The sequence below is a fragment of the Cyprinodon tularosa genome, unplaced genomic scaffold, assembly GCF_016077235.1.
Source record: "Cyprinodon tularosa strain WSP-4 unplaced genomic scaffold, ASM1607723v1 ctg608, whole genome shotgun sequence".
NCBI classification, from domain to species: domain Eukaryota; kingdom Metazoa; phylum Chordata; class Actinopteri; order Cyprinodontiformes; family Cyprinodontidae; genus Cyprinodon; species Cyprinodon tularosa.
This window is the reverse complement of record NW_024039350.1, coordinates 478,742-606,187: the sequence shown is the minus strand read 5'-3', so window position 1 is coordinate 606,187 and position 127,446 is coordinate 478,742. Positions and strand designations below refer to the sequence as shown.

At 38.9% G+C, this 127,446-nt stretch overlaps 5 protein-coding genes across 5 annotated transcripts; 4 read left to right on the top strand and 1 right to left on the bottom strand.

Moving 5' to 3' along the window:
• Nucleotides 1-14,326: 14,326 nt before the first annotated feature.
• On the top strand, nt 14,327-42,373 carry LOC119798039 (adhesion G protein-coupled receptor E5). The gene is made up of 18 exons (XM_038307375.1): nt 14,327-14,596; nt 25,249-25,323; nt 26,335-26,484; nt 26,562-26,690; nt 29,283-29,414; nt 30,085-30,216; nt 31,239-31,282; nt 31,530-31,631; nt 32,274-32,427; nt 32,535-32,654; nt 32,729-32,922; nt 33,149-33,316; nt 33,852-34,046; nt 35,095-35,312; nt 35,488-35,646; nt 37,938-38,106; nt 38,298-38,399; nt 42,163-42,373. Exons 1-18 carry the CDS (start codon nt 14,566-14,568, stop codon nt 42,202-42,204), a joined length of 2,316 nt encoding a protein of 771 aa, XP_038163303.1. The 5' UTR covers nt 14,327-14,565; the 3' UTR covers nt 42,205-42,373.
• An 8,488-nt stretch (nt 42,374-50,861) lies between these two features.
• LOC119798019 (basic salivary proline-rich protein 1-like) lies at nt 50,862-52,327 on the top strand. Its single transcript, XM_038307343.1, has 3 exons — nt 50,862-51,154; nt 51,254-51,489; nt 51,747-52,327. The coding sequence occupies exons 1-3, from the start codon at nt 50,862-50,864 to the stop codon at nt 52,325-52,327; spliced, it is 1,110 nt and encodes a 369-aa protein (XP_038163271.1).
• Nucleotides 52,328-54,322: 1,995 nt separating this feature from the next.
• LOC119798018 (long-chain fatty acid transport protein 1-like) lies at nt 54,323-65,443 on the top strand (the record flags this gene model as incomplete). Its single annotated transcript, XM_038307342.1, has 14 exons — nt 54,323-54,469; nt 54,563-54,735; nt 54,851-54,989; nt 55,075-55,330; nt 59,233-59,400; nt 59,923-59,992; nt 60,889-60,980; nt 62,215-62,324; nt 62,421-62,630; nt 62,707-62,833; nt 62,909-63,046; nt 64,577-64,741; nt 64,829-64,975; nt 65,065-65,443. Coding segments are annotated over 14 exons (2,100 nt in total), but the record flags the coding sequence as incomplete, so codon positions are not given.
• An 881-nt stretch (nt 65,444-66,324) lies between these two features.
• Nucleotides 66,325-79,419, bottom strand: LOC119798038 (tripartite motif-containing protein 35-like). Its single transcript, XM_038307374.1, has 7 exons — nt 79,149-79,419; nt 74,099-74,194; nt 73,777-74,013; nt 73,675-73,697; nt 73,478-73,596; nt 73,180-73,388; nt 66,325-68,355 (listed from the first exon to the last, which is right to left on the bottom strand). Exons 1-7 carry the CDS (start codon nt 79,365-79,367, stop codon nt 67,957-67,959), a joined length of 1,302 nt encoding a protein of 433 aa, XP_038163302.1. The 5' UTR covers nt 79,368-79,419; the 3' UTR covers nt 66,325-67,956.
• A 7,324-nt stretch (nt 79,420-86,743) lies between these two features.
• LOC119798037 (procollagen galactosyltransferase 1-like) lies at nt 86,744-126,793 on the top strand. The gene is made up of 12 exons (XM_038307373.1): nt 86,744-87,090; nt 95,568-95,678; nt 95,764-95,881; nt 102,144-102,278; nt 114,132-114,336; nt 114,421-114,540; nt 119,268-119,344; nt 119,429-119,535; nt 121,921-122,053; nt 124,038-124,165; nt 125,805-126,011; nt 126,101-126,793. Exons 1-12 carry the CDS (start codon nt 86,870-86,872, stop codon nt 126,369-126,371), a joined length of 1,833 nt encoding a protein of 610 aa, XP_038163301.1. The 5' UTR covers nt 86,744-86,869; the 3' UTR covers nt 126,372-126,793.
• Nucleotides 126,794-127,446: the final 653 nt, after the last annotated feature.

The window sequence follows — 127,446 nt, the reverse complement described above, 5'->3', positions numbered from 1 at the left end:
GAAACCACAGCTGCATGTCTGTGTTCCGTTCGGTACATGTGGCGTCACAAGAAAACCACTTGAGGTTGTGAGGGGAGCTACGTTCGCTTCAGGATAAAAATACTGGGTATAAAAGCAATAGAAACAGGGAGGTGCACACTTTATTTGAGGCTGACACAGCCTTGCATAACCTTCACAAACCTTCCAAAGTGTGGAACCAATTAAACATTTTTTGTTAAATATTTCTTTAAGTAAAGCACCAGCAGATCTTAAATGATTCTTGTTCTCACAAAAGTGCACCATAGCAGTGAAAAGAGAAGTAAATGTTAGCACACACTGATGCCATCAGTAGATAATCTCGTCCACTCTGAAAAGGAAATGCTGCTCCAATTTGAATTAATTTTTTTAATTAGTACCAAGTAATTGGATTAAGCCTGTCCAACCTAACTTATTTTAACTTCTAAACTTAATAAATTCAATTGGGAATTAAATTAGAATTAAGTTGGAGCAAAATTTTCTTTTAGTCTATAACAATCATTGCATTAAAAAAGTGAAATAATGTGCAAATATAAGAGGCAAAAGCCACAATGACACATTTCATTTTCTTCAGATGTATAAATGTTTAATCCTAACATATCAAGCTTTCCTCACCTTTCTTTATTCTGTCTGTTCCAAACATAATAGAAAAATTAAGTTAAATTAACGAATACCACTAAAATACAGTACCTTTAAAAAATAATTTGTACTACTTGAACGTTTGCTTGTTTTTTCAAGTTAAGCATTAATCCTTATTGTATGTTATTTGCAATGAATGTCATATATCAGAATAAACATTTAGCATAATTCAGAAATGCCCTAGATTAACAATTTACTCTGATACCCGTCAATCTCCTTCAGTGACAGACTGCTGCACCCTAAATGCACCAGGGAGCGTTATCACAGATCCTTCCTCTCAGCAGCTGTAAGACTTTATAACCATCTCTGTTCCCAACAACCTCAATAAGTTGTTACATTCATGTTGATTTTTGCACAGTTTCTGTCTTAGTCAGGGCAGCTCTGCTGTCATTTTTTTGCACATCCCTCATGTTGCTGCTATTTTTCACATATCCATTACTGTAAAAATGTTGACAGCTGTTATTGACTTTTTTTATTCTCCAGATGCTAGATATTTATATAGTTAAAACACTGTACAGTACAATACTCTGTTTGAAGCAGCATTTAGTTCCTATGCTCCACTTATCTGGAACAAACTTCCAGAAAACTGTAAAAGTGCGGAAAGCCTGAGTTCCTTTAAATAAAGACTAAAAACACATTTGTTTAGGGTTGCCTTTGACTGTTCTAGTTAAACCGTTCAACTTAAACATCATTAGTTCAACTTTTTTATTTTCTTTAGTCCAACTGTTTTTAATATTCTTTTTTTTGGTGCATTTTTTATTTTATTTATTTCTTTGTACTTGCTTTGATTCTGTTTTATTTTCCTGTATTTTTATCATGTAAAGCACTTTGCATTGTCTTTGTACTGAATTGTGCTATACAAATAAATTTGCCTTGCCATTTGTTTTATTTTCCTATCTGATATTTTTGTATACTTTTCTAAGGTCCAAATTGTGTGACTGTTTATATTATAACCTTTTGCTCCTGTTAACACCACAATTTCCCCATTGTGGGACAATAAAGGGATTTTCTACCACTGTTGACATTACTCTACTGCTCATACATTTCCTTTACACAGCATACCTATGAAACCTTTTATTTTTTATGGAATATTTCATAGCTTACATTTAATATAAATGATATTGCTGTCATGTTCAGTACAAAAAGGAACATGTCATTATGCTTTCTAAAAGTTTGATAGAATTTAAAAATAACCTAAGTTGGGTACTTCTGACAGCGCTTCAACAGCAGTCCTGACTGAATGACTGGCAATGACTCATGAGTTTTATGCTGCAGTCACATGATATCCATCCAAATATATATCCCAGGAAAAAGTGATTGCTAATAATACATCAGCAGAAGTAATATTTTAAGTTTGGAAACAAGCAGAGTAAGATAAGTGGATAAATGGTCTAATGAGACCAAAACTGGACTTTTCTTTTGCTATATATAAACAAAACCATGTACAGTATTATTAAAAGTACAGCTGGAAATAATCCCCATTCATCCCTCTGGTGAAGCACATACAGCAGAGTTGATAGATGGAGCTAGAGTTGATAGGTGGAGTTAAATCCTCTGTTATACTTTCAGAAATTACTCGTATGCAAACAACCTGGGAGTAGGGTAAAGGTAGACCTCCAGCAGGCAGACAATGTCATACGGACAGAGCTAAAACTTTTTAATGAGATAAAACGCTTGGACTTATCACTGTACAGATAGTCACAGTAATGGTGCAACAGAAAACCATGCGAGACTGAGAAGTGGATTTTGGAAAAGGAGGATGTGGTAAGTAAAAAGCAGATTGCCAGGTTTGACTCTGTCCTGCATGTCAAATGCCCTCATGGACCTGTGCAACATTAAATAACATGTCTGTGTGTTTTTCTCAGGATTCAAGCTGCAGCTGCATCAAAGTGATTACGATCCATTTGCTGTGTTTCCATATGGAAAGATCCTGTTTTTCCGAGCAGCAGCTCCAGCTTTGCTTATGTCTACATGGGCTACCAGAGCTTAACTCAACCAGAAATGTTCCACTGTACTTCTCTGATGCAATAGTTTTGAAGCAACTTGACGTTTGCCAACGAGCCCTGTGTTAATCATTAAGTAAAGTGTGAAGAGTAAATATTGAATTCCTCTTTAAAGAATAATCAGGCAGCTGGGAGAAATTTTCTATGTCCCTGATGGCTTTGTCTAAAAGCTCACATGATCCACAGCTAGGTTTTAATTCTATCTCTAAAAGCTAAAAGTAAGACTTATCCAATGTGTTCTCAAAGTCTTATGATCAAATTAGGCAGCAAAAAAACAAACAAATAAAGCATAAACATTCAATAGCTTAAAAAGAAAGAAGAAATATATTTTTTCTGTGTGAGCCTAAGATAAATTCTTCTTGTCCTTTTTCAACAGCGTTTAGCTTATCTGATGTTTTATATTTTGTTTTCTACAGGGAAACAGTGGTTGCTGGGTTTGCATAGGTGTCATGACAACTTGTACACTGTTAGCTAAGTTTCTGATGTAACTTTAGATGTGATAAGTCTAGGAAAGAGAAAAATACCCTCAAGAATAACCACACAGCCCTTGCTGTTGGACAACATTACCATGAAAACAGATCTTTTCAGATGTGGTATAAGGAATCAACGCTCAGCAAGTTTCAGTTCTTTGCCAGTCAACGGTCTTATCACATGACTAGAAAGTGTCTGAGGGATTTTGTTTTGGAAATCCAACATGGATATGATGAAAAATGTGCCAAAAAGTTATTCCAGTGATTTACAACGAATAAAAGAAGTATTTCTCTTGAAGTCAAGGAGAAAAGATTCATTTTATGTGGCTCTAAAAGAGATTTGGAGCTGTAATACCTTATTTTTCTTAATAATCTCCTTTATGCCTTCAAAACTGGAGCCTAATAAGCCCTTTTAACACAATATTCAAATTACAAACTTAGTAGTTAAACCTTTGCAGATAAGGTAATGCTTTTTAAAAAAAGCATCAAGCTAATGAATTTGAGATCAGATCAAGGTGCATTAGCTTACATTGTTCCAGTGTCTTAAACAGGCAGACATAAGAGAGGTTTGTTCATTGGGCCCCTGATAAACTGTTTATAGGAACTGGAAACAGACTGAATAACAGAACTGTTCAGGTCGTCCTCCTCCATAATCTAATCTATCACAAACTCCTCTTTTTGGCAGCATTTGGGCAAAATCAATGCAAAGCTCCAACACATATTTCAGGAAAGCACAACACTTCCACAAAGAAACTCTCCAGAGTTTTTAGCACACTTTGTTCACCATATGTTTGAAAAAAAAGACATGCATTTTTGTATATATTTACTCTTACAGTAGCCAAGTCTGTCTACTAACTGTCTGATGCCAAGGCCCCTGATGTTTACAGACTGAAAACTCCCTGCATCCCACATCAGTTGGTTCACACACGGCCACTCAGCCTCTCTGTCTCTCTGAGCCTCTACCAGCTACAAGTATTTGGCCTTTTTACATTCCTGGATCTGTTTCCATCCAATATTCTGGGGATACTGTAACTCCCAGCAGCTTACAGTCTCCGATGGGATGTTGAGACCAGATCTGACTTGAATGACCCCCTTCATATCTGCTCTGGGGATTGGGGAACCTGATCTGTGCAAGTTATTTTTCTTTGGTTGTGTAATACGCTTACTAGACTTTTAACTTCTTGCAAAAAATGATTTTCTAAAAGTTTTGGTGGATCTTATTCTTGGCTTATTTATAAAAATATTTTTTTTTTTTGCTTGTCCTATTAGGCTCTCAGTGTCAATAGTCTGTCAGTTTGAGTGTTTTTTTCCCCCAAAGGATTACGTTGTGCTGTATTTTTAGCAATGCTTTGTACATTTTTTTATTGAATGATTTTAAGTAATTTTCTTCTACTAACTTACGTCTACTGTGACCAAATATGTTCATATAAGTGTTATATTGGGTTCATTTTAGGTCAGAATAAAAGGCCCAAATAGGGTTCAGAGCCAAGAGAGAACAAAAAAATTCTTCCATTTTATTCAGTTAAACATGAGATCCGATTCTTTTCACTATTTAAAACTGCCAGAGGTCAGTAGATACTTATTGAGGACCCATAGGCACAGCTGAAGAGGCAGAGATAAGTTCTTGCTAAGTTTAATGAAAAACTGATCAACAAGAAACCAAGGAACCAAAAACTGGGAGACACTAGGGAGGAATAAGCCTAAGGAATAAAGAAATTAGGAGAATGCAGCAAACAATAACTGCAGAGGAGGAGTATATATGTCAAATCTAGAAGGAGGCTGACACAAGAGGGCAACAGAGAGTAACCCTCCAGCCATCTATCCATTATCTGACACACGTGGGGTCGCAAGGGGTGTTGGTGCCTATCTCCAGCAGTCAATGGGCGAGCAGCGGGGTACAGCCTGGACAGGTCACCAGTCCATCGCAGGGCAACACAGAGACACACAGGACAAAGGAGGAATCCAGAGTACCTGGAGAGAACCCATGCATCCTCAGGGAGAACATGCAAACTCCATGCAGAAAGACCCTGGGCTGGAAATCGAACCCAGAACCTTCTTACTGCAAGTAAGAGTAACCGAGAATTACTTAAAGGTATTGGGGAGGATTGTCTCAAATTTTTCGCCCTCTCTACTTAAAAAAAATGGCCGTGCGAGAGCATGTTCATTTCTCCACATGTACGCTGTGTTTAAAAGTTGCTGTTCTCATAGCTCTTACAAGCTTACTGTGTCCGAACATCCGCCCTAACCCCTAAATCACTATATAGAGCAGGGACTATATAGTGGACTTTATAGCATATTCAGTTAACTGACCGGTCGGACAGATGATTACTTCCCTGTTGGTCCACCACGTGGTGCCTGCGCCAATTTTTGTTTTTAGTCGCCGCTGTCAGGTAGTGGCAGCCTATGGCAACAGTGGGCTGTTGTGACAGCAAATCCCATAATGCTTTGCGAGGAGAGCTCTCTGTGCAAAGTATTCTGGGATATATCTGCCTCTTCTGAGGCCTTTCTTTTCTTCTCATACTCTTCGTAGACACTTTTCTCTTACAAACCTGAGCAATATTCAAAGAACCGCCATGAGAAAGGTGAGCTTCAATGACTGTCTGAAACCGTAGCTCACCACAGATATACACCTGAAAGTGCGCATGAGCAGAAATAGATAGCTGACTGGAAGAACATGTAGGACGGCCTTACGTAAACATATCACCAGAATGATTGACAATTAGGAGGACCCCTTATTTATAAATAAAAGCTCGTCCTCTATACCTTTAAGTCAAATACTCAATATAATGAAATGCCAACAATCGGAAAACAACTAGAATGACACAAAATGGAAATGAAACCAATGACCTAGACACAAAAGTGTAACTGAAAACCCCAAAATAAAACTTAAGCAGAACCAAAAAGTCCAGAAAGGTAAGAATTGTGACAGAAACTGTCAAAATAAACCCATACCAGTTTAAGGTAATAATTTACTTGTGTAGGGGGGAAGAAATGATAGAAATAAATAAATCCTCAGTAATATTGTTCAGTAAGAACACCTTTCTGCTAACTGTGGTTAGATTAGATTATCTCCCTGCTGATCCACAATGCTGGTAAAGGGACAGTTTCAGTTTCTACCATGATAATCAAATGACACTGCATCACACTGTCACATGCTCATTCCAGCATAACGTGCACAGAGGGAAGGCTGCCCACATGAACTTCTCAAAAGCATTCAAACGGCTACTTATAAATAACATTCTCTCTCTGACAGATCACATTTTTCCCACACAGCTCCTCCATTAAAATGACTGATGATCACAATGCGCAGACGTCAATTAAAAGCATGTGGGATTAATGCTCACTGGGAAGCACAACTGAGACAGACACACACTAACTGGCTCTTTCAATTTAATAGCACACAAACTGCATAAGAGAGCAGTTAGGGGCACGGATTCAGACAGTAATAAAAACAAGAATAAACCCTGATTGTATCTAAATTTGTGAGTGAAGCTATTTTACATAAAGAGATGCAATGTCGTCGCAGCAACACACACACGCTTGCTGGTGCATCTGCCTCTTGTTTAGTAAAGATGCTGAAGCAACATTAACGGATCCTCTTCCTGCCTGCATGTGTGTGTGATTTGTGCGTCCCCATGTGCCTCTCTGTTTGTCTCTGCATGTCTGGCTATCCGTCTGGACTAAAACGCTGAAAAACGATCAAAGGGAGACAAGATGGTGCTTAAGGAGGCCAAGACAGTATGAGACCATGTGAAACTAAAGAATGGGGGCAGAGGAGTGTGGTCACATCAGCAGCCTTTTGGGTTACTGAATGAGTCAGAGGCCTGCAACCTGCTCAGTCTGAAAAGTGAAACAGTGTGTAACCGACTGCACCAAACAGGAACTCTACTTTGCTCCTACCACACACACTTTAGAGATTGTTTTTATACACAGTAGGGAAACCATGGAAACCGGTCTGTTTTTTTTCTGTTCTGACAAGTGTAGGAAATTGGTACAGATCATGATGTGATTTGACACATCCTTATCTTTCTTTCAGTTGTTTACGGGTTTCCCTAGCTTCTCTGTGCACCTCATTCTTCATTTGGCATGTTTATGACTCTCCAAGTACGATCCAGCATCAACAGACAGTTTGCAACAATTGGAAGCACAACAGCTTCAAACTTCCTCATCTAGTAAATCTGAAACCGAAGTTTAAACCTTATATGCTGATGCTTTTGAAACTTAGAAAACATAAACCCCAATGACGACTGTTCAAGAAATCCTTGTATGCATAGGTGCAAATGTAAGAGACAACAGCTCTCAGCTTTTTAAAAAATAACAGCTAAGGTTGATAGGAGGAAAAGGGCAGCTTCTTTAAATTGCATTTGACAATTTGTAGGCTTCTGTGATGACATAGACCACAAAAAACAGATCAATTAACCATAGTCTTCTGGGACTATTGATCAGCTACTGGAAGGACTGTTCGATAAAGGAGCATAAGTACAGTATCTGTTTTACTTAAGCCCAGACAGACAAAACATTTTCATAAATAAAATTTCTCCCAGTTTTAAATGCTGCCTCAGTGTTTTAATCACGTACCAATGAATCTACACTTGCTTCACTCCCATTTGTTCTCCAAATTGGACAGGTTTGGTAAATTTGATCATCATTTTTTATGATCATATCCAACAAAGTCTTCTTATATGTATTCTAGAATCAAAATAAGCTTAAGTCTAATTTCAAAGTATTTAAACAAACAGGGAAGTGATAGCCTAGTGGTTAGAGCATTGCGGACTGCTGAGCAATACCCTAAACCCCACTCTGCTCCCACAGCACCGCAAAATGGCAGCCCACTGCTTCCCAAGGGGATGGGTTAAATGCAGAGAGTGAATTTCCTCATTGTGGAACAACAAAGGGATTTAGAAAATCCTGAAGTTTTAAACACGTTGACAAATTCCAAAAAAATTCCGTTTTCTATTCGGTTTAAATCTAGAGCGCCAGTTCAGAACACATGTCATCTCAAGGTACTTTACAATCTAAACAGATCATACAGTCAAATTGATTCAAAGTTTTCTATCTAAGGAAAACCAGCTGATTGCATCAATCCCTCACACTAAGCATGCTTGTAGTGGCAGTGGAGAGGAAAAACTCCCTTTTAACAGGAAGAAACCTCAGGCAGGACAAGGCTCAGTGTGAGCGGCCATCTGATAACCCCCAAAAAACACCAACAAAAAATGTTGTCACAGCCCCAGTCACTCTGATGTCCCAAAGTAAAATCCAGCACAACCAATAACCCTAGATCAGTAGTAAATAGAGTCCAGATTAGTCTAAAATCCAATGTCAGTTCTGTGAAGGCTTCTTACCATTTAGTGGGTCATCTGGAAATAAAGAATAGGACAACTGCAAAACTTAAAAAACATGGTACCCCTCCCTATCAAGGAGATAGTTAATCAGATGCAATGAAAAGTTTTATGTACTGTCTCTTGAGGAGCTGTATAGGAGCAGCTGGTAACCAGCCCAGGCCTGAATTCCAGGCAATGAGAAAATAAATCACGGCTGCAACTGATGTGCTATACAGGTGCTGGTCATAAAATTAGAATATCATGAAAAAGTAGATTGATTTCAGTAATTCCATTTAAAAAGTGAAACTTGTATATTATATTCATACATTACATACAAACTCATATATTTCAGATGTTTATTTTGTTTAATTTTGATGATTACAAATGACAACAAATGAAAATCTCAAATTCATCATATCAGAAAATTAGAATATTGTGAAAAGGTTCAAAATTGATGGCCCCTGGTGCCACACTCTAATCAGCTAATTAACTCAAACCACCTGCAAAAGCCTTTAAATGGTCTTTCAGTCTAGTTCTATAGGCTACACAATCATGGGGAAGACTGCTGACTTGACAGTTGTCCAAAAGACGACCATCGACACCTTGCACAAGGAGGGCAAGACACAAAAGGTCATCGCTAAAGAGGCTGGCTGTTCACAGAGCTCAGTGTCCAAGCACATTAATAGAGAGGCGAAGGGAAGGAAAAGATGTGGTCGAAAAAAGTGTACAAGCAAGAGAGATAACCGCACCCTGGAGAGGATTGTGAAACAAAACCCCTTCAAAAATGTGGGGGAGATTCACAAAGAGTGGACTGCAGCTGGAGTGAGTGCTTCAAGAACCACCACACACAGACGTATGAAAGACATGGGTTTCTGCTGTCGCATTCCTTGTGTCAAGCCACTCTTGAACCACAGACAGCGTCAGAAGCGTCTTGCCTGGGCTAAAGAGAAACAGGACTGGACTGCTGGTGAGTGGTCCAAAGTCATGTTCTCTGATGAAAGTAAAATTTGCATTTCCTTTGGAAATCAAGGTCCCAGAGTCTGGAGGAAAAGAAGAGAGGCACTTCATCCACGTTGCTTGAAGTCCAGTGTAAAGTTTCCACAGTCAGTGATGGTTTGGGGTGCCATGTCATCTGCTGGTGTTGGTCCATTGTGTTTTCTGAGGTCCAGGGTCAACGCAGCCACATACCAGGAAGTTTTAGAGCACTTCATGCTTCCTGCAGCTGACCAACTTTTTGGAGATGCAGATTTCATTTTCCAACAGGACTTGGCACCTGCACACAGTGCCAAAGCTACCAGTACCTGGTTGAAGGACCATGGTATCCCTGTTCTTAATTGGCCAGCAAACTCTCCTGACCTTAACCCCATAGAAAATCTATGGGGTATTGTGAAGAAGAAGATGCAATACACCAGACCCAACAATTCAGAAGAGCTAAAAGCCACTATTAGAGCAACCTGGGCTATCATAACACCTGAGCAGTGCCACAGACTGATCGACTCCATGCCACGCCGCATTGCTGCAGTAATACAGGCCAAAGGAGGCCCAACTAAATACTGAGTGCTGTACATGCTCATACTTTTCATGTTCATACTTTTCAGTTGGCCAACATTTCTATAAATCCTTTGTTTTTATTGGTCTTCAGTAATATTCTAATTTTCTGATATGATGAATTTGAGATTTTCATTTGTTGTCATTTGTAATCATCAAAATTAAACAAAATAAACATCTGAAATATATGAGTTTGTATGTAATGTATGAATATAATATACAAGTTTCACTTTTTAAATGGAATTACTGAAATCAATCTACTTTTTCATGATATTCTAATTTTATGACCAGCACCTGTATATACTGGATGGAAACTCAGCAACAGAAAAAAACAAAAAATTTCCAATAATGGAAATGGGTTTATTTAAACCCATTTCCATTATTGTTATACAATTCATTTTGGACATATTCAAATCACCTTTATCCTGTGTTTTAATTTGAGTATTAACAGAGCTCAAAGGAAGCAAATCCAGCAAAGTCTGCATGGTGTGTCAATAACAGCAGTTTGTCTTTGTCGAGAGGCAAAGACAAAAAAAAACAAGGTTAAGACTCAGGTGACAAAAACACAGTTTGACTCAGCAAAACTCAGCTTGGCTAGGGTACCCAAAACTGGCAAACACTCTGGCGTCGAGGTAGTGGCAGTCAGCAGCTTAAGAGTCCTCCGGTAATGAGGCAACCATCCGTGGTGTGAGAAGGCCAACGAGAACCAGGCGCCACCTGGTGGTGAAGGGAAAACAAACCAAAACACAACTCACACAAACTGGATTCCTAACACAGTTACTTTTGTCCATGTTTGAGTAAAATTAAACTTATTTCCCATAAATTAATATCCAAATACTGGAGAAAAACAATAAATCTTATTGTCTCATCTTAAAATCCTCAAACCTAATTGACCCTGTGCAATACAGTTTAAAGTGATAAAAGTTTGTCTCCTTCTGTAAATATAGCATGTGTACATGCTGGAGCTAAAAAGCATAGCACTGTGCTGCTTGCTCCTTTTTATTGTTTTAATTTAGTGTAAGGGTTCATTTTGCAGCAGTGTTTACTATGAGATTGATAAAACAGAATCATGCTTCATGTTTATGAATTCAAAGCTCTTTTTATTGATCACCGTGTGTTTGTGCTGATTTGTTTATTTTTCACTCTTGGAGACATCTGTCTCACACTCCAGCAAAGGGAGGAAGTCGTGAAGGAAGGTGTTATTTTTATTACCATTTTAGGCATCAAACAGAGCTTTGAGTTATTTCTCATTTGACCTTTTATACAGTTGGGTAATTACAGGTTGATAAAGGCTATGTTAGCCTCTTTACAATATTTTCATTAAATCCAGGCTCTAGGGTTGTTATGCCTCTTTGACTCCTGGTTAGACTAAATGCCTTAATGTTTTATGTTCACATTTTTCTTACAAAAATCTAAAATTGCAAAGGTGTGACTCATGGTGCAGGCTGCTTAGACATAAAAGTTTTCTCAGAAGGAACTAACCTGAGTGGAATAGTTGTTAAAGCGTGAATTTTAAAATTCTGTATCCTCTAGAGCTTAATTACCCAGAACCCCCAACGGTCCACTGGGCTTTTCTTGTGTGTGTGCTGCCAGTATTGTTTATGTAAATTACATCCGCTGATGAGAAAGTTGCCTGACTTGCTCCCCTTTTACACTAGCCTACAGCTTAATTTGGAGTGAGAATCGAAAGCCTTGCTATAGGAGAATAAAAACCTGTGATCTTTCTATTAAAACTAACAAATGACGCTGTTACAGTCACAGTGCATCTATAAATTCTGCACTCTGGATGTAGTTGCTGAACTCAATGAATTTTACAGCACAGGTTTTTGCTTTCACTGCATGTGTTTTAGATGAGAGAGGGGTAGATGTGGGATTAAAGTCTGGCCTACAGCTGGTGGTTAGACTCTGAAATGAAAACAAAGTCCCTCCTAACTCAGAGGAAAATAAAACAGACAAACTGATCATGAATGAGTTAACCAAACAACTTTTTCTCCAAGGAAAAATTATAAAAACTTGATATTCTATTGATAGAATAGATATTTCAATCTGAAAAACTCACACGAAGAGAAGATATCCATGAACAGGAGTAAAAAAATGTAGGGCTGTTTCCCCCCCAGGTCTAAAACTGGTGGTGGAGTGGAGATGAATGAAGTTGGTCAGTCTGTAGACTGCTGGTTAGAAAGACGGTATGCTGATCTTTATGGGGAGATCCAGTGGATTGCGTGAACTGATACTAGAGCTTCACTAAGGGACCTGGAAGATGGAAGTCCAGTTTGGATAACACGGGTTGAGAAACCCTGTCCATGATGAGCAAGTATGAAACGACAGTGGAGAGGAAAAACTTCCCATTGGGAAGAAACCTCTGGCAGAACTAGGCTGAAAATGGTGGTCTTCTGCCGGACTGGTTTAAATAAGACGCGGAATGCAGTAAGAGTCCGAGAGTCTTTACAAATCGAATTGCTTCTAATAAAAAGATAAGCATTGGCACCCCTCTAAATATGATTGGTTGATCTCTGAAAGGTAAGGTCAAATCTGAGGTAATTATGGAATCAGAACCTTTTTTTGACTACTTAGATCAAACTGAACATGTAACTTCAAGGCTGGACTATTGTATTTCTTTACTATCAGGAAGACCACAAACTGTAGTTAAAAGCTCTCAGCTAATCCAGAATTCTGCAGCCAGAGTTCTGATGAAAATTAGAAAGAGAAATCATATCTCTGCTATCCTAGTTTCTCTTCATTTGCCTCCTGTTAAATCAAGAATAGAAATTAAAATCCTCCTTCTACATATAAAGCCTTAAATGTCCAAGCTCCATCTGATATCCGATACATTAGTGAAAGATCTCATAATACTAATCGCTATAGAAAGTCCTTCCTATACCATCACCATCAATACAAAGTTGTGTAACTTCTATAAGATGATCTACAGCTTCATGAAACTTAGGAATACATATGTATTATTTAAAATCTATTGACAGTCCTGTTTCCATGTGGGATGACAGTATCTAGAGTGGGGGTGTCAAACTCCTGCCCTCCAGGGCTGGAGATTATGATGAAAATCCCTGAATTAAATGACCGCATCCCCCCATGCATGTAGTCAAGTTGCAGAGAGTCCTGCTTTAACCTGAATTATGTGATGTAAGTGAACCGATGCAGAGCCACATCTAAATGTTGCATGACATCGGCCCATGAGGACTGGAGATGTGCACCTTTGCTCTCAAAGTACATTTTCCTCAGCTTCTCTTCAAAATGGGTAAAGAACTCTTGGCACTAATATGAAATTAGTCAGGAAATGTCAAGAAGAAATTAGATACTCACACAGAAGACTGTCTGCGCAATAATTAAAAACAGAACCATGAACAGTGGAAATAAAGACCCAAATTCCTCTGACAGCCATGCACACAGCAGAGGATGGTTAGGGGAAAATTAATGAAACAATCCACTAAGATCACAGTAAGACTTTTGCTGCAAAGAGGGAAATTGTGGGCTCACTGTGACTCCATTAAACATTTATTTTAAGGCCTTTGTACAAATCCCTATTATGGGGATATCTCCCTAAGCCCAAACCCTGCTTTGACATGCCTGAATCTTCCAAAAGAAAAAGTAAAAACTGTTGAAATGTTTGGAAAAACCTTTTTAATTTGGGTGAACTTTCACTGAGCATCTAAACTTTGTGGGCAGATTGTTTCATATCCTCTCAACTAACCAGCTGTCCTTCTCTAAACTACACCAGAGAAGCCTTGTAGAGGTTAACCCCTACATCCGTCTGAAACCCTTTTTTCTTTCAACCCAGGGAAAGGCTGAGAAAACACAGGCCTTTTTTTTCTCGGAAAATGGGTGAAGGGCTGAATGCTACTGAGTGAAAGAACAAAAAGGGGGAGGAGATGCAGGGTAGAAGTGAAAGAAGAATATGAGCGGATATAAGACTCCTTACTGGCAAATCTCAAACTCTCATTGCAACAGCTGTTTAGATTAAGCATTAGACATCACCATCTTTTTCAGTTTCTGCCCCCAACCCCCCTTTTCTGTACGCTGCGAATAGCTCCCGGAATTGAGGCTACTGGAGCAGCAGGGGAAATGTTGCAGCATGGGTAGACAGAGTGAGGGGGGTGGTAGTGGTGCAACATGATACACTACCAGTGTGAGAAACCTGTTCACAAAGAGGGGATTTGGACTAAAAGAAGTGATCGAGACAGAGCAACGTTGAGAGACACAGGCCCTCATTAGGAAAGAGAGGAAAAGAAAGAAAGAACAGAGAGAAGAGAGAAAGAGAGAGAGAGAGGGGTGGGGAGAGAGAGAGAAGGGGCGGGGAATGAGAGGGAGTGAAGTCTGGTCAGACTGAAAGTCTGAATCATTAAAAAAAGAACTCTGGTGAAGGATCTTTTTTATTTTTATGAAAAGAAAAAACTTCTTAAGGCTCATTAATTTTCTTCCCTTGTGGATCTCTATGGACCTTGGACTACAAATCCACAGCAAAGCTTCTGTGAGAGGATCCCACCTTTGTGTTTAAATTGAATTCCATTGATAAAGTGTATATATCGTCTGTGAGGGTCGTCCTTGGCCTCTGATATGGGGTTTGAGAGGAAACTGCTGATTCTGGGTGAGTCTGTCAAAGAGAACTCAGCTTGTGTGTTGATCTGTGGGCATGAAGAAACCAAAAGTAAAGGGATGTTTATAAGTGTTGTAATCCTTTAATCATTAACTTCTACATGTCTTTGCAAATCTTTTTCTGAAAATAAAAATACATATAAAGAAAAATAGAAAGCATGAATTTTTTAAAATGAAAAGTTGTTGATCTAAAAAGTTTTTTTTTTTTAATTGTGTGTTTTTTTTTTTTTTGGTGTTTTTTTTTTGAACTTGACATAAATACAACCTGAGCTGTTCAACGTGTCCAGCTGGGGGGGAAACCTCTCATGCTGTCATTTTAGCTGAGGTTTGGGGTGTGATCTGAGGGTGGCGTTTTGCTGAAATCTCCGTTATCAAAGTGCTCCCTCTTGTCAGATCTGCCTATCAGGTGGTCTGAGTTAGGGTAATTGAGGTACTAAATGAGCTGTGGCTGTGATTGAGGTTTCAAGCTGGTGGAGCTATATGAATCTCCATGACTTATCTGAATAACCCACAATAGCAGCACCTTTGACCACTGGTGAAAACCAGTTCGGGCTTTTATGCCTCTCTCTTTTTGGGTATACAGATTTATATTAAATGTCATATAGACATAACATTATCTTTGTATACTATACAACTGGACCCAATTTTACATTCAGGGCTGCATTAGTAATGTGTGTTCCATATAATCCCCAGAGATTTTGGTGAAAATTAACATGGCAGCGTCCCGTTTGGCCAGTTTTTGTTGTCTTCCTATATTTGATGTTAATCTGCTGTTCCACCACATCCTGAATTTACAGAAGTGAGAAGTTTTGACTTTGGAGGTCATTGGACCACAGTGATCTCATTGTCATCGTCAGAAATCAGATTGAGGAGATCTGGGCTTGTTCATCTATCATATGAAGTTGAACTGGGATCATAAAGGGTTGTGTTTTGATAATTAGATGGGTAGTAGTGTTTAAAAATTGGTTCTAACAGACTTAAAGTGTGTCAAGAAAATGTCTCCACTCTGTTTTACCTCCACCTTTGAGCCTTTGAGATGTCTTTAACGTTCATTTCTGAGCTTACCACTTGAATTCAGTAGCTAAAATAATTGGATTTGGTAATATTTTTTAATTTCTTAGTGTCATGCTATGGTGAACCTGTATAAATCATGACCTCAGATTCTTTTTCTTAATTTGAGGAGGAGCCCTGCCCAATTCTAGGTTACATGGTTGTCAGTTCGGAGAAGATACACTACCTTTATTATAAGAAATGGATAAATATTTAAACTATTGTTTACTCTATCTTCTTAACCCAGTCTGTTTATTATTTCCTGATGTCTTGTATTTTGGTGCACGCTGTAGTTTTTCTTCTGTAGACCAGAGAGGTGGTTGTGAGTAAAAATTGGAGTGGACAGCAGTTTCTAAAAATAGGCTAGACTGCCTGGCATCAGTAACTATGTTATATTTTAAGTAAATGAAATCCCCTGTCTTTTCCTTTCTGAAACATTTTGACTTTCAGAATGCCGTCTGTTAAACATCAAGGTGATTAAGTAATTGCTATCTGACTGCCGTGGCTGATTTGTGCACCCACAGAGCCAATCTCTCCCTTTCTATTTTAATCCTGTCTATGTAAACTAACCAGTTCATATATCATGTTGAACTATCAGGTTACCTTTAATGCAGAGATACTAAATGCAGAATTTCATGCATAACTTAATTCAATAGAATAATAATTAGGGATTTCTTTTATTAGTCTGTTTGGACTCATTGCAGTTCCAATTCACTCTGGGAATAGTTTACTTTCATGAAATTAGACAGATTAAGACCCCTGAGCTAACCAAAATAACTAAGTAACCTCCTTTCTGTCAGATATCATTAACTGAAAATATTCAGGCACATTTTCTTGCATTAGATGATCAGATTACAACAAAGTAACTTTCAAGCATTCAACTCCTCACTTATTATGGGATGTACAAAATATCTTAAAGGTGAGTAAAACTGCCGCATGATCGGGATGAATTGTTAAATACAAACCTGCAGAGGAAAATGAAAAAGGTAATGATCTGCACTTCACTGCTTCATTTACCACAGACAGTCGTACAGAGAGGACAGTGGCTGTATGTGCTGTGATGCATTCATATTTTAATTTATTTTTTAAGTCACAGTCCTATTTAGTTTTCACTACTAACTAAAAATATTTTATTAGAAAGTCCCCTGATTAACGACAGCATGAGGCTGTGAAATATGTAAAGTAGTTTTACAGCGAGCTGTTACAATGTGTCAATTTGATTTAGATAGTTTAAAAAAAAATACACACACACACCAGAAACCTTTTTATTTCGCTTGTGACAGAACTCCAACATACATTTTTATTCTGGTTTGTGTCTTTTCGCTGACAGCTTGGAAATTCTCAGAAGATAAAAAAAAATGTCAACATTGCGCATGGGGCTCCTAAAACCACACGCCAAAATGTGGTAAAAAATTTGTTTGAGGAATGACAGTAACAGGAGTATTATATATGGTTTCAATAAAGAAAAGAAAAAAAGTTTAGTTGAGTAAGGAAACCTTTGCAAATGTTTTCTTTTAATTATTTTCTGTCTTAAGGAGAAAACATCTTGTCATGCACATTTAAAAAACTACCAGGATTGCAGTTTGTTGATGTTAACTAGAAAAATCAAGACTCTTTGTGATCAGATTTAAGCTGAACCTTATAGATTGGACATTTTAGTCCTCTTGGCTGATTTATATAGATAATCAATGCTGTAAAAGATAAAGGGTAGGGCATGTGGAAAAGAAGCAGTATTGCACATCTGTGTCTGAGCAACAAGCACTTTGATCTTACCAGAGTGCTTGTTGCTCAGACTTATTTTACGCAAGCAACTTTTTTTAGAGCTTCTATGTAATTAATTAATTTGCGACCTCTTTCTATGTCTGACAAAAGCTGTTTCATATCTCATAATATTGAGTACTGAGCAGCTGTTTCAATAACAGAACATGAGTAACCCGACATCATGATAGTTGGCCTTCATTTTAATTCAGGGGTTTGCATGTTAAAGGGGTTAATTTCTCAATGCTGTGCAGATGAGATGGTAGTGTACTGATAAGATCTGTCTGCAGAAATTGAAACAGACATAACACCCATGGTTGTAGGGTCAAAGCTGGCTTTGTGTTCAGTTACCACCAGGCAACACATGATTTATCATGATGACAAAGAAGATTAACGCAGGACCAACCTATTTCTGTAGAAGTGTCAACCTTTCTTTTAGTATGGTCATCTCACAAGTTAGCAGCTTTAAGAAATCCTGCTTTGTCTTTAAATTGTTGTTAAACATTAGACATGTCTTGAATCCCAGCTTTAAATGGGACAATTGCCTGTGTTTTTGCACTATGAGTTAACGGGGGAGAGGCTAAGGCCCCGTCCACACGAAGACGAACCCTGGCCTAAACGCACAAATTTTTCACCAAACCAGCCTCTCATCCACACGAAGCCGGCGTTTCGGGGGTCTGTAAACGATCTTTTTTTTATTCAGCCTTCAGAGTGGGAAGATTTCGAAACGCCATTTTCGCGTTTCCATCTTTACGCGCTAACCGCATATATTTTTTTACACGCATGCGTCATAGCGTCGCCTCTAAACACGCATGCGCCAGACAGTATCACAACAACAATGGCGCCGTTGCTGCTAATGCTACTCACCCTGCTGTCGGGCTTACAACAGAATCTTCTTCTTCTGGAATATCTCCAGGAAGAACGGATCAATATCGACGACATAGTTCAGCACCTGAATTTGACTGAACCACGAAAATAGACCCGCAGGGCAACCATGTATAAATATTAGTGCGCATGCCCAACATTTCGTCGCTTATTTTTGCTTTGGCACCACAGCGCCACTTACAGGCCTGGCATACATTTTGCAGCGTTTTCATGCATTCGTGTGGACGCTCACATTTATTTTACGTCTCCGTCTTTACGGCAAACGTTTTGGAAAATATCAGCGTTTCGTGTTCGTTTTGACTTCGTGTGGACGGGGCCTAAGTCAGTGCTTAACTTGGATACCAAGAAACATGAGACAAAGCTGAAAGTGCAAGGCAGAGGAATGGCTTTAGCTGTGTTTATAACCAAGTTTGCAGTTCTTCCCCCTTCACCTTATCAAACAGTGAGTCATTTTATTGTGCTATCTGTAGCCTGGATGCAAATTTTCACTACTTTCTGAAATGTACTATAAAGTTTTAAAAAACACATTCAAATGTTTAAGACAATGGAATACTTCATTGCATGTGTTGCGTAATGCCATCCGTGCACAAAATGTCAATAAGAACCAGCTTAACCACTACTTCTGCTTGAGTTTCCTGTACTAGAACATTACTGACACAGGCTTTTAAAAATCTTTAGACTTAACCTGGTCAAGACATTTATAAAAGGTTAAAAATCAGATTTCTCTCCATATTTTTTTTTTGCATGTGAGTAAAAATAAAGCATAATTCCAGTTAGGACTAGTGACTAATGGTAGGAACCACATTGAATGTTTTGCAGAATAGAGCCCTTTAAATGACCTGTTAAAACGGATGCGAGACACTTGCCTTACTCATCCTCTGCCTGAGTTGAAGTATTTGAGAGATTGTCAGGGAAATACAAGCTGACAGCATATTTAAAAACATTTGCTGAAAAAAACTATAAATATGTCAAAGGTAGGCAGTAAATTATACACAAAGTTATGTGAGCCACAGGTCAACCAAGCGCTTTCCTTTGGAATATTTGTACACATGCTGAAACTACTTATATATAGATGATGTTTATAATTTGTATCTATTCAAAGTTGAGATGAAGTTACGCTACAAACTTGTACGAGCAAATACAGCACAATAGACAGTGTGATAGGTTAAACCCAGTGGATGGAGCCTGATGCAATGTTTTCATTTTGTCCAAAAACACCAGAATTAGGCCTTTTTTAAAGGTAATTTAAATATATATTTCAGGGTTAACTGACAGTGTTTATTCATGCAATATGTTATGACATACTGGGAACGTAACCACAAAAAAATAAGAAGTAACTAAGTAGGCCAAGACCTCTAAATACATTCTGTCCCTGTTTCCATCAACAGACATTTAGCAGCATATAATCATACTCAGACACAGTTTTTCTCACTCTCATTTCCTTGGCTCAGTCAAACCCTGTCTGGTCAGCCTCAGGGTTTAAGATTATGGGACCCCAGCACTGTCACACCGCAACAGAGGGCTCATTGTGGTTAAAGGAGGGAATCACAGTGAAAGACTCTTGGAATGATGAATAGAGCTCTGTTTTTAGCAGTTTCATTCGCTCCTTAGTCATGGAAATGTGACAGGCGTTAGTCCGTTTTAAAGGGCTGCTCATGTTGGTGTGTTACGGCTAAGATTGATGAAAGAATAGGGAAACAAAGTCAACTTTTATTGTACTCACGAGTTCGTAAATCTTCAATGATTATGGTGGTTATTGATTAACAGCTGATGAAAATGGGGCATGGCAGATAGTCCTATTATTTTTCATTCCCATTGCCGACTCACTTGTCAAAAGTCATGCCTTAACACATTTCCCAGTCTGTTCCACAGTGGAAGTCTGATGTTTTAGATAAATCATATACAGCTAGAAAAAACCCCAAGTCTAATCTTTCGTAGAATGATTTCACAAGAGTGTGTGTTTTCATTAACTCAGAAGCAGTTTGTACATATGGCGTGGCTTTCCTTTGCTTTAGAGTTGATAAGTTAGCCCAGAACAAAAAGGTTATCATGCACTCCAAGGCCATTCTAATCTTCCTGATTTAACAAAATTCCTTTCTTTTTAAGCTGGGAGTGAAGCTTATTTTTAGTGAATTTTTTTTACTATTTGTAGGTTTCAAAGGCAGAATAAAATGGTGACATTTATCACATTCTGAAATGTCTACAGGTTTATGTCTTACCCTCTGCAAAAACGATCTAGAAATAAGTAAAAATTTCTTAAATTAAGTGTATTTACCCTTAATTTGAGTAGGTAAATATGAGGATTTGCCAATGAAATTGGTATCTTTACTCTTAAAATAAGATAATTATTAATATGAACTTGAAAAAAGATAATGCAATTGTATTTTCTTATTTTAAATGTAAATTGTCTTGTTCCATTGGCAAAGTCTCTCACTTTCGTCCTCAATTGGAGAAAAAATGCACTTACTTTAAGAAAAAAATACTTACTTAGATTTCCATTTTTTGCAGTGGGAGACAGGTTTGCTATAGGTTTTTTATGCAACTGTTCAGTATTTTAGATCAAACATATTTTACTATCAGAAAATAATAACCTGAACAATTATATGCTGCAGTTTCAAAGGATAATTCTATAAATGCATAGGTAGGACAGCTATCCAAATCAACATGGCACAACCTCAAAGAGTGAAGGACCGTGCAAAACTCTTTCTCCTATTTTGTTTTCCACCAAATCCTTTATAATGATAAACTAATATTAAAATTAGAATCAGAACACGCATTTAAAAATTTGATTAGCTCATACAAAATTGTGAATAAAAAACAAAAATGATTTTGAAAACATTTTTACCTATATAATCCCCCTTTGATCACTTTAAAAGCGAGGAAAATGACTTTACTAACAGGAGATGATATTTGGAGAGATTCTCACCAGCATCAACAATAACAGCATTCTTTCCCGTTTTGGGGGATATGAGGTCAGATTTTGAATTGTAGAGCCTTTCTTGTAGACATGATAATGGCTAATGGATTGTGTGAGGATGCATTAACTAAGCAGTAGCTTTTACATCTAAAGCTGAAGCTTCTCTTGGCTTTAAGTTCAGATTCCACTTTTTACTAAGAGGTGTGTTAATGATTTATGTTACAGTAGGCACAACCCTACATATATGCCTCTGTAATCATTTAGTCTTATCCTTTGATTAAGCTAGAAAGGATGAAACGAAATAGCAAGAAAAACCTCTGCTGATCTTTAAATATTATGCATTTCCCTCTTGGATAATTAAAATACCTGCCTAAATATCTGCTGTAGTTCTTCTTTGCTCCAAAACACACATGGGATATGGTAGATTGTTTACAGTATGTTGGCATGAGTCACGGAAAAAAATAGATCAGCATTTGGTTATTTTTGGTCACCAGAGTTTTTTTTACTCTGGAAACTAGTTTCAAGATGTTTCTTTGTTGAATCATGAAAGCTAAACTGAACGGAGGCAAGTGAAGCCTTTAGAGATGTTGTTCTTGTTGTGACTTCCTGGGTTGACTCACTGATGTTCTTTGAGTAGTTTTTCCACTTCGGGGGCAGTTCACCCTCATCCCATATTGTCCTATTTGTAGATTATATCGGTTACTGACCTTCATTGGAGACCAAGGCGTGAAACAGCCTTTCCAGAATGAAAAATGTGAACGGCCTTTCCTGAGTTTCCTTTTAACACGGTACATTTCTACTTCATGTTGTCTGACAGGCTCTGTTTAACTGATTTATTGGTATGGCAAGTCTGGAAGTAATCAGGCTAACGTCTGTCTCGGGACATCGAAATGTTTTTTCCAAAAAATTAGAAAATTAGGCGGTCAGAATTTATGATATAACAAGGTAGGCAATAGGATTTTCACATATAGTTTTGGATAGTTTCCTGCAAAAGTTCTTTTTTATTTATTTATTCTATTTATTTGTTTTTTACAAAATTTGTGGTATATCTTTGGATTTTGGAAACATTGAAATGAAGAGGCTACTTTTCTTGTTCTCAGATTTCCAAAAGCTTTTTGCCAGTATAAATTGCGCCATAGAAAGCATACAGGCTTAGTTTAAACTGAAAGAAAGAATTGTAGGACACAATTAAATATAACCAACAAATTATCCTTATTTTTAGTATTTTTTTACTTAATATAGTAGATATATTTAACATATTGCTCAATTGTTAAACCATAGACTCACCCCTAAACTAAGTCAAGTCTTTCATGGTATTGCAAGCCAAAAATAAATTTATAGATGCTACACGAGTGTTCTATATGTTTGTTTGCTGTATTTTTCCCCTGAGAGTTTTTTTCTCATGCCCTCTCACCCTGTTTCTTGCTTTTTTATTGACCCAAGTTTCAATGCTTTCATCAGCTTCTCCTTCCCAGAACACATGTTTATAAAATTTTCAATGCAATATGTTTAGTTAGACAATTTTTCATGCCTGCAGTTTGTCTCAGATCTACTAGATTAAAACTCTTTTATATGAACCTTGTTCAAGGTAGACCAATGATTGCAGAATATTTTTTCCCATTCATAAATATTTAATCCTCTAAGAATTTATGAACGTAGCAGTGCATCTGTTGTTACTATTGATGGGAACATCATGACATGCTGTTTAGACTTGCGTATTGCATTTCTTTGTGTGACTCAGCCTTTATGAAGTTATTCATAAAGAAAAAGACGTGACTCGCTGAAGATACAATTTATTTTATTTTTTATCTCGCAAACTTTGTCACACTGTTTGACCTTTAGAAATTACTGCATTATTAGGAAACTCCACTCATCTATCAGAGTTTTTCAACATTTAATTTAATACATCTAGGAATCAATGTGAAACCTCTTTTTGTTCAAAGGTTCAAAAGCAACATTTAAAAAAATTTTTTAAATTAAAAGTGGATGAAATTTTTTTTTTATCCAAAACTCCATGTGAAGAAAACCTGGACTGGAATCTACAACTTTTTAACGGTTGTTAGAAGGCATCACCCTATTTTAAAAGCTCTGTGTAATAGTATATCAATGTGTGTAAAAAAAAATATTAAAAAAAATCTGGGCAATTCTTTTCTAATCCGAGAAGCAGATAACCAGATATTTTTCTTGAAAACTAAACGTTCATCCTAATTAGATGCAATAGCTTGAAACAAATAATGGTTGAAATAACCTCAGTTGGATGTCCCCTTTACATTTCCCCCTTATGTTTTATGTGTTATTGTAAATAATGCATGTAATTAATTTAGAGGCACTGCCATTCTCTGTGAGAACAAAATTACAGTGAATAAACAGATTTAAAAGATTTTAGGTGTGATCATTCCTAAGATTGACCAGGTATAGACAGACACACATATCCAGAAAACTGTTGTGTAAAGCTGCAGATAATTGTGGAACCATAGAAACGTTAGCATTGCTGGAGGACGTCACTGTTAGGAGTCAGAGGGAGTGTTTTCAGAGAGCCCGCTTAGAATGCTAAGAGGGATTATCTTTGAACTCTGCACAGAGCTAGACCCAACGTTAAAGCGAGGAAGCTGAGAAAATAAAGATTGCTAGTACCAGCTATAGTTCTTACTGTGCTGATGTTTCTTTGCAACCCATGCATTGTAGATGGAGCTGGCTGACTAGTTGGGTGATTCACATTCATCCATGAACAATTTCATTCCTATCACATTAGTGAAATAGATGTATGCAGTTCATCTATACCCTGGCTGATAAAAAATCTTAACCTTGTTTTTTTGGAAAAGGATCAAATTGTAGCTCCTGCCATAAGCTCTTACTTATACTGTGTAGCAGTAATTATTTAGAAATGAGTGCCATTTTACTAGCCTCTGTTTCTAACTATCGAAACCCATATTTCACAATCATGGATTCCAGATTTGTCTCACTAACCTTGTTTCCTTGGTTATTTGGACAAATACTGTTAAAAACGGATATATAAAGATAGATGTATGTATATGTAAAGATAGATATGTATCTATCTATCTATATATAGCTATTAGGGTTGCAATTCATGATTATTTTGCAAATCAATTAATATTTTGATAATTTTTTTGATTAATCGATTACTAATCAGATAATAAAAGGTTCCTTAAAGAAGATTTTTTACTAACTTAATATATTGACAGATGATAGATATATATATATATATATATATATATATATATATATATATATATATATATATATATATATATATATATATATTTTTTTTTAAATCTTAAATGGCAAAAACATTATCCATCCATCCATCCATTTTCCGTCACACTTATCCATAGCGGGGTCGCGAAGGGGGCTGGTGCCTATCCCCAGCTTTCTATGGGCAAGAGCAGGGGTACACCCTGGACAGGTCGCCAGTCCATCGCAGGCCAATACAGATACAAACAGGAAAAACAACCATTAACACTCACACCTAAGGAGAATTTAGAGAAGCCAATTAACCTAACAGTCATGTTTTTGGACTGGGGAGGAAGCTGGAGTACCCAGTGAGAACCCACGCATGCTCAGGGAGAAGACCCCGGGCCGGGAATCAACCCTGGAACTATCTTGCTGCAAGGCAACAGTGCTACCCACTGCATCACTAAGAAGCCCACCAAATACATTAGTTGAACTATAATTCCTTACATAATATATATACATATAATTTCAGTGGAACTGCTTAAATGCCCAGTCTTCCTTTGAAACTCCTTGGAAGGTGGCAACTTGCACTGATTCTTACTGTAACATAGGTGCAGGAAATTGGAAGTTGGTATGAAAACTATACTGGAGAATGTATTAACAATTAATTATAATGCTTGTTGTGTTTCAGCCGTAGGTTTTTGGTTTCCTATCCAATAAAACCCTTGAAAGGACTAATGCTTTATGTATATGTATAATTAAAGTGAAATGTCTTAACTTGCTTTGGTAATATATTTGTGAAGCATACTTTTAATGTAAAATTTTGTTATTTTGCTCCACAGGGTTTGTGTATGCTGTGCAGACATCTGTGTTTGGGTGTCAGTATGGCTTCCAAATGATTGGCAACAATTGTGAAGGTACATTTTTCACAAACCGTTCTCCGTATAGCCTTATTTCTTATCAAGAGAGGTAGTCTCATTCAGAAATGGTTTTATCAGGAAGTGGATTAAATAAAATTTTTATTTTTTCTAGGAATTTTAAACTGAGTCGGGTAGTAACTGGTTACATTCACATAGTTACATAAAAAAAAAAACCAAACATATAAAAAAAAAAATGTAAATAAATTTGCCCACACAATACTTTTATAAACTGGGATTTCTATGACATAGAGGTCAAGGTAATGGGGGAGGGGTGGTCTAGTGGTAAGGGCTTTGCACTTGGAATCAATAGGTTCTGAGTTAAAGCCCCACTCCCACAGACTGCCACTCTGACTCCCTGAGCAAGACACTTAACCCCAGACTGCTCCCAGGGTGCCACACAATGTAAGCCCACTGCTCCCCAAGGGGATGGGTTAAATGCAGTTGAATTTCTCCACTGTGAGATTAGTTCAATTATTAGTATTAATAATATACTGAAAAACAGTGTATTTTATGACTGGAAGTAGCTTACCCTGTTTTGTCATACATTATACATTTAAAGGCATGGTGTCATGACAAACATTTGAATTTTTTAATTGTTTCTTCTCCCTGAATGATTTTTTTCAATGCACTTTTTATTCATATTAATTTACTTATTTTACTGTTAAACAATTGCCTAGTACTGGAGTAGCCTTTTACCAAGTCCTTTTTCACTCTTACTTGAGTAGTTTATTGGACGGCTACTTTTTAACTTTAGTCTTTTAACTTTGCTCCATGTTGAAGTGGTGTTGCCTCTACTTGTGCACATTTTTTGCTACTGCCCACCTCTGCTTATAAAATATTAAATTGAACACAACCTTTAGATGAGGAAATATGCTGTTGTTAAAATCTTTAATAAGGGACCAGAAATACAGAACATGGCTTCCAGGTTTGTAAAGCAGTTTAAGTGTTTCTTTATCTTGATATGCTGCCTGCTTGCTACATTTCAAACTGTACTTTTCCAAATTACAGATATAGATGAGTGTAAAGACTATCCAGGATTGTGTGGGAATAACTCAAGGTGCTTAAACACCAACGGCAGCTACCACTGCAACTGTCTTCCCGGGTTTGTAAACTCAAAGAGGAAACTAAACTTCTCTGCTTCAGAGGGACAGTGTGTTGGTAAGCCACAAACGAAATATGTAAGCATTTCTCTTTGAACCAGCTATTAATGGTGTCTGTATTTTCTCTTTTATCAGATATTAATGAATGCACAGACAGCCCTCCAAAATGTACTCCTTATGGTAAATGCTCGAATCTGCTTGGTAGCTATGAATGTTCCTGTAACTCTGGGTACATTAACAACACAAGCCAAGGAGATTGTACAGGTGAGTGGCAATTCTTTCTTTGTATTTTATTTGTTTCAGTAATGGTTCAGAGAGTTTTAAGGCAGTATTGATTTCAGAGTTTTATTATTATTTGTCATTCCAGACTCTATTTCTTTTGCTATTTTTTTTAAAATGTTTTCACCTCTTCCTTACTTACCTCTGTGTCCTTTCTTGCCTCCATCTGTCTTCCCTTCTTTCCTTTCTTAAATCTCCCCTTTTCTATCTTTCCTTCACTTCCCCTGTTTATTTGTTCCTTTGTTTTATTGTCATTGATGCCTTTGCTCCTTCTTTCCTTACAACAACCATACTTACATTTTAAACATATTTTAGAAGACAAAATAGAGGCAGCTAAAATAAAACAACCATCAGCAGGCAGGTCGTACTTCGGGTTTGCTCATTCCTTCCCTACTACTGTCAATTCATTAATAAATTATAACTTATTTTCCAGCCAGTGCATAGAGTGAATATGCATGACATACACAAACACTTTGAGTTTAGGATGTGCTCAGACGCCACGTCTGAGCAGTAGATCTCTGTTTATTCAACAGAGATCCATTTGATTAATGCTAAAACATTAAGCAACAAAAATAGAAACTTGGAGGACAGACGTCTGCCTAGAAGCACATTTTGTCCCATATTGGGACTTACAACTATAGCTAAAACTTGCACATGATCTGGATAATTACAAACATTTTACTGAATTGTTCACATGAGGTGCTCCTTTGGTTACAATTTGCTTAAAATCCTTCCATGAGTTTATAAATAACGCACAGCATGACTGCAGACTCTGGTGTTTATTCTGCTCTCACTCTTTAGTCTCAGGGTGAGTTCGATTTCAATGACACGGTCCATGTGGACTGGGTCCTTCAAGGTCCATAAAAATATGGTGACTGGAAGAGTTTGGCTATGGATTCAAACAGGTCAAGCCTTCTCCGGCTTTCACAGCATGTATGCTGTGTCGCCTAGCAACCGTTACAGCTGACACACAAAGCAACTTCTTGCTTCTGTCCTGGGTGCTAATAACATTTTCAAGGAGCTTCAGCAGCAGTACCGTCATTACGAATATCATATTTATAGTCCCCACACTGCAGAGATATTGGAGTCAGTCCTTTAATGAAAGCCAAACCCATTTGCACAGGGACAGAATAAAACCTTTCAATAAATAAACATTACCTGCTACGTATCTGACCCTATTACCATTTCAAACAACTATTATCATTAATTTTAGATGGATCTATTCACATACTTGTATTATATTAAACTACACTTACAATATTCACCACTGTTTGGTGCCATTTCCCTTTTACATCTGAGCACAGAGCAGACGGCTTGCTTGTATTCGTAATGAATCATGAGATACCCAAAGCTACGTAGGATATACCGGACCCATCCTTCAAAACGTGCAAAAACAAGCATGTATTTGTCGGTTGCATACGAAAGAGTCTTCCAATCTGAATAGACCTAGCTCCACGCTATGTCGTAATCAGATGACTTATCTGCCCTTCAGAGGACACAGCCACTGAATTTGAACTCAGCACATATCTGGACTTTCTGGACTTTTTGAGTCCGATGTTGAAGCTGTCAATAGTCACTGCTGCCTCCCTCTGGTTTAGGGTGGAACTGCTTGTTCTGCCAAATAATATTAAAAGAATCTTATAAAAAGTTCCTGCATCTGGATTATGATGTGGATCATTACCAACATTTAATGGATTGCCTTTTGGACTGAGGTGCACCTTTGGTAAAAATTTCATAAAAATACATTCAAAACTTTTCAAGTTCTCCTGTACACAGACGGACATACAGAAAAAAACAAAAACAAAAACAAAAAAAAAACCAAAAAAAACCCACACAAACTCCACTAAAAACATAAACTCCTTGGTTAAGGTAATAACAAAATACTTCTAAAAGCTATTACCACATAAGACCCGGCCGAGTAAGGCTGAAGCACCGAAACCCTCGAGGGCACTAAGTGCATTTAATCAATAATTATAGTTTCTTGGAAGTGGAACTTATTTGATTTCTATTTTTTTTTGGTTATAGTAATTATTTAATACCAATGATTTTTTTTTTTTTATAATGGCAACAACTTTTGGTATTGCATTACAATATTGACCTGGCATTTCTTTGAGAGACCTTTGTCTCCACTTTGCAATATCCTAAAGCATGTTATGCAGGAAAATCCAAACCCTTATTTGGGCAAGGAGCCATATCTGGTTTGATGAACAAGAAATGTGAAATAAGAAAAGTCATTTCAGAGTTTAAAAGGTGTGCTACTTTTTGAGAAAACTGTTGATCAGTACAAGGAAAAATAGATTTGTTCAAATTTTTGCCCTGACTGCCTATATACAGTATGCAGCTGAACGATATATGGTGACATCAGTGACTTTATAAGATTAAAGGAAACAAAAAACAATTGCAGCAATAAGAAAGCAAGCTATTTCATATGATCCTGTAATAAAGTATTTCACTAAGTTGTGTAAGAGTTTTTGATGGGCTCCCAGTGAAATAGTAACCAGTTTAATGCATTGTAAATACAATTATTCGATTGCACATTATACTTACTAAAAGGTTCTATTTGATTATTTTCTACAGACATAGATGAATGCAAGATAAATGCAGATATCTGTGGAGAGAATGGCAGCTGTAAAAACCTCAATGGGAGTTATCAATGCCTGTGTAATGCAGGATTCACCTCCTACGGCCAGGAAAGACCACGATGCTCAGGTAAGTGACTATTGGTTTACCAAACATAGATGTTTAAGTCTTTAATTTCTTCTAATTATTTACATCTAATAGATTATGTTCTAGAGTAAAAGTAAAGTCTAATGTTGTAATTATTTATATCCTGTGGTGTTATTTTATCACTTCAGGTTTGGTTTTTCTCTAAATGCTCATTGAAAGCATCCAGTTATTTCCTTCAGTAATTCATTTGATGATGGGTTGTCCTAACATGCCGTTTTACTTTTTGGTCACACTTATCTGCTTTCAGAGAAGGTTTTAGGTCAAAGAGCCATATCTGGTTTGATGAACAAAGAAATGTCCAATAAGAAAAGTCATTTCAGAGTTTAAAAAGTGTGCTACATTTTGAGAAAACTGTTCATCAGTACAAGGAAAAATTCATTTGTTCAAATTTTTGCCCTGACTGCCTATATATGCAGCTGAACGATATATGGGGACATCAGTGACTTTATAAGATTAAAAGAAACAAAAAGCAATTGCAGCAATAAGAAAGCAAGCTATTTGATATCATCCTGTTATAAAGTATTTCACTAAGTGGTGAAAGAGTTTTTGATGGGCTCCCAGTGAAATAGTAACCAGTTTAATGCATTGTAAAGACAATTATTCAATTGCACATTATACTTACTAAAAGGTTCTATTTGATTATTTTCTACAGACATAGATGAATGCAAGATAAATGGCAATATTTGTGGAGAGAATGGCAGCTGTAAAAACCTCAATGGGAGTTATCAATGCCTTTGTAATGCAGGATTCACCTCCTACGGCCAGGAAAGAACACGATGCTCAGGTAAGTGAGTATTGGTTTATCAAACATAGATGTTTAAAGGTATACTATGCAACCGGTGTTGATTTTCCAGCGAGGCTCCCCCCAGAGGGCGGAAGTAAAAGTGCACTGTCGTAAATATGCACAGCTGTTTTCCTGGTTTCTCCGTCAAGCCAGGCGTGGTTGTTTTGAGCTTAGCAGACAGGCGAACGCAACGAATGACTAACACAGTGAAAGTATGAACATGCACACAGAGAGAGAGAAACCATTCCAATGTAACTTACAATCGCATCAGCAGAAACGCGAGGTCCGCGTCAGCCTTGCAGCCTTCTTTTTATTTTAGCTCTCGCCATTCGGAAAAAGCTTGCCCGATGTTCACCCGTGTACGACTCCTCTCTCTGTCCGGAGCCTTTTTCCTCTTTCTTGCCTGCTCCGACATGGGCTTTCGCTGTTTTCACGCTGGTTCCGCCATGATAACTGCACAAAGATCGCCACTGTGCTAGCAACGAGCATGCTTTTAACTGGGGGCGTGTAGCAGTTCTCGCCGTAAAGCAAGACCGACTCTCGCGAGACTTCTGAGCCTGTGGGTGCGGGCCGAGGGCTCCTGCAATTGCAAGTGCGGTATTTCCCCCACAGACCACCAGGGCAGCTGAGAATACCTTTGTTCAACCTGAAATGACTCATTTAATCATCCAAAACGTTATGGAACACATTAATTAACTGAAAAATGTTGCATAGTGTGCCTTTAAGTCTTTAATTTCTTCTAATTATTTACATCTAATAGATTATGTTCTAGAGTAAAAGTAAAGTCTAATGTTGTAATTATTTATATCCTATTTATATCACTTCAGCTTTGGTTTTTCTCTAAATGCTCATTGAAAGCATCCAGTTATTTCCTTCAGTAATTCATTTGATGATGGGTTGTCCTAACATTCCTTTTTACTTTTTTGTCACACTTATCTTCTTTCAGAGAAGGTTTCAGCCAAGTATACAAACGGCTGTGGTGGTTATGTAAATATTTAACTTATTTTTTTTTTTTCGTGTAGAGCTCAAGTGTGACCGCTTTAGTGCCGACAGCAATCTTGTGAAGGTATGTTTGGACAAAAACAGTATAAGCACAGCTGATTCATGCTGCAGCCTCCATAATGCTGATCATTTAATGATCTATGACGTAACAGAAAAGTAGCCTGACAGTTTGATGTCCAATTCCCTGCAAGAACCCCACAGTTAATTTTTCTGTGTTCAAGAACCTACTGCCTTAAAATCCGTTGTGTGTATAAATAACATTCAATGGGGAGTTGAATGGTTTCTTTATTCTCTTTGTCTGTGTTTCATAGTCACTTGGAGGTCTGGCAGACATAGTGGCCATGATGAGAAACAGCTGTTTGGATTTGTCCAACATGAGCTTTGGGAAGGCTGATGGAGATGCGCTTCTTGAGGTTAGGAAAATACATAAGACACAAACTCTAATACATTTTGAAACCACATGCAATTTATCTGTTGACACAGCTCCACCTCAGGTTTTTGATGAAGCATGTATTTTCTTGTACAAGAAAAACTGTAAAAAAAAAAAAAAAAAAAAAATCATAAACATTAAAGTGGTTAAGGAAATGGTCATCAGATTACAATAAGCCTCAATGACAGTCAATCTTTTTTAGACTGGGTATGCTCATTGTTCAATGTTAACCAACTCAAAGATGTATCACAAGGTTCTCTCACTTTTTAGGTAAATGATATTACATATTTATTATACATCAGTTAATTTCACCCTTAGGTTCATTACATGTTTAATGAGATTACAGTATGTGAGGACAGAAGATGTTAAAAATCTTGAGGTTTAGTCTATGATTCTGTCATTGTCATTGGCTTTCATCCTTGGATAATCATATCATTCACTTACTGTATATAAATGATACAATTTCATTCCACCAGTTGCCATTTACAGTATATGCAGATGACACTGTGTTTTCCAATTGTACATTTTTTGGGTACTTTTTAATGTTACCCATCCCGGCCACTAAAAATAACAAAAAGAGAGAGGTTTTAAAAAAAAAACCCTCTCCTCTCTCCATCTCTGTTAGAAACTTCTGACTGCGACTGACTCAGTTCTGTCCTCTGGAGATGTGGAAAGCGAAGACGGTGTGAGTGGACTGCTTAACACTATGGAGAAGGCCATTTTACTGATTGGTCCTCAGCTCAAAGCCAACGACACAAAGATGGAGACTAAAAAAACAGGTATTATTACATCTATGATGTCATTGTTTTCAGCATTTGTCGATCTGATAACCATACAGTTGAAAAAAATCCAGATGACTAACAATGTGTCATCATTGCCAAAACAGAAGTAAAAATTGCAGTAAGAAGAGGACTTAACCGTCCAACTGGACCAGTCCGTTTAACTAGTGAACATGTTCATCTCAACACTGATTGGACAACGGCAGCTGGCACAGGCCCATACCCTGGTAAATCCCTAAACCTGATAAACATTTAATGCTCGGTTATGAAAACATGAACTGACTCTTAATCTCCCTAATAGGATTTGCCCTGGCCTCACTGCTGAGCTACAAGAACCTTGAAAGATCTGTGAACAGATCTTTTAAAGTCATGAAAGACTTTGAAAAAGATGCCATTTCCTTCCAGATTTTTTCCAAAGTTGTCTCTGTTGTGGTTTCCAACCCATCAACTCAGAATCTGAGCAGCCCTGTCAACATAACATTCAGACATCTACAGGTAGGTGCAAAATACTGACTGTGCCTACCTTTTATAGTATTATTGAGACAGTGAACTGCATTAATATCCCTACTTCTAGTAGCTTTGGTAATTATGTAGCTGCTGGTAATTGTGACCAGACTGCAGGAAAACATGAGGAAATTGCAATGTTCTCTTAGATATTTCATGAATATATAAATGTAACACACAGCCTGTATTTAACTGTTGGTTTTGGTTTTCACATTAGGATATAAAACAGCCCCCTGAGGCAAGATACATCTGTGCATACTGGAATGAGAAGGGAGTGTGGTCCCCAGATGGTTGCTCCCAGGAACTCTCCAATGACTCATACACTGTGTGTTCATGCAAACATCTAAGCAGCTTTGCTGTCCTAATGGCCCTTTATCCCATGGAGGTAGGTCACATTGGATACAGACACCTGGACATAATTTAGGGCGTTTGAGAGAAAAGTAGGCATATCTACTGTTTGGAGGAAATAAACATGTACTCCCTCAGATGGAAACAGTCTATTTTATACATCGTTGTCTCTAGTAATAGGGGCAGAATGTAAAAAAAAATATGTGGATGAGCATAGCATATAAGTTTAAATTAGATTTGGATGTCATTTAGAAAAATCAAAAGGATTTGATTTCAAGAAAAACATAAAAAAGAGCTTGGTGTAATGACTTGTCCTGGCAAGTAAAGTTTTTGGATGCTTGCATCATGCTATGTGAGAGAACTGGACTACAGCGAAGACAGGAAGATGACGGTCTTATCTTGAGATGAATGGTGTTTTCTGTTTTTCTTGTTTTTTTTTTTAGAAATAGAAACTAATCTGAGGGAGAACAAGAGATGAAGTAATTAAACTAGTGAGGCTCAGACTAATCCTTGAAGGAAATGAAAAAAGGAACAATTAAGCTAAAAGAAACCAAAACGATCTTCTCTTATAGCACACCTTTGAACTCCAGCTGCTGACCAAGATCGGCCTGGGCATCTCCCTTGTTTGTCTTCTACTGAGCATCCTGACCTTCAAGTTCTGCCGATCCATTCAGGGAACACGAACCACCATCCATCTGCACCTCTGCATCTGCCTCTTCATGGCGGATCTCATCTTCTTGGTTGGGATTTCTCGAACTAGTCCTAAGGTAACACACGCTGTCAAGAATTTAAATCAGAAGATGTAAAGTCATAAAATACCTACTGTTAAAGGCCAAGGGAGTTGGTCTAAAATCTCTCCCTGCACAGCCAGTCCTTTTATGTGGGTTACCCTTTACAGAGGAGGAACCCATTCAGTTTGTGAGGTGGTTCCTGAAATTAATTGTCTGGGTTCTGCCCTATGTTTAGATTTCTTAGTTTCACTGTAATTTTGTGTCTTCTGGCAGCGTTGTGTTTTTGTGTTACTCTCTGTTGCCCCCTGTGCAAGTTTCCTTTCCCCTCGGCTCCTTTCTAGCTGCTTCTGTCCACACCTGCTCCCAATTAACTTATTACTTGGTTCTGTCTGTCATATATAACCATCCTAGGCAGTTAATCAGTGCTGGTCTGTCTTCTTTGCTTTGCTCCACGTGTGTGTTTCTCCTTATTTTCTCCTGGTTTTGGTTTCTTTATTTATTCCTGGAATTTAGATTAAATCTGCAAGAACTTATCTCATCAACTTACAACAAACATTACAATAGCATTTTTTTAGCTGAATATAAATGCATAGAATACAAATGCAACACTTCCCACATTTTGGCTTATACATACTTTTTAAAGCATTGTGGAACAGCAAATGTTGATTTTTACTCTTTATAAACAATTTTCTATATAAATATTAGTGTTGTGCCTATGCCTTTTTTTTTTTTTTTTTGGCCCTGATATCAATACCTGGCTGTGCAGTATCGGCCAATACCATACCGATACAGTACGTCTGTTTAAAATTGATGTGTGTGTCTGGCTATATGAAGAACTGCATACTACTTGGATGTAAAATAATTGCCATTATGGCTTTGTCAAGCTGCTGCCTACCTTTGTGAAGCAGCAAAAGGTATCAGTGCCCTTTTTGTTTGTACTCGCCGATACTGATACCACAATTTTAGTGCTGGATCAGGGCCCCATCCGATAATGGTTTCAGTATCGATGCAACACTAATAAATATAGATACTTTCAGAGTTTTTTTTACCTGTTCTTTCTGTTTCATATTTTTTTATATTCCAGGGTGGCTGCAGTTTTGTTGCTGCAATGCTTCATTTTTTCTTCTTGGGCGTAATGACCTGGATGCTTCTAGAAGGAGTTCAGCTGTACAGAATGGTTGTCCTGGTGTTTAATGCCACCATTCGGCCCCTCTATCTGTACCTCATTGGTTACGGGGTGCCTCTTGGAATCGTTATCATATCTGTCATGATCAGATCAGGGGGCTACGGCACTGAAGATCAGTAAGTAACAATGACTGTGTTTTTGTTTGTGAGTAAATGCTTAGGAATCAAACCAAGATATTAATCTGGCCGCTGCATCAGACTTTTTGCAGCGGAGGAGTTCTCATACTTGCTGTTAATTTTTTAATCTCATACGTGATGTGAATCATTTTTTTCCTTCATCTCATTTCCATAGTTGCTGGCTTTCTCTGCAGCATGGTCTGATCTGGAGCTTCTTTGGGCCTGTTTGCTTCATCATCATCCTGAATGTCTTTTTCTTCATCATCACCGTCTGGAAACTCGCCCAAAAGTTTGCCACGCTAAACCCAGACCTCTCCAAGCTGCACAAAATCAGGCTAGTCTCTGCAACCATGAGCGTGTGAATGTGTCCATATCATCTGTTGCTGTTTTTAATCTTCTGCCTGACATAAAAAGAAAGTGTAGCAGCATTGCATTGCGCAAAGGCTTTGAGCAAAAAGGATTTGAATTTTTATGGAATCCTTCCAGAGAACTGTCCTCGGGTCTTTATTGAAGAGCTACCGACTGGGGTTTCCCCCCTTGATTTTGTCTATCTGCACTAAGCTACTTTATTATTCCTCGTTGGTAGCACACACCCAATAACTGTGTACAGATGTGAAATACATTAGTTTAAAATTATCTCTCCTTGGAAGTAGAGGCTCGTAGATCAGAGGTCAGTCAGAGAAATTTGGAAAAGGAATTTCTTGCGTAAAAGCAGCTGCTGGAAGAAGCACTCATGAAGTATGAGATTGGAGAGAAAAGGGATCTCTGCTAAGATGAAGAGATTGCTTGTGGAGTTCATGAATCTGGTTAGAACCAGCCTGAAATTAAAGCCTGATCCCAGATAACAGATGCAGGGCGTCTGATCTGAAAATTATTCACAGCTTTCACACATTTTAGTCTGTTACAGCCATATTCTAAATGCTTTGAAGTTAATCTCTCTTCAAAACATTAACTGTTGCTAATTTATCAAAAATATAAGGGTTAAAACAACAGGATATCGGACCTTTTAGTGGAGCCCACCTATGATTAGGAGAGGAATGCACCTGTAAGGTCGCACAGCTGACTAGCGAACCAGAGACCAAACACCAAGCGTGAAGTTAAAGAGTTTGTCTTTAGACGTCTGAGAAAGGATTATCTTCAGGCACAAATCTGGGGAAGGATGCAGAAAACATCTGATGCTTTGAAAGTCAATGGAATCAGTTTGGGACCATTGAGACCCTTCCTATGTCTGACCGTCTTAACTAAGCAACTATAGCTCCATCGAGCCCTAGAGCAGTACTGCAGGGGAATGGCAGAGGCTGCAAATAGATGGGTGTGCTTGGTTTGTGGTATCCGATTCCAAAACACTTGAGGCTGTAATACCACAAGTGGATCAACAAAGTATTAAGTAAAGGCTTTGCATTCTTATGTGTATATGATTTCTTAGTTTTCTCTTCATGATAAATTAGCAACAACCTCAAATAATCCTTGTATGTAGCATTTCCTAGAATATAATTTAATGTAACACTGCTTCTAATTCTAAAAACACTGTCCTAATGGTAAAACTATAGTCTTAAAATGATTATGATTTAAGGAAACTTCAAAGTTGATCTGCAGACTGATGGAGCTGGTTGCTAGGCAATGCTAAAAAAAAATCTGGGCTTTTGAGAGCCCCCGGTCCACATCTGTAACATCCTTTACATGTCCCTGGCTGGACTTTAATAGTCAATCTGAACGTTTTTTCCTCTTTTTTTTTTTTTTTATTTTTTTTAGGTTTGTGGTTGTAAAATAAAAAAAAAAATCTGTTATGAGTAATTGTGTTTATATGTTAAACATCATAGTGACTTCAGTCAGTTTTATTTCAGAACTCTGTAACTGCCTAAAGCAATCAAAAAGAGTCTTTTCTGTCATTTTGTAGTTATAAAAAAATTTAGCTGATACAAAATGCACTTGTTATACAAAAATTTTAAGCGCATAGAAAATGTAAAAATGTCCTTAAAGGAGGCTTCAAAAATGTACTACAACATATTACTATGGAAACCACTAAGAGTTACAATATTTAAATTTCCAATGACATTAATAAAGTATTTTGGAACTGAATTAAGTGACAAATGTTTTCAACAACTCTACAACTTCCCTAAATGTAGGTCTGACTGACAGTAACAGGTTTTTTATGTCAGTTTTTGGTTCCTGTTTGGGTTTTCAAGCAGGAAACATAGAAGGTTCACCTTATGACGTGAACATGTCTCAGAACAAGTATCTGATAAACAGTCTGTGTCCTAGAAAATGCATCTGTTCATAAACACGCTTCATCTACACAGTTTGAGTTTAAGCTTGTAAGCAAAACTGAAAGGGCAGAGATTTTAATCTAGAGATGCAAAACTAAAATGGACTTTTGAAAAGATTTGTAAATGCAGAAAAAATGTGATTCAGAAAATTAAAAAAAAAAGTACCACAACCCAATCCATTATAGTTTGCATGGTTGTACCTTTGTCAAAACATTTTAGGTTTTTCACTTAAGATTCAAGCAATGTTAAAAATCTTACTGGTAGCTTTTATCTGTACCCCCCACCTGGTTCTTGAGTCATCTAATGACATTCTCTTTCTCCTGTCTCTTTATTCCTTATTTTTGTTTTTTTACTCCAGAGCTTTCACAGTCACTGCCGTTGCCCAAATGTGCATACTTGGACTCATGTGGGTATTTGGAGCCTTCTTGTTCAGCGAAGGCACAATAGCGCTTGCATATATTTTCACTATCCTCAACAGCCTACAGGGTGCCCTGGTCTTCATCATGCATTGCCTGCTGTCTAAACAGGTAGGAAGCTCAGAGAGATTTTTGTGAGAGTGAATGCTGTTTTGGGGGGAAGAGGATATGTTAAGAATCAGCAAAACAGACACGATTTGTAGACCTGTAGAGAAGAAAGGCTTTATCATTGCTTTAACTTTGGGATTAGAATAAACACACAGGGCTGTAAAATGTCCCTGTGGTTCTGCTGCCCCCTGCAGGTGAGAGATGAGTATGTTCAGCTTCTCTCCTGCGTCTGCACACCACAAAAGAAGAGGTACTCAGACTTCAGCAGCACCAATCCGTCCAGCAGTCAATCTCAAGTAAGTGCTGTTTCCTGTTTCTCATATAAGCTCACCAGTAAAAGGAAACGTTCTCTTAACTATTGACCTCTGAGTCATTTTTAAGAAGTTCCTTTTTTCATTAGACTTTATCTGTTAATCTGTCATATGAATAATAAATATCTCTTAAACTACAACCACATCATTTTATGTTTTAAAGCCTTTTTGTTAGCAGAAAGTAGTAGACTTGAAGTAAATTCTATTAAGAATACTTAAGTATAAGTATAAGTTTAGAAAGTATACAGAACAATGTACTTTTAGTGTACTTGAAGTATCACTAAAGTAATATTTCTTCGAACTAAATTGGGACATTTTTAAGTTTACTAAAGTATACTTTAGTAAACAATAAAGTAAACAAGAGTATAGTCAAGTACACTTGACTGTACTATTGTTACATATATGAAATATAGTTTAGAAGTAAACTCTAAATGCACTGCCTGATTTTTAATATGAAATTGGTGCACTTTTAGTGTACTTGAATTAACTACTTTTTGCCATTAAGGTTAGACATCAAATATTATGAAAACAAAACCTAACTATGAGGGAAAAGTAAAATAAACAGCTGGCATTTTTACCATGAAAACAGTATTTTTTTTGTTTTTATTATCTAATCAATGTATATTTTTATAGAACATTCAAAATCAACAAAGGAAATCTGTAATTTCACATAGACCTTAGTCAGTCTAGTCATATTTTCTTTTCATTTTTTACTGCCCGAACCAAACCTTTTGGTTTCTCCTTGTCTGATCAGTGAAAAGCAGTTCACCTCACATTTCAGACCTATTCAGCTCTGTTCTTACCAGCAGTCTGGAACAAAAAATCAAAACGGTAATGGAAACGCTCACAAAGTGGGCTGAGTGAAGTAAAGCCAGCTTAAGTGGAGCCCTTGGAAAAAGGGGCATTAGTTGTGTGAAAATTTTGAGTAAAAATACCAGTGGACTCATTTATCGAGCTTCCTTATGCATAAAATGAGGCTTGAACATTCCAAAATTTCCAAGGTTTTGATTTATAAAAACAGACCTGTTGTGAAAATGCGAGGTCCCTCATATAAACTCCGACCCATTGTATTGGTCATCCATATGTTGGAAAGAGGAGAAATTGGCGACACAGATGGCGAGTGATGTCGGGAACAGAAACCAGATTGCATCATAACTTTTCTCACACATTTTATTTAATTTCAGATGAAACTCTTATTGTGGATCGACTTTGTCAGATCCACAACTGTGGTTTCATTTCACACTGAAACCACAGTGTGAAATGTGTTGGCACTGAGGTACTGTCATAAATAACAAGAAATTCGAGGTCTGCACATATTTAAATGTGTCCTCTCTAACAAAATGTTAGAATTTACATGCATTGCTGTAAAGCTATAGATAGAATCCAACCATCTGTGCGTAATGGTGCACTATGGAGGATTTAACTATGCTGGTGACTTTGGAAATTGGTGAATTAATTAGTAAACTAGCCCCACCCGCCAGCGACCAATCATTTTTGCCTGCAAGTTGAAATAAATAACACCTTTCATCTCCCATTTAGTCTGGTTTATCAGGCTAGAATTAAGAGGGTACATGTTTTTAGGGATTATCAGTGTTTCATAACCCTGGATGATGACCGGTTATGAGCTGATCAAACTTACTATAGCATTTCTCTCAGACCCAAATACACTCACATCATTACTATACGTATGTCACATCTGTTAAACAGGTGGACCGTGAGCATTGATCCAAAGCTTTGCTAGGTGCACGGTTCTAAAGAAACTCAAATAAATATTAACAGATTTTAAGTGTTTAGGTGTGTGTGTGTGTGTGTGTATGACCTGTCTAGCCCTCAGAGTGGGGACCTTTTTTCCAATTTCACAATCAAATTGAGGACCAGTTGCTGCAAAGTGAGGACATTTTGACGGTCCTAACTAGCTATGTTGCTAATGGTAAGGTTTAGGGCTAAGGTGTCAATTAGGTAAGGGTTAGGGTGAGGTGTGCATTGGTAATGGTTAGTTTTAGGGTTAGGGCATAGAAAGGGTTGAAAATGGGAGTCAATACATGGTCCTCACTACGATGGCAGAACAAGTAAGTGTGTGGTTGTGTTTCTGTGTGTGTATATGCATAGGCTATAAGTTGTAGCTTAAACACATACATTCTTCCCCATAACCCTGATAGATAGATGTGCTGCTTTGCCCCATCATGGGGCTTTTTGTTTTGTTTTTAGTAGGTTACAGCTGTTAACCACTCTGCGGTTCCAGACGGCTGTCACCTGCACAAATTGGGCTTAAACATAATTATTAAGCGGCTTTTAGGGGACAAAATAATTCAGTGAATTTCATCCCTAAATCGGAGATATCAAAGTCAGTGATAATCGCAACGCTGCCTTGATGTCCCCAATGATTAATTTATCATTTTACAATTGAGACTCTTTATATATGTATATGTCAGGTCTAAGCACCTAAAACATCATACATACATACAGGGAAAGAAAGAAAGCACAGAGACAATTAATTTAGTTATTCGCGAGGAGAATAGGAAGGAGACTGCAGAGTTTACAAATCTCCAACCCACTCTGCAGTCTTTAGCTTTCTCCTTGCTATTTATTGAAGAAAATGGGATGTCCCTAATTACATCAGCTGAGGTTTAACTAAAGGGAAAGGGGAAACAAAAGGATCTTACTTTAAACCTCAGCACATATGTTAAAACAAAGCATGTGGTTGTTTTACAATTTAATTGTTCCAAGAACACATGTTTAGAAGAAAAATGTGATAGAGGATGTTCAGGCCTCCTTCACAACCCGTCCGTTGCATGACCTTTATCTGGAACAATCTTAAGCAAGAGTTAATAAAAGATGAATCACACATTATACATCATAATAGTTCATTAGAACACAACCCATCAAACACAAACGGAGTATAGATAAAATATTTCTACCAGTATATATATATATACATACATACATCCTTTTAGTATGGATTCTACACATTGTTTTATAGAAGAGTTTTCCTGAAAAAAATAGGCTGAATAGGGTGTGCAGGTGCTGCAGTGGTTAGTGCGCATGATCCATGTACAGAGGCCTTAGTCCTCGACGTGGCTGACCAGGGTTCGAATTCGACCTGTGGTCCTTTGCCGCATTTCTCTCCCCCTCTCTCAAACCCCCTTTCCTGTCAGCCTACTGTCAAAAAAACAAGCCAAGCGTGCAATTAAAAACTCAAAAAGAAATAAAAATAAAATGAATAGGCTGAATAAGAATACAGTACCAATGTGGTACCAAGCAAAAACATGTAACATGCATTCCTTTGTTAAGGTCTGAGACCTTGAGTTTTTTTCACTGAAAAAGATTTGCATTAGAAACTGGAAGTCCTGCTTTCCAAAAAAAAAAAAAAAAAAAGCACAGTAAGTATGCAACATCAGAAAGATTTAAGGAAAGCTGGGAATTAGTTTCGATGCTGATGATGGGTTTAAACCAGTGGTAGACTTAAATCCTCATGGGCTGTTGTCCTGAAACCAGTGTATGTTTATTTCCCTGCACACCTTACATGCACTAATGTTTGATCCAACGGATAAAACACCTACGCTGCAAATCATAATCAACATAATTAAAATCTGTTTTGATTTTTTTGAAAAAAACTGATGTCTTTTACCCCTCTGCCTCACAGTTCATTATTAAATGTATTTGTTTCATTTGGTATTAATAACTGATTTTAAAAGCTGGAGAACCTTTTTTTAAAGCTTTTCCCATGGTGTGATTTCTTTTTCTTTAGGGTTCCCGGAGTGGGCAGATCACAGGAGAATCCCAAATATGAAGAGCTACGCTGTTTTTCCTCAGCCTCATGGACAGAAAATAAGCCATTCAGACTGACATTGAAATAGCCAAGAAAAAAAATAAACTCCTCTCGTGCCTATATTTTAGGGTTTTTAATTTATTGATCTTTCAACCTGCCATTTCTGACCATTGGGATAGCAAAAAAAAAACCCCAACAAAAAACAAAAAAAGAGATCAATGTCAACCATGAGTGATTTATTTTTTTATTTATTTATTTTTTTTTGTTTAATATGTATTAAGAACAGAAAAATAAATGCTATAAAGCAGAAACAAATGAAGTGGAACCATCAGCTGGTTTCAGGATTTTGCTGAAACTTGAGTTTAGGGTGGACAGACTGTGAATCGTGAAAAACCGAACCCTTCGACTCAGTAGCTGCTCAGCTTTGCATTTAGATTCACTCTAAAAGGGACCATGATAAAAAAAAAAAAAATATTAAAGCAACCATTAAATATCTACCAAATTTCATCAATTCTTAACTTCTGGCTTTACAAACAATATGAAAAAAAGGTTTTTAATAGATAATGACATTTCGCCTAGATTAAAGGTTGCCCCCTGCATACCATTGAAAATAATAGCAACTTTAGCTTTTTGAAAATTGTAGATATGCATTTCAGTATTAAAGCTGAAGTCTGTAAGTTTTTAAAAATCACTTTTTTGTCATATTGGCTAAAACTGTCCCTATGCCCAGACAGCAGTACCTGTAACCTGTGAAAAAAACTGCTTCAATTGGTCCCGCCTACTGCCTGTATTTCAATCTGGAAAGAATAATTCGGGACGAGTCAAAACAACTAATCACAGCCAGAGGAGCGTCTGATGGAGTGTCAATCACAGCTCACACACGCTGAATCCCGCCCCCCCCTCCCCCCCCCCCTTCTGGTCGCATGCGGTAGCCGCGCAGATGCTGTGAGAGGGGTAGAGCTTGGAGGTGGGGCATGAGTGAAGCAGAGAGGGTGGGGGAGTGACGTGAAACCTGTTTTTCTTCAAATTTTCAGTCGAAGTCTGCTCTCTTCTCAATGTTACAGACTGCAGCTTTAAGAAAACCATTTCAAATTTAATGCAAATTGACCTTTAATAGAGTTCTGGTGGTATTAAGGACTTAAAAACAAACATCACTTCATGGCTCCAATAGCTCTGTCCTTTTTATTTTAAAGGGAAAAATCAAAAATCAAGCCTATAGAAAAAAAATACCTCTTAAACCATAGAGCCTGATAGTTATCCCACCTATTATCATACTAATACCGGCATTCCTAAGAGAACAAGTTGTAGTAGAGTGATAAAGTTGTCGAAACCTTTGCTGTAAAATTATCCGGATGATTTAGAAACTGTGAGCCTTAAAAAAAAAAAAAAAACTGCATTCAGGAGCTCTTTGAATTAAAGTGATGCTACAGTTCATCCAGAACATATCAGTTATAGAATAAGCTGTACTAACTTCAGAGCAACTAAAACTCACTTTTATAGATTTCAATATATTTATTTCAGAGTGCAGACATTAGAAGTTATACACGCATGAGCAGATAGTTTGCACTGTAAGGTATGTAAATGTTCATTGTAGAAATTTATTTGTTGTTGATTGTTTGTGCATACAGTTAGGAAGAGGATATTGAATAAATATGAATTGTTTCCAGCTAATATATCTTTAATGAGCATATTATCATGAAATTCACACCAGATGTTCACATCAATCGAAGCAGCACATACTATACATGTTTATCATCACTTTAGCTTTAACAAGCATAATATCATGCACCATGTCAGAGTAACAACAATTAATATAATATCATACGGCCTAGCTTTATTTTACTGCTGTTCAGTTTAATGCGAAAAGTAATCACAATTTTATAAAGGATGTAATGTATTTGAATCCAATTCATTCTTTATTCTTGGATTCTTGGAAATTTGAAGACTTTGTTTTTGAACCTTGTTAAACTTCCACTCTATGCCAGGATCTATTTTAGCACTTCACTACATTTACACTTAACACTGATAACAGGACAATGTAGCTTTAGTGCTGAAATCAGGTTATTGGCCAAATATATTAAACTGATGAATGTAACTGGATTGTAAGTTGGTTAAGGGATTCCATTGAATTTATGTATTTGTGTATAAGGGGATACTATTTTGGATTCATTGTCACGCCGAAATCCAAATCCACCATCATCATCTTTAATTATGTGAAATCTTGTAGTACTGTCCGTTTGGTCAAAGATGGCCCCAAACCAGGATGTTCTCACTTGCAAAGGTCCCTGTTTTTATGGTGTTTTTATGTGCAGTGCCACTGCTGGACTCATGTCTCCCAGCATTTCATTAGTTTGTAGACATGTTCTGCAGGTAATTCAATTAATTCCCCTTTTCTTCAGCAGCAGAGTCTTGTGCAGTTAGCTTTTATAAAAGCCAATATAGTTTACAGCTTTATTATTGTTATTGAAAACTCAATGTCTTATATTCAGGTCGTTCTGTGATGCTCTTTCAGCGGTTTTTGATTCTCATTGTTATTCCTTTCACTCCTCTCTCAGAAGTCTTTAGAGAAGTGTGACCTTTTATTTTTTTCTCAGATTTGTCTGTAAAAAAACAAAAATGGAATCATTAAGTTTTGCAACAATATTAATGCAAGGAACTTTGGAGATGACATGTTTGACTCTATTTTATTAGCATCAACCAGGAATTAACCCATGATATTAATCTGCAGCGAGGGAGCAGACTGATATATCTCTAAATTTTTGGAGATTTTATCAGATTTCTATACTTTGAAAGTCTCACTTGGCATTTGATTTATCTGAGCATTTATCTTATCCTGTTTTTTTTTTTTTTTCCTCTTTATTGCACATATTTCCAGTCATATTTTCTTTGGATTAGTGGATTACTTTGGTTTATTTGAACATCTGATGTGAAGTTTATGCCAATAGCCGCATTTGAAAAACATGTTTATCGGTAAAAAAAAAACAACAAAAAAAGGTATTTAGTTTCTTTTTCCTGGCTGTATTTTTGTTTTATGTTTCCACATACTGTAAATAAACATTTGTTTTCAGTGGGACAGAAACTCATAGCGTCTAGATTTCCTTAATATTCCAGGTTGTAGATTTTTAAACAAAATGAGTGATATTTTTTTTTTCAGTCACTCATGGCTAACATTAAACACTCCATCTAAGGTAATGACTGAGCTGTGCTCTGCTATTATTGTTATTATTATTATTCTAGCAACTGCAAACCAAGTAAACCCAACAGAAAGGATACCAGTTTGGGGAATCAACAAAAACAGGCCCACCCTTCTGATAAGCCTGCAGCAGCTTCCTCCCATCATGCAGTGTTTGTGGAATAATTGTCCATTTAGTGACTGTCTTCTTATTTTAGCTCCTGTCTATGTCCCAAAAGATGTAAGTTACTGTAGGACGGAAGCTTTGTCTCTGCAAGGAACGTTCAGACAGCTATAGTTTATACAGATCTCAGCTGGTTTATATTATTGCACTTTTCCATTGTAAAAAGATTTAGTACAGCTAAAGGTTGTTTTTTTTTCTTCACATTGCTGCGTAATAATAGAAGCAGTTACATTTACACAACCTGAAAATTTTGAACACGTTTTAAAATAACTGTGGGAAACGCCCTTTCTTACCAAAGGAGGGGCTTTCAGAAATCGTTTTACCAGCAGAAACATTGGTTTGTTTGTTATTGTGACTGTTTTTATTATTACTATCAAGAAGTTTTTTTTTTTGTATTCCTGCAAAGCAAAAAATGTATTTATGTAAAGAAGCTAAATGTAGCTTTATTATGAATGTAAGAATCCTTTCTGTTAGAGTATACTATATCTACATTTATAAATATGCTTATTTTTTTTACTTTGAATCTTTACACTATTTGGTACTTTTTCTTCAAATAATATTGTTTATAAATTTAAATAAAGCTCATTCATGTGAAAACTCTTGCTTCAAATGTTATTTTTATCACAAATTTCATACAGACCCATTAAATAAAATAGATTATCATTGAAATGTTTATTTAATCTCTATATCCTCTCTTTTGAGAATACCGATTTACAGTTTGCTTATAGCCCCAACAGATGAATGTCATTATTTTGGACTTGTAACATTTCCTTTTAATAAACGCTAAACACAAAGCATAGAAGATTTAGTTCACAAGTTTGAATGGATGTGGATTTTCTACTTGATTCACTGTCAGTCAAAAGGTTTAATTACATATAGATACAGCTCCACCAGGATTTAAGTACATGTTTCTAAGCAAGTTCCATTCATTTTTGACCTTTAAGAGATGTCTTTTTGGTTTCCTATGAGAAACATGCTTCTGGAGAGCATCTTAAATAATTTGATCTAATTTTATCGGATACTGTTAATTGTATATACAATTCTAGATTAAATACGTACAATTAAGTCTGTGTGTATACCTTTTACCCTGTGTAAAGTAAAGACACCAAAAACCCCACAGTAAATTCAACCCTGGTGCCCACACATCTATTTTCTAAATTAAATCACTGAAAGGTATAGTAGAGGATGTTTTTTATCCGTGTGGATCATCTAACTAAGTGGTCCTCCTAATTATCTTTTTTTTTTTTTTACAGTTTCCTGTCTGGCAAGGTGGCAATAAGAATAATTGTCTTGATGCCAAAAGGAGCCCAACAGATTTTACTTTGACAAGTGTAGCGGTATCACAGTTGCCATACTGACCCACTTGTTTCATGTATATAAATTGCTTTATTATAATTATGCAGGGAGTTTTACAGTTCATATGGACACTGCAATGTAAGTAGAGCAGAAAAACAGAAGAAGAAGAAGTTAAAAGAAAAAGAAAAAAAAAGGACAAAAGATGAAAGAAAGAGGAGATAGGAAGGAGACAATGACAAAACATTTTCAGTCTGCTTCATCACCTGCAATGAGATGAAAAAGAACAGCACAACCAAAAGACATGGTACGAGATATACAATAAAGCAAACACCTTGAAACTATCGCTAAAGTAATATTATTAAGTCTGACATGTACTCTGTGTTACCTGAAGATATGAATGTGGGGTTTCAGTTTGGAAGTGAATCTCTAAGTACCTGAAGCCTAGCACCTGTAGTTGTTTGTGAGGGTGAACTTGTGCATGTAAAGTTTTAACCATAGAAAAAATGCTCAATAGTGGTTGTGGAGAGCCGGAGAGGCACACCCCCCAGAGCACTGAGTCCAGCGCCGGGAGACCCAAAACCCCAGGCGCCCAAAGGGACCCCAGAAGCGAAGGCACCAAGGCGGGGCCAGCCCCGGAAACCAGACCCCCACCAAGGCAGGAGGAGAGACAGCCACGAAGAAGCCCCCCAGCCACCGCCATGCCGGCGCCCCGGGGAGCCGCAGGGACTAGTCCGCGGGCCCCGCCGGCAGCCGGCCACCCCGAAGTAGGGCCGGGCACCGAACACCAGCCCCCCCACGGCGCCGACCGAAACGCCCCAGCCCCACAGAGCACCGAAACACTCCCCGCCCCCCGGCACCAAGCCCCGGCGACCGGCCGCAACACCCACCGCGACCGCACCACCCAGGAAAAACACTCAGGCGGCCCCACCCCCGGCCGGGGCCCACGCGCATCCGCCGCGAACCGGCCACTAGCGCCGCGGGACCCCCCCAAAACGCCCCCCCGGCCAAAAGCGCAGCCCCACCCCACCAAGACCGATGCCAACAGCGCGCAACGAAACACACCGCGCACAGAATCAGCCCGAGAGCAGAAAAGCCGCCCGGCGCAAAACCGCAAGAAGAGCAGGCCGCAGCCGGCGCAACCCCCCCCCCCCCAGCAGCCCGAGGGGCAGCACAAAGCCAGAGCGGAGCGAACCACGCCGCCCCCCCCACCGGACGAAGCCAAAGCAGCTCAGCCACGTCGGCCGCCCCCCCCCGCCGCCCGCACCAGGCCCCAACACGCGCCGGCCATAGCCACTCCAGGCCCCCACCTGCCCCGCAGCCCCACCCGCCACGATCAGCGGGAACAGAGCAGCCCCGCCATGCCTCCAGGAGGGAAAACCCACCCGAATACCCAGCCAGCGCAGCCAGCCCGCCCAGACCGGCCCCCCAACACCACCCCCGCCGGAGCCGCCCGGACCCCCACACGCCAGCGGCGCGCCGCCAGCAGGACCCCCACCCAGCAGGCCCGCCCGCCCCCCCGAGAAAACAGACATGCCAAACCCCCCCAAAAAAAAAAAAAAAAAAAAAGAAAGAAAGAAAAGAAGGAGCCCCCACAATGTGACAGCGGACACCAGACACCGACCCGCCCACAACCGCTCCCCCCCACCGAGGAAGAGAAAAAAAAAAAGAAGAAAAAAAACATAAATAAATAAATAGGTAAATTAATTAATAAATTAATAAAATAAAATAAATAGGCAAGAGGAGAAGTGCGAGCGTAAAAAACCGGAGCCCAAAACAGGACCCAAGACCCCCCCCCCCCCCCCCCCCCCGAACCGATACCACAGAACCGGCATAGGAAAGAAACACCGCCCAGGAACCGGCATCGTAGCGAAGGCACCGGCACCGACCCCGAAAATCCCCGAACAACAGCCAGCCCCACCCCGAAGCGGATCCAGTCCCATGCCCCAGGGATCCGAGGCCCCAAGGGCACCCGATCCCCAGACAGGAGCCCCAGCAAAGCCCCGGCCGGCCGGGGCCAGCGGAGAGGCCGCCAGGAATGAGCCAGCAGTCCCCCGGGCATCCACCCCCAGCTCCACCAGTGCACCGGTGAGCCCCGACGCCAGCCAGCGGAGGGAGAGCAGGACGGGGGGAATGGGCTCCGCACTTAGCGGAGACTTGAGATATATTTGGGAGAGGGTGCAGTTGAGACCCCAACCTGGAGAAAAAACAAAAACAAAAAAAACAAACAAAAACAAAACAAAAACAAAAAAAACAAAAAAATAAAAAAACACACCATCTCAATCATGCCTTCCCTCCCTAGTGCCCCCACTCGTACCACAGAAAAAAAAAATTGAATAAAATAATAATAATAATAAATAAAGAAAATAACAACGCGGACACACATTCACACATAACACTCACATCCAATAATACCAGGACCAAAAACCCGGTGACACCGGTGGTCGGTCCCGGGACTATCGGATGACCCCATAAGTGAACCTAAAATCCGGACGTGAGGGGAGGGGAGCGGCAACACCGCCACACCAACCCATCTCTTTCCTGCTTCAAGCCCGGCCCCCCACCCCGCATACGGACCGGACCATCCCCAGCAAGAGCCCCCCCCCGGGACCGGGGCCCACCCATCCCGCGCCGGCCACCCAACCAGAACCGCCTCCCCCCCCGGAAAGGAAGAAAGAAAAAATAAAAAAATAAAAAATAAAAAAAATAAAAAAATAAAAATAAATAAAACCTTCAACCAGGCACTTCATGCCCCTCCATCCAACCTTCTTTGGGGAGAGCAGAGGTGACAGCCCCGCCACCGGCAGGCCACCTAGGCCCCGCAGCCAGCCCCAGCCAAAACCACGGACCAGGTGGCCTGCTCTTCCTCCAGGCCCCAGACTCCAGGCGGCAGCCGGAGAACAGGGGTGTGAGAAGACCCCGATCCTCACTGCGCCCGCTCGAATGTGGTGTTGTTGCGTGTTGCTCTCAGATGCAATTAAAACTGGGAGTACCGAGAGGGGTTGTCCGGCACACTCCAACCCCCCTCCAGGAGATAGACGGTGCCAGCACACCCCCCCTTCGACAACCCTAAACCCTCAATGTCTAGATGCGAGAGGGGATGGAGGAGGCCGACCGTGGTGAGGCCCATAAAATAAGCCCCCCCCCCGGTGGCCCTGACCCCCACCCCCCGAAAATGCCCTACATAGATGTGTGTTGTGAAAATGATGTAGATGGAAGTGTCTAAAATGCAAAATAAAATTGGTGTGGGGGACGTCATCAGAAGGTGTGGCCCTCCAGTAACGACCCCCTCACCAAAAACCTACATGTGTGGCAGAGTGATGGAGCAGGCAGAGGGAGGATTTCGGGGATGGGGAGCAAAGGACTGGGGTGCTTGCTGCACTCCCAGGGAGCCAGCTCCCCCGCTGACTCCAATAGGCACCCCCGTTCCCCGAGAGCCCCCCCAGAGAAGGGGGTCCCACCAGTTTCACCACCATAGCCCGGGGGCACGGGACCAGCAGCAGGACCCACCAGCCAGCCGGGCACGGAGCCGACACCACCACCCTCCCCCCGTCCTGTCCATCCAAAAAAAATAAATAAAAAATAAATAGATAAATAAATTGATTAAATAAATAAAAAAATAAGAAATATAAAATAAATAAATGAATAAGGGGGGGCACAACCCCAGCCGGCCAGCCCACGCGCAACACGCAGAGCCTCCACCCCGGACGAAGCCCCACCAGGGGGCAGCACGGACCAGGACCAGGACAGGGAGCCAGACCCGAAGCCCTTCCAAGATCTTCTTCCCTCTATCACCACCCCCCACCCCCCTCCGGAGATGTAATCCCTCCCCTACAATAACAATCAAGCTACTCACCACACAAGCGACAGAAGACATCCAGGCCGAGATCATACCTACTCCCCCTCCCTCCTCTTCCCCCTCTTACAGAGTGCAAACCCGTGAGGGGGTAAGCACTTGCCATAGGTGTTAATGTCCATGCCCCCCCCCCAGCCCAGCAGGCCCCGAGGCACCCCGGCACACCAAAGGCCATGGCAGCAGGGGCAGACAGCCGGGCGTACACCGGCCCAGAACCCAAGCAGCACTACCCACAGAACCCAGCCCCCGAACCCCCACCGGGGCCCCCGCCCAAGGGCAATGCGCCCCAGGGATCCCAGACCCCAGGACCCACCCCATACCCACCCCGCAGTAGGGCCGGGCAATGCCCAAAAACCCCCGGCGCCAGCGCCCCCACCCCAACCCCGGCCCCCAAACGACTCCCCCCCCGACACCGGTCCCACAGCACCAATCCGAAGAAGAAGAAAGCCACACAACACAGCGAAGCGCAAATCCCAAGCCCCACTCCAAGCCCCGATCCCCCCGCCCACACCCCCCCTCCCACACAAAAAAAACAATTATAATAATCTCCCCCTCACTGGAGAAGAACGGCCGCAAACAAGCCAGTGCCCAACACCCACCGCCACACCACGAGGACCCCTCCACCCAGATGCTCCTCCCCAGAAAGGTCAACATGCCTGCCCTCCCAGGAGACAGGCAAGCCCGCCGAACAGGAACCCCCCCGGCAGCGCACCGCCGGCATGCGGGGGCCCGAGCAGCCCCAACAGAAACAACACCGGAAGGCCGACATGGACGAACCGACGGCACCAACCAAGCCCCCAGGCGGACTCCCCCACCCAAAAACACAACGAAACCACCCCGCCCCCACCGACCACAGCAAACACAGCCGCAAGGCAAAGCAAAGGACGGAGCAGCCCCACCCGGCGCACGCCAGAGAGCCAGAGCAGCAAGGCCGCCCCAGCCGCCAGAAGCCGGCACAAGCAGCAAAAAGAAAGCAGCAGACGCGACCCCACCACTCCCGCTGCGCCCGGCGCGAAAGCAGCACAAGCCACCCCGCTCCGGCCCCGCACCGCCCACAGGCCGCCGAGAGGAGGACGGCCACGCCGGCCACGGCCCGTCCCCCCTCCCCGCCGCCAAACACCGAGCAACCCTCCACTCCCAAGCCGCGCACGATGCACCACACCACGCGCCACCGGCACCCGCCCCAACAGAGCGAAGCCACACCCCGACCCGGGGGCACTCCAAAGGGACCCCCGACGCCCGCAACCAGCCCACAACAGACACACACGAACCCCGGCCACAGGCGCGACCACCCACGCCCCCCCCCCGGATGACGCAACCACGGCAAGCGTCACGGCCAACCACCGAAACCCGGCACCGGAAGACGAGGCACGCCCCGACGCCCCGCAGAGCAGAAGCACCCTGGCCAGCACCACAAAAGAACCGATGCCCGGCGCCCAGCCCCACCCAGCAGCAGCACAGCCACCAGGCCAGTAGCCCACGTCCGCCAACACGGAACCCCCCAAGAGCACCGCAGGACCCCCCCGCGGCGCCCCAGACCCCGCCCCGACGGGGGCAACAGTCCCCCGGGCCAGGCCCGCCAGGCACCCAGCTCCGAGCACCCCCCCGAGCCCCCAGGACCCAAGGACACCCGAACTAGCCCCCGCGCCCCACAAGACGCACCCCATAGCCCCCCACTACACTAAGTGATGGAGCCGATCAAGGGAGCCCAGAGAGATCGGTCTGATGGGGATGCAGATGCTGTCTCAAGATCCTCCTGGGGTTCATCTCCCTCCCAAGGTCCTCCTAATTATCAATCATTCTGGTGATATGTTCACGTAAGGCCGTCCTACGTGCTTGTCCCCATTTTCATTTACTGGTGGTGGAGTCTAACATAGTGGAAAATGTGGAAATCTTTTGGATGAGTGATGCAAACAGCAACTTTTACACAGAGTGTGCAGGAGGAGAAATGGGCTTGTGCATGCTCTTGCACGAGTTTAATAGTCGTTACATCTTGGGAGTGGTTATAGGGTTGTGCATGTGAATTTTTTTTTTTTTTGTAAGTGGAGAGAGCAGGTCTTTTCAAAAATTAAAAACTGTGTTTGGACGCAAAAAGCAGAGCCAGATTAAATAAATGGTCTAAATTAGGCAGACTGTATGGTCTGACTAGCTCATTAGTCATATATAAAACAGTCTATTTTTAATAGAAGATATTACAAGATAAAAGTTTTATATTAAACTTTTATTACCTTATTTATATGTTATTAAAAAGCCTAATAGAAACTATTAAATTATCCTTATCCATTGTGAATGTCATTGTTAAGGCAGTTCTACCAGTAAATCAAGCATTGTAAGCATTGTGTTGTAAACAAATAGGATAACTGTAGTAAGCTATTGCATCTTCATTAAATGTTTTTATTAAATTCAATATAAAAAGATAAAAATTTGAAGTGAGAGAAACTTTGCTGTAATGATAAAGTACAAATGTTTTTTTTTTTATGGACAAGCATCACCTATCTTCAATTTTCGGGTCTTCAACACTCAGCAGCTCAGCTCCATGGTCTGGACTGTTTAGCAGTTTTCTCCACTGGTCTGGATGATTATCTGGATGCTTTGCTGTGCAAGCACATTTAAATAAACAATAATTAAATAACTTGATCCTCATGTTTGAACCAAGAACACATCGGAGCCGTTCAGACAGTGAAGGAAAACTGAATTTGATGAGCAAAAATTCTCATCCCTTCCTCTGAAAACAATATTCACACCTGTGATTAAGTATAGGAACAAGAAGACAAACATGAATTCTTCAAATTTATCCAGACTATTTAGAAACTGTCCAACAGTAAATGATGATAAATAAAATTAACAGCACTGCCTGAGGAAAGCATTTAGCAAGCGTGGAGAATGGATAATTTTCAGCTTTCTAGCATCTCAGGCCTAATAAAATAAATAATAAAATGCATGAGATCAAAGATAACTGTTTGAGACTTTTTTTTTCAATAGAAATTACTGTATTGCCCTATATTATACATTTAATTATTATGCATTTTATGTTATGCTTAAATCTCCACTTTACTTACTCAGATTTAGATTTTGAAAACATGCATTTATAGACGCTTTCTCCTGAGTTTTGTTGTGGCAATGTCCTCAATAATTCAGAGAGGTTGTATATTAATTCTCAATTGCCAGCAGGGAAGATGCATTCAGTTTCTTTTCTGTTACTGTTGCTTTCTGGAATGTTTTCACTTGTTCCAGGCCTTTTGTCTCTTATAATAACAGGTTCAAATCTGTTGGATGGCTTCCTGACAGAAACTCCTGTAAAAACCCCACTGCCTGCTCTTTTGCTCCTATTTATTTCTATTTTACATATTGCTACTTTTTTTAAATATTTATATTGATTTTTTTTGTCCCTCTCTCTTTGCCCCCCCCCCCCCCCCCCCCCCCTGCCAATCTGGGGACATGCCCTGTTCCGGGTCTGCATAAGAGTCTGATCTCATATGTATTTCTTGCTGAAGATTTATGATACATCTCATAAAATAAAAAAGTGTCTTGCTCCTCGTAAAGACACAGCTCCATTTTAGCTTTAGATGAACAACACACCCCACTGTGACGCAGGAGCCATGAGTTGTAACCTGCTCCGCTCTCTGCTGTGCTTCTTATCAGGCATTTCATTTCTGACAGCTGCTCTGGAAACATCTGTTCGGAGCGCCTGCTGCTGCTCCCTCTCTGCCTTAATTACTTCTTCCACTGTTTCCTGATTCTTCCTCTTCTCAGTGGAGCTTTTTGTAAAATCACTGCACAGGTAAATACATTTCTATCTATTGTAATCTAAATCCCTTTGCCCCAGATTCCTCTCACGCTTCTTTAAACCCTGTTGTGAAATGCTTCTCTGCAGATTATGAAGCTGTGGATTTGTATGATTTTGAGCCTGATTCTTTTGGCTCTGCTGGGGTTCATCTCCCTCCCATGGTACTCCAGTCTGTTAGCAGGCCTGGGAGTCTTTGTGTTCTGGATGGGATCTTGGAAGAACCTTCATATTGCTGCATGCACTATTAAGAGAGATCTAATGTAAGCAACTATTTGCTAGACATGTTTTATTAAACGTTTTACCCCTGTCTTTCCAATTAATGACTTTCCATCACTCCCTCTATTTTCTATTTTTTTTTTTTTTTTTGTTTAACAGGTGTCTGGCTGCTATTGTGCGAGTAAGACTTTCCATAAAAAGAAATCTACGAAACAAAACAAGCATTCCTGCCTTGTTTGCTCAGAAAGTTCTGCAGCATCCAAACAAACCAGCCTTGATCTTTGACACCACAGGGGAGGTAAGAATACATTACTGACAAAAAAAAAAACATTTGTAACTGAGAAAATGAAAGGTATGCAGTTTTCCATATTTGGTCCCCACAGGTTTGGAGTTTTCTGGAGTTGCAGGAGCGATGCAATGCTGTGGCTCACTGGGCTCTGGCCGAGGGCTGGGCTGAGGGAGATGTAGTAGCTTTATACATGGAAAATCATCCATCAGTGGTGGTTCTGTGGCTGGGGCTGGCTATGGTGGGTGTAGAAACTGCTTTCATTAACTACAACCTTCGACAAGAATCCCTGCTGCACTGTGTCGCTGTGTGTGGAGCTCGGGCCATGGTGTTTGGAGCAGAACTGAATGAAGGTAGGAATGAGGCATCATGTTAGACATGCAGCTGATATAAAAATAGGTATAAGGACAGTTTAAGAACATACAACCCATTTCTCTTCACTGCGCAACCCTCAACCCGACTATATGTCTTCTGTTTTAGATCAAATAAAATAACAATTATTTTTATTTGTGAAATTCCGGAGAAAATGTTTTTTTTCCAGGAATTTTTACATTTTATTTTTATATCTGAAAAGTCTAAAGTTTAAATATACCAAAGTCTTTATGTTTTTAAACATAAAAACAAACCTAGAAAAAGTTTATTTATGTCAGCTTCAGAGTAATTGATAACATTTGAGTTAAATAAAATCCCAAATGTGGAGATAGTAAAAATAGTTCTTCATTTTATGACACCATAAAAACCTTAAAAAGTAATAAAAACTATTAGATGAAAAGTTGGGAATTAACTAATAAAATTACTCTTACCAACATGACCTGAAAGGCCTCTCAGACCTTGGCTGTGTCAGAATGTCCGCCCTAACCCCTAAATCCCTCAATCACTATATAGAGCAGGGACTATATAATGGACTTCATGGTGATGTCAGTTAAATGACCGTTTGGACAAATGATCACTATTTTTCAATCCCCATTGGTCACATAACTCCACCTCCCTGCACGGTGCCTGTTCCATCTTTGTTCTTTCTTGCTGCTACAACAAATCCCATAATGCTTTGCTAGGAGACTTCTGGTAATGCAAACTAGGATATATCTGCTCATCTAGTGACCATGGTTGCACACTACTTTTCAAGGTGCATTGTGGGAAATTTTGAGTCCCCTACTTTTGCATCCACTAGACATTCGGAAATTCATCTAAAATGGCATGAGGTTAGGAAGGGCATTTGGACACAGCCATTATTTTAAAAACAATATGGTAAGCTGGCTTGCAATTCTCAAATGCACCCAGAGATCATTTTTCTGGAGGTGTGCTTTAGTTTGGTGATGCTAAAATGACTGTGTTTGACCACAATGACCATCGCTGCATTTGAGAAAAACTTTGGAACATCGTAAGGATGAAGTACAGAGGCAGCAGAGGATTTCAGACAGTAGATGGTATCATGAGAACAGAGCATTTTAGGGAACTATCGAAGCAGAATCTGAAGGCATCACCACGAATACAAAGCTTCAGTGTAAAACACACAATGACCTAAAGCACTATGTTGCTCACTGACAGCTTCATTGTAGGTAGACATGTTTGTTGTGACTGTGGCCATTGGATGCTAAGCCACCAATGGGCAGAAGGTGACCCCTTAAGACACACCCCTCTCTCATTTGCATGATGAGGCAGAAATGCATACAGAAATGTAAATACGACAGGCAGAAATAAATAGCATGGAAGAAATAAATAGGGTAAAACAAACACAAAAGGAAGAATAAACCAGACAAAAATATTATAACATGCACATAAACAAATGCTTAAATAAATGAGTAATAAATAAATAAAGTTGAAGAATATAACAAGCAATAAATAAATAAGGTTATTATTACAAAGGCAAATAAACAAAGAAGCTAATTAAAAGAGATATACAGTATATCTATGTATGTCTCAATATATAATTTCAATTCTACCTACATTTATTTGTTTATTGTATTTATGGGGGACAATTAATTGTATGCTTATTTATTTTTGGAGTATTTATTTATTTCTGTATTTATTTTGAATTATGGCAGAATTGGTCCTCCATAAAGCACAGGGATGTAGCCAGAAAACTATTAAAGGGGTGGCCAGAAAGGGAGCAATGTGAACTAAGGGGTGGCTAAAGGTAGAAAGGTGTCAGATCCAATTCAGGGCCAATCTACAGCGCATCAGCAGACATAAGCACAAAATACGGATTTTCCAGTTAAGGACAATTAGATTTTCCTTAAGCCCTTGCTAATAAATAGACATACATATATCCAAATCCATACTCTCTTAATTAAATGTATATGGATTGGTTTTTTTTTTGGCTTTGAGTTCAGGGGAAACATTTTATGTATTGGCCTTTTCTTGCTGTGCATGTCCCCATCTAGAGTTTAAGTATCCAGTTAGCTTCAGTTCCAGCTGGTTCTATATACTTTAAACACGGCTGAGATATAGTCATATACTTTTGTGAGAAGAGGAGGAAGTCCTCAGAAAAAAGAAATATGGAATAGAGTACATTTGGGAGATTCCTGCACATACTGGATGAAAAGCAGGCAGGATGGTGAGTTTTTCTTTCTAGAAAAATTGCCCACTATTCTTTAATTACTGATTGTTCTGCATAATACATATAATAATACCTACAAATGGGTTTTTTCTCTATTTACATGAAATATTCTGAGAATACTTGAAGACACATAAATTATCTTCTTTCCCCATAAAACACAAATCTAGATATAAAAGAGAATTAATTCTATATGTTTTATTGTTAATGTTAGTATATTGCTATAAATTAATGACTGTTGAGTTTTTTTGTTTGTTTTTTGTTTTTGTCAGTTTATTATTAATATAAGGATAATTAAATGTTAAATTGGTGAGAATGTTCTCCTTGGAGTATTACTACTGCCACCCTGTGTTTTAGTGAGGAACTGCTTGTGAATTAAGTTCACATAGGATCAGCAGATAGGTGTGGCCACAGGGGGGCTAATGATTGCCTGAATGTGTTCATTGCCACACCTGGCCCTCCATGTAGCTCCTTCCCTACTTCTGCATCTCATCATATTAGTAAAAAAAAAAAAAGCCCTGGTCTCAACCCTATAATTTGTGGGGCAGAACTGGAAAGGTGTGTTTGAGAAAGTGGCCAACAAATTCCCATTACTTACATTAGTTGTGACAAGAGGGACGGGCCCAAACTCCAGCAGGCTAGTGATTATTTTTTCAGAAAACTTGTTTTCGTAATCCTGCTACTAGCCTAAAACAGAGAAGCATAGTCTGATTAAAGGGCAGATAATCAGAATATAAGGTTTTGTGTTTCTATACAGCAGATCTAAATATCCCTTTTAGCTATATTTTAAGATAGAAATGTAAGACTGAATAACAAGTCCTCCTTAATAATTAAATCAATTATGTTTTCAAAGTGATTTTATTTTTTAATTTGATTCTAAAAGTGAAATCTCATATTTTCTATAGATCATCAAATACAGTGTAAAAATATCCTCCTGGTTTAATTTAGATTATTTTTAGCTGTATTCATTCAGATTAACTGAAGCAAATAACAACTGAAGAATATCTCTTTAAATTATGAATCTATTAGTTTTTTTTTTGGTGTGTTTTTAAAATGAATGAACATTTAAATAATGGCTGGCCATATAGCTTTAAAATCTAATCTCTGATTTATTCCCATCTAGTCTAATTGATCTTTTTATTTCTCTCCCTTCAGTTTCATGACATAAAAATAAGAAATAAAATATAATACATCTAAAAATCCGATTTTATTTCAGTCATCTCATCTGGGAGGGGAACTTTATTTAAAGAGGAACCACATTGAAGCTGTGAAACGTTCCTGTTATACAATTATTATAATTATTATAAATTATTATAAAAAAATAACACAATAAATAGTTGCAGATTGTGGTTTCTCACCGTAATCTGACTGATCGGTTATTAGTTCACATCAAAGATCAAAAAGTGATTAACTCATGTCCCTCTGAGCTGTGGAAGTCCAAGGAGTGGAAAAAAAAGGTCTGGATTTTGTTCCCAAAATGAAATCTTTTTAAACAAACAAAATAGATCTATAAAAATCAATAAAACATCCAGCACTAATTTAAATAGTGTTAGAATAAAACAAAATCCAGCAGTACCATAATGATTAATTCACTGCAGAAAATCCTATTACATCTGATCCTTTTTTGTAGCTTATTTTCCAGAGCAAGTGTTGCCCTCACTGCATTCTAATGCACACAACATGCTGTTGTTCTTTCAGCTGTGTCAGAAGTGGCAGGATCTTTAGAGCCTGCCATGACTTTGTTCTGCACTGGTGAAGAAGAGAAAAAGGAAAAACCCTGCAGCCTTCCAGCTCAGAGTCTGGAAGCTCTGCTGACCTGTTCCCCCACTCACCCACCAAACTACAAGCTGAAAAAAGGCTTTAATGGTAACCTGCTGCAGCTTGTATCCTGCTGATGTATTAATGTGTGGCTGCAAATTCATAATGTTGCTTCTCTTGTTATTTGATTGCAACATTCATTCCCCGCAGCAGGTCTCAGCCTGTCAAAAAAACACTCTGTCTTACGACCCTATTTCATTGAACTTATTTTAACAACAGGTCCCTGCACAAGACTGACGCAAAAGTCACAGCTGGTCAGTTATGCTGTTTTGTAACAGTAGATTTTTAATCCATTAAGCACTTTAAATAATTACTCTTAAGCATTTGTAATTGAAGCTCTCAAATAATCGGTAATTTTTCTCCCTTTTTATCACATTCCTGTGAGACTCTTCAAGTCTTTGCTAGTTCAGCCTATTAGGAGAAAAAGAAACATGTTTGGGGATGATTGGGGAATGTGGGTGCATGAATGCCATACACGTGAGGCCCTGTAAAACCCAAGAATAAACAGCAATGAATGAGAAAGCTGCATAATCCCTCAGCACAGTGTCCTTCTCTTTGTTTTTATCACAGGAAGACTTTTCTACATTTACACTTCTGGTACGACTGGAATGCCAAAGGCAGCTGTAGTGGTGCACAGCCGGTGAGTTTATTTCATTCAGCTTTACAAAAACCAGGATGTTGCAAAGGTTCTTGATAGAGGTGGGACAAAAAGAAAACATCTGCTGATTTTCTCCACTCTTGTTTTTTTCACATTAGTGAAAAAAATCTAAAATAATCAGATCAGACAAAAATAAATTAGGTTTGCAACTAACTATTATTTTGCAAATTGATTATTTTGTCGATTTTTTTTTTATCGGATAGCAAAAGGTTCCTTAAAGAAGACTTTATGCGAAATTAAACCAAGTGAAAATAAAACTTTTCCACTTGAGGAGTGCTGAATAGAGCTTGACAGTAGTTTTTATATTATTTTTATATTAAATGCAAAACACACATTTTTTTTTACAATCTTGGCCTAATTACTGCTCTAAGTGGTTCTCTCTGTCAGCTAAAAACACATTTTAGAGTCTCTACACTCCAGTTAACGATTAATCGATTACTAAATTAGTTGACGAATATTTCAATAATAAATTAATCCCGATTAATTGTTTCAGCCCAAAAATTATCTGATCTACTGCATTTAAGTAGATTGCATTGGGCTAAGCTTGATTGTTAATAGAAGCATAATAAATAAAATGTTGGTGCATTGCTGTAAATCGTATAATACCACATGGATACGTAACTTATAGCCAAATTCTATTGGAATGGAGTAGTTAAACTACCATTATTGTTACTCTCATTACCCTTAAAACGTCATCCAAATGTTGAAACAGTTTAGAATGGACAAAATCCCTCTAAAAAAGACATGTTTGCTGCTGTAACTAAAACAAATGTGAAATAAAAGAGCCTAACTTGCCCTAATCGCTTTCAATTTACCCACATGTGTTCTGGTGGACAAATGGGGATTACTGGCCCTCCTTATTCCACCTTGTTTGGCAGTTATTTCCGTATCGCTGCCTTTGGTTTTCACTCCTTTGGTCTGCGTCCAGATGACATCCTCTACAACTGCCTTCCTCTCTATCACTCTGCAGGTATTCCTTACATATTTTTCTCCTTTTTTCTTAAAACATTTATCAATACCGTTTTTCATTTAGCAGGGGGAAATCATTAGTAATAAAAAAAAAAAAAACTAGTTGCAAAGCTAGTTTTATAAAACTCTTTGTAAAACTGTTTAATTCAGTCATATTGAAGGGTTTTTTAAGAACAACTGACCTGCTCAACTTCATGCCTTTAGCATTTCAATTTAATTGAGAAAGATACCTAAAATAAATAATGATTAATACTTCTGGCTGAATATATAATTAAAGTGCTTTTATTTTTATTAAAACAAGATATTTGATTTAGCTATGAAACAATTGAGCAAAAAAATCAAAATTGCGATTATTAATAACCAAAATTGCGATTTTATTTTGAATTTATTTTGCACTAACCCAGAGCTTGTAGATGTTTCGGCTCAGGCTTTCAGTTTTTGAAAGCTTGGTTGCCAAGAGTTCATTGTTGCAGGACTGTACTGTAATGTTTGTGTGTAAAGGTGCATACTTCTACTATAATGCATGGATATGCATGCTAGCTGCAACTCTCTTTACCTTTCTGTGTGGTGACAAACCCACTACAAGTGTATTACGGCCACCTAAAGGGCTGGACAGAGAAATGTATCGTCTTAATCTTGTTAAATATAGTGTGATTAAAACTGAGTGCTGCTGTGATCTTAAAATTGCATTGTGTCAAATTGCAACTATATGGAAAAAGCAATCAATTACCCAGCCATACTATATAATGGGACTGACATCTCTCAAAAAAGGATTTAAAGCGTCATTTAAAAAAAAAATCACAGATTGTATTATTTCATCTTTAATATTTGATAATTTTATCATTTATTTATTTAACCTGTTAATTATTTTATTAACAGAAGCATGATTACAATTTATTAAACCTTTCTATAATTAACCGAGCCATTTTTTTTTTGTGTTTTATGTTTTGATGATTAATCTTTATTGCTGATTCATGTTTTACTGCAGATCTGACAATATGCAGTTCTTATATTTCATATTTCCTCTCCGGTTTAATTTTCAGTTTTTTTCCACTTAATATGAGACATATCATAATATATACTAATACAAAGCATTTAAATATAAAAAAAAAGTTAAAGAACAGATCAAAACCAAAAAGAGGGTATATATTTGTTTAGAGCCAGTCATGTTTAAGCAATCTCTTGGTTTGGGGTCTCCCATTGTTTACTCTATGTGGTAGTGTTTATGTTTGCAGGCACCATCATGGGTGTGGGACAATGTTTACTCTTCGGCCTTACAGTTGTAATCAGGAGAAAGTTCTCAGCCAGTCGCTTCTGGGACGACTGTGTCAAACACAACTGTACTGTGAGTGGATACTGCTGCTACGAGCTGGATGCCGGGTAATAGATTTTCTTCAGTAAACAAGTCTCCCAATGGGGCCTCTGTCTGTGAAACCCTTAGGTAATCCAGTACATCGGTGAAATCTGCCGCTACCTGTTGGCTCAACCCGTCCGCCAATCCGAGGCTCATCATCGGGTCAGAGTTGCCATTGGTAACGGGCTCCGTCCGTCCGTGTGGGAAGAGTTTGTCCGTAGGTTTAGGATCAAAAGAGTTGGCGAGTTTTACGGTGCAACTGAATGCAACTGCAGTCTGCTCAACATAGATGGCAAGGTGGGCTTTTATGCTGTGGAGAAAAATCTTGGTTATGCTCTAGGTCATTAAAATGTGTCCTATGTTGCCCATCCAGGTGGGAGCGTGCGGCTTCAGTAGCAGGATCCTACCTAACTTTTACCCCATTAGGCTGGTTAAGGTGAAAGAGGATGAGAAAGAGCTGCTCAGGGATTCAAAGGGACTCTGCATACCTTGTCTGCCTGGTAACAAATATAACACCCCACCCTCACAAACACAAACGCAGTTCCCAATGATTAAATTTGCCTCTACTTGTGCAGGGGAGCCGGGTATGTTAGTGGGCCGCATCAGCGACACGGATCCACTCAGGCGGTTTGATGGCTACGCTGATCAGGACGCAACCAATCAGAAAATAGCTCACAATGTGTTCCAGATGGGAGACTCCGCTTATGTCTCAGGCATGTTTTATTCTGTCTATTTGTCAGTCTCTGAATATTAATGATGTCATGTCTGGGATCTGAGTTCCAGCTTGGCTGTATTCAAACAAAGGCTCCCAGTGTGAGAAAGCTGGAGAACATGCTGCAGTAGCACGTATGGAGGTGTAAAGTCATTAATAGAAGAAAAAAGAATTTTTCATAAATTTCCAGTAGGCTACTGCTCCTTATGAGTGGCAACACCAATGCATGTTTCATTATAGATACTATAACAGTGGTTTGTTTTTAAGAGCAAAACAAAAACAAATCCTGAAATACAGGGTTTCAATTCAGGAGAAAGAAAACATAAACAAGGCCACCTAGACACTAAGAAAGATTGTTTCAAATAATACCTGTATAAAAATAGAAATTTACGCTGGTATCAAGAGGTTACATTTAGAACGGATATTTATAGAGCTATTGTTAATTTAGTCCAGTTTTATATTTTCAGGCTGAAATGACATCTAAAAGCCTCTGGGTTTATTTGTTAAAAGAAAGAAATACATGATGTTTCATTGACTTTTTAAATCCCGGCTTCTGAAACAGGTTTGAGTTTGTTCTCATTAACACAAATGTGATACAGGAGGCTCCTTCTCTTTACATAATCAGTGATATATTTAGCTGGTTGTAATAAATGGGTGGAGTCAAAGTCTGCTTTTTAGTAAAAATCCCTAAATGTTTGCTATGATGTTTGAACAAAAGCAAGGAGGTTTTTGAGTTGTAATCATAAATTGCACAGATTCCAGAGGTCATAAACAGCCTGCAGGCGATACTTTGGACACCTCAGCTGTAGTTTGTCTGCGGTCCTGAGGCCCCTCTTATGCTTTCCTCCCAAACAGCATGCCTCAATGCCCTCCTATTGGATTTAGGTCATAAAACTGTGATGTCCATCAATAAGTTTAATGTCCTGAAGTTCCTGAAAGATCCAATGACGATGCATTTGCTGTGTACTCTACATACACCTGCAAGGCTTTAGAAAAAATATGAACCCACAAACAACACAATCCTCCTCTGTACTTACCAGATACACTTTTCCAATTTATTCTCAGATGCACAAAGCTCATTATTAGGCTTTTTTTTGGGCAAATTGCCTGGTTCCAGTTGAAAAATGCAGCACAGCTAATTACCTGCTGGCTGTGGATCTCTAACAGTTAACTCTGTGTGCTTTAACAATATTATTAGTCTGGATACCGGACATGGAATACCTGATACGTCTGCTCTATATTCTATCATAGTCATCATCCAGGAAAGAATACAGAAAGGAAATAGCAATCAGAAGGATCGGATCACTTTGAAATATAAGATATAAATGTAATATTTTGTAAATTCAATTAAATTTGAGGGTTTAAGTGATTAAAAATCATCTCAATATAGAATGACAATAAATCAATAAATCAATGGAAACCATAAGGATTATATTTATATTTAGTGTATTGCACTACAGCAGTAGGGTTATCTGTTTTCTCCTTCTAGGATAAGTTATCTGACTTCTTTGAGCATTTTTTTGGCCAACAGGTGACGTGCTGGTGATGGATGAGTATGGCTACATGTATTTCAAGGACCGCAGCGGGGACACGTTTCGCTGGAGAGGAGAGAATGTTTCGACCACAGAGGTGGAGGGAGTCATCAGTGGGCTGCTGGGACACACTGATGTAGCCGTATATGGAGTGCCTGTTCCAGGTATGAATCATATAACGCTATCCAAGTTAACTTAAACTTGAAGACTTCTGAGCCGTCTCTCTCAGCTACCACTCTGTGTTTGAGCAGGCGTGGAGGGCAGAGCAGGTATGGCCGCCATCGCTCACACAGGAGGAAGTTTGGACCTAAATGAGTTTTTGAGTGCTGTACAGAAAGCACTTCCCTCCTACGCGCGGCCCCTCTTCCTGCGAATCATGCTGTCTGTGGACACCACAGGTTAGGCTGAAATTCAGAGAGTGAAAAAAAAAAGAAAAGAAAAAAAGAAGAAAACAAACAGTTTGATTTTTTCCCATTTTCTCTCCCAGATACATTTAAAATAAAAAAGACACGTCTGCATAAGGAAGGCTTCAAACCACAAGACAGAAGGGAGGAGATCTATTTCCTGAACAGCCGTGCTGGAAGTTATGAGCTTGTTACTGATGAACTCTATAAAGCCATCATGGCGGGTGAAGTTCCTCTTTGAGACAGAAGGACATCTATAACGCATAATATGCTGCAGATTTTATTCTAAAAACGAACTCCCTGTAATATGGAAACAAATACTACAATTCGAATATGTTTTGTTAAACAAATAATGCTTTTGTGTTCTTTTGTACTATATCAATAAAATATGTTATACATACAATGATGTATACCATACATTCTTCAATAATAAAACCAGACTCAGTCTTTCAGGGTATTGCTGCAGATGACTGCCTTTAATTTTCATTCCATTCACCTGTCTAGCTCCGCCCAGTTTCTCATCACCGCTCATCTGTGTCATATGCTCCAGTCTCTATTTAATCTGCCTCCTTCCAGTCTTCACTGCCAGATTATTCGAGCCCTTGGTGAGAGTTCTCTAGCATACCTGATTGTGTTCTCATTGCTGGATCCTGACCCGTTCTTTGCCTTCGGACTAGTTAGCCTGTCTGTTCCCGTTTTGATCTGTTTGCCTGACCTGTCTATGGACTCCTGCTGGATTCTGCCTGTTGACCAAACCTGGATCTGCTTCCTGACAGCAACCTGGATTTTCTTTTGGTAACTCTTTGGATCTATGATCTTCTGAGTCCTGTTAACCTCTTCAACACCAGCTTTGGCTTCGCCTTCTGGAAACTCCTGCCTTCCTTCTTCTGCTTGGATCTGATCTCCTGCCAGTTCTGCAGTCTTCAAGGCTTCATCATCTGGGACTCTCTGGGAAGCATTTGCCGTGTCATGTTGGCAGCCATTTGGCTAAAATCCACTCCTTCCTCTGGGCAAGGACTGAACTCTAAGACCAGGTTAGTGACTAATACCTTGGTAATCAATCTCCGTCAGATTTACCTGGTCACTAACCTAAGTTTTCCACCTGCAGAGGTTCCTGCCTTAGATACCCTAGCTCCTCACTGCAGGTCCGCTGCATTTTAATAAATGCCTTTTGAGAAATTTTTCTGTCTACCTTGATTAATGGGTCCTTTATTATGAACCATGACACAGTGGTGGAAAGTAACAAAGTACATATACTTGAGTACTTTTTGAGTATCTTTACTTGGGTAATTTGTTTCTTTTTTTGGTGTGGGGGGGGGGGGGGGGGTTACTTATAATTTTGTACTCCACTCCATGTCTAGGAAGTTGATAGTCTGATTATTTTTGGCTCAGCTTAGCTTTTTAATCTTCTGTTGCTGTTATTCTTTATTGAAATACAATTTCAACATGGCAGATAGCAGCCATTAGGGCTGAGTTTGGACACCACTGTTTAGAGATTTTCATGATGTTCCACAAATAGGAGAAACTCAGGGCAGATATTTGTATTTCATCCATTTTATCAAGGTGTTAGTTATTGACATGTGGCCAAGTTGTGCTGTAGGATGAGTTCTCAGAGCAGAATTGTAGTTTCTCTGTGGTCATAGATTCAACCTAAAACCTCTTTTCCATAGTGAAATGTGAGGAGAATCAAGACTCTACTGTTTCCTTTTTGGTTTGCTTTTAAAATGAGAATCTGAAGCAGGAAGTTTTATGCATTATTAATACATCAGGTGGTTTCTGAAAGTTACAAGGTTCTTAAAAGTTACTCGGAAAATTATGCAGAAATATACTAATATTGGAAAATGAAATTTGTAGTTTTTAATTCTTAAGTACTTTTAAATGCATGTACTTTTGAATAATTAAGTATTTTCAAAAGTGAGTACTTTTACTTGTATTTGAGTAAAATATGAATATGAGTATTAATACTTTAATCAAATACTGCTGTTGACTATTTAGTCCATCACTGCCAAGACTGATGGTGAAAACATGTCTGTGCTGGAAAAGAAAAAAGTATTTTCTATGATAGGGTGTTTTTTTTATTTCTATTCTTTATCTCTAAGTAACAGTTAAGCATAGAAACCCAACACCATGAAGTGCTGACTTCATAAACCTTCTCTCAAGAAACTCTTACAGAGGGCAAAGAGTGGCTGTGCTGCATAACATTAATTCATCTTAATCAACAAGAGAATATCTCCTGCCTGCTTTAAACACCAGATCCAAGGCAAAAACTAAAGTGTGTAAAGAAACTGAGCTACAGTCAGACCCATCTGAAGTCAAAGTGTCAAATCTGGCTATAGTAACTGCATATGATATTAATACTGGAAATATGATGATATGAAAAGCAAAACTAGTGTTATGTAAAAGCTGAAGGAGTTTTACTGAATACATTTACATTTTTGCACTTATAGCTTCAGAAGTTCCCTCGGTTTCCATTGCCATATTTGAACAAAATCATAACTGAAGTTCATAGTCTCCCTAGTGGACCAGTCAGGTCAGTGATGTGCAGAATATTTGATGTGCATATATTTCATTTAATCACCCCCCCCCCCTGCAAACGCATACAAAGACTGCAAACTAGGTTAAAAAAAAAGTGCATTATGGCACTAGTATCATACTGCTATAGATAATGAAATGTGTCCGTTTTTAATTTATTTCAAAGGTTTTTGAGGTTTCCACAGTCTGCGACGGTGGTATTCAGGGCTTGGTTCAATGAAACATGGTAGCTTACTTTAAATCTGCTCTTTCTACTCAGTCTCCCACCATTTTTTTATGTTCGATGTCTCCTCTTTTTCAATTGGTTTTGTTGCTTTTTTCTTTTTCAAAGGACACATTTCTCTTGTCTTCATTTCCCAAATCAAATGTTCAGCATCCATTTCTCTCATTACATTTTCTGCTGTATCTTTCTTTGTGGGCAGGTTGCCTTTTGTGTTCTGATCCTATGAAATAGTCACAGTATCTTTTAGGGGAACATAATCTGAGCCTAGTCTGATTGTCACTGCCTGTTCCAAAACTGCAACTCTACCAACTAAAGAGCTACACTCAAAGTAGGGATAGACTGTCTCTGTGAAACAATGAAAAAAGGTAAAAATTGATGCATCTGCATCAGCATCTATGAATTCTAGTGTCCCTCCTTCACAGTTCAGTCTTATACGGACTGTGGTGAGGCGATGCGAGTTGCCAAGGTCGAGGGTCTGAGTGGGAGTCGTGAGAACTTGGTATTCTCCATCCTTAAGACTGATACACCAGAGTCCAGATTGTTGACGTGCTTCATGTTTAGTCTTTGTCAGCGTGGATGTAGCAGCTACGCCAACAGTCCAGCTGCTTGTATCACCAACCTGTAAGACAAACGACAGACCTTTAGTCGAAATCTTTTGGTTAGTTGATGTTTCAGGCTGGTTCCTGCTCTGTTATATATCATTATGTAGTTAAGTCTTGGATCATGACTGAGTGCCTTATTCTTTTGCTTAAGAAATTGTAATTATTTAATGATTATCTTTTAGGCTCTAGTGGCCTTTGTTTTTGTTATTTTGTTTGAAAGCATGCAGACAGGAAAGTGGGTTACAAGAGAGACCTGTGACAATCGCTCTACCTCCACACCACAGCAGTACCCCAGAAATGTTCAGCTTCCCTGGCCTTTAGCTTTGGGACATCCTTCCTAATCAGGCTTCCTAATCATTTTCAAAACCCGATTACACTGTCTTTTTTATTTTATTTTACAGCTTCAGCACTTAAGTTTGATTTTTAACAGCAGTTGGTTTTAATTACTCAGTCTGTAAAGTTTTAGGAAAGACTTTTAAAATTAATCTTAGGGTTAAAGTAATATTTTTTACATATATATAAAAAATGTCTATCTTATATCCCTGATCTATACTAAAAGATACTAAAGATGACTTTCAATAAAGGTATTTAACCTTTGGTGCAGGTTAATTGGAATTGCCCACGAATAGCCCCAGTTAGTGTTGGACAAACAGCAGATTCTACCTTACTCTATGCAGACGACACTTTAATTCATACAAGTCATACATACAAAACTCCCTCCCATAGTTTTGGAGAAGCGTTAGTGGTTTGGTTGTCTTTTCGATATAAAGTTAATTTCCCTTCAAAGTTTACTGCTATGAATGAATAAATATTCTCTTTACCTTCTCAAATAATTGCCTTGATAGAAACGTTATATATGGGAATTTCAATGAGTGATATTAATAATCCTAATGAGGCTTGTGGTAAAAAAAATTTGTTCAAGTATCTGTTCATACTGACAAAATAGACAAAGATGTCGATAGAAAGCGTTCAGTAATCTCAGTAATCAAAACAAAACACAGACTAAAAGTTTTAAACTCAATGATCCACGACCTTGTCTTATCATTGACATAGAAGAACTTCCTTTTCACAGGAATGTTTCCCCCCAAAAAATGCAGTTTCCTAGATGGCCAAACTCTGACAAATTTCGGGCAGTTGAACAACAACTGAAGTTAAAGGGTCATTGGTGCTCATCCCCTCCTTTATGAAATAGTCCCTGCTTTATGTCGAGAGTTACAAATCATTTTAAAAGACATATTAGCATAATAAGATCAAGGGATAAGATTAATCTTGAAATGCAAAAAAGGAAGATTGGGCACTTGTCTATACAAGTGCTATACACTTGATTAAAATGTTAACTTACAATTAATAAAATTGAAATTTGTCTTCAGAAAGATGGTCCTGGGTTCAATTCCCAGTGAAGGGTCTTTCTGCGTGAAATTTCTCAGAAGAAGATGGATGGATGGATGGATGGATGCCCTTCAAATGATTCAATCAGACCCTATCTCTGACAGATATGAAACAATACCGTTGCACCAAAAGGATAATTCCTATTATTCTTAGCTAAAGGGTTGTATAGTTTCTGATAACACTTTACATTTTGTCTGATTGTAGTTAGAGCTCTATGTATAGATGTAGGAAAGCCAAATACAAGGAACTCTGTTTATGCTGTCTGAATGTACATCAATAGATATACACTCACCGGCCACTTTATTAGGTACCCCATGCTAGTAACAGGTTGGACCCCCTTTTGCCTTCAGAACTGCCTCAATTCTTCGTGGCATAGATTCAACAAGGTGCTGGAAGCATTCCTCAGGGAGTTTGGTCCATATTGACATGATGGCATCACACAGTTGCCGCAGATTTGTCGGCTGCACATCCATGATGCGAATCTCCCGTTCCACCACATCCCAAAGATGCTCTATTGGATTGAGATCTGGTGACTGTGGAGGCCATTTGAGTACAGTGAACTCAGTGTCATGTTCAAGAAACCAGTCTGAGATGATTCCAGCTTTATGACATGGCGCATTATCCTGCTGAAAGTAGCCATCAGAAGTTGGGTACATTGTGGTCATAAAGGGATGGACATGGTCAGCAACAATACTCAGGTAGGCTGTGGCGTTGCAACTATGCTCAATTGGTACTAAGGGGCCCAAAGAGTGCCAAGAAAATATTCCCCACACCGTGACACCACCACCACCAGCCTGAACCGTTGATACAAGGCAGGATGGATCCATGCTTTCATGTTGTAGACGCCAAATTCTGACCCTACCATCCGAATGTCGCAGCAGAAATCGAGACTCATCAGACCAGGCAACGTTTTTCCAATCTTCTATTGTCCAATTTCGATGAGCTTGTGCAAATTGTAGCCTCAGTTTCCTGTTCTTAGCTGAAAGGAGTGGCACCCGGTGTGGTCTTCTGCTGCTGTAGCCCATCTGCCTCAAAGTTCGACGTACTGTGCGTTCAGAGATGCTTTTCTGCCCACCTTGGTTGTAACGGGTGGTTATTTGAGTCACTGTTGCCCTTCTATCAGCTCCAACCAGTCTGGCCATTCTCCTCTGACCTCTGGCATCAACAAGGCATTTCCGCCCACAGAACTGCCGCTCACTGGATGTTTTTTCTTTTTCGTACCATTCTCTGTAAACCCTAGAGATGGTTGTGCGTGAAAATCCCAGTAGATCAGCAGTTTCTGAAATACTCAGACCAGCCCTTCTGGCACCAACAATCATGCCACGTTCAAAGTCACTCAAATCACCTTTCTTCCCCATACTGATGCTCGGTTTGAACTGCAGGAGATTGTCTTGACCATGTCTACATGCCTAAATGCACTGAGTTGCCGCCATGTGATTGGCTGCTTAGAAATTAAGTGTTAACGAGCAGTTGGACAGGTGTACCTAATAAAGTGGCCGGTGAGTGTAGGTTCATAGAGATTTGGGGATTTATTCACAATTTAGAGTTTCCTGCAGATTGGTGCACAGATCTGTAATATTTGATATGGGCCTGGTAAAAAAAAAAAAAATACCGTAGATCATTTTATTCACCACAGAGGGGCACTCATGAGGCATTCTCATATCACCAGTTTAAAGATTGCACAAAACACAAGCTGGAAAAAGTAAAGGCACAAATAATCCCTCTCCTTTGAATTAAGTAAGGTTATTAGTGCACGCTGCTTTCTTTCACACCTTAAAAAAGCTAAGAAAAGCATTCGTATGAGACTGCTACTCAACATTTAATATTAATTTAATACAAACATTTACAGTATGGGCCTGCTAATTCATAAATGGCAATGATTATGACTAAATCTCTTCATTTTCCTGAATTTTTTAATAATAGCCAACTGCTCCTATGGTCAAACATGCCGCACCCTTACCCTTGCCTCACTGGAGTGTCATTGAAGATTCCCTCTCTAAAATTAGTCTGATAACTTCAAAGTTTTATGTAAAACTTCTATCTTGCTTTTAAACAAATAAAGGATGTCTACGGACCACAACAAAGACCAAAAGTATTTCAAAAACCATCAGCAGAGAAGAAAATGGTACAGAAAGTTTTTTTGTAAAAACTTATTGTTTAAAAAAAGAAAAGAAAAGGAAAGGATTGTTTTTAGAATTGAGGTAGCATCGGGTGAAATCCAATACAGGCTCCACTATCTGAAAATCAAATCAGATATTTCTGAAACAAGAGAAAACTTGCCCCTGCTCCTTCTATCAGGGGAGATGTTACAGATAATTTATGTTAGAACAAAAACATCTTCTCCCCATCACCTATGAGATTGCTCAACTCTGACTCTCCTACTGAGCAAATACGTAAACGATATATATGCTAAATATAAGCTGTTTACAATCACCTGATTTGTGCCACACTAAATATTATGCTCATACTGCAAAATTGGAAGTTTTATTGACAGTTTTTAATATTGTTTTAACCCTGTTTAAATGTTTTATAAATCCAGTTTTAAAAAACTGTCTGGAAAAACAAATGTTATTATGTTATCAATCAATTTGTTTTCCTCTATATAGTGTTAAAGTCTATTTCATTTTATTATTTGTACCTTGGGATTGTGACTCAAACAATTGAATTAATGAAAAAGACCCTCTTTAAAAAGAAATATATATCTCTCAGACCTTCATCTTATTTAGTTAGAGGTATGGGGAGGATTTTTGCAAATTTTTGAAACGACCAGCTCTCTCCCCTTTAAGAATAAATATAATGCATATGCACAACCCTATACCCGCTCCCGAGAGTGGGTACAGGATCTATGAGACCGTGCATGAGCCCATTTTCCTTGTGCACGCTCTGGTTAAATGTTGCTGTTTGCATCGCTCAAACAAGCTTACAACAAGCCTAACAAGCTTAAAAGATTTCCCACTATGTCAGACTCACTACCAGTAAGTGAAAATGGGGACGATCACGTAGGATGACCAAAATGATTGACAATTAGGAGGCCCACTTATTGTGATGATCCACTTGGAAAAAAAACATGCTCCACTATACCTTTAATTTTATGTACTTATAGGCTTCTCTTTTTTATTACAGTGACCTTCAGTTGCTGGATTTTCTGTCTTTAAACATATTGCACAATATGAGTGCACGGCACACTCCAAAACCTAGATAGAAACTCAGCAAAGAAAAATGTTCAGAGAGTCTAAATGAGTTTAAACCAATGCAGCATTAAAATATTACAGAAACATCTGGCAACATGGAAGAGAATTATTAAAAATGTGAAAAGGTTTAAACTTTTATTGTTGCGCATCTTAAACATAGCGATAAAATGATTTAATACATACCACACAAGAAATATACAAATCAATTCAAACCAAATACCATCAGCTCATACATGTCCACACTTTATAGTATGTAAATACCTCAATGTCCCAGCAGTGTACCCCTGTGTTAAAGCCATCTCTTGCCAGAATGCAGGTCTGGGGGTGGAAATGTTCAGGGTTGGCTGGAATAGCCTCATTTATGTGCTGATCTGCTCTCTGTGAGGGTCCAGAGGTGATATGAAAACTGTTCAGCTCTGAAGACACCCTCACAACCTCGCCTGCTGTTCTTGAATCCAGAATCACTGGAGCTGCAAGAAATCAGGTATTTAAGAAACATCGAAGAAGGAAACAGAGCAGATCATAAGGAAAATGCATGGATGCTTGGGAGGACACAAACCGTAGGGGGCGATTTGTTTCATCTTCTCCCAAACGGCATAGCGGAGGTTCCCTAAGTGTTTTGCTACATTGATTAAAGGTCTGTGAATCCTTTCAGGCTTCATATCACCACACCATGTGCTGCAGTAAAGAAATATTTACAGAAAAATGTAGTTTTCTCACATGTATGGATCTACCAAATCTTATAAATACACATACCTACTCATTGCATTGTTGTACCCCTGGGGAAGACAAATAGTCTGAGATTAATTTCTTTTTTGTCCAGTTTCATAGCATAAAGATTTTATTTGATGATGTCACCTGTAAATATTCAAATCCATCTTCTTCGTCATGGAGCTCTCTTTCTGTCAGCTGGATCTTTTCCTCCAGAAGTGTTATCACCTCACTCAGTCTGTTCATCCTCTCCTCAGCCTTCCTTGTCTTTTCTTCCATCTCCTCCATCAGTGTGCGAAGCCTGGAGGCCTTCTCTTCTCTCAAAAACTGATGGAGTTTTGTGATTTCTTCTTTCAAAGTCTCCTCTCTGAGTTTGGACTCAGTCTCAAGAAAACAACATTAAACAGGTAAAGTTAATGGACATATACAGAAAGGTGGGAAAAATGTATATGTGGTATTTTAGATGCACCTGAATGCGTTTGGATTCCTTTTTGCACATTTGAAGGACATCTTCAAAGTTTTTCAACCTCATGTTCAAACCAGATAAAGATGTTTTTAGCTCCTCCTAGTGTTTAAAGGGAGATTTACTTTATAACCAAGCATTATGGAACAGTTTAAATCTTTTAACACCGAATAAGTTTAAACCAATTTCTCTATTTATATTTAATTACAGCTATTACTAAGCAAAAATACCAATTTTAGGACATTGCAAGAAATTAGACACCAGATTGGGTAAAATAAGAGAATATTTTGGAACATTTTATGTATACAACCAAAAATGGCTCCCAGGGCTCACAAACTTAATTTTCAATGATCAAATTCCTTGACAAACAATTTACAAGTAATCCCTAAACTAGTTATGTCAACATTGATCAATTTCTTCACAAAAATAAATGGTGTTTTTTCACAAACTAAAATAAGGAAGACAAATAAACCAATCTTAGAGGTAGGAGATTCTGTTACATAGTCAAAAGTTACAGACTTCAATGAGCTGACCAAACCGGGGACTAAATATTATTTACTTCATTTTTTTTTTTATTCTTTTTTATTTGAAATTTCTATGTTGTTGTTTTTTTTGATAGCATGAGATGATAGCATGAGTTCCAGACAAAAGTCGCTTATCAAATGTCAGGTATAAGGTATAAGAATTAAATCTTTTTATGTTTTACCAGACAACATTTATCTTCATTTAGCTTGAAGAATTATAGAACAGCCTGCATCCTTTTGGTTTTAATATGACACATTTTATTTTCTCCAAACAAACAAGAGGGGAAAATAAATATATTTGTTTCACCAGCTACATCACCCAAGTATTTTTATTTTAAATGTCACAATTATAAATAATTATTGCTGTTGGTGTTAGCACTGTTAGCACCTCTGTGCTGAGAGTATTTGTCTATGTACAAGAAAAAGCAAAACTGAATGTACCAAAGGAGATTAAATATTGTATAAGTTGTTATTTTTTTCGATAAAATAATAAAGATTCTATTTTAGAGCATGGTCACAGCATTTTAACTCCTTTTATTACAGCTTAATCTAAAGGTTGAATTTTTCTCAGGCAGAAGAAAACATAACAGTGATAACTAAGGAGATTTTTAGTCTATGTTTTACTTTGATATTAAAACACAACAATGTGCTGGTTTGTGAAATTCTGTTATGCCACAAATCATATGTACATTATAAGATATGTGATTTGGTGCTTAGTCTCTTTGGGATGAAAATATTTCTGAATATTTCAGTTACCCCAAATCAGACATAAGTTTTAAAAAACCTACAAGTCTAGTTGTTTCAAATCTACACACACACCAAAAAAAATCAAGAATGAAAATGGAAAGTCAAGAGGGCCCAGCATTATCAAAGGTAGAGCAACTACAGTACAACTACCTTTAATTAATGGGATTCTCTAAGCACAAAGTAATCTAGAAATAACATTTCTATTTCCAGTTGATCCCATATAGGTTTAAAGGTTGTTAGGAAAATGTTTTGTTGACAGATAAACCTGCATAATGCAAGACTGAAAATGCTTAGCATAGGTGTCCCTACCCGCTGTGAAATCATGGGGGCCATGGTGGCACCAGAATGTATTTTAGAATCAAATTCCTTCGGAAAAATGAATGCAGAGATATCAGCCAGGAGCTCTAACCTTCTCTTTGGAAAAAAAAAAGTGCTATATTTTAATGTTTTCATTTGTTGTATTAAACTTGTGTGCTTATGCAAAATACTACCTATATGTTATAAAAATGTCTTTGTTTGTAAAAAGTGCTTTGCTTCAGTCAAGACTGAGATTTTTCTAATTGGAGGTTTGAAACTCTAGATAATCTGTTGTTTTTATAAGAGAACTCATCAAATAAAATGTGTTTTATAGCATATAGTATAAGTTAAACTCCTTTCCAATTATAACTCAAAGTAGCTTACTTTGTTTCCTTAAATCTCTTTAGAGCTCTAACATCAGTGGTTAGCCCCACCTATGAAACATTAAATGCATGAGGAACTTCTATCCATTGTGTAGGATATACATTTTTTTAACATGAGATGAGTAATAGTTTCAGTTCAAGCAAGCAAGCATTTTATACTTTTCTCAAAGTATAAAATGTTGCAGCAATAGTATACACACACCTGACAACCCACCAGTAAGTCTTTGATTTTCAGGGTTTTCTTGGTTATTTTTTTGATTGGTTGTATTTAATGAGGCAGGTTTTTTAGCCAAGATTGAAAAAAACTATAAAGTATGACTTGTGCATTTTTCTCCCTTAGTAAGAAGGATGGAAAACAAACATTTACAGGACATGTTAAAGAGGCCTCTAAATAACCCCCCTTGTTTAGATGCAAATGAAAAATACACAAGGCTCTTTCAGTGCACGGAAAAAGGGTTCAGATCCTGTAAGATGGGTCTACTGAGAATCTTTTGGTTACTTGATGCCTTTTGTGAATGTTTAGTTTGGCATCCTGCCATCAAGGCTATAGGATAACAGTATTTAAGCATTCTTGTTGGCAGTTGACTTTTAGTGTCCAGGAGAGGAAAAAAACGTAATTTCTGCCAGCTGTTTTGCTTCTCATCCCTTCAGGATCTTCTTTATTGCTGTCCTATTGCTTTTCTTTCACAGTCATCTCGGACCTTAAATTCAAATCCTGCAGAACCTGAGTACTGTCCTCACGGCAAAATGGAGTTGTAAAAATGACCACTTCATACAGTTTTAGATTTGGCCATCTGAATTCTCTTTTAATATTCTGCGTGTTGACATTTGATGTAGAACGTTTATGAGCAAGATTCTAAAGCCGAGACACGGTGGTCTGGTTACAGAAAAGAAGGAGCAGAGTGAGCAAAATGTAGGTTAATCACTACTTATATCAAACTGTCATGTTTTTCCTGATTTTATTGAAATATTAATACATTTTTCCTTGTCTTAATAATTGCAATTAAATTAAAGTTAATTTAAGTTATGCTACTCGAATTAAAAGGATTTATTTAAGCACTTTATCTTTTAAAAACATGTGGTGGTAGCTATGAACTTTATCAACTGATAAAGGTGGATCTTTGGGGGATGTATTTGGTGATCTGGATGTTTGAGTGGTTTTGGAGTCTGTGTTTCAAGGAAGACAAATGAGGGTGGTTGGGCTAAACACCAATGGGCTCAACAAACTGATTCACAAAGCCAGTAAAAATATTGGAGCAGAACGTTGACAGTAGGTTGTTGTCTAAGCCAATATCACAATTAAACCATTCTTTGAAGATAGGTAGGCCTAAATCCAATCTACACATACTAATAAAATACTATTTATACAATTTCTATGTAAACTAGATTTATACCAACCACCACCAGCAACCGCTCGCGTTATTATGAAGAAGAGTGATTTCAAGCGCAGGTTGTTGCGTTTTTGATGTTTTTTTCTAAGTATACTCCCGTCTTTTTCCTGCCCCCTGTCCATGATTTTTTTGGTCAAAGGGCCCAAAATAGGGAGCGTATCACCTGAACAACAGAGGTAGAGGGAAGGGCGGGAGTGGTGGGGAATCAGTGTGAGAACAGCGGCACAGAGAGCTCGAGAACCGGATGATTCGGTCAGTTATGCTGCCCTCTAGGGCTAAGACAGCACAGCAGTAGAGGTAGAAGCTTGCCACTGCTAGCTCAGGGAGAAAGCTAAGGAGCAGAGCGATAACTCAGAGAGCACTTCTAAGAGCTGGTAGTTATGGCCCAGTAGACTACAGCTTTCCTGGGCAAGCCACAGGCTAACTGAAGTCACTTACAGCCATCTTGGTACTCCCCACTTTCACGGAGCCGCGCAATAAAAATGCCTGTAATGTAAAGTAATTACTGGAACAGTGTAATCAATACATGTATATTACATGTACAGCATCAATGTAGCACCTTTGGCACATCATCAGATAATGTGTGTGTCCATGTGTAATATTCTTAATATCTGACTACAGTACAGTATTATTATGCTCCATCAACACACAGATTTTGTTGTGATGGATTTATATCATATGTTATATTACATGATTTATAGTCTTGATAGACTTCATACTGACAATGCAATGTGATGTGCCTATTTTTTTTTACCTCAAATCTACAGATGTAATGACACAGCAAGTGTGTGTCAAAGTGATGAATTTATCTTAATTTTAAAAGTCTTAAGCCCCCTGAATATGAGAACATAATTGTTCCATGCTGTAGCATACGTATTTTTTACCTTCCAGCTGGGCTAACTAGAGAGTACCAATATGGCAGCTGGTGACTTCACTGCACCATGTACTACCAACGGCCTATCAGCAATCCAGCAATGCTGGACATAGACAGAGGACCACTGGGGATCAGAGGAGCCAGCGGCCGGACTGAGCGGCAGAGCGGGATGAAAGAAGGCCTCAGTTCGTCTGTGTCTGTGCAGTAGGATACAAAACAGTAGTTCTACGGATATGATTAAAAAATATGTTTTAAAAGCTTGATACTGTGATCTATTGTAAATACACCTCATCATCAATTGACAAGATAGGTAAAGCAGACGTTGCAGAAGCCATTGTATGCCATGACGTTCTCCATATTGTTGGAGAGGAGAGGCAGTGTGAATTCTTAAGAATAGCTATTTAAGAATAAATTCTTAAGAATAAACCAATCATCTCTATTATTAACCTAATTGTCCTCTTGGATTACCATAGTTTTCTATTTCTCACTCCGTTTCTAAAAATGCTCAAAAAAAAAAAGAACCTAAGGCTGAGGAGAAAAACTTCTGGTAAAGTTTTTTTTCTATTACTATGGTTAAAGACAAAGTTGGTATTAGCAGTGTCCAATTAATGCATTTCCAACAACACCTCAACTTATGTATAAACATAAGAATGTGAGGATAAAAATGAGAGGCATTTCTTCATATCCAATTTTGATGAATCCATGTTTATTCCTTATTTTGTTTCTTTTTTAATCTATCTATTTACTTCCTCATAAACATGCAAATGTAAGCATTCAGAATCAAGGCAAAATATCTCTGTTAGATCCACTTAAAGAAGCACTAAATCCAAGAGTTCCTACCTTGCAGTCAATTGCAGCCTCGGCTAAAAGGTAAACCCTGTGGTATGCGTGGCTGTCGGCAGCACATTGTTTACATAAGGGCTCCAGGTCATCCAAACAGAACAATGACAGGTACTCCTTGTGTTCTTCACAACATCCTGTAGACTCCAGTGATGAGGAAGGACCGACTTCTGCCCCTGATCCAGGCAGTGGTGAAGAAAGGGAAGCCTGGTCACTCATGGTTGTTCTGACAGATATGAGGGCTGTTTTTGATTGTCCGAGAGAAGCACTGAGGGAAGCTGGGAACTGGAGAATGGCAAATAGGAGGTGCGCTTGAGAGTTTTAGTGTCAGGATTGCACGGTGGTTGGCACACATCTATTTAGAAGAAGTGAAGCTAAATGACTGAATATCTGCTTACAGTCTTCTCAGCTGTTGACTTCTACCTTATGAAGCTGTCCTTCAAACAGCAGAGTAGATTTGATTTTCTTCTTTAACTCTGGGATTTATTATAGATTCTTGCGATCCTTACTGCATGGCCCCTTTCTTCCTAATGAGTCATAGTAAAAAGAAAGTAAGTTCCGAAAAAATCTGTTCTTCACACAGTTCTAAAATGACTTTAATCTAACTTTAAGCATTCAAACTGCATATAAATCTAAATGCGTGATTATTTATTAAATAAAGATACAAAAATTTGAAAATTTTGTGTGAGACAAAGTGAAATCAGATTTCTCTCTAACAGTCAAATTGGGGCTTAATTTTTACCATAGCTGTTTTTCAAAGTCTGAATAATATGTTAAGGTGGTCAGCTGAGTGCAAAGTTCTGCTGTTTGACATATAACGCGTCTGTATGGATCCGGTTTCATTGGCCTTTAACACTCAGATCTTGAACTCTCATGAAACAGATCAGTTTCAGATTCGATTCATGTTTCATTGCCTGTTATACATCAATCAATATGTTCTAGGTTAATGATGGTAGGGTAAATGACACAAAACATTGTCTTTTAGCTTTTTATTTGCAACTTTTTTCTTAAATAAAAGAATATAGAGTTATTAAGCATGTTAAAACTCAAAAAAGTTCAAGTGACATTAAAGCAGTTCTTAAAATAAACTCAAAAAAGCTGCTCTGTGTTCAGGCATAGACATCGGTAAATCTATAGCAAATCCCCTTTGAACTTATGGGATCTCAGGGCACATAGGTGCAGGTTTTGAAAACATGTTTGATGTCCCTCTGTCATAATCTGCTCTGATAGCTGGCCTTAATTGCTTATTTCACTCACCTGCCTAGTCGGCCCAGTTCCTAATCATCTCTTATCTCATCCCCCTGTAGGTTCTGCTTTATATTCAGTCCAGCCCAGCTATCGGGGCCAGATCATTGTTTGTTTTCTGTTTGATTTCTGTTAGTGTCCTGTCTGTCAGTTTACTTAGTTATAATTATTTCTAAGGTTCATGTTCCAGTGAGGAGTTTATTCTCTAGCCAGTGTCCTCAGGCAAGTATTCCGTAACCAGTGGTGAGGCGTTTCAGCGTTTCCCTTGGGATTCTGTCTTCCTCGTTCTATTTCTGTCATAATCTGCTCTGATAGCTGGCCTTAATTGCTCATTTCACTCACCTGCCTAGTCTGCCCAGTTCCTAATAATCTCTGATCTCGTCCACCAGTAGGTTCTGCTTTATATTCAGTCCACCCCAGCCAGATCATTGTTTGTTTTCTGTTTATTTATATATTATTATTTATTATGAAAAATCAATGTGTCTCATATGTCATATGAAGTTGCTGCCTAAAACATGGAGCAGAACAATGGTCATTGAAAATAAGGGCCCAATTAAATCTTCACATAATAAGATTAAACTTTGTTCTGAATATGTATGTCCAAAGAATATACTCATCATTCTTCCATTTTTATAGCTGTACACTAAATATTAAATGTAAAGAAACCATTGCTGGTTAATTTTCTTAGCATTTCAATAGATTTAAACAAATTAGGTTGTCAAATTAATTTCCCAAAGATGACATGGCTGACAGGACCTGTGTAAATCTAGAACTAGTTAAAATGACTACTATCATCTCACAGATTTTCACACAACCTAGAAAAGACCTCTTCCACTGTTTTCTATGGCTTCAAATTAGCTAGGATATCAGGACATCAGGGAGAAGGTTTTCCTTCCGTTTGTCTCATTATTGACTGTCAACACATATTAGGCTTATTGTGCGTTGCACAATGAAAAAGGCATGCGAGTGATGTCAGAGGTAGGAGAAGATGTGAGGATGAACAGGTCTAAAACAGAAGAGGTTGGAGTACAGAAGGAGTTACATTAATTGACTGATTGACTTTATTGATCTCACAGGGAAAAAGAAATGTACTCATTACATCAGCTCAAATAGTCAAAGAAGAAGAATGTGCCAAAGGAAGAAAAAGGTGCATGGGATATATACAGTATATACAGTGCATCCACATTTGACAGCTTGTTTTTTTGCTTTTTATAGCAGGATTATTACATAGGTTTATTGCACAGGGTGTTTACATGCATGTTTATATAGAGGGATATTTATATTTATATATATACGTATTGCACTGGGTGTCAGATATAGAGAAACAAGTTAATGAACAGGGTCTCAAATAATAGATTGCACATTATACATTGCACAAGTTATTGCAGTTATAGTGCCGCATTGTAGAGTCCGGTTGCAGCAGGGATGAACGACCTGTGGTCGCGCTCCTCACTAAAGAAGCTGCTCAGCTCCTCTACAGCCTGGTGCAGAGGGTGGAAAGTGTTGTCCATGATGGATGGTCCACTTCCTCCACTGAGTCCAGAGTGCAGCCAGGGACAGAAGCAACCTTTCTTGCTAGTTTGTTCAGTCTCTTTCTGACCCACTCTGTGCTGCCAGGGGCCCAGCAGACAACAGCATAGTGGAAGGCTGATGCTACCACAGAGTCATAGAAGTTTTAAAGCAGGGGCCTGCTCACTCCAAAGGACCTCAGCCTTTGGAGATCCTTACAGGAGAGGAAAAGACTCTCACACAAACCAATTGCTGTTTGGTTCAGTTAATGGACTGTTTACCTTCATCACAACAGACAACATTTAATACAAAAATGATTTTGAGAAATCCTAAACAATTACCTGACCTAACTATTATTCTGACCTAAAACTTTCCAGTTGTGCACATCTGGTTTTAAATGCTTTGAATTTCGGCTTCACAGGTTTCTAACAGTGTGTGTTACAGACATAAAGGATAATTTGACTCGACTTTATAAGCATCACTCTTGCTCTCATCTGCTTAAACACCTGAGGAGGAAACACTCATGTCACTCTGAGCCCGGCCCACTAATGGAGCCTGCTGTGAGTCCATTACCAAATTTTCTCAAATGCAGAACACGATTCCATGGTGCAAAAACTCTACTCTTTCTAAACCAAATAACTCCTGTGTTGTTGTTTTCTCTGTGTGTGACTGAGGGACAATGGAGGGATTTTCTATTCTTTGTTTTGAATGTATAAATTTACATGTAGAACAGAAAAGGAACTTGTAAGTTTTAAAAAATAATGTGTTCTATATTTAGTTATACTATGAGAACAGATGAGTTATGCAACACTCCATTGCTGTCAGGTAAAATCAGCCATATTGGGTCGTAAGCAGGATCTGTCACTTTATCGGCTGAATATCAAATGTCTTTGGACTCCATCAAGCCGGTCTGCTGCTCGATCACCTGGCTGACTCAGTCACAGGTAAATCTGACTGATAAGACAGGTGTTTAAACAGGGATTTTCTAATTGTGATGGCTTCTTCTTCTCACCCAAATAGACTTATATACCATACCATACCAACTTTATTTATAAAGCACTTTAAAACAACCACAGTTGATACAAAGTGCTGTACAGTTTAAGAACACAACATAATAAAAATAATTTAAAAACAGTTTAAAAACAAAAAACATACAATTTAAAACTAGATCCCACTGGTGTTGAAAGCCAAGTAAAATAGATGGGTTTTAAGACGAGCTTTAAAAATGGACAAAGAAGGGGCCTCTCTGACCTGCAAAGGTAAGTCATTCCATAATTTGGGGCCCATAACAGAGAAAGCTCTGTCCCCTCTGAGCTTCCTTTTTGTTCTCGGTTCCTCCAAGAGCAGCTGATTTGCTGACCTGAGAGACCGATGGGGTACGTAGGGATGAAAGGTAAGCTCAGAGAGGTAAGCTGGGGTAAGACTATGCAATGATTTAAAAACAAACATAAGAATTTTAAAATGAATCCTAAAGTATACAGGCAGCCAGTGAAGTGAGGCCAGGACAGGGGTCACATGCTCTCTCTTTCGAGTACCTGTCAAAAGTCGTGCAGCAGCATTTTGTACTAGCTGCAGACGTGAGAGCAGCGACTGACTGACACCCAGATAAAATGCATTACAGTAGTCCAATCGAGTATGTCCAATATGAGTAAATAAGTTCAATTTATCATCATTCCAAATCTTCATTGCACTTTGCTCCATTTCCACCCTTCTAAAATGGCTTTGCATCTACCTGGGAGAACTTTCTGGAGACTTGAGGGCGTGGCATCCAAATACACATCGGAGAAGGAGCTTTTTAAAAGTTGTACAATGTGTTCACCTTTGACTGAACTCCTGCATGTAAAATACATATCTTATGAAATAAAAAAATATGTTTAAGATCTTATCTTTCTACTAGAGTTGTTGTATATGATGCCTTTCCTTCTTGACAGTTGTGATGGAAGATGAGGGAGCTAAATACAGCACAGTCCTGGTAGAAAACCAGTAAGATGCTGCCAAAGACAGGACAGGGAATGAGGTTTTACCTTTAAGCGGGACAGAAAGCATAAACACAAAACTGGTGCTATAGTGTGAAGGTTTAAAGACATGTTCATATATTAGAATGGCCTAATCAAAGTCCATGATTAAAACAAATGGTAAATCTGTGGCAACATTTGAAATTTGATGCTCAAAGACTTCAACCAATCTGACTGAGTTGGTTATCAAGTGCTCTCTGCTCCAGGTCTTAAAAGCTGTGAGGCGCTCCCTAAGGCTTCTAAGTGTAACTGCAGCCAAACATGCACATCCGGGCTTCACATTTCCCTTTGATGTTAGTAAAAAAACTAATAATAATAGTACAAAAATAAAATTTGTAAGTGTTTCTTCCACCTTACATGCACACACTACTATATGTCTGTCTGCCAAATAGATTTCTAACAAAATACACTGAAACAATTCAGGATGTGGACAAGTTCAGCAGATATGAATCACTTTCCACTGAATTGTAGCGTATTGGCTCTTCTTGGTGCTGATACTTCTGAGCAGCCTTGGACCAGACAATTCCAGGATGTTGTAATGCTTGGATAGGCTGGAGCACTTTGCAGAGTTAAAGACAAAGTGGTCAAAGTGAGAAAGAAATGAGGCTTAAAGAGAAACATGGCACAACAGACTTATTAATGTTGGTAATTTTTTGCTTTCAAACAAAACTTAGGGAAAGATCTGCTGGGTTGCGATTGGAATTAATCCTTGAGAGTATCCTGCAGATCACACTGCAAACATTTAAACAACAGGTGAATAAATGGAATTTTGATTTTTATTCTTAATAAGGAGATTTAAATGTAGCTGTTTTAGAATAAGTTCTATTATAACTCTTCAGGATTAAGGTGTATCTTGTTATCTTTGTAAACTCAATCTCTTGTCAAGCAGACCTAATCTTCAACTCCACCTTGAGATAAAAACCCATCTACCTATAGCCATTCAAGTAAAGGTTTTTTTAAGGAGAGATGCACAATTCTTATTGATAATTGGTAATCATCCCTTCTAGTTGCAGCACTTTGGTGTTTTTCTTCCCCAGAGATGAGATACTGCCTGTCAGAGACCTTTATCCCTCTCCATGTCTGAGCAGACAGCCTGAGTAACTCTGGCTCTGATATCCCTGAATCGGTGTACCATGAAAGTCTGCCCCACAGTTTCTGCTAACACACACCCTAGTGACATGTCTGAAGGCTCTTCATCACTCTGAAAAGCTCTACCCAAGCACTGTGTCTGACAGAGAGGACGTGTTGGACAACTCAACAAAAACCGTCCTGCTTCATAGATCGGAATTGGTCCACTGCTCTGAGCCGGAGAGGACATGGAGAACAGGAAGCAGTAAAACATCACATGTGTCATATCTATGTGAAACAACCATGTATCAAAAAGACATTGTCATGATACTAACATTTCAAAGTCTATATCGATACCCAAGAAAACATTAAAAATACTTAATACCATGGGAATACAACATGCCAAATAATTAAAGAACTAGAAAGATATTTATAAACATTAAAAACTCCTCTTTTCTTATTTAAACATGGAGCATGCTTTCTCAACAGAATCAGAGATTCTATTAATTAAAAATTATATTAATAACCCAACACAAACTGGCAATATTTTAGGTTGTTTGAGATATTATTATGAAGGTAATCAATTTCATATAATTATCCATCCATCCATTTTCCATCACGCCTATCCCAATTGGGGTCGATAGGGGTGCTGGTGCCTATCTCTAGCTGTCCACGGGCAAGAGGCAGGATACATCGCAGGGCAACACAGAGACAAACAAACATTCTCACACACACACACTTAGACCTAAGGAGAATTTAGAGAAGCCAATTAACCCAACGGTCATGTTTTTGGACTCTGGGAGGAAGCCAGAGTACCTGGAGAGAACTCACAGGGAGAACATGCAAACTCTATGCAGAAAGACCCAGGGCCAGGAATCAAACCCAGAACTGCCCACTGTGCCCTCCTTCATATATTATTATTTTAATTTGCAAATACTCCAGAAATCTATAATTAATTGACAATAGCAAACGACATGCAGACAGCACTTGTTTTTGGTATCAATGCTATGATAAAATTAGTCTTGCATCCAGATACAGTGTTTGAATATCGACACTTTTCACAGTATTGATACTTTTGACAACTCAATATAAAAATGTTATAAGCAATATTTTTTTTCAATAAGAGGGTTCAATAGCTTTAGTGGAAATAAAGACTTTTGTTTAAGAAGAGTATTTTATTTTTCAAAATAAAAGATGAAAGATTATTTTTTATGGAATATCTCCTATAGCTTTTTTTTTTTTTTTGGGAGATATGCCTGTTATTTTCTAGCTTACCTGCAAAAAAAAAAAAAAAAAAACGTGTTCAACTTTAAAGATAAACGTTTAATCGGAAAGAAAAATATATATATTATAATCTTCCTGGACTTTTTTGAACAAGCTGATGAGGGGGAATTCTTACAGAAGCGTAGAGCTGTTTTTATTTTAATTACTAAAAAAAAAGTCAAACTTTCCAATGAAAAACGTCGTTCTTGTGTTTTGATCCTTAAAAACCTTCTGTTTTTTTTTTGTTTTTTTTTTATCTCTGCTTCCTGAGTTATACTGGTTGATCTAATCTTAAAGGGGAAGTCCGGATAATTAATTGAACTGTATGCTGCTTATTCATCTATTCAATGTTTATTACTGGTTAAATGCTGTCGGATTCAAAAGCCATGAATACATTCAGCATAAAACTGGAGCACATTGTGGCTAAAGTTATATATTAATGTAGTTGAGAGTCCTCCTTGAAGCGGCCCAGGCTTCCCCTTTAAGTCCAGACCCTCCGCCATGTCCGCAATGTCGGCGTAGACAACAGCTTCCTCTGCTTCTGCATCCTGCGTCTCCCCTTCCTCTCCGGCTGCCTGCCGCGTCAGCTCCCTGTTTTTTCCTCCCTCTCTCCTCCCTGCCATGCTCCGGGTCACCTCGCTGTTGCTGCCTGCCCTGCTGTTCGTCCTGCTGCCGGGCTCGGGCCGTGGATATTTCACGGAGGAGCGCTGGAGCCCCGAGTCTCCTCTCCTGGCTCCCCGGGTCGTCATAGCGCTGGTCTGCAGGAACTCGGCCCACTCTCTGCCGCTGTTCCTGGGAGCCATCGAGAGGCTCAACTACCCCAAGGAGCGCTTAGCGCTGTGGTGAGTTTCACGAATGCCATTAAAAACCAGGATGGTTACTAGTTTAATTTATGAACAGCAGATTCGCTGCGATCCGGAAAGTTTGATTTATTTGTGGAGAATGTTGTCATTACTCAATGTTTGCTTGTTAGGACTCGCTCATGCATGCGGGGATAATTTAGATAAACACGTGCGCTCAATCTGCATGAATCAAAGGATAACAATAAAGATGCAAAGTAAACATATAACAAAAGGTTAGTTTGCCCGGAGAGCTAGAGGGGTAGCCAGAAATATTTTATAAGGGTAACCAATGTATACTGAGGGGTGGCCGAAAATTGATAGGCACCAGAACCTCAGGGTCAATCTACAACAGGAAAGTTAATGAGCACAACATCCATATTTTCTAAATAAATATACTTTTTAAAAAGATACTTTAAATAAACTATACTTTTCTACAACCTTTGCTTACAAATAGACACATAAATATTTAAACATCTCTGCTTTCTAGATAAAAGTATAGTGGATACAATTATCAATGATCATTAGGGCTGGGTATTTTCGCCAAAGTCCTGAATCGATTCGATTTTGACTCATACAGTTCTAAATCGATTAATTTCAATTCAATCTGTTTTTACAATAATGAAATTGGTTCAACTGTGTTTCAAAATACTCATGTATTAATTTTTTTCCTGTCATATTAAACACAAAGTGCAAACTTGTAGATTGGACAGTTTAAACTTGAGATGTGAACAAAACAGTATCAAAAGTGCAACTTGTTTGTGGAAGAAGTGAAAAAGTGAAGCCTCACACGAGCAAGCAGAAGTGACACAGCGGTGACACAGCAGACCTGCATGAGCTGCATTATCGTCAATTCTTCGTTGTCTGTAACAACTACAGGGTGTTTGTTAATGTCTTCAGTCAACCTATTGGGTATATTTGCAGCTGTCTGGCTTGAAGTCATCTTGAGAACATCTTTCCTGCTCATTTGAATGTGAACGTCAAAATTGATATTTACAGGTACTAAAATCTACATAAATTGAATATTTAATACATTTTATTTGAATAGCTATTTATCAATAATTTTACTGAAGACTCCTAGATCACTTGCAGAGAAAAAAAAAGGTTCTCTTTACCTCATAAAACACAAAATCTAGTTCCGAAAAGAACATGAATTCGTATTTATCATCTTTAATGTAAGTATATTTATGTGCATAATTAACCACAGTTTTTTTGTTGTTAAGTAATTGTTAATATATGAAAATGTAAATGTTTTAAATATTCCACTTGGGAGTATTACTGCTGGCACTATCTGTATTATAGGGAAAAAAATGGTTAGGGGTGGCCAATGATTGGCTAAGGGTGGCCATGCCCCCCCGGCCCCCCATCTAGCTCTGCCCCTGCGGAGAGCAGGGCACATAAAACGGGCTCCGCCTGCAGAGACCGTGAAAAGTTCCATTCAGTCACGGATCTTCTTTTTCCCCTTCCCTCCTAGCTCCTCATCCCCATTCCTCCCCCTTTCCCCTTCCACATACCCGTCCTTCTCTCTGCACTAAACCAGAACTTTAAAGGAAATGTATAAAAACAGCTCCTGAGTTTCTGATTCTTGCAGAAATGTGACCATGAAGTTTGGCTGTTAGACAAGTATTGGCAGGAAGGGGAAAAAAAAAAACACTGCAGGCTGTTCTGTCATCCTGCACAGATTATTCTCAGATCAGCTCCCTCGCTTCCCCTTTTTCTGTTTTCCTTTTTTATTTCTCTGCTATAAAGTGCGTCTCTGGTGTTCGGATCCTTTCATTAGAATTCAGAGTTTCTATTTCATGGTCCAGTTGGATTTACAAGGAAAACCTCGGTTTCAAAACTGACAGGAGGTTGTTTTGTGGCTTCAAATTTGACTTCTAATAGATTGTAACCATTTTAATGGAAAACACAAAGATTAAATTTGTTATTCAATTGTTTATGAATCTCTTTAAAAACAAAAACAAAAAAAGCAAGTCTTGATGTTGAGCTCTTCCTTCACAATTTGTGCCTGGGGGTTTATCCCGCCTCATGTGGAGAGCAGCTTTTTGTTCTGATTCATGACAGACGTACACATTTTGTTCGTGCCACTGTCACAAACTTCAACATACTCTCTGGGTTAGACAAGTGAAGTTGAAATAAAAAAGGATTCTATTTTTTCTAACCGATAAAAATATTAAATATGTGAGAGGAATGAAATTTTACCCCCTTTACTCTGAAACCCTTAAATAAGAATGCAGTGAATCCAGTTGGCATTAAAGGTGACCTTATTAGTTACTCAGCCCCTAATGTGTAACGTAATCATAAACACAGCTCTTATGTGCAATTAGAAAACATTTATTTGTCTCATATTATACTAGTAAACATGTGGTAAAGTGTGCTTCAGTCAAAAGAGACAAAAATTCAACCAGAATAGGCAGTAACCCTAAAAAACAACCAGAGCTACAACTAAACGGTTTCAATCAAAGCTTTATAATTCAAGTGTTATAATGGCCTAGTCAAAGTACAGAACATTTTGAGTTTTTTGTAGACACAAACAAAAACATAGCAGTTACTTGTTGAGGCTAAAGTCAAAGGACATCCCACCCTTACTTTTCTTATATTTTAAAGAAATAAAATTTAAACTGTATCTACTTTACACAGCTGTTTGGTAATTATTTATTCTCCAGATACACAGTATTTATAGTTTAAAAACAATTTAAAACCGAGGTCTTCAACAGGGGGCCGAGACCCCTAGGGGGTACACAGAGGTTCTGCATGGGGGTCGCAACAGTTTTGGTTGATTTAACTTTTTTTAATAATCCCCCTGCAGTTTTTTCCACTAATTGAAATGTCTTTAAATACACATGAACATGAATTCAAAACACTGTAGTAAACAGATAAATGGAGGCAGAAGATGTCTTTCAGTCATCAATGCACACATTCAGTGACAAACAGAAGCTCTTTCAAGCTGGACACCAATTCATTCACAACACCTGTCCCATCAACCAGGAATCAGAATCAGAAATACTTTAATAATCCCAGGGAGAAATTACTTCAGTTACATTACTCCATCTGTAATTTCATACAATATCAAGGATTAAAGTATATATATACATATATATGAGTTTCTTGCCTGTGTCGAAAAAGTTCAGGCTCAGGATTAGGGCTGGGTATTGTTAAAAAAATTTCGGTTCCGGTACCAATACCGATACCTTCACTTCGATACCGGTTCCTGAACGATACTTTTTTCGATACCAGTTTTATAATATCAATTCGAAAAAAAAGAAAATTACACAACATAAAAAAGTACAAATCTTGAGTTTTATTTTAAGCTCTGTTTTTCCATTTACATTTTTCCTCTTACATAAAAAAAATAAATAATTCAGTGTCTAATATTCACTGTTACATTGTGAGGACCTTTTTACTTAGCAGTTTTCCTTTAGAAAAATTACCATGTCTGACAAACAAGCCCGTTGAATGGGATCCTACTGACAGCGCACCGCTGGTATGGGGGGGGTCTGAGCGGCTCCGACAGAAATATTGAAGGCAGGATGAACTGACTGCACTGATTACGTTTTCAGGTGGGTTTTCCCACTTAAAAACATAATAAAACTACTTTATTCCCACTGATCACAGCAAATATAGCTGCAAGGCAAATAAAGGATAGAGTAGCTCCGCCCAACGCGCGTCTGACCCACTTTGCGACCGCGCAGCCAGAGCAGCAAAGCTTCTTCAGCAGCGCGTCAGAAGCTGGTACAAGCAGCAAAAATGAAGCAGCAGACGAGATTTTGCTGCTCTTGCTGCGTCCAGTTTGAAAGCAGCATGATTCACTCCGCTCTGGCTTTGCTCTGCCCACGGGCTGCTGAGAGGAGGATGGTCGCGCTGGCTGCGGTCCGCTCTTCTTGCAGTCAAACACAGAGCGACTTTCTGCTCTTAAATTATTTCCGTGCACGATGTATTGCATTGTGCACTATTAGCATCAGTCTTAATAAAGTGAAGCCGCACTTTTGACCTGGGAGGCATTTTAAAGGGGTTCCGCGACGCTGCAACCAGTTCACAAAAGATACACATGAACCCTGGCTGTAGGCGTGACCACCTGTGTATTTTTCCTGGATGACGCAATCACCTTAAGTGTTCCAGCCAATCACCGAAACTTGGTACCGAAAGACGAGGCATGTTTCGATACTCTGTAGAACCGAAGCATTTCGGTCGGTACCATAAAAGTACCGAAGTTCGGTACCCAGCCCTACTCAGGATTTATTTTTATTTTTGCTTTAATCCCTGCAATATATATAATTAGGGGGTCCCCGCTCCATCTCACCATAAGTTTTGGGGTCCTTGCCCTGGAAAACGTGGAAGACCCCTGCTGTACAGCACAGTATTTTATTTGTTTATTTTCTTAACTCTGTCACTCATTCGGTTATTTTTATACAGTTTTCTAAGGTCCATATTGTGTGACCACTTATGCTGGTCCACAATTTCCCCATATTGGGATAATAAAGGGATTTTCTATTCTATTAATCTAATTTTTACATTAAAGTTTATGGTTTTAAAGTGACAGCGTGTAAAATCTGTCCAGCGGGGTGAAATCTTTTTTTAAGGACTTTACAGTATATAGCCCCTTCCTGTGGAAGAGCTCTGGTAGAAATGTTGCAATATGTTTAAACTACCTGCAGACATCAGCTTGACACGTTGGGAAGCAAAAGTTCCAACACTGGTGAAAAGTGCCTGCTGGTGTGTTTGGGCTTTGCTGTGACACGCACAGTGAAGGATGCCAACTCATAAATCGCTTTCCATCCTCCGTCTCTCGTGTCTCCGTTAGGCAGAGATCTACAATCCAGAACTATTATTCCTCACAATCACTCCTTTGTTCTTTAGTTTTTAGTCTAGTTTGTTTCTATTTTTAAATCGGTTCCTCTGGACATCGAGAACCTCTCAGCAGCCGGCTGCTCCTGTTAGCTTTCTGAGAGCTGGACAGATGCAGCGAAGTGGTGGAGGAGGAAAGAGATGGATTGTGCAGCTGGTCACACGTAGGCGTGGAGATGACACCACTGTGTTAACTCTCCACAGACGCATGGTGAAACGAGCGGCGGCTGCACGCTGACTGTCATTCACTGCGTGACAGGCTTGGGAGGAAATCCATTTCTGTCATATTAACACATTCTTTCACTGGCCCGCTCTGTCTGCCGCTGCTCGTCCCCGACACACTGGGATTAGTTATCATGACATAGACAGCAGATGAATGCTGCCTCTCTTTTTCAGCCTGTTTTTTTTTCTTCTGATTTTAGCCATACTTTAATGTATTACATCATGTATATGCATTATGAGGAAACTGGAGCGAATTTATGAATAAAAAAATGTTGCGTTTGATCCTTTTGGATCAGTTAAGTATTTTTGACTAAAATAGATATAAATAAATTTTCTGCATATAGACCTCAGATAAAAAACATACCTTTGTCATAAACACAACATGCTATAATTTTGATGCTGATTCAGAGTATTCCTAAATCGCTGTGAGATGCATACCTCACAAACATCAGGTTAACCCAGTTTTCTCAGACAATCAAAGTCAAACCATTTAAAGGAAAAGTCGGGTCACATTCAGAATTCAAACTTCTGAAAGTACTTTAATAAAAAATTATTACCGTACATACTTTTCAATAAATGATAAGTGTTTTTAATTAAGAGTAATTTTCATTTGAATGTGCTTTACCTTAGACATTTTTATTTATTTATTTTATTTAACCTTTATTTTACCAGGATGTCCCTTGAGATAAAATCTCTTTTTTGAGGGAGACCTGGCCAACAGGCAGCAGTACAATAAGACATATAAAAACACATAAAAGAACACTACTGTCAAAGAACACTACTGCCACCTACTGGTTTGTGACGTCACAGTGCGGTATCGGCTGTTGATCAAGTCCCAGTGCTTTATCTGGTGTTTGTCACAATGTGCTATTACCCATGATGGTGAAGACCAATGCACTGGGAAGTGGGTATTTTCTCTGGCTAGAAGTTCGATGGCAAATGCTCCCTCTTCAAAATGGCAATCCAACGACGAACCCGTGGTGGATCATGAATCGGAAAGGTGAAATAACTACATTTTTCACTTTTACGCGATGTTTTACAACATCCAACTGCCATGCACCTGGGCAGTGTCAGTTTAACTATAGCTATGGTGAATTTCAATGGTGGAGTCCTCTGGATATTTTAAATAATTGTTGATGATTGCAGATGTGTCCAGTCGTTCCCATTGATTTTGGGGGGAGAATGGCACTAGGCTTACTGCACCGTGACGTCACTGCCGGAAGATGTCAGGATTGAGGTGTTACTATCTTTGGGCAAAAATATGGGCAAGACTCGGTGATCGGACAAAAATTATTGTTTTTAATTTTTTTGTGATAAATGCTAAATCCATTAAATCACCACAAACATATTACTTTTTGGTATAAATAATGACCCAGTGATTATTCCTTGCTGACCGGACTTTACCTTTAAAGTAGCTCAAGCATCATTAGTTGCTGCCATCTTTTTTTAATATAAATATCTGCATGCTCTCTGCTTAATTCTTTTAAACATAACATTTTAGTCCTTTTAGTTGTTTAGGAATTTCTAATTAGAAACTGATTACTTTTGATTTGGTATAAATTAAACAGAGGTCACAATATAATAACCAGCAGCCTGTCACATCATTTAAACAAAATGCTGCTACATTAACTGTATAAGTTATTCAAGTTATGTTTTCTATAAACTAGTGTCATTCCTTTCTCTTCTGCCCCAAAAAAAGAAAAATATGGGGACATTCTAGGGGTGCACTGATCGATAGGCTGGTCGACTTCCTTAACTTTTGGAGATCTGTGATTAGCCGATGCGCAGATTTAAAACCAAACTTTTCCACTGACCTAATCTACCTCTGCAAAGGTCCAAAAATCACCCTGTCAATGCTCAAAACTTTGATTTATATATGAGAGCAGCTATTTTGGAAGGTTTATTGTTTCACATGTACCGATTAATGTCTTTCAGTAAGAGATATCTAAAATGTCTTTTGATCTTTAATAGCTGAAAGTGTCATTTATATATAAAAAAAATCTGTATTGGTCAGAGTCGGAATTGGCATCGATGATCGGCCAGAAACCTGAAACCCCTAGTTATTATAAGAAAAACAAATCTATTCAACAAGTTTTTTTTTTATTTCCCTTTGGGATTAATACATTAGTTTTGATTGAATTAAAGGATTTTCAAATTACCAATTTTTTAGAAACTCATCATGTTTTATTAAGATCACTATATAGGTAAGGACATCCTTTGCCAAAAAGCAAATGGCTGATGTTATTTTCCAGTACTTGGAACTCTGTCTGCACCACTTTAATTACAGCCATTTTATTTTCCCTTGTTCTCTGATTCACTTAAACGGCATCATATTATGGTCTGATTCCCAAAACAGCCGCTCTCTTTTACATGTTTTAATGCCTTCATTCTAAGAAATTCATACTGAAGTGACAGACTGCATTCAGCTGCTCAGTACGAGTAAGAGACGAGTACGAAAAAAAGCTTTAGTCTATTAGTTTGAATGGATTTGGTGTAATGTTGCTCCAGTTTATGGGCTTAAAGTGAGGGGAAAGACCTTGATTTTTGAAGAAGTCAGATGTTTTTTTTGTTCCAACTTTAAGTAACAATAACATTTCCTTTTAGAAAAGTGAGAACATTAACCTGGTCTTCTCTTTTTTTGCATTTTATTTATTTTTTTATGTTAAAGGTCAGGTTTAGGTTTATGGCTGTAAAAATTAATTGAAAATAGATGAAAATCCGAGAAAAGTTCTTGTAGAAATAGATTCACACTGTGTGTCTGTGTGTAAAACAGTTTTCTATAAAGGTCAGTTTTTTTTTTTTTTCAATTTCCAAATAACACCAGGGGAGCTGAAGAAAGTATTCCACAGAACAGCATCTGTGTTTACATAGCTGCTGTTGCTTCACATGCAGAAGATGTAAAGGGTGAATGGAAACTGTGAAAATTCACTACTCTGCTGCAACACTTTGTCACTTCTTAGGGCTTTTTTTTCCACTTTTATTTCTTTTCCAAGGAAGTCTTGTGAATAAAAGAGATGGAAAATTTTCAACAACTCTCCTCTGGTCTGAACCACGACTAACCAGCTGTTTGAGCTGAACTCTGTAAACTCCTGTGAGTGACTGCAATTATCCCAGATGCCATTTGGCTTTTTTCTTATTCCCTAGAGGTGACAGTTATTCCCAAACACAATCTGTCTTTTTTATCTCTCTGGTGTCCTTTGCAGCATCATCATCGTGAAGTTTAGTGCCTTCATTCCCCCCTGAGGGCTTTCTATGATAACCAGCCTCATTTTCCAAACAATGGATTTAAGAAATATTACTTTGGTTTATATAACTACATTGTTGGAGCGTCTGATATATTGATTACATCCTGAGCCCATCTTTCATCATTGCTGGTTTTGCTTATTTCAGCTTCTGTTGATGTATTCCCACAGGGTGGCGACAGATCACAACATAGACAACACCACAGCTATCCTTAGAGACTGGCTCATCCAGGTGCAGAATTACTATCATTATGTGGAGTGGCGACCTGAAGATGAACCCAGGTAAAAAGTTAGGATTTAATTCTGGGTTTTGCCGACGTGCAATGACAGCGTAACTCCCATCTGTAACTGTCTTTTTATATCCCAGTGACTTCGAGGACGAAGTGGGGCCAAAACACTGGAATAATCTCCGATATGAACATGTGATGAAACTCCGCCAGGCAGCGCTGGACACTGCCCGCGAGATCTGGGCCGACTACCTACTGGTATGCTGTTGACGAGTCTGGACAGTTACATTTCAAACAGATTTCTTTAATTCTTCGTCCAGACCTGTTAACTGCAGAGCAATGAGAAAACTGATATATTTATTTATCTGACCGTTGGTAGTAGTCGGTATTTTGAACAACATGTTTAAAGGAAGGGAGACATTTATTTTTAGTATAAATAAGTAAAAAGTCTGTTTTTAAGGAACGTTTTGTATCAGCAGAAAGAAAATGCTGTTATCCAGAATGGCACAAAAAATCTAATCCAAATCCAAATCATTATTGGAAGTTTAATGTTTAAAGAAATCACAATGACAGGAAACTGCTTGGAAGCAATCAGTGATTGGAAATCATCTTCACACTACCATGGATTCGCATTTCACATGCCAGTAAATATTGGAGGGATAGCCTCAAAAGGCGCCTGATGCTAACCTTATGAACATTTTATTGGCCGAGCTGTTGAAGCTTACAGTTCAACTGAAATTCAAAGATGTTGACAGATTGTGGGGAAACAGTCATGGATGCAGTTTAAACTCTGGGGCTTATTAGTGTTTCCTATTTTGTTGCTTATCTCATGTTAAAACCTTCTTTTTAAGATGACTTTAAGGTTTTAATCGAATGCTTTTACAGAATGATTGATTCTTGTGCCATCAGTAAATAGTTTTGTTTTGGCAGATGGATAATCAAGGGTTTCCAAAGTAGTGGGCTGCTTGCTGCTCTTGAAATAGTTTAGTGTGGCCCCTGGATGTAGCTTGTACAATGGCCAGTTTTTATCTTATTTCTTCTAATGAGGTTTTCAAAAGAAACAAAAAAAAAAAAAAAAAAAAAAAAATATATATATATATATATATATATATATATATATATATATATATATATATATATATATATATATATATATATATATATATATATATATATATATAAATAAGACAGTGTTTATCGTTTATGTGATGTGTGTGTTTTGGTTGCTGTCATTAGGGCTGCAACTAACGATTATTTTGCAAATACAGGTGCTGGTCATAAAATTAGAATATCATGAAAAAGTAGATTGATTTCAGTAATTCCATTTAAAAAGTGAAACTTGTATATTATATTCATACATTACATACAAACTCATATATTTCAGATGTTTATTTTGTTTAATTTTGATGATTACAAATGACAACAAATGAAAATCTCAAATTCATCATATCAGAAAATTAGAATATTACTGAAGACCAATAAAAACAAAGGATTTATAGAAATGTTGGCCAACTGAAAAGTATGAACATGAAAAGTATGAGCATGTACAGCACTCAGTATTTAGTTGGGCCTCCTTTGGCCTGTATTACTGCAGCAATGCGGCGTGGCATGGAGTCGATCAGTCTGTGGCACTGCTCAGGTGTTATGATAGCCCAGGTTGCTCTAATAGTGGCTTTTAGCTCTTCTGAATTGTTGGGTCTGGTGTATTGCATCTTCTTCTTCACAATACCCCATAGATTTTCTATGGGGTTAAGGTCAGGAGAGTTTGCTGGCCAATTAAGAACAGGGATACCATGGTCCTTCAACCAGGTACTGGTAGCTTTGGCACTGTGTGCAGGTGCCAAGTCCTGTTGGAAAATGAAATCTGCATCTCCAAAAAGTTGGTCAGCTGCAGGAAGCATGAAGTGCTCTAAAACTTCCTGGTATGTGGCTGCGTTGACCCTGGACCTCAGAAAACACAATGGACCAACACCAGCAGATGACATGGCACCCCAAACCATCACTGACTGTGGAAACTTTACACTGGACTTCAAGCAACGTGGATGAAGTGCCTCTCTTCTTTTCCTCCAGACTCTGGGACCTTGATTTCCAAAGGAAATGCAAAATTTACTTTCATCAGAGAACATGACTTTGGACCACTCACCAGCAGTCCAGTCCTGTTTCTCTTTAGACGCTTCTGACGCTGTCTGTGGTTCAAGAGTGGCTTGACACAAGGAATGCGACAGCAGAAACCCATGTCTTTCATACGTCTGTGTGTGGTGGTTTTTGAAGCACTCACTCCAGCTGCAGTCCACTCTTTGTGAATCTCCCCCACATTTTTGAATGGGTTTTGTTTCACAATCCTCTCCAGGGTGCGGTTATCTCTCTTGCTTGTACACTTTTTTCGACCACATCTTTTCCTTCCCTTCGCCTCTCTATTAATGTGCTTGGACACTGAGCTCTGTGAACAGCCAGCCTCTTTAGCGACGACCTTTTGTGTCTTGCCCTCCTTGTGCAAGGTGTCGATGGTCGTCTTTTGGACAACTGTCAAGTCAGCAGTCTTCCCCATGATTGTGTAGCCTATAGAACTAGACTGAAAGACCATTTAAAGGCTTTTGCAGGTGGTTTGAGTTAATTAGCTGATTAGAGTGTGGCACCAGGGGCCATCAATTTTGAACCTTTTCACAATATTCTAATTTTCTGATATGATGAATTTGAGATTTTCATTTGTTGTCATTTGTAATCATCAAAATTAAACAAAATAAACATCTGAAATATATGAGTTTGTATGTAATGTATGAATATAATATACAAGTTTCACTTTTTAAATGGAATTACTGAAATCAATCTACTTTTTCATGATATTCTAATTTTATGACCAGCACCTGTAGATTAATCTGACGATAATTTTTCCAATTAATAGATTAATAATCAGAAAGTAAAAGGTTCCTTAAAGAAGAGCTTTTATAAGATTAAACCAGGTGAAACTCAAACTTTTCTACTTGAGTAGTTCTGGATGGATCATACTGACAGACGAAAATGTTTTTTTTAATCATTAATGCAAAATGTTTATATAATTTTTTACAATCTTGATATAATTGCTGCTCCCAGTCGGTTGTTCTGTCAACTAAAGGCACGTTTTAGAGTCTCTAACCAGTTAACGATTAATCAGTTACTAAGTATTTAAAGGCTGTTTGGATTTTTGTTGCTGGGAATAAACTGAAAGATATTTAGAGAAAACTTTGACACATAAATTAAGGAAACTGTAGCTGGATTATATTAAGGGCAAATCTCTTTTTTTCTGTCCCTACCTAACCTTTTTATTTTCTTCTTTTTAATTCAAATATTGCATGTATAATTATTTACTTTTTTTTTTAACTTTATACTGAAAGTGAAAAGAATATAATAAAACTACTCACTACTTCCAACATGGTTATTTTAGCCCAAGTTAATCATTACTGGTATAAGACAGTCAAGTTTATCACAATGGAAAATTTCACCTACATGACTTATTACTGTATTTTCACGACCATAAGGCGCACCGTACTAAAAGGCGCAGTCTCAGTTATGTGTCCCATTTCTGTATTTAACACACACATAAGGCGCACCGGACTATAGGGCGCGTTTTTTATATACAGGTACATGTCCTCTACTACCTTTAAATACCTCTACTGCGTATTTAAAAATACAGCGGGGGCAAAACTGAGTATGACTGTGCTTTATTCATGTATTTATTAAAAAGTATTAATCAAACCTGGCAGCTGGCCGTGAGACAGACACATCGCAGATGACACAGCGCTGTGATCACTCCTAAATTAACTTAAAATCCTGAAACCTGCCGACAGAATATGTTCGCTTTTATGGGTGCCTGCAGTTTAAATTATTTAGATGAAAAACACCTGCCAACCGCCGCGGTGAACCTGGAGGCTACCCAGCCTAGAGGCTGCTGATGAAAGGATTTTTACTGTCGGTGCACCGCTGGTATGTGGGGGTCTGAGCGCCTCCGACAGAAATAGATAATCTGGATGAACTGACTGCAATTATTACGTTTTCAGGTGGACTTTCTCACTTAAAAACATAATAAAACTACTTTATTACCACTGATCACAGCAAATATAGCTGCAAGATTTAGATTATTTAGATGAAAAAACACCTGCCAGCCACCGCGGTGAAGAGGAGGAGACCCGCCCAGAGGCTGCTGTTGAATTAAGTTTTCAGGTAGAAAAATAGAGCGGGAGCAAAACTGAGTATGATTGTGCTTTATTCATGTATTTATTACAAAGTATTAATCAAACCCATCAAAGTCATCATCCTCTGTTTCTGAATTAAACAGCTGCATTAAATCAGACATGCCAGTTTCACCTTCTTCGCTGTCAGAGTCACTTTCCGTGCAGCGCGGCTCCTCAGAAATAATGCCGGCTTTTGCGAAAGCTTGAACAACAGAGCCAGCAGACACGTTAGTCCAAGCATCTACAATCCATCCTCAAGCGCGTAACTTGCCCGGCGCTGCCTTCCACTTATCCTGAAACTGTGTTCTCTGTCGGCCATCGATCGCTCCCACGCCACTCGCAGCCTTACTTTGAACGGCCGCTTCACACCGATGTCAAGCGGTTGAAGCTCCTTTGTCAGACCCCCCGGGATAACGGCGAGCACAGCGTTCATTTGATTCACCTTTTTTTCACATCGGCTGTGAGATGGGCACGCAGCGATGGTGATGCGTGGAAAAAACCACCTGGTCTCCTCACATACACCTCCCTCAGCTACGCTTTCATCATCTCCTCATCCATCCAGCCTTTTTCATTTGCGTTAATATCATATGTCATCAGAGCGCTGTGTCTGTCTCGCTGTCAGCTCCCAGATCAGCTTCTCTGATTGGTTGATGCGGCGCGTCCAGCAGCAAAACTTCAATTTTTCCATCTCGAGCAGCAGCAGCGCGTTGGCAGATGCTTAAACGCTCCTGCTGCTCAAAACACGCTGCAGGACCTTTTGCTGCACCTATACGCGCGTCAACCATTGACTTTGCATGTAAACTCGCTGCTTCTGCTGCACCTGCTGGGTCCGGTTCACACCGATGTCGAGCGGTTGAACAGCGAGCACAGCGTTAATTTGTTTCCCCATGTTTTTCACATCAGCTGTGAGATGGGCACGCATGGAGTTACATATTAACAGCCATGGTGATGAGTGAAAAAAAAAACACCTGGTCTCCTTACATTCAGCCACTCTTTCATCATCTCCTCAATGAGGTGGTCTCAAAAGTCGCAGTTACAACACACATAGGGCGCACCGCACCATAGGGCGCACCGCACATTTTGAGGGAAAAAAAAGACGTTTAAGTGCGCCTTATAGTCGTGAAAATACGGTACTTATATATACATTAGTACTTTCTTTGGCATTTGAAAAACAGGAATTAATTAGGGATTTCCCGATACAACAGATTTAATTTCTCATACCGATACAGATATTGACCTGATACCATATTAGCACAAATCCTACAGGCTTTTTTTTTTACTTGTTTTGTACGGCAGGCTGTATGGAAAGGCTTGATCAGGTGGTGTTACAGAGAACAGTAGTAAAAAACAGTAGGTATGAAAACCAATAAACTATGTAATATTAACCAATGAGTTACAGAAACTTTAAAGAGAATCAATGTGGTTCTGTCATTATGAAAGTATCAGAAATTTTAGATGCAGGTCGATATAATCCCATAATGTTTTTTGGCTAATACTAGTGTTGCGCCGATGTCATTTTTTGGCCCCGATACCCGATACCTGGCTGTGCAGCATTGGTCAATTCCGATACCATAAAAACTGCATACTACTTGATGTAAAATAAATTCCATCATGGCTTGGCAGGAAAAAGACTAATACAAAGTGAATCCAGTAGAACTTTTAATTGGCTACCTGGAATGGGTTTACAATAGTTAAATAAACTTTTGGCTCCCAAAATGTTATCGGTGCCTTATTTTTTTGGTAGCATTTTAGTGCTGGATCGGGGCCCCGTCTGATACTGGCATCGGTGCAACACTAGAAAATACCACACCGATATCCGATAAATCGATATCATATCAAAACAGCCCTGTGTTCTAAGTGAACACAAATCAGGATTTTTAGATATTTCTTAAAGAAAAAAAATCACATCAGTTCAAGCTTTGATTTATGCTTCAGAATCGTTTTTCTATTCAGAATGTTTGTGTTTTTCCTCCTTAAAAAAGTGAATCCAGAGCATAACAGAGTTGACCAAAAGGCAGCTGAAATGCCCTGAACAGCTGTTTGACTCCCAGCTGGCCCACAGCGCCTGATTGCTAATGTGCTCTGACAGATTAAGGAGAAATATGCCACAACATAAACGAATAATTCAACCTACAATGAGAGCCTGTAAGGCCTGTTTAACTCTACTAAAACGAGAGGGGTCCACCCCACCATCTCTGATCAAACCACGTTGCTGTGAGTCATCTGCTGGCAGTGGTTGATACGTTCTCTCTAGGTGCATATGCACATTTGTGAGGAATTGTAAATATTAAGCCGCTCTCTCTGCTCTCTAGATGGTCGACTGCGACAACCTGCTCACCGACCAGGATGTTTTGTGGAAGCTGATGAGGGAAAACAAGACCATCGTTGCTCCTATGCTGGAGTCCAGAGCTGCTTACTCCAACTTCTGGTGCGGGATGACTTCGCAGGTAGAGTGGCTTTATTTATATTCTGCCCATGTTTCCTGCCTTTGTGTCAGTCGCAGATCCGGGATTATTTGAGCATTAGCACACTGCTATAAAAAAAAAAAGGAAGCAGAGTGACTCTAAGCCATCATGATTCAGTCAGTGCTGTCTCTCTCAAAGCATTGCACACAAAGAGCAAACAGACTGTAGAGATTATATATCAGAGTGAAACTCAGAGATTCCCCAGAATCGAGATGAGATTTATGTTTCCTTTTGAAGTGCTTGAAAACCTTCAGAGGAGGCGGAGAACAAGATGGAGACCAAACCCGTAACAGATGTTCCAGCTTGTGGTTTTTGCCTTGGTCGTAATGATGACTCAAATGTAGCTGCTTGTGTTTCCAGATGGTTTCAAGGATCATTTTAGAAAGTTTGGATTCAAAGATAAATGTGGTTTTAATTGTATTTCTTATATTACTGCTCAGACGTTTTGGAAGACTCCAATTTTTCCAGTCTTGTTCATGCTTCATTGCACTCTAAAATAAAGCATTTGTAGTTAAAGAAATCATGGGATTAATCATCGATCGAAACACATTCTAAACTTTTAATACATGAAGTGGCCATGATGGCAGATGTACCAGATGAATGCACTCATGGTATTCTCTTTTTAGTAGAAATAAAAAAACTCCTCCCTTATTTGCTGCAGAAGTTCCCATAAATGCTGCAGCACTTGTAAATTGGTTTTGTTTTAACTCTTCACTTCAGTTTATCCCAAACTAGTTTCATGCACTGCATGAAAAGTGAGATTTTCGTCCCCGTAAACCCCCGTAAACTCCCGCAGATCTGCCTGATTTTCGTCAGTTTCCGACAATTTGCAACCCGTGCTTGTCCGCGTTTGTCGTGCCACAAATTGTCGGAAACGTACCGTGACGTATGTGGAGAGCGATCAGCTGTACTAATGGCCCTAATTAGCATATGAATACAGCAAACCCGCGCGGCTGGCCAAGTCTGGCTTGAATAACCTTCTCAGTATTGGCTGAAACCACTATTCTCAAACAAGTAAAATCGCTCGTGATTGGCAGCAAAACCACACGTGGCCACGCCAGGCTTTAATTTTCTTACTGAGTATTGGATGGAACCGCTTCTTTTTAAACAAGTAAAGTCGCTTGTGATTGGTTGGCATATATATATATTTACATATAAATTTACATATATATATATTTATTCATATATATATATATATATATTTATTCATTCATATATTTATTCATTCATATATTTATTCATTCATATGGTGTGTATTTATGTTATCCTACACTACTACACAATTATTATGCTACCATCAAGGACATGAATGAATTTATACAGGAAATGAAGATTTGCCAGGAAGCTGTTTATGCAAAGAAAGAGCTTTATTGAAACACAACTATATACAACGCGTATCCAAACACATGCGTTTCTAAAAATTAAAACTCCGTGAACGGTCCGTTTGCTTCCTCGGGGTTGGAGGTAACTGGCAGCATTCCCTCCGAGGCAGGTCCGATGTGCAGACGCCTAGTGTGCGTGGCCCTGTACTTCGGCATCGCTTCTAACCGGGACTGCAGCTTAACACAGAGTTCAGTGAGATCCGGCCTACGAAATGGCGGCGACCGTACAATCCATCCAGAGACACCGCCGAGGAAGGCGGACTTCCAGAGTTCCACTTCCTAATCTGCTAGCACACTCTGCCTCGCTTTCAGCAGCTGAAAAAAAAAACAATGAATCAGCGCACTGCGTATGGACACAACACATCTATTAATGCACCTGAAAAATAGTCACCAAATAAAGTCTTACCCTCTTTCTTCTGGCCCGACTCCGAGCAGATAGCCTCCGCACGCAGCGTGTGGCTGGCTGCGTATATCTGAAGCTCCTGCGTACCGTCTGAAAATACGTCTTACAGGCAGCTGGAAAACAATTAAATGAGAGTGGTATAAATAAAAAATCAAACGCAAGTCACAGTAACAAGGAAGGAGAAAACATTAAAACAAGTCACTTACACACAATGTCGTCTTTACAACATCGTGCAAATCTGGACTTGCCGAGATGGGAGGTCTGTGAAAACAAAATGTAAAAGCTATGATCGGTATCCATCCGTATCCATTGCCTTTTACCGCAGAATGAAAGCATATTCTTTAAATCTTACCCTTGCTCCGGTTCATAGCGCCTGCAATTAGTCTCCGAGTTGTGAAGACGGCGTACTGCTTCCTGTAAATCACAAAAAATACACTTTAATAAAGCTTGTTCTAGCAAGGCTACTATTAGCCGCTATTAGCCGGTAGCTTAGGCTAGGCTGCTTTTAGCTTAGCAGGCAGTAATCGAACATCTATTTACCGCTAGCATCTCTTCTTTGAGTTCGTCTTGTTCGATGCAGAGTCGCCATCGCGTCCAAGAGGAGTTTTACCCCGAAATCCAGAAGCTCCAGACCGCTGCACAAAGCAAAGCATACATCCTCCACTGTGGCTGCACACCGCCGTTCTGAGTTTCTTGGAGATCGTAGAGCGCATGCGCGAGATGAACCAGGGTGTCCGCGGATCAATAAAAATAATTAAAAAATCATTCATTTTTTTTTTTTTAAATCAAGGCCTTAATTGGCACTAAAATTATTTAAATATGTTTATCGAAGTATTTATAATTCTTTAATAAAAAATGCTTATAAAAACAATTTCGTCAGATATATTATATCGCTCCAGGCGGAGAAAAAGCTAGAGGATATATATATACGTATATATATGTGTGTGTGTGTGTTTACATACATACAGGAGTCATGGAACTCTGCTTTCAGCTCCTTCATATTTCATGTACACTAATAACTTGTGTACATGGTTCTTGATGATGGCATTAAAATCATTTCAAATAGCATTAAAATAGCATTAAATTAGAGTCACTCATTCCTGTATGAACCCTGTGAGTGCTTAATTTAATATGACATATTAAAAAAATCCCACCATCATCCAGCATATGTTCAGTTTCTGCCCAAATATAGATGTAGATTTTTGTAACGGGGATAAGGATAATTCAAAACTGCTTTTTTTTTAATGAACTTGTTCACTACTTCCAAACTCAGCATCTCTTTTCATTCCTGTAATAAGAAGTTTCTTTTGAATGGATTTGATTAAAGTTTAAGTCCCTCGGTATAAAATAAATATTTTGATGGAGATGAGAAATCTGCTTCCTCGTTGGTGAATAACCAATAGTTTGGATCCAATCATTTAAATAAACCGTGTTAGTTTTTTTTTTATATATATATATATATATATATATATATATATAAGAATTGTGCTATAATTTCTAGTCACCGATCTGTTGCTGCTATATTTTAATTTGACGAACCGGAATTTGTCGATGTTCTTTTTCCTGTTTGGTGCGATTGCAATTGCGGATCTTGACCTGGCCGGACCTTATGACCGCAGTGTACCAATCTTCTCATGGCTACTTCCAACAGGATAATGCGCCATGTCATAAAGTAAATCATCTCAGACTCATTTCTTGAAACTTTTCCACTTAAGTAATTGTGAATTGAGCATATTGACAGACAACATTTTATTTTTTATCTTAAATGCAATTTTTTTTTTATAATTACTGCTCTAAATGTATTGCTCTGTCAGCTAAAGATCTGTTTTGGTCTCCACACTTTAATTAAATAAATCAATTCAAGCTAAAATGTAAGAGGCTATACTAAGCCTGATCTCTTTGTATCAGAGAATTTCTTACCCAGAAAGATGGGTACTTGGGGTAAAACCCCCCCTGCAACCCTGGTTTGCATTTGTATAGCTCACAGCATGTTCATTTACATGTTAAAGCCTCCCCTAGAATTCCATGGGGGGGAGGCATGGGGGGAACACTGCCTAAGAGAGTCCACGTCAATTTCTGACAATTTACGGGAGTTTTCGGCGAAGCCTGCAAATTGTCGTAAACTGCCGCTAACCTGAAGTTCCACGACAATCTACAGTGCCGCATATTGACGAAAATCCCACTTTTCATGCAGTGATGGTGTCTAAGTCTGGAGAGTTTGCTGGCCTCTAAAGCTTTTCAAGCTCCTCCTTTCAAGCTACTTCTTGCTTAGTATGGCGTCACTATTCTGACAAAAATACTCCTAGGAGCAGCTTTATTTCATACAGACACTCTTGTTACATGTGTAAATATTTACATTTGGTTCGCAATATATCACACAGTAGTTCTTGTTCTTTCTCAACCTTTTTCTGTGCACTTGTGTCAACCTTTGTCAATTTGAAGGCGTTACCCACTGGACAAAGCCATCTGCCTTTGATTGGCTACTTTTCAGGAAATCCCACCTCTTGAGGCTGCGCTCTTCCTTTACTAGCAAAGCAATGTCACGCTAATTGCTTATCTTCAAGATTTGGAAGTTTTAAAGCAAAGTCATCATTACATATCATTTCAAATTTCTGCTAGCTCAAACGTTAGCTGGAAACTGTAAGATGGTTTAGGCTGGTTACCTTGGCAATGCGTCACAACTCAAGATGTGGGATTTCCTTAAAAGCAGCCAATCACAGGCTTTGTGTTGGTGGGTAACGCCTTCAAAGGCGGTAAAAAAAAGGTGGTAGCCATTTTGGTTTAGGGTAGGGCTGGGCAATAGGACTTGAAAAATCTAATATTTAATTTTTTAAATTATTTTTTTCCTACCAAATCTGGTTAATTATATGTTTTTTCTTATTTAAGTTCCATATAAAAAAATAAAAGGATTAAAAAAACTACCCATTATTTCAATAATCCCCTCTGAGAGGTGACCTTACTTTAAAGGGCTACAAAATTCAAGGTTTGAAAAATGAAAAATCATGTTTCACAACAACCAATGAAAATATAACAAGCTAAATGTTGCTGCCTGGTGGTATCACACAGTGAGCTAGTTTATCAGTTATGAGTAAGACAAAGAACAATTGGGATGAAATGATTTTAATTAGTTATGAAAGGCCAGGGAATGGATTTGTGGGGGAAAAAATTAAATCTGTTAAAAACCAAAAATTTGATTGATCAATAAAAATGATTAATTGCTTCAGGGTTTTTCATACTTCATATAAGTTACTCATCCTGGATCCATATTTCGCCTAGTCAACAGCATACAAAGATCCTTTATATTAACCAAAGATTTCAAAGTTTGATTCATCTTTCTGTAGGGATTTCTTCCTGTCTTTAGTTGTCCAATGGAGTTTCATGGCAAGCCTCTTATTCCAGCTTGTTTTTTTTTTTTTTTTGCTGCAATTCACCCTGTCAAGCGTGTCGCTCAAAGTCTTCTTTTCACAGTTAAAACTTTATCTCCTATAAAGCTGCTTTCCTGCTGCCCATTACACAAGATGTTAACTTTCAGGAAGTTGTCCTGATGTGGCGTGGGGTCTCAGCTCCTCCTATCAGAGGTTCCCCCAGTTTCTGAGTGACTTCTGATTGTGAAGAAAATGCTTTTCACTCACAACGTCTTTGCAAATTTACTATAGAAAAAAAAACCTACACTCTTATGTCACGTTGGTGTGACTCTTTTTTACTGTTAACAGTCCTTTTCTCGTCAAAGACTGCACTCTCTGCTGAATATCGTTGATGCTCATCAGGGTATGGTATCACAGTGTGTTGCAGCACTGTTTTATGAAGACAGAGCTAGTTGGTGGCACCAGCTTTAAAGGCTTAATTAACCTTCATTGCCGCAGAATGAACAATTTTAACACATTTTTATCTCCTAATAAAGGCATTTTTATTTAACCCTGAAATGGATTTTTTAATTTTCATCTTTGTTTTACCCTGTGGTCGTTCAGCATTTACCTGTGCACCATTTCAAACTTTTCAATGCAACAACTTCACCGACATAATTAACTGGAATTAATCTTGAAGGGGTGCTGGGAACAATTTTTTTTTTTTTTTTGTGGACAAAAAAAGCTATGAGCAGATAGGCATATTTAAAATACATAAAAATAAATAAATTCATAGATTGAGATTCACTACTTTATTGTCATATACGCTTCAGTGCACGCAACCAGGGTCTATAACACACAAACATCATCTGTGGGAAAATATGTGCGATGAGAGAAATGAGAGAACTAGGGGTGCTAAAAAACACATCCTCCAAAGACAGATATTTACATGGGAATGTGGCATATAATTAATTGACATATTACTGATCTTGCTGGATTTTATTCTGCTTTACTTCCATAAATTGCAGGATCTTTACTTTATCTTTGCCAGAAGATTTAAACTTTAAAAGCCTTGCCCTCATAATTTGCAAGTTAATTTATTTATAAAGTAAATATAAACGCTGCTTAAGCTAATTCAAATGAAATTAAAAGTAAAATAAGTAGCCAACCTTATCACTTTCTGTAACCTACTAACAAGGTAAGGAAAGCATCAGATGAGCTACCTGAAAAACTAACGTTACGTTTCCCCACTTTAAAACGAAACAAACATGGTGGTTCCGTGCCATGTTAATTTGTTTTTACAAAAGTTGCATGTTACGACTTTTTTAACTTTACAAAGCGCAGGCTATTTTAATTATTGTGATCAATTTGAGCCGTCAATCCCGGCGCATGCGCGCTTCATTTGCAGTCCGGACGCTGAGGGTAAACATCCTGCTGCTCTGACTGCAGCGCTGAGAGGGACTCCTGCGGGAGCGGGAGAATGGGGTTGGGATGGGGGAGGCGCCCCAAGGCAGAGTAGGAACGATACATGCTTTCACGTAAGAGTCTCCAAAAGCCGCCAGTGACACCATAAAAAGTTGCCAGATTTGTCGCTAGTCGCTTTTTTGAAAAATAGTCACTGGAGGGGTCTGAAAAGTCGCTGAGTTGGCAACACTGAACCTGCAGCGCTGGCTCGCTCTGCCGTATTTTTTTCTTCTTCGCCCGTTTCAGTCAAGTGGATGTGATGACGGCGGCGGATGACGCATTAATCGCGCGACACAACTAATCGATGATGAAATACGTTGCCAACGCTTTTAAAAGTCGATTTTTATCGATTTTATCGATTCGTTGTTGCAGCCCTAGTAGATATGGTCAGCCTGAACCTGAGTTACTGTGTTTTTGTCACACGTGACTCTATTAGCCCCAAAATCCCTTTTACCCAAACCACAAGGAAATTATTATTATATTTTAACAGTATTTAAACAGTTTTCCACTTCTATTACACAAAGAACACAAGATCAAAATAACACTAACATACTATGGTTATGTTACACTGCAAGAATATATATGATAGTGTGCAGCACCACCATGCTCTTACTTTGAGCTACAGGTAGGGTGCACTGCCTGGTTACAGGTGTCCAGGTTTCTGTCATTAGTCTTTGTACATATACTAGTCTGCTGCTGTGAGTGGGATACCTCTTTATCTGGCGACCACTAGCTTGCTTGACGTTGCCAATGACAACGTAACTTCCATGAACTTGCGTGATTAGGCCTCAAAATAATTAGTAATAAAGTAAAATAAAGTCTAAATCATTTCCCAAATTATTCATCCATCCTTCTTCATGCTTATCCCAAGCAGGGTTGCGAGGGGTGCTGGTGCCTATCTCCAGCTGTCTACAGGCGAGAAGCAGGGTACACCCTGGACGGGTCGCCATTCAATTGCAGGGCAACACAGAGATAGACAAAAAAAACAGCTTTTCACACACACACTCACACCCTAGAGAAGCCATTCAACCTAACACCATGTTTTTGGACTCTGGAAGAAAGCCGGAGTACCTGGAGAGAACCCACACATGCTCAGGGAGAACATGCAAGCTCCATGCTGAAAGACCCTGGGCCAGGAACCAAACCCGGAACATTCTTGCTACCAACTGTGCGACTGAGCAGCCCCCTAAATATTAAAACATTTTAAAATTGTGCAAAGTTAATACATATTTTTAAAAATCTCCCTCTCGCTACTAAGGGTGCTGCAATACCCCCAGCACCCCCATTTCCTGTGGCTATGTGTTCTACAGCTTTTGCCTGATAGCGTATGTCAGTCTTAACCCTTAGATCTGCCTCAAGGACATGGGTGTTATAATTCTAGGCTTTTCTGTGATTTAATTGAACCATACATTTCTTTGATTGTGTCATTATTCAGCAAAAAGTTGCAATGCTTGTTTAAGTCCAAATATAAATGGCATGTGGATTTCCACTGATTGACCTCACTTAAAGTCCTGGGATTGAAATACCTTGAATTTGCTTTACCTCTTTAAAATGAACCCTGGGTAATTTCTGTCCTTTTTTGTTTACATTTCTCTAAATGGCTGTGGAACATTTCATTTAAATCAGCCTAATGACATATGGGAAGTTTTGAAGAGGACTGCTCTACACCTCCAGTCCAGGGGGTGGCGGTAATAAGAAAACAATGGCCAAATGACTAAATGCCTCTTCCTATTAAAAACAACAGGTGTCATTATTACTTATTGCTCCTTTGAAATTAATGTGGTATCAAGTAGAAAACAACGACTACGCGCAGGTTTTACATTTGACAAGTGAGTGGAATTCAAATCTGGAATCAAACTGAAAACCCTCCTTGTGCATGACTACCCCTACTCTACCTACGGCGCCAACTCTTCCAGTTAATTCAGAAAGTCCTGACTAATGCCCGACCAGAATCATGGCAGTAGTTCCTGTCTATTGTAAGAAACAGGGAAATTCTACTGTAGATTTAAACCCCGTTTCTGAATAAAAAAGGAAGCTGCCTGGATATTTGTTCCAACATGATAAGGTGCCCGTTTGCAGTCTTCAAGGTCCAACACAACTTAACCAAAGACTAAATTGCCTCATCAGCATTCAATCTCATCCCCAGGCCTCTACAGAATGAATGAATGAATGAATGCTTATGAGGGAATTCAACCATTCAATCCAGGTGTGTTGGATGCATCTAAAGGTTGCAGAATATCAACTGTTCATGACTGGACTTGGCTTAAAATAAAAAAAAAATGAAAGTTTTGTTTTAAATAATGATGTAAACCTCTGATTGAAAGGTTACGGTTTTATCCTAATTTATTTACCGTAACCTTAACAAGGTGAGGGGATTGAAAACCAGCTGTCATTTAAAACAACGGTCAAAACAGCTTAATTAGTAAGAGCGTTTTAGCCAAAGCAGAGATGCTTCAGCGTGTTTCCATGATAATTGCTGTCTGAATACTGCAGGCAGTAAGGAAGGAGGTAGGAAAAGAAGCCTATTTTCTGTCACCTGTTACTATGAAGTATGGTATTAGAAGAGCTTGATGGAAACAACTGAACTTAAAATAACTTTAATAAAATGTCACTTTTCTTTTGCACTCACTTCAGCTGGTTTTTTACTTTTGTGAAAAGCGTAATCGTGCTAAACGGAAGAGTTGAATGCTGTCCAGAATCTGCACAGCAGTCCAGATCCTCTTTTCCTATCAACAACAGAGTCCTGATTGTAGACCCTAGCAAAGGAAGGAGGAGATATATGCTATAATTAGACCAATCCGGATGGAGCCCTGGCCTGCAGTGGTTCTCTCCTGATCCTCAAGTACCAATGCCCTGCATGTTTTAGATGTCTGTCTTTTCCAGCACAACTAATTCAAATGATTGCATGACCAGCTCAGCAGCCACCAAGGTCAGCGAAAGCCTGTTAATCATTCATTCATATAAGTCGAGTGTTTAACATGAAGGACACGCTGAAAACATGGATTTAAAACCTCTACATCAGGGCTCTAAAATCAATCGTTTCTTATATTTCCTTATTTATTCATGTCTATTTACATATATTTAATTTTTTTTATCCCTTTTAAAAGCCTTTTTGTATAATAAATGTTTGGTTTGTTTCTTCTAAAAGAGATTATAATGATGCATTTCCTACTTCTTCTATAATATTAAAGTCTTTGTTAGTTTTAAGAAGAAAGACAATGATTTAACACGTATTCATAAATGTAATTTTTGGATCTAAGGTAAAAAAAGAAGAAGATGAAAAGTGAATTAAGTGAATTACAGGTTTAGTTTTGTCTGTAATTCTGTTTCTTTCCGGATTGCTGTGCAGGTTCTCCTCATCCTGTTTGTAATTAAACCTCATAAAATGCTTATATCTCTCAGGTGGAGTGAATTTTGTGCTCTGTTCAGCTCTAAGAAAGCTTAATGATATCAGAAAATCGTTTGGCTGGATTTTCTTCTCGCTTCATCCACCCTAGCTTTAATAAAACATCCTAGCTGGTTCTCCTCATTAAACTTAGTTACTTTAGAGAAAGCTCTATGACATTTATCTTCTTGAATATGCAGACGCTTTTGCATTATTTAGATTTCCATTTACTCATTTACTTAATGTGTGCCAGTCTTTTTTTAAGCTGCATTTTATATGTTCACATACTATCAAGCTGGAGGTGCAGGTTTTAAAGCTACAGTGTGTAATAATTACAGGGATATAAAGTCAGAAATTTAATATATTATACATAACTAAGTTATTTATCATCACCTATGAGCTCAGCCTTTTAACCATAATATTTGCGTTGCCTTAGAATTCGTTATTTATAATTACATAGGAGCGGGTCTCGCAGCCATGGAGGCAGACATCTTTGCGCTACGGCAAGCGCAGAGACAACAAACTAGCGATTGCGAGATCTCCCATTACGCTCGAAAATAACTACGGCAAGTTGAGAGAGATTAACGACGGTACTGAACAGTAGATGGCAGTATTATGCCTGAGAAGCGTTTAGTCTGCCTGAAACCAAAGAAGAAGAAGAAGCAGGTATACTGCGCCTCAGTAACAAGAAAGGTGAACAAGGCGGCAGGCGTGAGTGACTTTGCAAACTGTTCGGCACTGTGTGGCCAAACATCAGACGAATGGAGGATCATGCCTACTCTGTATAACAACGAAAAGCGGCGGACACCGAACCCCCGTCATCTAAGAAGCGGAAACACGACGAGAATAAACGCAAGCGTGACAAGAAACGACAAAAAACACGGATCAACATTGGCACGGCATTTACACGATGGAAGTCACTGATGGAGGAAAAAGGTTTTCAAAGTGACGCTCAAGTTGCCAGTTTTCTGTTGGACAGGTAATTAATCCTACACACACAATTGTCTAATATCACTGCAGTTTTTGGAGTACAGGATGCTCAGACCTGTCTAAAACAATAACATGCTGCGTGATGATGCTGCTACTCTCCAGTATACTTATTCAGCAACGTCCCTGACGTTTCACAGGTAATGATTCAGTAATTTTCTGTAAAATAATTTTCTGGATATATACCTCGGTTACTTCTCTCCGGCTCCTTTGGAGATCTTCAAGCCTTTTCTCCTCTGCTCTAGTCACCCCGCTGGCTCCCCTCTCTCGCCTGGCCCTAGCTGCACGCCCACCCCGGCCTCTCTGCCTTCTTCCTCGCCTTGTAACCCCCGTGCCACAAACAAGACTTGGACTCTGTAAACGGGGAATATATATTCTTCCAGCGAACACAATCTCGCTGTTAAACTAATGACTACAATTACTTCGTCTGTTTATATCATCATGCAAAGCAGCTCACCAAAACGTCACAACGACGTAGAAAAAATAACGGGTATATTTATTATCTAAAGTCTACATGAAATCTATACCCTACACAGACTAATGAAATACTATTTGTAAAATTATCTATGTAAACAAACCTCATCACTTGAGAAGGTAGGTCATTCCGACGTCGAGGAAGACATTTTGTCCCGTAACGCTCGCCGTACTGTTGGGGGGGAGAAGCGGTGGGGGGGAGATGTTCATGTTGCAGCAGTCTGCGGTCTGGACGTTAGATGTCGCTGAAAATTACACACTGTAGCTTTAATCTTCTACCCATTTTTAGATCGACAGGCATGTCTGTTATTACATGAGAGTTTTTGCCATGTGTTACTCTATGTTTTCAGTTAAGTTGTTGGATTTCTTCATTCATCTCGTGTGCCTGTATTTCAGGGTTACTATAAGCGTACTCCAGCCTACATGCCCATCCGCAGACGGGAGCGTCTGGGCTGTTTTCCTGTGCCGATGGTCCACTCCACCTTCCTGGTGGATCTGAGGAAAGAGGCCTCCGGTCAGCTGGCTTTTTACCCACCGCACCCCGAGTACAGCTGGGCCCTGGATGACGTTATCATCTTCGCTTACTCTGCTCGTATGGCAGGTGGGGAAAAATGCCTAAAATTGCCTCTACGTGTTTCAATCGGCCCGCACATGTCACATTGTTTTCATTTCTCCCTTTCCTCAGACGTGCAGATGTACGTATGCAACAGAGACAACTACGGGTATTTCCCAGTGCCGATGCGTTCACATGCCTCCATGCAGGATGAAGCAGAGAGCTTTGTGCACACTCACCTAGAGATCATGGGTGAGTTGTGTTTTTGTAAATGCGAGTATATTGAGTGTCATACGATGATGGGCATCACTGGTAGAAATCCCTTAGATTGATTAGGCCTAGGATTGCAGTAGCATGAAAAAAATCCCATGATAAGATTTAATCAAAATCACTGATTTGTTCCCTGACATTTAAATTAAATATAACATAAGCATATTTTGTGAATTATTTTGAAGCTGACCATAGTTAATTAGTACTTTTAGTGAGGCTGAAATCTCAAAGCAGCAACTCACTTCAAAGCATGAGATCTTTTAGTCATTTAATGTATAAATAAAACCTGTAGGGGTTATATCTACATGTTAATTGGATATTTGACAGTTATTCTAGAGAAAACGTTTTTCTGTTCTTCCATCTCAAATGCCATCATCTGAACTTTACTAAACTCCTGAAGTTTTAACTGAAACCGTGCTTTGGTCAAATGAGACAAGAAGAACAACTCCAGGTGGATTTGGTGTAAAACAAGTTAACTGGACATGTTTGTGTAATGTCACATGTCTAGTCTAGACGAAGTGGGCTCTGGAATCCTTTTGAAAAAGCATGGCTTCATCAACCTTTAAAAAAAGCAGGAATTTTTATAAGCAAATGGGAATGCTCTTTTGTCAAAAGAACTAAAAGTGTGAGAGCAGTTGGTCTTTAATCAGGAAAATTATCCAAAAGATCTGGAAAATTCTAGATAATGTAATGAAATAAATATAACTGAAAACCAACTTCTCTGAAATTGACCTGCAACGATTGAAATTCCTTTTTAGCTCGATCTCAAGTTCTAGAGTGTTGTTAGTTGAAACAATCTAAATCTAAAAGCTGCAGGATATGGGCCCCTAAAGGCTGATTAATACTTCCAAACTATGTCGTCTGTGTGTGTGTTGCAGTAATTGCAAATGTCTCCACCTCTGCCGCAGACGCTCTGATGCACCTCTCCAAAATTTTAGGTGACGCAGACAATGCCGCAGGCAGGAGGCCTCTGATTGGTCAAGTCTAAATCCGCTCTTCACTGTCCGTATTTCCTGTTTGGTACCTTACCAGCTTATTTTGTTTGTATGACTGCCATTGTAGAAAGCGACTCGTGAAGTTGGACTAGCTAGTGGAGCGAGGTGCGCGGGAACACTGGGACCTTTTTTCCACCTGGATCCCGCTCTTTTCCGAACCTCATGTCCCTCCGTTGTCGGACAAACTTTCCCCCACTTCCTCACCGCCTCAGCCGTATCTAGACACACAGCTAGTTTGTGATTGTCGCTCTGGCGCTGTGGCGTGGAATAACATAGCGCAGACTACGCTTCAATATTAGGAATAAATCAAAAATATCTGCAACAAGCTCACTGCAACACACTGCCGCAGGGAGTATAACCGGTCCTTAAGGCCTGGAGTTTGAGGCCCCTGATCTAAAGAGGAGCATTCAGCTCTTGCCAGTAACGGTTTCCCAAATATTTCCGCCTGAAATCTGAAAATAACAGTTATTTTTTAAGGGGTCACTAAGTTTCTATTAGGGGATAACCATTCTCTATTTGTTTAATAAAGGGAAACAAATTATGTATTTTTATTCAAATGAATTGCTTAAAATCTGTGTGTTTAATGATTTAATAATTAAAAAGCTAGCTTCTATGATTTAATTGGACATTTGATGGAGGATTTATTTATTTTATCAGGTATGTACGTATTTTATTAGACATTTGGTTAATAGTTTCATGATAAATTTATTTAATCATACCTATGGGGTCATATCCCTTTTTGAACCTGTTGCTATAGAAGTGTTTTAAGATAAGATTAGTGTACTCAAAGAAAACGGACTGATGGAAAGATCCTTTATTATTTATTTGGATCTCATGTCTTTAGTTTTAGGGTATTGCTAAACTGAAAGAAGCCAGCAAGTTCACATCGAAATGAGATTTAGTGAAGGGAAAATGGGTTCAGAGCTGGATCAGAGAATTATAAACATTTAGCTGAAGTTGGTGCATCTGCTTAAACTTCTACTGCAGCAGCCTTCTGTGCACCCTATGAATTATTTAAATATGCAAACCTGTGCCGCTCAACTAAACCGAGTATTGAATGCTTCAGTCTCAGCTGGCTGTTTCTATGGGTAGATAATTTAACCTTTAGTTTCACAGAGGATCAGAGAGGGAATCGTAATGCTCAGGCATTGGCAAAAGTTAAATAAACAGTGACATGTTTAATATCTTAACATTTAAAGGGATTGATTTGAGGATTTTTTTTTTAAATAAAAGCATTTATTAAAATAGAGATGGTGTAAAAACATGAAGAGGTTAGTGAATGTCAAGTAAAGGGTACTTGCTTTGCATTCAGGGCAAACAAAGCACAGATGCTGAGTATATGCAGATACAGAACAAAATGTAATTCAGCATATCCATTGCAGCATCGTGATTTAGACTTACAGCGGTCAATCAGCAGTGCTTGGAAATCGGTTGATTTTTCATGTGACGCAACCGTGGCATTATGAAGAGCACTGAGTTTAAACACTAGTTGTTGCGTTGTTGTTGAACTTTTGTTCTGAGTGGACTAGCATCTTTCCCCTGTGCTTGATCATTGTTTGGTTTGGTCAGAGTGTCCAAAACTTGTCCAAAAAAATTATCCGAGAACAGAGGGAGGATGATAGAGCATTCTGAGCTCAGACAGCAGGAGCAGGGAATCAGTGTGAGAACACCGGCAGAGAACACCGTAACAGAGATGAGGGGGCTAGTCACGCTGCCCTCTGGAGCTAAGGAACCACAGAGATCGCTGGGCAGACAGTTCACTGGAGCGGGGAGACAAAGCAGCTCAAGAGCGGAGGAGCACAGTGGTCGATAGAAAACCTGTCAGGGAAACAGCACCAGGGCAGGAGGAGGCTACAGCTGAATGATTCTAGCTGGGCTAGCTATGGAGGAGTAGAGGAGAACGGAACGTGGAATAAGTTCACGTAGCATAATGCTACGTTTAGACCGCAAGCAGGGCAAGGCAGCAAAAACTAATGTGCTGCTTCATTAAGTTTAGTTCTGACGCGCCGCTGAAGCATCTTTGCTGCTCTGGCTGAGTGGTGGTGGTTCTGATGCGCGATGGGCGGAGCTACCCTATCATCTCTTTGCCAGTAATAAAGGCAGCTATATTTGTTGTGATCAGTGGGTAAAAAGTAGTTTTAATATGTTTTTAAGTGAGAAAGTCCACCTGAAAACCTCATCTGTGCGGTCAGTTCATCCAGATTCTCATCCTGCCTTCAAATATTATTTCTCTGTCGGAGCCGCTCAGACCCTCACCTCTTCCCAGTTTGCTACAGCAGCTGGAAGGTGTTTTTATGTACATAATCCAAACTGCAGGAACCAGGACAATAAAAACAAATGCCGGCACATTTTGGCATTTTAAGGTAATTTAGGCATTAATAAACTGTTTCAAAGGAGTGATCATAGTGATCTCTTATCATCAGCTATGTGTCTCTCTCTCTGCCAACTCCCAGATCAGCTTCTCTGATTGGCTGATGTGGCGCGTCGAGCAGCAAAAGTTAAATTTTTCCAACTCCAGCAGCTGCTGCATTTGCAGGGGGTCCCGGGTGTCAGATGCTTAAAAGTTAACAACGCGCTGCTTCAGCTGCTCAAAACACGCTGCGGGACGTTTTGCTGCGCCTTGATGCGCGTCAACCATTGACTTTGTCTGTGAACTAGCTGATCCTGCTGCCTCTGCTGCTTTAGGTGTGAACGCAGCATAACAGTGGCTAGCTTCCACCCATGACTTCCTGCACGAGCATTGGGGGGTCGATTCGTTCACGTGTCTGGGTACGCGCACAGGGGGAAGGGACAAGCAGACTACTATGATTGACGTGTCAGGAATCAATCGTGTACATAGACCATCTTTTGTGATTGGTTGGGGTTATTCACTGTTTTCTCACTGTAGCGGGGACCATTTATTTTAGTTCCTCTTCCAGATCTTCTATTTCACTGCTTGCTAAGCAGCTGAGGAGAGATCTTTAGGCCAGATGGGGAAAAAAGCATCAGAAAAGGTCTCGTACTGCACCTTTAAATGCTGAAAGAGAAACCCACTCAAACCAGTTATTATACCAAAACAGTAAAATATGTCTAATAAATTTGTAATTAGAATTAAACCCCTTTTTGTCCTTTAATATGTTCTATCCAGAAGACCTCAAAAGGTACAGTGTTAGTTGGCTTAAGTTCTCTCCTTTAAGGAACCTTTTGATTATTAATCGATTAATCTAAAACAGAATCGACAGATTAATCGAATTGAAAAATAGGCATTGGTTGCAGCGCTAGGAGCTTTAAAACTAAACTGTAACTGTTGTTGGCTTTACCCTTTTTGCTCAAGCAAACATATGATTAGAGTGAAAACCTTGGAATCTTTTTCTAGACCAAACTCCCCTTCCTGTAAGCAGACATCTTGTTTTTCTAACATGGTGTGGGTGTGTTTGGTCCATAAGATCAGCAGTATACGGTGTGGTTACCAGCTCAGTGTACTGAGGTGTTGGTTAGTCGGTCTGTAATGTATGCAAAAGAACACACATTTCACTGATACTGATGTCTGTGTTAAAACTGCACCTTAACTCCATCATTCAAGCTCCAAAAAATCAAAATCTGTGATAATGTAGGTTGGATGCATTTGATTCTCTTTACTGAAAAAGTTACTCTTCCGAATCTTGCATTATATAATCTACGGTTTCGCTGTAGGAGCTCATTATTCAGTGTGTCTGTAATATTTTCCTTCAACAGTGAATCATCCTCCATTGGAGCCCTCCAGCTTCCTTTCTCTTCCTCCCAAACAGCCAAACAAGATGGGCTTTGATGAGGTATATTCACACTGCACCTGTTACAGACAGGAATACGCAACAACCTGAGCATGTGTGTGAGCGTGTGCCTTTTTTTGCACGCAGGTTTTTATGATAAATCTGGTTCGAAGAGCTGACCGTCGGGAGCGAATGCTGAGGACCTTGTACGAGCAGGAGATCAGCTGTAAGGTGGTTGCTGCTGTGGATGGCAAGTAAGTTTACTCATTATCTTCCTCTACTCTTGCTTGTGTCTTTTCTTATTGCACACCTTTGCAACATGTGGGCTTGGTGCCTGTGGAGCATCAAAACAGAAATGAACAGGCCTTTGAAAAGTAGCTGCTATTACTAGAAGTCTCTTATGCTTGATCATTCTTGAATAAGATATTTTTTCTGTTCGCACTGTTTAGTCAGCTTGAAGTAGGTTTAAATGTTTTTGTTTTTTTTGTGGAATACATTTGAAACTACATCTATAAATATTTACATAGAGTGTATTCAGATCTTATTGTCTTTGTCTGGTATTTTTACATGTTTTTCTTTTCCTGTTTTTTTCCAGGTAGGATTACCTAGATTATTTTCGTTTTCTAAATGCTTTTTAATTGGAGATTGCTTTCATCTTTTTATGGCTTACATCAGAGACAGGAGCCTACATACATGAAGATTACTGTGCCTTTATAGAAATTACGAAAGCCCCTGGGATAATCTCATGGTTTATTTAAATGGACGCTCACCTGCGGATGTTCAGCTAATGCAACACCTCATCATGTTGCTGTCTAGAGTTATTGCGGAAAAATCTCTCAAATCAGATTTAATAACAGGAACGTAGCTCTAGACATCCATGATGTTCTAGTACGGATATGAATAAAAAAACAGAATAGCAGTATGGAAGATAGCTCTATATCCTCTGTTATTATAAGCCACTTTCCCTTTGGCTAAAGGTTTTCTGTTTTCTTCCTTCACTTCACTATTTCCTTCCTTTCTTCCTTCCTTCCTTCCTTCCTTCCTTCCTTCCTTCCTTCCTTCCTTCCTTCCTTCCTTCCTTCCTTCCTTCCTTCCTTCCTTCCTTCCTTCCTTCCTTCTTTACTTTACTTTACTTTACTTTACTGTTTCAGTCTTTTCCTGTTCCTCAAGACAATGCACTGATTTGATAACTGGATTGGATAATAGCTCTTATATTCACTAGACTGAGACACATTTTATTTGTTATTTTGTTTGCAAAAGTGTAAAACAAAAAGAAATTTCGTTTGGAACAGCTCTATGGACAAATTCATCTTTTTTTAAATGTGCAGCCTTGAAAAATACTAAAAATTACTGTAAATTTACAGTTTTATCATTTTTTTTAAAGTTAGCTGTTTCTGACATTACATGAATGACAAAGATTTAACGTTTAGTATCATACACAGAAACAGCAGGCTGCTATAGTTTACATTACATTTTGAAATATTTGCAGTTTGCAGTGAGCTTTTAATCACGTACTATTTGTTGTTGCTAATGTATACTTCATTTGATAATATTCAATATAAATTCTTTTTCATTTGTTACCTGTTTTTTAACAATGTTTATCTCAGCCCTGATGCCTTCACTCACACCGCAAAGTACAGGGTTCATTCAGGCAACCATGGTAACGGTATCAGCATCACTCGATATGATGAACACAGGAATAGGTATCACATGGGATCAGAAAAAACAGGATCAGTTCTCTAATTCCTTCCTTTCTTCCTCATGTCTTTATAAATAATTCCTCATGTTTACCTTTCCTCCCTTCCTTTAAGCCTGTTCTTTTTTCTCTTCAGTGTTTTATAACAAGTTTGCAGACTGTGGAAATATCTTCCATAAATTCATAGTGAACTTTAGGGTTTTATATTTTTAAGACAACCTAAGGGACGTAATAGAATATTCTGAAGTTTTTACACTATAAACAGAAACCCTGTTTAAGGCTGAATAATGTGAAAGCATTTACTGTGAAACTCCTGCAACAGCTTTACCTAAATACCTACTAATAGCCACTGTATTACCTTATACTAAAATGTAAAAAAAATGCAGAGGTTTCCACATAATGAAGCTTTAGAGCTTCTTAGTCTGCAGAGAACAGAATATGAGGTTTGGCAGAGACAGCATATTGAATGCACTTTAAAGCAATAGAAAAAGGTCATTTAGTGTGATTAGTCCAGATTTATGCTCTTCCAGTCCAGGATCCAGTTAATGTTGCCCCTGTCAGGGTCTTTTTCCTGCACTACCTCCCTGTAGGGTGAACTTTATGATCTAGATTGGCTTCAGATAATCAGGTCCAAGATGGGTAAAATTAGGGTGAGCCGACTGCCAAATGCGTCATTAGGGCTTAACCTCTGCGACCATCCCGCTGTCTGCCTCTAAAATACAAACAAAAACCAACCGTAATACACAGCAGCTTTGGGTTCAAACAAATGCTCAGATCATCAATGCAAAGCCCACAAACAACCACCTTATTTATAAATCTAGTCTGGTATACAAAAATCTTTTCTTTTTTTTTCTTTTTTTAATATAGGGACAACAGCGCATCCTTGTAATTTATAGATTCAATTTCTAATCTGTTGGTGCTTAATCCGATCTGTTTCTGCCAGAGCTCTGAATACGTCTGATATAGATTCTATGGGGATTAAGATGCTCCCTGGATACAAAGACCCTTATCACGGACGGCCTCTCACCAAGGGGGAACTGGGTTGTTTCCTCTCTCATTACAACATCTGGAAGGAGGTGAGATACTTAAACACACCTGAGGCATTTGGGTCAATCTGCTCACAGCTGATAACAGTTTCTAAAACATTAAAGAAATAAGTCTGCTATTTGAAAAGTCAATTTTCTGAGACCAATTATTATTATTATGGCATGCAAGTATTTTTGTGTTTCTTGTTTTCGATCGAGAGTAACTTTAGATATGAGAAAATTACTTTGTTACTTTAGTTGGACTGAGTGCTAGCGACAGAGAGCTACTGCAGCTGCCGTCAAACCACCCTGCCATCTACTTCCCCAAAAAGGTGCATCTCAACGAATTACCCCAATGCTATAAATTAACTAAATACATAAAACTGAGCTATAGATTTAAATAATCCCAGCCTGAGTTAAGGCGTATCTCTCTCATAAATCCAAACATTGTCTAAAGCCAGTGAAAAAAAACTTTGGTTTTGCACACTGCAAAAAAATGAAATTTTAATAAGTATTTTTTTCTTAAAATAAGTGCATTTGTTCTTGAATTAAGGAGGTAAGTGAAACACTTTACTAATGGAACAACATAATTTACATTTGAAATAAGAAAAAAACAATTGCATTGTCTTATTTAATTTTACTGAGACTAGAGTTATCCAGGTTGGCACCATAGGATTGGTGTGTATCGGGCAGAGTTATATTGCCTGTAGATAATGGGAAAGGTTTTGCTGTTCTATCGTAGTAGAACAAAAGGCAAGGTTTCCGGGGAATTGTCAACTGCCCAAGGAGAAATTTTTGATTAATTGCTAAGAAAATAAGATTCTTTTAATCTTGCAATAAACAAAAATGTTAAAGACAAATTAAAAGATAACTTTTCTTTTTAGGGAGCAGAAAGGCAGTTCAGGTTTTGTTCCACCTGTGAACCAAAAGACCTCGCATTTCATCATGATGACCTCGCATTTTTTTTTATTTTTATTTTTATTTTATTCATTTTCTTTTTTTTCCTACTTGCTTTGATTCTGTTTTATCTTCCTATATTTTAATCATGTAAAGCACTTTGCATTGTCTTTGTACTGAATTGTGCTATACAAATAGATTTGCCTTGCCTTGCCTATTTCAAGTGCATATGATCTAAGTATCTTATTTTAAGAGTAAAAATATTAATTCCATTGGCAAATCATTGTATTTATCGACTCAAATTAAGGGTAAATACACTTAAATTAGGAAATGTTGACTTATTTCTAGATCGTTTTTACAGTGCAGTATATTATGCAGGAACAGTAAAAAATAAATAACTAAAGAACAGAAGAAAAGACATTTTCATGTATTGTACAGAACATTCCTACCAATCAAGCAAACCACTGTCATCATACCAGACATTATGCAGCATCAGCAAACATCAGTCCTGCTGGAGTTTAAATCAGCATCTTCTACAGATGCGCTTTAGAAAAGCACATTAATGTTGAGCATATCACCAATGCCATTTTTTGCCTTTACCTCCTTCAAAGGGCACAAGTGACTGTCTGTTATGCAGTCTGTAGTCTTAAGATCGTATTAGTCATATCCTTACTCTTTTGAATTAAACTGTTCTTGTTAATCTTTCTTAAAAAATCTGAATTGCAAAATCACAAAAAACATACAGCTTCTTGTTATAGTATTAAATCTGGGTTTCACTTCCTCAGTGGAACTACTTATTGATACTGCGTGAACCTTTTATAGAAGCAGTTTAAAAACACCTTGCAGTTTTTAAGAGAATATTGTTCTTTTTGTTATATTGGAGGAAAATTGAATTAAAACTGTGGCCTCTGGACATGAATAAATTCTACACTGGGCTGAATTTAATGTGAGGCCACAGGAGCCAAATGTAAATCAGGTCTGATACATATTTTAACAATCTCACAAGTAGATTCATTTAAAACAGAATTTGTTGGACTAAATGCACTTAATGTACTTAAGCCCATGTGTTGATGGTTTAGGAGCAGGTCTCCATGTGATATTAAAGCTTTAAAAAACCTTTGTTTCTCTGAGTGTTTAGATTGTGGAACGCGGCCTCCAAACATCCCTGGTCCTGGAAGACGACCTTCGTTTTGAGGTGTTCTTCAAACGCCGGCTCCAGGCGCTGCTGCAGGAAGTGACTACTCACAAGGTGGACTGGGATCTGATGTGAGTGAAGAGATGCACTCAATTAATTTCCCTTTTATATGCCATCCAGTATGTCGTATATGACTTCTCTACACTCTTAAGCTTATCTTCTGAGCATCTTCTTAGAAAAAAATAAAATAATTAAAGTTACTTTATAATCAAGACTTATATGCTATAGATTCACTCGCTATATTTACCCTGCTGTTTTACTTTCCATCCTTTTTGAGCCCCTGTGCTCCAATAAGTCCTCTAAAAATGCTGTAGTGTCACTGCTGATGCTGTGAAACCTCACAGAAACGAACCAAAACAGTCGTCTGTTAGGATGCAGCAAAAAAGTCTGGCAGGTAAACCTTAGCTGGTTTCCATTTGAATGGCCTTAAAAGTGAGCTTTCCCCCAAACAATCTCCAGGATGAATATATGTGAAAACAAGCCGGGTATTGTGAGGTAGGGTGAGGGATCTATGGTGCTATGGGCTTCCTCTTTTTACCTGGGGAGCTTGCTTAAAGTACATTGCATTATGAAACCTTATGTATAAAAAAGGTTCCTCTACCAGAAAAACTGAAAATTGGTCCATACATAGCTGGACAGTGGTGCAGTTTACTGTTGCCTAGCAGCAAGAAGCTCCTGGGTTTGATTCCCGGCATGGTGTCATTCTTCATTGAGTTTGCATGCATTCCTTCCTGATACTTGAGCTTCTTCCCACAGTCCAAAAACATGAGTGTTAGGTAGATTAGCATCTCTAACTTGCACATGTGGGTGTGCGTGATTGAGGGTCTCTGCCCTGCAACCTGTTCAGGGTGTACCCAATGTGTCGCCCATAGACTCTGGAGACAGGCCCTCCGTACTAAGCGGCAGATCATGGATGGATGGATGGATGGATGGATGGATGGATGGATGGATGGATGGATGGATGGATGGATGGATGGATGGATGGATGGATGGATGGATGGGTGTTTAAACAGGAAAACATAAAAAAATGGCCTTCTCAGTAGTACCAACTGGACCATTTATTTTTGTAGTTCCTGCTTCAACATGGTTCTAAGTGTGCATTTGGATAAAAACTAGAAGTCTTCTGACTTCTAGTCACTGATTCAGTCAGTCATTGCACATGCATATTACCCAGTGATGATATTATGAACTAATATAACCAAGTATTAATTGCTGTACCTTGAGCTTATTGTGTATATGACAACTATGACAAGCTAATATCAGGTAGCCTTAGCTTACCTTAGCTAGTATCCTTCAGTGTGATACCACTATATGGTTTCCCTCCCTCTCCAGTAAAATCCAGCGGTCTTCATATTATGGCCTGCAGGTTCAGGATCTTCTCTTCAATTATGAGCCTGACTTAAACCCACAAACTGTGCAGACAGTCCTCTGGTTTTAGTTGTGTTTGGTTAACATACACTCTGGGGGCCCTTCTCCCTATGATGACCATGCCCTCTATTGTTGTGGGAAAACACTTGTTATTTCTACAATTCAGAGAAAAGATAGGCTTGTCTACATCTGTGTAGGGATGACAGTAAATGTGGAACTCTGCTGTGAGCTGGTAAATATATGAACTTTATATTGAGGTGGGTCATACAGGGTATTTTTAGAGGAGCCTTTACTATTCTAACAGCTTTCACTGTTAACCGGATGCAATTAACTGTTGTTCAGATACATTGGACGAAAGCGGATGCAGGTGGACCACCCAGAGAAGTCTGTCCCAAACACCCACAACCTGGTGGAGGCGGACTACTCCTACTGGACGCTCGGCTACATGTTGTCCTTACGCGGAGCCCAGAAGCTCCTAATGGCTGAACCTTTGACCAAGATGCTTCCTGTCGACGAGTTTCTGCCCGTCATGTACAACAAGCATCCAATGTGAGTTTGCTCTGTCTGTTAGCTGTTAGCCTCCAGGTGAAGCTTTGCTCATCTACGATAACCTCCCTGGTTTTGTTCTCTCCCATCAGTTCGAAGTACATGGATCACTTTGAGAATCGGGACCTGCAAGCTTTTTCCGCTGAGCCTCTCCTGGTGTATCCGACACACTACACTGGAGATCCGGGCTACATCAGCGACACGGAGACGTCAGTGGTCTGGAACAACGAGACGGTAAGAACCGACTGGGATCGAGCCAAGTCGAGGAAGACCCAGGAGCAGGGGGAGCTGAGCTTCGAGGCCCAGAACTCGGACGTGCTGCAGTCGGAGCTGGAGAACGTGAGCGCGCGCGACGAGCTGTGAAGAAGAAAAAGGGAGGAGTGAAGGATGGAGGGCTTCGGCATACAGATAAGAGGGAGACAGAACAAAGCTGTGATGCAGAGTGCAGTGGAAAACATGGAGGGAACAGGACACAAAGCGATCAAATAAAGACAAAGAGGCAGAGCTGATGGGTGCTTTGTTCATGAGGAGGAACAGTTTTCCCTTGTAGATTTCTCGTTCCACTAATGGATCTTTCTCTTGAGAGATTAGATGTAGAGTTAACTCTTGAAGAGTCCGCTTACAGCTTTTGGTTTATTTATTGCAGCTGACACTCATGCCTTGCTTTAAGTGTGATCCAGTAAAAATATACTCAGTGCATCTCAAAAGCAATATAAGAAGATCTGAAAGAAAATGGCCACATATGGTTACATCTGTGCAACTCTAATAAAATCCTTACTTCATTATATATGCATAATGATGTTCAGTTTGGGTTGAAATGGAGACTTTGCAAAAATATTTACATCCAATTTTGTTGGATTGACTCCTCCGCTGTTTTATTCTTGAACTCCTGCATGTCTGCGATCATTTCTACCAAAAAATATTTTATTTTTCTAGTGAAACCAAATGATGAAATCCAAATGTTGTAACATGAGAAATATTTTTAACTATTTTTCTTTGTCTGATCATCTTTCGACCTTCAGCTTTATCTTTTTCTACCTGCCTGAGGTCTTGGAAACCAGTGTTTCTCTTTGTTGTTGCTTATCACCTTGTTTATGTAATCCCCATACATTTCTTACGCTTTTAAAGATGAATGTATTTGTGTCTCGTTTTGCCAAAACAATTTCACATTTGAACAGCAGCAGATGTGGGAAAGTGAGTTAGTGTTTTCTGCTCTTGATGTTTTGCTGTTTTATTGCAAACCAGATGTTTTTGTTGCATGTTTGTTGAAACAAACAAATATAAATCTTATTTTCAGAAAAAAAAACGGCATTCAGTCTCAGCTTTACTTATACAACGGATGTTTTTGATATGAAAGGTAAAAGGTGATTTGTGCACGTATGAAGGAGAACCTAACGTGCGCATGTGAACACGCCACCTACAGTGTGTAACATGGTGG

Bases quoted from the DNA above. Each gene is read 5' to 3' on its own strand.
- LOC119798019 (XM_038307343.1), top strand. From the start codon at position 50,862: ATGGCAGCAGGGGCAGACAGCCGGGCGTACACCGGCCCAGAACCCAAG. The intron at 51,155-51,253 runs GCAAATCCCAAG...TCACTGGAGAAG, and splicing joins GCCACACAACACAGCGAAGC to AACGGCCGCAAACAAGCCAG. The intron at 51,490-51,746 runs GCGGACTCCCCC...CACCGCCCACAG, and splicing joins GGCACCAACCAAGCCCCCAG to GCCGCCGAGAGGAGGACGGC.
- LOC119798039 (XM_038307375.1), top strand. From the start codon at position 14,566: ATGGGGTTTGAGAGGAAACTGCTGATTCTGG. The intron at 14,597-25,248 runs GTGAGTCTGTCA...TTTGCTCCACAG, and splicing joins GAGGAAACTGCTGATTCTGG to GGTTTGTGTATGCTGTGCAG. The intron at 35,647-37,937 runs GCTAGTCTCTGC...TTTTTACTCCAG, and splicing joins TCCAAGCTGCACAAAATCAG to AGCTTTCACAGTCACTGCCG.
- LOC119798037 (XM_038307373.1), top strand. From the start codon at position 86,870: ATGCTCCGGGTCACCTCGCTGTTGCTGCCTGCCCTGCTGTTCGTCCTG. The intron at 95,679-95,763 runs GTAAAAAGTTAG...TTTATATCCCAG, and splicing joins CGACCTGAAGATGAACCCAG to TGACTTCGAGGACGAAGTGG. The intron at 95,882-102,143 runs GTATGCTGTTGA...TCTGCTCTCTAG, and splicing joins TCTGGGCCGACTACCTACTG to ATGGTCGACTGCGACAACCT.
- LOC119798038 (XM_038307374.1), bottom strand. From the start codon at position 79,367: ATGAGTGACCAGGCTTCCCTTTCTTCACCACTGCCTGGATCAGGGGCA. The intron at 74,195-79,148 runs GTAGGAACTCTT...TTTAAACACTAG, and splicing joins AGGCTGCAATTGACTGCAAG to GAGGAGCTAAAAACATCTTT. The intron at 73,389-73,477 runs GTTTGTGTCCTC...GATTTCTTGCAG, and splicing joins GAAACAAATCGCCCCCTACG to CTCCAGTGATTCTGGATTCA.